Genomic DNA, 121,896 nt, shown 5'->3' on the forward strand with positions numbered 1-121,896 from the left:
CAGACTCCAAGGCAGCATTCATAGATAAGACATGACAGAGCATTCTCAAAACTATTGAGACCTTTAGATGGACACGGATAGTGTCCTAAACCCTCTGGAGGCGTCTGACCAGCACTAGCCAGTGCCAGCGCTCTTTTATATTAGGGCAACCGTTTCAGCAAAACTCATCTGCCAAACAAATTCATCAGAATCACTAAATCGCACATCCCCAAAGGAATAAACCTGATTGGTTATGTCATTTCAGATAGAGTAACTTGTCTCTCTGGGCAAGTTCACAGAGAGCAAAAGCAATAAATAAGCTCTTCATAGAGTAGCTTTCAGTCATTATCAAAATTCCAAAGGGCACAGCTAAGGGTGGGATCAGATACTTAACTGTGACCAAAACACCACTGACTCAGTGGTGTGACAGACGAGGTATTCAAAGCTGGACCTGGTGCTCTAACTGAAGACAATGTTTAAGATGGGGCTTCAATTAGGACCATGGTACTAACATTTGTTTATACTAGTGTACTAGTGTGAGTGGCATCTCACCAAAAGCTGCTTTAACATGGTGTCTCATTGCAGGTTTAAAACTGGTTTGCAGCAGAGTGCCAGTCTAAAGTTGGTTTAGCGTTAGAAAGCTAGTTTAGTCAATGTCAGCATTGTTAGGTGACTGGCATCTGCTTATTGGGCTGAGCTGAGGTCAGCCGTGGTTGACGCCCTGTGGTCCTTGGCAGGGGAAGCTCAGAGGAAACGCCCATTGGAGAAAAGACGGTCTTGCCACAATGACCTCTAATGGAAGAGGAGGAGGAGGAGGAGGAGGAGGAGGAGGAGAAGAAGGGTGGTCTGCTCTAGGTGCCTCGGCACAGCCACTGCTGAGCGGCGCGAGAGACCCCTCGGGGATGGTACACCGCCATGGCATCAGAGAGGAGTGAGACGGAGAGAGAGAGAGATGACAACAGACACACTGCAGACATGTCACCCACTTCTTCACTCACTCCCTTCCTTCAGCACCGTCGGCGTGTCCATGAACGGCCTGACAGAGAGAGAGAGAGAGAGAGAGAGAGAGAGAGAGAGGAATAACTGAGAAAGGAAAAGAGGCAGTTTAACATATTTTAAAGAATTGATGAAAGAATGATTACTGCTATGTCTATAAGTACATCAAAATAAAATAATACATTCTATGGGAACAGGAAGACTAGCTTCAGGCTGTTTGCAAATGTAGGAGTGCATGCACAGGTGTAGTGTGAGTGACTGTGTGTGTGTGTGTGTGTGTGTGTACCTCTGGTAGCTCTGTATTGGAGTGGCCTGTGCGCTGCTGGGACTCATTAGCATGGCGCTGTAGATGTTGGACGCCACCACCAGGATGCAGAGCAAGATTGGCCCGATGATGGCCCCCTCCAGGCCCAGATAGTACGCGCCGCCCGCAACCGCCAGACCCGTCAGGTACGGATGCCCTCCACTAAACACACACACACACACACACATTTTACCATAATATACTGAGTACTTGAATGCAGCTCGGCCTAACAGATTGATCCTCAGGCCTTTCATTCAATTAGCTTTCACCCTGTCAGTATGTTTAACTATCTCTCTGCTGCTAACACACATTCATGGCTGCACGCAACTAGCAAGGAAACTCAAATTCACAGCACACCATGTTTGGTTTGCCATTAGTATCCAGAGCACATGGGCAGGACTCCAGTGCTCGTGCAAACACACATGCGCCCCCAGTCTGGCACGCTGGGTTCTTTATTCTGTCTGATGATTTTGGCTGAGGGGCTCATTTTCACCTGCTCACTCAGCCGCCTGCCTCTCTCTTAATTAACTCCAGCTTGTTAGGAATTCTGATTGGAATGAGGGCTTGTTAAATATTCATGCAGAGGGGAGAACAGAGTCTGCATTCCAAACAGGGAGTGGAGGAGCTCACCCACACCGTCTAACTCACGGCACTGACACACACACAAACAATTATGGCATTGTTAACATCAAGTTTTAAAGTATGCACATATTACATATGTCACTCATAGAAGTACTATTTTCTCTCTCTCGCACACACACACACACACACATACACACACACACAAACACACATACCCTGAGATGTCAGAGTAGATGGCGGTGTCCACACAGTATGTGGGCAGCAGGTGGATGACCAGCAGGAGCAGCGCTTTCAATCCCTCCCCCTGAGCCAGCCACAGGTCCAGCACCGCTGGCAGAGCTGCCCAGTACGTCCCCAAAAATGGCACAGCACCCAGGATAGCAGCCATGGCTAACCCAGCGACACCGAGAAGAGAGAGAGAAGAGATGGAAAGAGAGGGGCAGACAGACAGATATTTAGCTCAACTTGTTAAAGTCAAGCGCTAGTCAGACGGTGACGCTGCCGCTGCTCCACCACACCTGCTAATGAGAGACCACTGCCATTCACACAAGCGCACACTGCACTACTCTCATGAAAAGGGTTGGGCAAGTCCATATTTGAGCAGCATCATAATGGAGGATGTGAAGTATAGAGAGAAGAGAGAGAGAGGGAGGGAGGGAGGGAGAGGGAGAGGGAGAGAGGGAAAGCCACTGAGCAGGAAGGGAGACACAGAGAGCAGAATGATGATAAACTGGGCAGATGGCTGCTCTATGCATGAGTAAACAGAGTCTGTCTGACAAACAAACAAACCAACCAACCAACCCAAGTAAGGCCACTAGGGGTGACATCCTCTGCCTATCCACACACCTGAGCAGAGGGACAGAGCAGGCGGGTGGGGACTGAGGAGAATAACCATGCAACCCAATCCCATTTACAGACAGTGCTGGGTCTGTGTGTGTGTGTGTGTGTGTGTGTGTGTGTGTGTGTGTGTGTGTGTGTGTGTGTGTGTGTGTGTGCGCGCACGTGCGTGCGTGTGTGAGAAGTATATCAGCTGTCTTCCATGTGGCCACCTCCAGCAGCCGGACCGGGCCGGAGAGGTTTAAATATAGGACGCGCATGTGTTGGAGTGCATACGGCCACAGTATGCTGACAGTAGGTGCGACCGGGCCCTTGGCACGGAGGAACCTCCGGGTGACATCAGCCTCGCACTGACTGAGCGCGCTCGGTTTCCGCTCTGCTAAGCCCTGGTCCCAGAGCCGTGCCAAGGAGTCTCCCACTCAGGATCTGGCCCACACCTAATCCCTGACTCACTGGGCCTCCAGACACAGCGCCATGCGCTAACCGCACTTGTATGGGACTGTATGGGTGATATAATAAGCACAATGGATATTTTGACACTTGTATCTTCAAATCACCACCAGCTAATTGTATGGTTTAATCAACAAAAACACAATAACAATTAAACTTTTCTGTCAACTAAAAATATTACACAAGTTTGCCATACAGTATATGTTTAAGCTTTGTAAATTAGGTGACTTTATCCATACAGACAGTCAGTCACACTTAATCAGAATGCATTCAAAGAACATTTTTTGACAACAATTCTCGTGTCATCAACTGTGTTCACAGGAAATACTTCCTGGTCTCTAATACTTCCGAGTCTCTCTGTCGGAGATCTGAGAGGGACAGACCAAGGCAGCAGGGCCACTTGGGCTGGGAGAAGGTGGGTGTGTTTGGCATGCATGTCATGAGCCTGACCCACCTGAGGGAATGAAGACGATGTTGATGCCGAAGACAGTGTGTGTAAGCCACGTGTAGAGACCGTAGAAGCCTGCCATCTTCAGTGATGCATCAAACACCCCCCTGCAGAGACCCCATCACACACACACACACACACACACACACACACACACATACACACACACACACACACACACACACACTCACACAAAATAGACTCCTTCTTAAGATTTTGTATCTGTCCACACAGTCAGGATAGCAGATACATTTTTATGCAAACATTATGCAAGCATAGAGGAACATATGAAGAAAACATTTCAGTGAAAAGAAGTGTATTGTACAACAAAGTGAGAAAACAACAGAGGGAAGAGAGGAGAGAGAAGAGAAGAGAAGAGAAGAGACTGAGGGAAGAGAGGAGAGAGAAGAGAAGAGAAGAGACTGAGGGAAGAGAGGAGAAGAGAAGAGAAGAGACTGAGGGAAGAGAGGAGAGAGAAGAGAAGAGAAGAGACTGAGGGAAGAGAGGGGAGAGAAGAGACGAGAAGAGACTGAGGGAAGAGAGGAGAGAGAAGAGAAGAGACTGAGGGAAGAGAGGAGAGAGAAGAGAAGAGACTGAGGGAAGAGAGGGGAGAAGAGAAGAGACTGAGGGAGGAATGCAATCAGCAGACACACAACAAACAACAATGTGCTTTGTGACTCAATGGCTCCCTCCTGTGCCTACCACTAGGAACTGCAACATCTGCTGAACATGTGCGAGTATGCTAACATGTTGGCAGCATATGGAAGTAATATTGTGTGTGTCCGTGGAGGTGTATTTCAGGACACACCTGATGGCCTCCTCCACTGACTGGCCGATGATGTTGGACGAGGGCCCGGGCTGAGACAGAGGGGTGAGGCTGATCACCCATTTGACTGGCTTATAGTACTCTCCACTGGAGCTCAGCAGGTAGAAGAGTGTGGTCAGGAAGATCACCTGCACATCAACAGGACACACACACACAAGAAAGGAAGAGAGAGAGAGAGAGAGAGAGAGAGAGAGAGAGAGAGAGAGAGAGAGAGAAATCTGTTCAGCCAATTAGAGCAACAAACCACTCAGCGTGTGTGTGATTGTACATAACCATTAGCTGTAAGAATATCACATTTCCCTTAGCTGCTTTCTAAGACCTCTGTGCTACGCTGTGCTATGTTCTATATATAAATTACATTATTTCTCAACTCAACTGCCTTAGTTTAACTAAAATGTGTTATCTACTAAAACAGTATAAACTAAACGAAAATGTTTTATCTACTAAAACGGTATAAGTAAGTAGTATAAGTATATATACTCTTTTGATCCCGTGAGGGAAATTTAGTCTCTGCATTTATCCCAATCCGTGAATTAGTAAAACACACACAGCACACCGTAAACACACAGTGAGGTGAAGGACACACTAATCCCGGCGCAGTGAGCTGCCTGCAACAACAGCGGCGCTCGGGGAGCAGTGAGTGGTTAGGTGCCTTGCTCAAGGGCACTTCAGCTGTGCCTACTGGTCGGGGTTCGAGCTGGCAACCCTCCGGTTACAAGTCCGAAGCGCTAACCAGCGCTCACCACAACTGCTGCCCACAACAAGCGGTCTCTCAACTGTCTTCTGAGTATGGCCAATCAGCATAAGAGTTTTCAGTGGTTATTGGTCATGAGGTATTTGCAACTGAGGTAACAGCTCCTCCTTCTACTTACAGTATGTTAGTGCTAACATAGCAAATACTACTGAAATGACCGAGTGCCGTTCCTCCCTCTTGATGTGTCCATATATGTGTGTGTGGTTACACGTGTTATTATTACAAAAATGTTGTCCTTTAACTTGACAAACTTCATCATGTGCCTTAAATCTACTAGTTTCAAATAATATCTTTGACAGTATTGTATAAAACTATACTTTACATCTTATTATACATTATACTGTACATATTAGTATAATACCAATTACATATGCAACGTCATCATGAAAGCAGACTGAGAGAGTTACCAGAGACAAAACAAAGTTGAGTAGCGCCGTGCCGCTGTGAAATAGGACCGTTAACAGAGTGGTCGTTGTAGAGATGAGAAGTCCCAAGTTTCGACTCATCACTATCCACAAAGACTCCAAAATCTGCCAAACATTCAACACATACATTAAAACACACACAGTGTCCACAAATCTGCTAGGATTAATAGTACTGTTTCTAAAACACTTTTTCACACTCTCTCACAAAAGCAAAAGACTACTGGGCCCATATAAAAGGAGATCTCACATCAAATCAAATCAAATAATGATCAAAGATGCTTTATTTACATGAATGAATGAATGAATGAATGAATGAATGAATGAATGAAGTCATTGTTGCCAAAGCTTACTTATTAGGTAGCTGAAGGTGTAGTGTGCTCACCCCCACCCTCACTCACTCACCGATAGAAGGGTCTCAATGTTCTCCTGCAGGAAGGAGGCCAGATCCTGCCAGTCCAAAATGTCCCCCAGCCAGCTGTTCTGTCTCTGCACATGCCACTTATGGTGGCGGTGCCGTCCTGTGTGTGTGGCATTCTGCAACACAACCCCACTGGGTGAGTGAGTGAGTGTGTGTGTGTGTGTGTGTGTGTGTGTGTTACATAGATCTGATATACGAGTTTCTGTATGTCAGAGAGAGAGAGCAAAGTAGTAGAAAACCTTACCTTCACAAACCAAGAGTGGTACAATCGGTCCCAGAGTTCCAGCACCTGCTTCTCTATGACTGCTGTGTGATTCACCTTGTCCCCCAACATTTTGTGTAGCTGCTCAGCACCATACGAGGACATCACACATATGAATGAGGACAATGAATGAGAACAATGCAGACACGCGCCATACATACCCCCTTCTAAGATCACAAACTTTATCACCTAAACACAAACTTCACACCGTCACCTTATGTGTTATCCATTCTCGACCATGTTGGTAGACATTGGTTGCAGCCGAGTTTAAGGCATTCTGAACAACTCGTGCCTCTGGAAGCCAGCTGCATGCACACACACGCACACACACACACACACACACACACACACACACAAAAAAAAAAAAAAACATAGACGCAAATACACAGACACACAAACATTAGAGATTAAAAATTATTTTCATTTTCATCATTTTGTAAAGTGCTTTGTACTGTGCACTACAAAATGTTCCTAATAATGGGAGTGCTTGCAGTGTGCATAGTCTCAGAAAGTGTGAGCGATATCTTTCTTCATGTCGTTATCGTTATAGTTTATGTGTGAACGTCGTCATTCATATTAATGAAAACAATATTTCTCTACAGTTATCGTTATAGTCATCGTTGTTGGTGTGAACGGCCCTTTACAGTGTCTTACTTTGCCCACTCTGGGTGGTTGGAGACCGTCTCATTGATCAGGTTACTTGTGACCTCAACGATGTGGACACTCTCATGGTGGACCTACACATCAGAGGTCAGACAGTCAGAATGGTGCTGCAGAACACACACTGTGGCCTTTGAGATGTTGTAAACGACTATGATGCAGTACGGTAAGCCAGTGGGGACACAATACCATGACTGTGAGCAGCAGGGCCATCAGCAGAGTCCCAGTAACAAGCAGACAGATGATGAAGATGCTAATAAGTTTATCCAGGCAACGTTCCAGCCACACGATGATCTGTACAGAGAGAGAGAGAGAGAGAGGACACGCAGAGTGACGGAGAAGGTGGAAAGGAGAGAGCAAAACACGGAGGACAAATTAGACAAAACTTTTTTGAAATGTCCATGTGTACATGTGTGTCTGTGTGCGTGTGCGCCCATGTGAACTTAAGAGACCTCTCGGGTTCTTGTTCCAGCCCGGTGAGACCCAGTGGCCCTGAAAACCATGAGTCGGCATTCGCCTCGTCACCTCACTGCATATGCACACACGCAAACACACATCACCTGGTAAAACAGACATGCTGATTATTAAGTCATCGTGGGGTCTTAGTAAGTTGGTATTTCATAGCTGTGTCCTTACAGGAGGGGGAACACAGCTAATGCAATGGAAGGCTGTTAGTACCAATTTCCATGCGTTACGCAGGAGAAAATCCCCTCGCACATCAACACTGACACTAATACCAGTGTCCTCCTCGCTGCACAAATGTCATTTAGCTCTGACGCAACACACATGGAGGTTATGAAGTTCTACTGATCCCCTGAAGCCTTCTAATGCAGTTAATCTATTAAGGGTTGGACCAGTACTGCGAAGAATTGCATTACTGTTTACTATAAGCTGGGATTCACACAAAGAGAAAACACTGATCCTGTTAATCATAGAAATAGAATACCTAAGACATGTTCTTATTGATGTCAACACTATATGCTCAGGCATGCTTTGTTAAATACGTTCAATAATTATATCATATTCAATAAGAGGCATAGCGGCATTGAATGGCATCAAGGACTTACATAAAAATCCATAGTTCTGAACACTGAAGTGGCGGTATTGCTAGTCTAGGTATTCTATTTCTGTGCTGGAAACCCTCACCAAGACAGTCCTCCTTGGATACGGTATCCAGAGAGGAGACCCAGTAGGCCCCTACAACTGACGCACAGTTTTTGGGCCTTCACCCAATTTTACCATTACCGTGGTTCCAGCAGGGCATCTGGCTGCGACTGCCACAAAGCAGAGCACACACACACACACACACACACACACACACACACACACACACACACACACACACACACACACACACACACACACACACACACACACACACACACACACACACACACACACACACACACACACACACACACTACACAAAACCATACAGAGGAGCTGTGGAAAGGTCTTCCTCCAAACTTTGCAGAGTCAAACAGCGCACCTCTGTGAGAGCACAAATAAACTCTCTTTGGCTGTGAGTGTATGAGGAAACTGGATGGCTTGTGCATGTATCTGAATATTTACATGGTAAGAGTGATTATGTGTACAGTAATGAGCGCGTGTGTGTGTGTGTGTGTGTATGCTGGTGCACAGCTGAGTGTGTTGACCAGAGGCCCTATGCATGCCCTTCCACAGCTCCAGTGCAGCACTCAGTCAGCGCGAGCAGCAAAAGCGTGTGATTCAGCAGAGCCAGAGATGGAGGGATGGCAGAGGATGAGTAAAAGCATCAGTCCAAGCCTCTAATGTGTGCGCGCACACACACACACACACACACACACACACACACACAGCCACAGCCACTCTTTCACACGTTCCCTTTCGTTCTTTGGCTGATCCTATCTGTTCCGGACTATTGTTGAGGGTCTTTACCTGCTGGTTAAGCCAATGCCAGAGCTTTGGGGAGACAAACGAGAGAGACAAACGAGGGATTAGAGAGAAAGCAGAGAAAACGAGTGCAGTCTGAGCAGCACATCACATGGTTTCCAGGCTGGGGGACGAGATCAGTTTAGATTAGGTGTGGGAGTGGGAGGGCCACAAGGAGGGTGAGGAGGGACAGGCTTGTGATTGGACAAAAACTTGGGGAAAAAATGAAAAGTAACCATCAGGGGTACGTTTCCCAAAACCATAGTTGCTAACCTGTTAGCAATTTAGTTGGTTGGCAATGGGAAATTGCATTGCAACCAACAAAGTTGCTGACTTACTTAGCAACTATAGTTTTGGGAAGCGTGCCCCTGTCCAGTGCCGTCTCATGTGGCAGACTTGGGGTAGAGGTGGTAGGGAGGCACACTACTGAGGGAGGAGCATCATCAAGGCATCACAACAATACGTGAGGCGTTCACACACACACACATGGTGAGGTGCTGAAACTTACTCTGAAGCTTATCGGTCCAGCTGTGCAAGTTCCCACAACATGTCTTAGTCAGACAACATTAAAACTACCCATGTAAACCCACGGAACTAGTACATGTATCTGGACAGTCCTCTGCCAGTCATGACACAGGCATTGGCATGTTCACTGTGGAGTGTGGTGCTGAGCTCAAGAAACACTTGGCTTGCAGAATCTTACTCAAGTGTGTCTTCCCAGAATGATATCAGTGAATGATATCAAAACTATTTTTTTTCCCCTGAGACCACAAGACTCAGGAAATCCCCTGATATCCAGGGATTCTGCCATGAAACATAAAACACTCCACTGAGGCATTCACACTTGCCCTTGCATAAACACACACACACACACACACACACACACACACTCACTATTCACCCTTAACACATGGGCTAGACCTGTTTACGAGAAGGGGGGACATGATAAGGCCTTAACAACAGTGACAGGAGCCTGGTGTAAGGGACACGATCTGACAGTGGGAAAGGCCACGAGGGGTGTTACCTTGGTGTCAACGCGGAGCAGGAACTGAGAGAGGCCCCTGATTGGTCCAGGCAGAAGTACTTCCTGTCTTTCTCCAACGAATTGCTGAAGTCTGACCCACCAGGAAGACAGACTGCGCTCTGCAAAACCCTTCAGACCAAAGCGCACTATGGCTTTTTTCAGAAGCCACACTAGAACACACACACACACACGCACACATATGCAGATTCAGGTTAGGGACCAAAAATGGGCCGTCATGACAAAACCTCAAACATCTGAACAAACCAAACAACACAAACTTTCAGACACTCTGTATTTGAGTGGGTTATGTAGCTTGGTGTCAAACACACACATACAGTTCATCAATGTATTTTGCTGAAACCATTCAATGTAACGCACCTATAAACTTAATAAAAGCAAACACAACACACACACACACACACACACACACACACAGGGATGGAAGAGAGAGAGAGAGAAAGAGAAAAAGACTGTACCAGCTACGGGTATGGGGAGCAGCTGTATGATCCACAGGTTGAGGAATATCTGTACCACAACGAAGGCCCATCCCAGCAGCACAAAGTAGATGTCACTGGCCCTCTTCTTCTGACGTATGGCACCCAGCTCTGGACGCGCACGACTGCGCCCCTGTCCTCCAAATGGCCCAGGTCCGTCCATTGAGTCTGGAGGTGGGAAAGACCATCTCACAGTCAGTTCAATGGACTTGCATGTGCATGTGTGACATGTTTGTGGTCTGAATGTGTGACATGTTTGTGGTCTGAATGTGTGACATGTTTGTGGTCTGAATGTGTGTGTGTGTGTGTGTGTGTGTGTGTGTGTGTGTGTGTGTGTGTGTGTGTGTGTGTACCTTGTGGTGGTGCTGTGTCACTCTTCTCTTCCTCTCCTTTAGGTTGTGCATGAGTGCTGCAGGATATGGCCATGAAAAGGGTGCTGGCAGCAAATGACAACACCTGCCCTGACAACTCAGCTGGAGGGAGAGAGAGAGGTAGGAAGACAGATTGAGGAAGTCAGGGAGAGATAAACCGTTCAGTTTCACAAGGAATGCATCTGAAGTGTTAGAACTTGAACTCTTGAGACTCGAGGCTGCTTACTTCTACCAGGTGTGGGTTGCTTCTCTTGTGACCCAATGAAGAGCAGTACCACTGCTACTACAAACACAGGAACTCTCCACGACCCTGCCAAAGACACTGAGATAGAGGTGTGTGTGGGGGGAGGGGGGATTGAGGGGAGAGAGAGATAAGAGGAAGAGAGATAGTACGTCAAATACAGGGAGAGGAATACAGCAGGACTGTAAAATGGGTCAGCTCAATGCCAGAATGACTAACAGAAATGTGAGCACCTAGGTGTATTGCGTAGGCAGTATTTGAACTCTCCAAATGTGTGGCAACTGACAATGTCAAAGGCCTAAATATATGTGCTCTGCAAGCATGTGGGTCTGTGACCATTTTATCAGAAAGATCAAAAGTTCCCCCTTTACTTCACTCACTAAATATAGAATCTATGACCCAGGGCTATAACAAGAACCATGACCTTCAGCACACACACACACACACACCAGTATGAGGGGTGAAGTGGAGAGAAGCTGAAGCTGAAAGTCACAGTGTACTTATGTTTGTGAGTGTGTATAATTGTGTATATGCTAATGGTTTGCCCCTCACCAAGGTAGAATATGAGAATAGTCCACACAGGAACAGACATGGTCCGCAGGTAACCCTCCATCCCTGGGGTCCACTTGAAGGCCACTGCCAGAACATAGCCAACCACTAAGGTGCCCACCTGATTGAGTCCCAGAGAACACCACTCTCATATTCAGCTTTTGTGCCACTCTTTCATATACCACACCACAAGATACCAATTCAATCAGGAATTAGGTTGTCAAGCTCCTAATTATAATACTACATCCTCATTCAACATGGGTTACAGAGGAAAATACAACCCTTCTATTAGGTTAGTTAACAGTCAGTCACTCCAACGTGCAGATGGTCACATGAAGATTCTTCAAGAGACAAATATAGAAACATTTGGGAACAGAAGGCTGAACTGAATGACATATTACCACGCCCTCTTCCTCCCGACAAGCCAAAACACCATTGAAAGTGACAGGACAGGGACAATAGCGTCACGCCCATTGTGTGACCCATGCTAGCAATCACTTTGTACTTACCCACACGGCGCTGAAGCAATCCAGTGCAAGAGAGATGGCAGTCCAGACGTGTCCGAGGATTACCTGCATTCCAATGAGGCTCCAGGACAGGTATAGCACATACAGTAACGGAGCTCCTGCAAATATGACCAGTAGTACTTTCAACCGTTCCAGCACCAATGTACCCAGCATGTCAACAACATAATTGACACACCACACCGGAACTAACAACGTCCCCAGTACCACCGGGGTTCCCGTCTCCTCAAGTCCATGAAGCCAAGAGCGGCAGACACGGGCAAGAGAGTGCTTGAACGGATGCAGGAAAGTTCCGCACAGCACGGCCCAAAGCAGCGGACGAAGGAACGCCTCCAAGATGAAGTAAACTAGCACCGCAGCTCCGCAACAGATCGCAACAAAAATCATCGCCCCGGTGTTGTAGAAGGCCTGTTTGATGTTTTTGTCGAACTTAAGAGAGGCCGTTGGCTGACCCAGCAGTTGACTGACCATTCCAACGGCAGGTTGCATTGATTCGCTAAAGGACACATAGCGCGGCCGAGCCGAGAGGGGTGTTTCGGCCTCCGGAGCTCCAGCAACGGCCGGCTCCTCCTCTAGTCCGGAGCCCTCCGTGTCAGCCATGTTCGTAGTCTAGTAGGCTACTCCGGTGTGTCTCCGAAGATACCAACACCACGGCCTCATTGGGGGAAATGGGGAGGGAGGAGGGATGGAAAGGAAGGAGGGACAACGTAAACACGGAAGAGGGCAAATTGGGAAATGGTGTTTTTCATACCCCGAGTCCTGGCTAAACTAACCATACTAAATAATAACTGTTGGCATAGAAACTTCCCGTGAAAGAATGATAAACAAATTCTTTCAGAGACACTTTCTAGATCACATTGACAAATAATAGCTGATAGCCTACCTATCATAGCCGATCATAGCCTATGTAATTTATGTAAAATATAAGCTGTGCCTGCTACTGAAACTTTGTAAAGAAGGCTAGCCTAGCCATAGACAGTAAAATATCCAGACTACCTTGATGGGGCAGGCCTACGTAAGCATATGCTGGTCTTTACAAAAAAGAACAACAACACTACAACACGCCTTGCATTTTTCCCATGAACCCAGTGTTCCCACAGGTCATGGAATTTCTGGAATATCATGGAATTTGTCAAATCTATTCCAGACATGGAATATCAGGGAATTTTGTTGTGACAGTTTAAAATGTAGGCTAGGCCTACTTGCCAGAATTAATTAACAAATATATTGTCATGCAGAATTAGTGGTTTATTAGCCTTACTAGTGGTTAATTAGCTCAACATTGTTTATTCAATGCTGATTTATTCATCTCCCACTCTAAAAAAGTAAAAGATTCTTGAACACTACGCGATTGCTCTGAAATTTTTGGTCTATATATTAGGCCTATACCAGTCATTGTATTGTAGGTCTTGGAAATTCAGGGGTTTTTTTCAGGTTCAAGATTCCACACAACTTCTTGTACAGGCCATGATGGGACTTTTGCAATTCACTGTTAGCTGGCCTGCCTGCTTGTGTAGTAAGATTCTTAGCCTAAAACTGATTCAGAATGATGCAGCAAGCCTGGTCTTCAATCAGCCAAAGAGGACATATCCTAGTTACTCTTCATTGGCTCAACAAAACCTACAAGGACAACAGAAAACACCATGCCAATATCGTTGGCATATATAGAGGAATTCTGGTGGGGGAGGCTATAGATGCTGTGGTGGAACAGTGTGCTCCCATCCTGGTGGACCAAAGGGTAGCTGCTTCTCCCTCCACACGAGCTCTTGGCCTCACGTCTTTGGTCACAGGAGTATTTGTCCAAATATTTTTTGTTATACATTGTCATGGTTAAGAGATCATACTTTATACAGTAGGCCTATGCTAAACCTATAATTTCCTTTGACACATATTTGAATTTGAATGTTGTGCAGCATAACAGATCTGGTGCTTATCAAAGCCTCTGAACTATAACTATAACTAAAACTATAGACAATTAAAATATAGCACACCTTTAAAAAATCTAAAACCGCATAAGACAGTCTATGATTGTAATGATGTATGTCAGTTCATAAGCACGACACACATTAATTAACATGTAAAATGTTCCAGTTTTAGCCAGCTGGCTCATTTTCAACTGTAGTCCTTAGGCAGGATGTTATGAGAACCATCAATTGACTTGGCCAATTGTTCAGCCAAGACAGAAATTAAATATATTCTTGATTGTTACACGAATACTTAGTCAGGAAAACCAAGATTTCTACCGTAATTTCCTGTTAAATTACATATTTCACAGCGCTATTGCGCTGTACGGCCAACCGATGACGCCATTTCACTGCTTGCTTTTACAGCCCAAAAATGTCCGAAGTGCAGTGCCATGCCGCCATCTGGTGGCCTGATATATTTAATGTATTAGAAAAAAACCGCGGTCAAATAATCGTGTACCTTATTCGTGTAATCTATCTGATATATTGTGTTTTTGTTTGTAAACTTCGTTCCTTCCTTTATAAATTTGAGCAATGGGCACAGTCTTAGGGGCTGAGCCTTTGCATGCGATTTCTCAAATTCTGTTATTCTTGCTGTAGGCCTATGTATGTGTACCAAAATGTAGTTTATCATCAAAGTGAAATGGTTGCAATGTTGTAACTTTGTAGCCTAACTTGTGCAACTTTGTAGGCCTAAACATGTCACTCAGGCCTACTTTGCATAGGCCTATTATATATATAATATATATTTCTGATTATGGCATAGCTTTGTCCCCACCTAATTAGGCTAATAAAGTAATGATTAAAAATAATAATAAAATGCTTGATCAAGGGCCCGGCCCGGCCGAGGATAGTGATCAGCCGTTGGGTCAAGTTCGGGCTCGGGCTCCGGGAGAGACTACATTTTAGCTTACACTAGGGTGTGTGTGTGTGTGTGTGTGCATGTGTGTGTTTAGCATAACCTACGACCAATGATGTCTGCCTGTTTGTCTGTCTGTTTGTCGGTTTGTCCATTTCCTGCAGCCTATCGTCACTTAGGCCTACTGTTTACGTAAATTGTGGGTTTTGTTTAACCTTCTTAGTTTCTTTTGATTTATTTGTGGGACATATCAGTACTGGCTTGGCCAATTCCATCTATGCAGGAGTACAGGGTTACATGTGGGCCTCTTGTTTCCTGTCGTTCCATTTTGCTGTGAACCCTTATCTGGTGTATTCGTTTTGAATTTATTTTTGTGTGTGTGTGTATACCGGGTCATTGCCTTTGTACGGTTTGCTGCACTGTCAAAGAATGCACGTGTGGGTAGGCTACCCATATTGCACTGCAGCACTTTCGCCTCTGGAGGCTTATTCACTGTTGTTATACTGATTCTGTGAGTGTTCCTTTTAAAGGAACCACATGTAAGATTGTGGCCAAAACTGGCAATCACTTTCAAATTACTGTAGTGCGGTGTATCCCCTCCCCCTCCCCCCTGACTCGAGGTTGCCAACCCAGATGCGGAAACACTGTGACTTTGTGATTAGTAAATAGGTGGAGGGCGCATTAGGCCAAAACACAACATGACATGACAAAACACAACATCAGTTGAGGGCGGCAACTTCACTTTTTAAATGACAATATCCTGGCCGGACTACTGTTGTCAGTGATATAAGTATTTGAAATTAACATGATTTCTTAATGTCTAGTGACATATCAGGGCCATTTTATGATTAATTTAAATACATTTCTTACATACGGTTCCTTTGACTAAATGTTTTGTTTTTACCTTTTGAGTACTTAATAAAATTAATTTGAAGAATCCTGCATCTCTTGCCCCATTCATTGATTTGAGTGACCTGTTGTGGGGAACCCAGTAGATTTGTGGTGCTTGGGGAAATGAAATAATAGACTCCAAAATTCCTGTAGTAGTGCCTTGGCCCTGCCACATATTAGATTATGATTAGATTCAACTTTATTGTCATTGTGTAGAGTACAAGTACAGAGACAACGAAATGCAGTTTGTGTCTAACCAGAAGTGCAAAAAAGCAGAAAAGTGCAATGTGATATACAAAGTAGGTGCTGCCACTACGTTGCACATATCTGTACATGTTGTTCATACATTGTTCATATTACATAGGCACACTTAATTTAATTTATACTACTGTTATACTACTACTATTTTATACTACTAATTTATACTACTGTTTACACTGCACTATATCTTTTGTCCTGTCTATGCATGGTCATGGACACCTCAACAGGCACAGGCAAGGAGGCATCAGGCGGGGGGTAATGTGGGCTTAGTCATTGGATGTCACCGGGATGCAGAGCTAGAGTTCAGTAGGGTGACAGCTGCAGGAAAGAAGCTTCCTCTGAACCTGCTGGTTCGGGTGCGGAGAGACCTGTAACGCCTTCCTGAGGGGAGTGGGGAGAACAGTCTGTGGTTGGGGTGAGTCTTTGATGATGCTTTGCGCCTTACGCAAGCATTGATTGCCCTGGATGGCCTGGATGGAGGAGAGTGAGGCACCGGTGATGCGTTGGGCAGTTTTCACCCTCTGCAGTGCTTTCCGGTCATGGGCAGAGCTGTTGCCACACCAAACTGTGACACAGTTGGTGAGGATGCTCTCAATGGTGCAGTGGTAGAAGTCCACCAGGATCTGAGGAGACAGGTGGACCTTCTCTAGTCTCCTCAAAAAGAAAAAAGAAAAGACGCTGGTGAGCCTTCTTGATCAAGGTAGAGTTGTTGAGGGTCCAAGAGAGCTCCTCAGAGATGTGGACACTCAACTTGAAGCTGGTGACACGCTCCACCTCAGTCCCGTTGATGAGAATGGGTGTGTGTGTGCCAGCTTTAGACTTCCTGAAGTCCACAATGAGCTCTTTGGTCTTCTTGGTGTTGAGAGCCAGGTTGTTATCAGTGCACCACGATGTTATAGGCTGGACCTCCTCCCTGTAGGCCGTCTCATCATTATTGCTGATGAGACCAATCACCATAGTGTCATCTGCAAACTTGACAATGATGTTAGAGCCATGTACAGGTGAGCAGTCGTAGGTGAAGAGGGAGTAGAGGAGAGGGCTCAGCACACATCCCTGTGGAACGCCGGTGTTCAGGGTGATGGTTGAGGACATGTGGTTATCTAACCTAACAGACTGAGGTCTGTTGGTTAGGAAGTCCAGAATCCAGTTACATAGGGAGGTATTGATGCCCAGTTCACTGAGTTTGGTGATCAGTTTGGAGGGGATGATGGTGTTGAATGCTGAACTAAAGTCAATGAACAGCATTCTCACTTAGGTGTTGCTATTGTCAAGGTGGGACAGAGCAGAGTGAAGTGCCGTAGAGATGGCATCCTCTGTGCTCCTGTTCTGACGGTAGGCAAATTGGAAGGGGTCCAGTGAGGGTGGTAAACAGGTCTTGAGGTGGGCCAGGACCAGCCTCTCAAAGCACTTCATGATGATGGGGTGTGTGCGACTGGACTGAAGTCATTAAGGCTTGTTGCAGTGGAGTGTTTTGGGACCGGCACAATGGAGGTGGTTTTAAAGCACGCGGGGACAGCTGCCTGGGCTAATGACAGATTAAATATGTCAGTCCAAACCTCAGTCAGCTGCACTGCACAGGCCCTGAGTACATGTCCGGGGATACCATCAGGACCAGCAGCCTTACGTGCATTAGTCCTGCTCAGTGCTGCACACACATTGGTGGTGGAGAGTGTGAGGGGCTGGTGATCTGCAGAGACCACAGCCTTGATGGCCACCTCCTTGTTGTCCCTATGAAAGCGGCCATAGAAGTGGTTCAGCTCATCAAGCAGGGAGGTGTCGGTGACAGGGGGGGTGGAGTTAGTAGTTTTGTAATCTGTAATGGCCTGGATGCCTTGCCATATGCATCGGTGGTCAGAGTTGTTCTTGAAATGATCCTCAATCTTTAGCTTGTGGTTCTTACTTCTATTTTTGTCATACAGCAAAACTGCTGTCCTTATGCTGCAGACAATATATAGACATTTAATACCCATCTATTATTGACCCAGTGAACCATCATTATGTGTGCATATCATATGGAGCCACGATGTCAAATAAAATACATTTATAGTAGAGCTGATGATGGAATAAATTGGCATTCTATGGCATAACCCTCCTCTATAACATGGAATTTACAAGACTTCATGTTTACATTTCAGAGGTATATCGTGGAAAAAAAACACTACCCTGTTACAGCCAAATTTAGCACTCTGGATAAAAAAATCCGTGGACACAAGTCTGAGACGGGAAGAAGCTGATGATAGCCTTTATTCACAAAACCTCTAGTGTACAGCTATGACTAAGCATGAGCCAAGTACACCCGAGTAGGTAATGTGAATGGATGGATGTCCTCTGTAGCGGATAATCTATGAAATTACACAAAGTCTGAAGTTTACTCCCTTGGGAGTGAGCTCTTATTCTCTTGACATTTGGAAACCATCTCTTTCCATACGTAACATGGCCAATCACAACTAAGTTTCTACCTCTTATGGAAATGGAAAACACCTAGCCAATCAGCATGCACTCAATTGATTATGGTGGAGTTTACCATATTGTCCATAAAAATAATGTGCATCATCAACCTGTCTGGGCGAGTCTATTAGATTAGCTTGGTGGTACATTAGTCTTCATAAAATTTACCACAAGTGTAAATTCCTGTGTGAACTCTAAGAGAACAACTCACACGTAACAACAAGCCATTACAGCAAAAGATACTCATGGATTCATAGAAGCTGCGCTTTCACTTCTTCTAAAGCAGAAAGTTTTATAAAGGTAGGCACCAATTTCTTGATTCAAAACAAAATAACGCTGAAACATCTCATTATACACTTAATTGACAAATGATGAGTATGCAATATTTTGTATATAAATATTTTTAACTTTTGTCTAGACAAATACTTAAAATGTACCATTGTACCTATGAATATGTTTCATCAAGTTAGTTGATTGATCTTGATAAATTAAAATAGCAATTCGATCTAAGCATTGGATCGGATTCAAAACACCATTTTTTTTTCCAGATTGCATCTGAAATGGCATGTTGTTTAGGGTTAACCTCTAATAAACTATAACCATTATGAATCTTCTGATTATTTGCCTAACTTAATGTAGTGTTTATTTATCTATCTAGTGTACAATCCCTGTTTGTCTTTCAAATGTGCATTTTAACTCTGATTGCTAGCAAAATGTGGACAGCTGCAGAAAAAGAACTGGTTCTTTGGGTGTACATCATCACATTCATCTTTGGGCTGCCAGCCAACATCCTTGCCCTCTATAGCTTCATCAAGAAGGTGCAGCGAAGGGCAACGGCTGTGGACGTGCTGCTGATCTGAGCTGGACCACTGTGTCAGATCTGCTCTTCCTGCTCTTCCTCCAGGACTGTTACAGTCACGCACTTGGCTTCATAAGAGATCGCCCGTGCCCGTCGGCACGCACGCACGCAAGCACTCGCGATTGCGGTGACCGTCAGACACCGACAGCGTAGTGTAAAATTAACGGGTGACAGATGCGGCCACTGCATCATGCCGGATTCAAACTGGCGATGCTACTGGCACATTTCATGCGTTTCGCACAGCGATGTCTTCTTCATAGTGCTACGAGCTGGCTCTCGTGACGCTGGTTATTGCGTGTAGGTCAAAGGTCCTCCTTTTCGTAAAATTGATTTTTATTTCTCTGGCTGTTGCCCTCAGTAAACAGCACACCAAACAGAAAGCAAACAGTTACAAACAGTCACTCACTTGGCTTCATAAGAGATCAGAGATCGCTACAGGCGTTCGCGACGCACGCACGTGACACGCGATTTCGCATTGCTTGACCGTCAGACACCAGACAGCGTAGAAAAATTAACAGGTGACAGCTGGGGTCACTGCATCATGCCGGATTCAAACCGGTGATGCTACTGGCACTACCCAGATAGCAAACATACACTGGGACGGAACTGGGCTACACCTACCACAACGTCCGGCACGGATCTGCATAATGGACCTGATCCGGCGTCCAAACGCACATCGGTCCAAAATTGGTCTGGATCCGTTTGACGGATCTGGTACCAATAAGGGCTAAGACTGGCCCAGTTCCGTATGGTGGTCTGTGTTACTGACGTGTTCCAGATCTGTTTATCATATTCAATACGGGTCCGCTTATTGTGTGTGGTACGGACCCGTTTATCAGACATCAGCCATGTGATTGGTAATTAGGGCTAATTATCCTGAAAAATCTGTTTGCTACACATTTGCTAACAGGTTCGTTATAGGTTCACCCAGGCTAAAGTTCGTAACGTTTTCCCAACAGCTCAACTGATAAACATAAGCTAGGCTACAAACACAAGGGGGGTAAAAAAAACTTCACATAAGTGTCTTATTATTTTTTTTATTCAACAACCTGGCTGTAGAAGTGCAATCCCAGACAAAGTTTAAGTCGTGTTAATTCCACATAGCTTAAACTGTAGGCAATGTTTAAACTATATTTCGAGTTTAATGTCAGCATGTTGACTTTAAAGTCGACACGTCGAGATTAAAGTTGACATGACATTTCAACTTTATTCTCGAAATGTCGAGTTTAATGTCGACATGTTGACTTTAAAGTCAACATGACGAGTTTAATCTCGCCATGGCAAAAATATTTGTTTTTCTTCATGTGTGGCCCTGATACTCCTTCGTACATTCCAGATAATCCAGGTTTGAATTTGTAGCAAATTTCGACATGCATGCCTCCAAATTCGGGCTTTAAGTTTCACAATGTGTTTACATTTTTCTACATGATTTCATAACAGGCCAAATACAAAATAAATGTTACAAATATCGCCTAGATATCGGTAAATATTAAAATCAGATGATATACAGCTGACTAAGAGTTTGTGCTGACTAAGTAGCCTTAATGATCACAAAATGCTAAGCATGCATCTAGCCTATTTGAGTTTCTTAAAGCTGAGCTGTGCTTAAATTGTTCAATACATGATTTCAAACAGGCCAAATATAAAATAAATGTTAAATATAGCCTAGATATCTGTAAATATTAGATGATCAGATGATTTACAGTTATATGTAATATGTCATGTTTCATGTTTTTGTAATGTTTCATATAGTGATGCAGGTCTACTGTTGTGAATAGGCCAAATACAACTTTGATCATTTTTATAGCCTACTACTGTATAGTTAACTTTGGCCTTGGTGCCCTGACATGTGGCCTTTGTGCCCCCCACCAAATATGCCCAACTGAAGGCCTAGTGGCCTTGCCCCTAAAATGGTGAAATTCCAAGCCTGGAAGGTAGAGTATTTCAAGAAAGAAAGAGCAGTATACAGCAGTACATGATAAACCTATTTACCTTGTCAATCAACAATCTGATACCCATGCAGATAAATGATAATGACCCAGAATGATCATGACAATGACTGCCCCTACGAGGTCTCATTCCAACAAATCCGACCCACAACCTAATATGCACCTGACACCCCTGGTACAAGGAAATAACAATGATATCTCTTGAAATTGAAATTGAAAATCCTGAAGCTTCCAAACATAACTCCAAACTAAATCTCCTGTGTCATGTCAGATGTATTTATGGATACCAGGATATATAATTAAGCTACACTTCTTGATATCACGCTGTGCCATATGTTCAACTCCTGTCCTCTTTCGAACACAGACAAAAACAAAAAGTAATGTAAAAAGGGAAAAGGAATGTTGAAGAGGAGTTCTGCATGCAAACGACTGTGTTGCACCAGTGGACAGCTTTTCATTACCTCTTGGCTTTCACAACACAGAAGACAGCTGAGTTGAGGCAAAGTCAGATCCAATACTGCTGTGCAAAGAGCCTGGCAACCCACTCAATGTGCCAACCAGTTTGGCATGTTGTAGAAAGCATACCGCAAAACATTACAATATAATGTAATGTATGGCATACATATTGATTATGATTTAATCAATGTTATGCTACCATAGAGAATAAAGTCATTTTTCTCCATCAGGGTAATTCTAAATATTAGAAACACAAGTGTGTACATCACATATAGTGTTAAGGCCCCCAGCCCAAGAGTTTTACAATGACTCCAATAGTCGACACATTGGCTACCACATTTCTTACATGCACTTGACAATTCTCTGATGCCTCTACCCTGTGAAGAATGCTATTAAAATTGTCTCCTTAATCCCAAATGTAGACACAGTTGACTGAGTAGATTTTCCAGTGTAGTTAAGAGCAGGTAAAACTGGTTCTGGTAACTCTGTTATACGCACAGCACAGCACAGTGTTGCAAGGTGAAGCCAAGGTAATGAACTGAAGCCAAGAACTAGGAAACTCCTGGCTGGGGGGGGGGGGGGGTGCTATAGCCTTATTCAATTAAGATGTCTCTTGTGGGGAACAATTAGTTAGGTACACCATTTGCTATTGTAAAGTGACAACATTCTGTCTGCTTACAATAAACGTCCTGTCCCCACAGTTTCTGCAGTATCTTAAACAAAGAACCAAAAGAATGACGTACAGAAAACCACTAAAATCTAACACCTGGCAGGGCATTTTCATGGCCGTTTACAGATAAAATTAAATTTTGGACTGAACCTTACATTGATGTAGTGTGTAAAGGAAATTCATAATTGCAAGTTGGTATTGTTTATTAACTTAACTGGGATACTATGTTTGAAGGCAAGTCAGACTCAGATGTGGAGAAGGATAAGTTTTAATCCAGTAGCAAAATCCAGGTCTACTAAGTCAAACACAGCAGCACAGGTAGGGGCATACAATTACAAATCACAAATCCAAAAACCAAAGTCAGGGTACAAAACAAGGTCAAGAATCGTTAACCCAGCAATGTAAATAGATATCTAGGGACATAGAGGGCTGCATTCACTGAACGGGTGTTATCCATCATCAAAAAGCAGAAAAGCAAGACGTACTGGATATATTAATGAGATATCTAGGATACAAAGTATAAGCTGAAATAGTAAATAGCAGGAATATCAAGTGACTGGGGGGAGGGGGGGTGCGATGGAGGTAACAGTTATCTACTTGTCATTTCCTCCTAGAGACATTCATGGCACAGAAGTCCGTCTGCCAGATTTTGATACATGCATCAGTATTTGCCTAAATACCAGCATCTGCTGGTCATCCGTGGGGCAGCCAAGGCCTACTGGTTAGCGCTTCGGACTTGTAACTGGAGGGTTGCCGGTTCGAACCCCGACCAGTAGGCACGGCTGAAGTGCCCTTGAGCAAGGCACCTAACCCCTCACTGCTCCCCGAGCGCCGCTGTTGTTGCAGGCAGTTCACTATGCCGGGATTAGTGTGTGCTTCACCTCACTGTGTGTTCACTGTGTGCTGAGTGTGTTTCACTAATTCACGGATTGGGATAAATGCAGAGACCAAATTTCCCTCACGGGAAATTACTTATCAGTAGTACTACAATTTGCTAAAATAGGAAAGGTTCAGAGGTGGACCTGCATACTTCTAAGCCGTGATTGAAGGGTTTCACTTTCACTTCATATTGTAATGTGTCACATGAATGTTGATCATGCCCCAGAGGTTCTTTTGGTGGTTGGTGGTACAAATTTCATTGTGTTCACATTTATTGTGTTGGCTAGGTACAGTATAGCAACAATAGTCCAGACAGGTTCCTTGCATAAGCCTCAGCACCTAAGCCAGTCTGTAACGCTCATAAAGAAGGGCAGCTTGTGAAAGCAGGAAACCTTGACTTTTAGATAGGCACAAAGAAAGAGTGGATGGATCTGTAAATAATAAGGTAGCTTGACTGACAAACCAATCTTCTGTTACATCTGGCCAACAAAAGAACTCAGGTGGCTCTGGCCTACTAGATACCCAGGTTATTCAGCATGTAGTAAACTTAGCCTTTTTTCATATCTGTGTACCGGTATATCATTTTAAAGAGGTGCCCTTTGTGTCTTTATAGACTTTTGTTTCCCTGTTTCGAGTGTCTCCAACTTTGTATGGATTCCCAGCGTGGTTTACTATTAGGCTGCTTGACCCCCCACCCCCACCCCCACCCCCTTTGACCACTACTGGGCCAATGCTTTTGAGGTGAACTGTGAATCTTTTGATTGGTGACTGAGTCCTGTTCAAAAACAAGTGCTTCACCAAAATACATAAGCTAGCAACCTCGTCAACTTTTATCAGTACCAGTTGTGCTAATAATAATGTTTGCGCGGCCAGACTGTTAAGGTAGTGTGTTTATAATGTCTTTAAAGAAAATAGCACTTCAACATAATACTATACTTTTATATTTATTGAAATCATTATTTGTCAAGCACATTAGCTGACAGTAAATAAACATAGTAGAAAAACAAATCAAAAACATGAAGCAGTAGGATCGGATCAAACGTGGTTAACATTTAAAGCAGGAAGGAGATCTGAGATCTGAAAAGAGCATATTTCTCACAACGTCCTGACATTCAACAGTACAACTTTATAACATTCCAACAAAACATTTCATAATATAATGTTTAATATTATTACAAATATTTAGTGTCAATCTCAGATCATGGGTCAGTGTACATACATATAATTAAATGTTTAAATAAATGTTTGATGTTTCTAAGCATTATTTCTTTCAGTTGTTTCAGAGGTCCTCCTTCAACGTCTTATAGTAAACAAGACATTGTGAAGATCAACACACTTAGTAGAGCAAGTGACATCTGATTCCTCTCTCCATGGCCAGCTGGAACGAAACACATGGGAACATGAATACACTGAATAGCAACACCCATCTCTATCTATCACATGGGAACATGAATACACTCACTGAATAGCAACACCCATCTCTATCTAACACATGGGGGTATCACCGATAAAGTACCTGGAGTAGTCGTGCCTGTCTCTGTTGGAGTTGGGCTTGTTGGATGAAGATTGTCGAAGTCATCTACCAACATATCCTCAGTGTAGGTCAGAGAGCCATTGTTTGGGGCCGGATTGACACCCATTAGCTTGCACATGAGGGCATAGATGTTCACACTGTCAAATGGAGAAGCCAAGTAGTTCTTCTTGAAATCTGGTCCAAATGCTCGGAAGATCATCTTCATGTCCATTTCCTGATTATGAAAGCCATGATCTCCTTTGTTCACATATATGATTGCTCTCTGTGGACACCAGAAACAACTGTCTCAATAATGGTTTCCCACAAAACATTACCAAAACTTACACTGTGTTCCAGATTGAACTGATATATACCTTATTAGTTAGTCAAAAGTTTACTGGTCTTGGTCCCTAAAATAAAGAGCTAATGCTATACAAAAGAAGACACTATACATTATAAGACAAAATACTAAAGCAATATAACAGTATCCAAGGCCAGTATTCATGTGAGAAAATGTAAGTATACAAAATCTCTAGTGTAGAATATCCTGATTCCTGATATTTTCAATTTTGCCCATTTTCACTGTACACCTTGTATCAGAGTGGAAACCAGTAAATACTCACTGAATTCAAGTTGTAACCTAAATCTCCCACAAGAATAATGTCCTGGATTCTGCTGTTTTTGGCAAAGTGAAAGTTTTCAGGAACATCTTCTTTCATGTACACTGTCAGATTGGGATGAGCATTCTTCAGCTTATTATAAATGTCTTGCTTTTTGCCATTCCTGGGTCTTAACATTCCAAAGCCACCATAATCAACCAGTTCAAAGTGTACTAGCTGCAGAAAGTTAATATATTTGTTGAGTATGATTTCTTTGACAGTTGGATCGTGTTTTTCCTTTTTTATTGTGGTCATGCCATGGTCAGATGTGATGATGACATTTAGATTGTCAGTTAGGCCATGCTTTGCAATAGCCCTTTTGAGGTAACCAAGTGTGCGGTCGATCATCTTTATAATGTCCTTTCTCTCTTGGGTATCTGGACCCTTGGAATGTCCCACACTATCAGGCTCCCCAAAGTACAGGGTGACAAAGTCAAAGTCCTCCTGAGTGTACCAGCGCATGACGGTGTCTATGTTCTCTTGCCACTCTGTCTCATTGTCATCTGGCATACCATAGGATTCAACAAGTGCTCGGTCCACTGCTTGTCCACTGTAGTTGACTCCACCTCCGGGATAGTAAAAAGATGCTGTTTTCAGTCCCTGATGGAAAATGAATAAAATATGCCATTACTCTGTTGGGCAGTAATAATAAGAAACAAGTAAGAGAATGTTTTATTGTTTATCTCTTACAGGCATTATTTAGGCATATTTATAAAATACAATATACACTACTACATTACATTTACATACATTTAAAGAGAAAAAACAAAGAACTTTCCAGATTATATAGGCTATTTTCACAAGTTTTGAAGTTCCCTGATATAATAATGCTGTCTGAAAGTTACATAACTAATTCTTGTGAAATTCACTACACTTTTATAACTACAGTATCATACTATATATTGTATTTCACTATTCCTGAAGAAGGTTTTTGGCCGAAAGCTTGATAAATTCCTATATTATTGCACAGATCTGAGTGTGCGGATTTTGATCCTGTGCTTGACTATGTACCATTTCACTAAAATAGTTATGATTGAATGTGTGTATTCTAACTTTTCAAACTTCAATCTTTCCCCTCTAGAGTGTCATTAGTATTTGTGACTGATCATAGTTCTGTTGGTTGGTTATTATTCTTTTGGCTAATAGATTGATTGCTGTGTACATGTATCTATTCATGTACATAGTCACTGGAGAATAGTTTTGTGAGTGTCCCCACCTGGTTCTGTGCTGTGATCCATAGGGGCAGGGCTCCGTTGTCCCACCACTCGGAGCGCTTCATTGTTGCCTTGTGGGTGATTTTTAGGAGTGTTGTGGAGTTAAACAGCATGTTATGTACCACTCCATGATCCTCAATCCATCTCCCTACAAGTACAAATGTTGACATCAATATTAATTAGACTGTGTGTTGGTTATTCTACACGGCTGCTCAAACCCACACTTCCCTCTCAGACAGCATTTTAGTTGTGTTGTTGTTAGTTGCAGTCCATTTTCAATGCATGGGTACATCACAGACAATGAGGCAATTTGGAGCAAACTAACCTCAAAGAACAGGGATAGAAATATGGGAACAATCTGACAAACAGTTGGTTTGTATTTCATTGACATAGATCATTTCAGTATATAATGGTGAGCATGTGTATATGGCAAAAAATAGGTACTTTTAAGCCAGTTATGAACATTCTCCAATTTTACATAGGACCATAAAGGTGGATATGACTGATATTAGGCTAATTAATCTTCTTCAATTGATCATATACTCTAATCAGTTCAGATAATGCAACGTTTGAGAACATCCTTATCTAGAAGGACTCAGATGGTCATAGGTAAAATGATCAAACATGACCCCCTGATAATGGTTGACCTTAAACTCTCACTCACTGGCATTAACTTGCTTTATCAACGTTGAAGGACATTTCTACGGCCTTGTACGTGAGCTCCAGCGGCTCCAGACCTGTCCCCAGCACAGAGACAGCCTTTCAGTGTTTTAGTGTCCCCAGCACAGAGACTGCCTTTCAGTGTTTTAGTGTCCCTGGGTCTAATGCTGCTGTCTCAACAGATGGCAGCAAAGAAAATTGCACTTGCAACAGCAGTCTGGTAAAACATCTGCAATTGCTGCACACATTTAAAGACCTGAGCTTTCTCAAGAAATAGAGTCCGAGAGAAAGCTGTTATAGTCTAATACAATCATTTGTAATAAATTAAGACTGTAGTAGCATATACAGCTCTGAAAAAAAATATGTGGTCTCCTTATTTATTTTCAATATGACCGTCAGCTCATTTGAATGTCACTCAGCAACCATGGGATGACATCAGAAAAATGTAGTGGTCTCTTCATTTTTTCAGAGCTGTATATTAGTCATAATAAAGTTTTACTTAAACTTTATAGTTATAAAAATAAGTAGAAGAATAGAATTAAACATTCAGTACATCTTAGAGCCTAATGTACAGCCTTCATACTCTTGCTCTTACCAGTGATGGTGGTGAAGTGTGAAGGGGATGTCATTGTGATCATTGGTGGAGTGATGTATTTTGCCTTCACTCCTTCCTTTACCAATTGATCAAAATTAGGCGTCTCCACATCCTGATCATAATCCCATCTGAAGCCATCAAAAGAAATGAGCAACAACTTGTTAAAGCCACCTTTCCTGCCACCCTCGCTAAAAGGTCTGCATTCTGCACCATAAAGAATGCAGGCAACCAATATCAACCCTAATTTCATCTTGCAATGAGTTCAGAAGGGGAGCATGAATGGTGTGCTGAAGGAAAGCTACACCATTTTATAGTCAGCACTAAAAATCAGATAAGATAATACTGTAGCCTGCCTGCTAAAACCTGTATCCTCTTTCTGTAAGAGTGACCTTTCAACATGGGTACAAAACACATGGTGATATGGTTATACACATGTCTACAGGCAAATTGCTGCATATGAGCAATCACACTTAAAAAAAAAAAAAAAAGACAAAACATACAACCAACAAGTACAATTATAAATAAATAATTATAATAAAATGTAAAAATAACGATGAAACAATGGCACTTAAAGAATAATAATAAGACAACAAACAAAGTTGTTTGAACAAAGTAAAATATCATTCAAAATCAAATTGAAATAAAACAAACATTTCCATAAAAATAGCCTCATTAAAAGTACCAAGGAGTATTATAAAGGCGATGGATTTAACTCCAGGCTATAGTGTTTTGAAAAAGGTAGGTTTTAAATCTGGATTTAGAAATATTGATTCCCTTACATGAACTTGAAAGCCATTCCTAAGATTGGGTGCCACAAATGCTCTTTGACCATCTGATAATTTCTTAACAGATGGAATAACCAACAGAGAGCAAAGAGTGTATACTAGTGTATAAATGAGCTAATAAACATAGTGAAATGAGGTGGTGCAAGGCCTTGTAAATTAAAAGGAGAATGTTAAAGTATAACTCCAGAGTAAAAACAACCTAGGGTCTATTTACGGTAGTTAACAACTTCATACTTTTGATTGAGTGCAAAATTATGTTATTTGGTGGCGTTTTGAGCAAGACCTTTATTTGCATTATCACTGAATGGGCTTACGATTAACCTAATTTTGCTCTCAATCAAAAGTATGAAGTTGTTAACTACCGTAAATAGACCCTAGGTTGTTTTTACTCTGAAGTTATACTTTAAAACCATGTACAACTTGTACAGCTTGTAGTTTTGGTCAGCATTCTGGCTGCACTATAGTTATACTAGGCCTACCTATCTGAATTTTACCATTGACTTCCATTGACTTTAAGTAACATTGGTTCTCTCCTCGTATGCCATGCCACTACTCTGCTATTACTTGTTAATTATGGGAGGTCAAGTTCTTAATTTTATGGAGTCAGATTAATCATAGTTTCTATTCTAATATTTACCGCTTCACCGTTCTGTCCAGTTCAAGACATGTTAAATGTAAGATTTTACAGGTCCAACCCAGTAATAGTAAAGTGTACCTAGGGGCCGATTATCGGGGCCGATATTATTCTATAGGTATATAATAAGGTAATACACATTATGATTATGTTGCATCTTTTCCACTTAGGAAACTAATCACCAAATATGTACTTGAGTGAGGTTGAACATGTACATCATAAATTCCTTATGACAGCTTGAGGTTGTCAGCAATTTGAAATCATATTTAAAGGCCAATAAAATAATAATGAATAATAAAAGGCAATGGCAGCTGATTAAAAAGGCCATGGTGAACCATTGGAACGGCAAGACTCAAAGTTACATACAAACATGGATATAGTTCTCCTATTAATGATAAGACAGGATAAGGACAGTGGTTTTCAAACTGGGGGTCGGCAAAATTATGGGATGTAGGCTTACAATTCACAGTGTTTCCATAATGTTCCTCCGAAAGTGGATGCTCTTTATGCAAATCTTTAGGACCTACCTGCGCCTCTGGCAATGATTAGCTCAAAGATGCTGTGTGAGCTTACCAGTGACAGAACGCAATGCAGCCTTCTTTGGCCACAGGAGTGCCAGTTATACATGAATGAGCGCTATCAATTGGAAAATAATAAATCAGATTTAAAGAATTAAAGGCTGGCATTTACAGTACCTTTGGTGTTGACATAGCCTAGCTATGAAAGAACACATTTTCTGCCTCTGCCATCAATGCCTATCTCACAAAATTTTCCAAAGTGAAACTATTTTTTGCTGGCTGGCGAGACTTGGCCAATGTTTTTTGGGGGGTCACCAGACAAAAGGTTTAAGAACCAACTGCTCGAGGATATTAAAAATAACACCTTACAATTTCACTCACATATGAACAACATTAAGAGAAACCTTTGTGGCTTGCTCATGTTTATTTCAATTCATTTTCACAGAAATGTGCAAGTCCCTGTAATAAAAAGGGAAAACAAACCGGCAAGGAATGACTGGAGATCCATACAGCATGAAATGAGAATTGAGCACAACAGTAATACTGGACACAGGCAGGTGAGGGCAGCATCGTCACTATGTTGAAACTTGGAAGTACAGACTGCATATGAACTACTCTACATGGAATGGGAGAGTGGTCTCACGCCAATTGACTTTCGCAGACTCCTGTTTTCTGATGACTTTTATGGTATGGATGCAGAGGCGACCTCCTGTCCAGTGTAATAAGCAAATTATATCCTCAGATGTGATTGCCAGTGCAGCTGCAACTTGCACCAACACTTTTAGAATGATGTAGCTAGTACTACTCTCTTTATTTGAGATTTAGATCTGCATAGGACAGCCTATATAAACATAAACCCTCTAATTAGGCAACCCTACCTATTAAATAACCCTTCAAACCCCAGAATAGGGTTTCTGAATATCCTGTTCAGACTTTTGTTAACTTCTGTCAGTATAGTATATTGGCTTAACAGGATTTATATGGTTGGTAAGTAAGCACTCTTGCAGCATCATTAAATAACATGTATTAACAGCTTTTGGGTGACCGACTTCAGATACTATAGTGTGCTATGGAATTTCCAACACGTGATGGGAACATGTAAGCAACCAATATTAATCCTATTTATTATACGGCTCTTCACAATGCAAGTAGAATAATATATTATAATATATTCTATACATTCTAAGTATAATATATTCTCTACATTATCCCTTACATATCTTACTGTCTGGCTTAGGCGTGTATTGTTTTTATGTTGATGTTATTTTTACCTTGACGTCAGTTGTTGATATTATAAACGCTAGGTTTTATAACAATTAATGTAAACGACTTCCAATTGGCCAATTACTGTGGTAGATTTACTTTGTTATAACTCATGTAGACGTATCTTTCACAATTATGCCATAATATTTGTAAATTCCTAATGAATATTCCCTGCCCTATTCTCTAATACAATGACCACGTAGACTACAAACAGGAGGTGGAGGACAAAATTCATGAGCCCTTTTTGCCATCGTTTTTTTTTCCACGTTTCTGGAAACCAGGCCGACAGTTCTCAAGTTTCACTGCATTCCTTTAAGAACCTATTCTAGCTGGAGTCCATAGCCTACCTAGAGCTTTTACTGCGAAGTAACCTTTCATACGAACAGTTGCCTGACTAGTTACTTGACGAGTTGGGATAACTTTTCGGTCAAACGTGTGCAAACTCACAAAAGGCTGCCTATCTAAATCTACGCGAACATCATAGACTCGTTTCAGGCGATACGATTGTTTGATTTTTTTCTAGGATTAAGCATGAACCATGCTACAGCATCTTCATTGAAATTGGCTGTTTTGATTAAAGCAAATCAAGAAAAGCTTAGATTGCAACTATACTTTTAGTGTAATGATGGACAATGCTGCACCAGGGCTTCTAGTGCACGTTTTAATGGAGAAAGAATCGAGATGATGTGGCAGCGAGCACATGTGAGATGAGATGAGACAAATTAAAAATGTTAGATCGGCATTTGCACCGAACAACTCCAGTGTTCCTCGGTGTTCAGTCGTCATATCATGGTAAGTGTCTGTATACATTGTTCTACGATGTACAGTAGGCTGAAACTTGGAAACAAACCTGCCATCCAATGCGCATGCATAAACACTGTAGCTTTGAACATTTGCACGCGCGTATGATCTAGCCTACTGTACAGAGACATTGAGGGATCTCTTTTTTTTATAAAGGAGCAAAGAAACTGTCTATGTTGTGTATTATCCAGGATCTATCTCAGCCACACCCTAGGCGTCTAAATGAGGCATGGAAAATAAAGAAGGGCAGTGAGCCAAATAAATATTCTTCTGGTTGTCCTTTTGATATAAAAATGTAATGACTTCAAATTTGCACAAAAAAAAATCATATGTCAAAATGTGTTATGTATATTAAACATGAATTATTGATTTCTTCTCATTTTTCTTCATATTTACATATTAATATGATCGAATGCTGAGTGGGAAGCGCCGGTTAAAAGGCATAAGACATCAACAAAATACTGACACAGATTTGGAGAGTGGTCATAGATTAAGGAAGATTAGTCATTTGCATACCTGTCATTCTCATTTTTACGTGTCATAAGATGCGAAGGTTTGTGGAGCAGCTTTGTCACACCTAGCGAAGTTATATCCATTTTTACGAACAGTTGCTACCTTGACTGTGCAGTGCAGGATATGTTAGATTTGGCATTGAGATTTTACTATGTGGAGTTCTGTGGTATTGTGGAATGGACTTCAATGGAGTTCAATCCATTTATGTCGGAAATTGTAATGAGCCCAGCCAAACGTCTAAAACAAAGTTGACTGCCACTCCTAGGACTGAACAAGCTACTGTATGTGCAGACTTAGCAGAGCAGTTGTGCCCAGAACATGTGCATGAGTGTGGCTGTTGAGTTCTGTAGGACTTGTGTGAGAGAGCAGAGAGAGTGAAGTAGTCCAAACAAGTGGGGGTTCCTGAGGAGACACAGGAATGCAAGGAGCAGATCACAGGAGGAGCCACCTCCACAGCACACCACAGTGCCTACCAGCCCTCCACTATCTGCCCTGTGGTGCATTGGCACTGGGTCTACATGATCATGCACACAGTAGAACTGGATGTTCAAAAGACAGTAAACATTAGCACATGTGTGAAATTAGTAATGAAATGAGTCCACCATTGATCCACCTACATCACAAGGACATCACAGCATGTGCTTTCCTCATGTATGTTGTCTGATAATGATCCCGATGCTTCCTGGTCTGCTGTGGTCTTTGTGAAAAAACATCAGTATTTTATAGCTTCATCTTGTAGCTTCAAGGCCCAACATATGTACCAAATCATGGCAGCAGCTGTACTGAATGATAAGTAATATACCATTTAAATGCTGTCTACATCTTTAGTAGTGTGAAGTATTTGATCAATACTATTTCTGTATCGGCTGCAACAATTAATCAAAAATGTCAAAAAAATCTGAGTGTTGAAAGTGAAGGGAAAGCTGTTTATAAGTATAGCTTTATAAAGCTCTCCTCTGAAACCACGGTTATGTGAGTAATCAGTGCTGTGTCACCTGGCAACTGCAAACCAGTCAGGCGGACCTCCCGTCCAAAAACTGATCACAGCCTCTGCTGCATGAGATAAGACAACTGCATTAGAAGCGATAACAGCATTTTCCTTCTGGTGAGGTCAGTTCTCCTCTCCTGAATGCTACTTTCTATGTGTGTGTGTGTGTGTGTGTGTGTGTGTTGCTTCTAACCACTTGCTTCTCATTGGTTATTGGCTATAGATTTGGTAAGGGCAGCACTCACTATTGACTCAGCTAGCATCCGTATTCTGAGAAATGATTCCTCAGTGCAACTCCCCAAGCCCCAGAGCATCTGTCAGGACCAGGACACTCACTACAGCAGATGGCACCCTGTCACACCGAGAGGGTTAAACCCAGAGAGGGTTAAAGCGGAGAATACGGATGCTAGCTGAGTCAATAGTGAGTGCTGCCCTTACAAAATCTATAGCCAATAACCAATGAGAAGCAAGTGGTTAGAAGCAACACACACACACACACACACACACACACACACACACACACACAAACATAGCATTCAGGAGAGGAGAACTAGCTAGTAATCAAGCATCTTTGGTTATATAGTGCGCTCTCTGTCATGGCAGGAGACACAAAGAGACAGGGCTGACAGCACATGGAGGACAGGCAGACACACTGGAAGATGGGTCCCATCCAACCCTTTTTAACCTCTCTGCCTCCCCAACTCTATGTTCCGTTGATCTTGCACTTCTCACACGCAAACACACACTTCTCCACACTTACCTGTAGCTGTACTACTCCTGCCTGAAAAAGAAAAGAAAATGTTCATGCACACCTCAAAGCTGTTAGCAACCGTCCACACCTGCCAAAACCTGTCAGAAACGCTGTACTGATGTTTAACTAGCATTTTAGTGCTTGGGTGAAAAGGCTATAACATCGAGCAATACCAGTGGCAAGACATCACAGCTTTGTAGAGTTTTGTAGGGCGCAGACAGGAAGTTCCTATTTAAACACTCTGAAGTTTCCTTATCCTCATGTACATGTCTTTCAGCTTAGCCAGCACACAAACACTAGTCAGCAAGAGGAGAAAACTGAACTGGAATAACTCTAAGCAATGGCATAACTGAGTATCTATCGTATTTACAATCCATTTAAGGACACCATTTTCACACGCCTGAAATGAGATAAAGAGGTCATAGCACATTTCTTGTGACCGATGCTCCAGATGTGGGTTCTGTACTATTTCTGAGTTAAGTTGATGGTCACCTCATTGTCTTGCCCCTCTCCTTTTCTGTGAATGCACATGATCAGATTCATGGCTGATTATGTGGACCTGATCTACCACTAGTGGCCGGTCGTTGTTCTGTTGCTGTCGTTGCTGGGTATCATGACCAGCTGGAACTCATTTGGCTGTCCCAGGCAGGCAGGGCACTGCAAAAATGTGCTCTGCTCTGTTTCCTGGGCTGGGCGTGATTTGCTGTTGGCATTCCCCCTCTTCACTCATCACCATGCTATTCAGGAAAGTACTGTCTCAATCTGAGAATATGAATGAGAATATATGCAAGTAAACACACCTTGTATATGTACCAATGCTGTTATATATGCCCACATAACATTACCTGCATAACATTACCAGACACATCCATGTTAGGCTACTGAAGGAGAGATGAGGTCTTACAATTAAGAAATATAAATGTATTATTAGTAAAAGCATTATGATATTTTTCTGCGACAGTATTGCAGAAGTTTCTGTATTTTCTCCCTCTCTGTTATTCAAAAAACAACTGTTTGCTGTTGGGAAGCCCTGAAACTGTTTAGCACCCATACCATGTCCTTATGTTGACAAACCCACAGGTACAGGGACTGCTAAACGCTTGACCAGTAATTGGCATGTCATAGTAAGCCTATCTGAATGTATTTCAACTGACCACTACACATCAGTAAGTGAACAATCTACTGTGTGGTCATTTAAGTTAGCCCCAAGAAATACGATTAGAATATAACACAGATCATTCTGGAATACCTCCTAAGCTCTGCGTTTGCTTAGCCAGTAGCCCCTGTGGTGTGGGCCATAACCTGAGACAGGGCAGGTCATAGTGCAGGAGTGGTGAATCCCGAGTCAGTCTCGACTGCAGGCATGACATTCTTTGCGTGGAGGATAATGAACGCCTTTCACAGGCAGTATCTGGAAAAGTCATAAAGCAGCCCGCCACAAGCAAAAGATCCCATGGATCTGAGACATTCCACTCAATGTAAGCTGACTCCCACACTCCGATTCAGTCATGATGATTATCAAATTCAGCACATTTTAGGTTTTTTTCCCACCAACATACACAAAACAGATCTTTGAAATCTTTGTAATTGCTCAAAATAGGACAGTATCTTTCAGTGTTAAAGTGACATTTAGAGATTTTGGCCAGGAACTTGCACAAATGTCATGTAAAGGGTGTCATATCTACACTTAAAATGTTCCATTCCCTTATTATGGACTGGGTGCTGTAAAGGTGGTATACTAGTAAGAGAAATACTAGCAATTGTAGCACCAGTGTAGTAGTTGCACTAGAGGTTTTGTCGTTATCTAATTTAAAGCAACACAATGTTGCTTCTGCAAGTCAGGTAGGATCGTGACCCTTTTAGTCGTTTTTGACTAACTGGATACCGTCTGCACTAAATAGTATTGAATAGTGACTCTGAGGGACACAAATATAAATTCTTCCATGATGGTGCTTCATTAAGTCAGTGTCATGAATTCAGATTTATTATCAACTTTTAATGATTTAAACTCATTGGTTTGTGCTCCCACAGGCTCTGAGATCACTCATGAAGATCTGTGTCAAGAGGCGGTCTGTGGTGACTTTCTTGGCTCTCTTCACCTTGTCTGTGGTCTTAATCAACACCATTCCCCTGTTTCCCACGGAGACAATGACACTTCCCCCACGAGACCTGAAAGTGAGCACCAGCAAGAGGCTTCCTGAGGGAGCACAAACCACTCTGCTGGATCTCCCTCCACCTCACAGTGGGGCCTGGAAACTCAAAAGTTTAGAGAACAATGCTAAGCACAAATTTATGACTCATCACCAAAGACACAGAGACGTTGGTGTAAGCAAAAATATTGCAAATGAAATACATTTGGATTATTTCATTAAACTCAGGCATAGAAAAGAGTTAGCTCCAGCAAAGACCAAAGGGAAGCTCTCAAACAGAGAAAAAACTCCTTCCCTTCACTCAAACTTTTTAGAGAATAAGCTATTCAGTGGGAGCAGTGCTATCCCCTTCAAACAGCCACTATCACATTCTGTAAAAGCACCTGTCATCTCCCAGACTGCTAAAACACCAGACAACTCTAACGGCACAAAGCCATGTAAGCAGAAATGCATCCAGGGTGGAGGTGGCCATGAGAGTGTGGCAGTGGGAGAGGTTGAGAAGACCCAGCAGACGGTCAGAGAGGTCTCAGGAGAAGAGACTGCACATGAACAAAATCCTGAAGGCTTCTGGAAGAGGAGTTCACATTCTTTGGCTGAAAAAGAGAGCATACTGAGAGACCAGATGCGAGGAGAGAAGTCGGATCTGTGCCAGATATCTCATGACAAATGGAACGAGAGCACACCTGAGTCCCTTCCCTGGTTAAGTGCAGATGATGTGAAGAAGATGGCCCTCCTCTCAGGTGGCGTAGTCCTCAGCAAGGCCAGGATTCCAGGACATGGTCAGGTACTTCAGGTTGGCCTGGGGGCCGGAGAGACAGCGGCCGTGCCGGACCACAGGCAGCACTGTCAGTCAGGATCATGTGCTCTAATCAAGCGGCCCAGTGATTGGTTTGAGGTGCTGGCTTTTCACCTGGACAGGGTACTGGAACTGAACAGAAGCCTTCCCTCCATGCTCAGGAACTTCAAAAGCAAACTGCTACCATACAGGTATATCAGTGGTACCTCTAGACCAGTTGTGTGGTGGGATCCTGACATTCAACACCTGGCGGAGGTGGACAATGACCAAAACTCCTTCTCCCTCTCCTGGCCACTGTACCAGAAGGTTCTGCAGAGCAGGTGTGGGGCCCGCGTGTCCCTGAATGCCACACCATGTGTGGGGGTACACCACTCTGAATGGGGCCGCCTGGCACTGTTTGACTTCTTGCTGCAGGTAAGATGGCAAGTATTATCTCTTCCATTCATTTATTTTTTATTTTAAAAACATTTTAAGAAGATTCATCGCCAGTTTATAATCTCAGATGTTAATCTTTAAACACAACAAGGGTACAGGGTGTAATTTACTTTCAATATTTGTGCAAAGTCAAACAGAGTGCATGGTTTGTTTATGTTTACAATTTGAATTTGGTGTAAGTAAGAGTACAGTGAGTGTACAGTGGCCCTGGCCTAGTAGCACTATTGATTTGGAGACCGTGCCAAGTGGGCCTTTGAACATGTGAACAACGCGTCCTTGACAATGCGTCCTTGACATAGGCATTTAACACCTGAGATAACAGGTCGGCTGAAGCCTGAAGCCATCTTTACAACAGTGCAATGCATACATTTTCTGTACAAAAAAAGAATGTATAGTGTGAATTTGAATGTTTTAATCTTTACATTATCATAAAATATTCTGGAAAAATAATGTCATGAATGTGGTAAAGTTCAAATTTGTATGTAAGTTTATTTGAATGATAAGTTATTGCACATAGATGCTACATTGCATCAACTTAGTCATCAACGTTGACATTCCAGTGGTGAGACCATAAACTCATAAACTCAATTGTCAAAATGAACATGTTTATACAGGCTGTGACAGAGCCTAATCTGGCATGTGCTGATGATAATTCGTCCCCTTAGAATTATAGGGTTCTATCTGCGTTCTGAGTAGTTCTGAGATATTGAGCTTCAAAGTCTTAGAATTCCATAGAGTTATACTGCTAAGTGGAACAAACCTCTTCAGATATAATATCCAAAAATGAATACAACTACAAGAAACACCTCACCTCATCTTCTTAAGGTGTCATAGAATAAGAATATGTAAATAACTCAATTTTGACAAAAATGTCAGATAGAACCTTATAATTCTAAGGGGACGAATTGCTGATTAAGGGAGTATTCATATGTGTGTGTTTTTTCCAGGTGAATGACCGTTTGGACCGCTACTGCTGTGGATTCAGACCAGACCCCTCGGATGTCTGCCTGGAGAATATGTTGCATGTTAAATGCAAAAGCCCTAATGACCTTCTTCTTGTACATATCCTGGCAAGTGTAAAATCATTCCTGTATTTATGCTTTTCTTTAAACTTATGCCTTCAGCTTCACACAGCAAGAATGATCTCTTGTTTCAGTAAAACAAAACTGAAATTAGTTTCCTCCAGAGGGCTGTTCTTGTGATGGGACTGGTGGTTTCTCCACTGTATCAGGTTATTGTATTATTATGACCGAAGCTTAAGCGGGCGGTCATATAGGTTTAGTCAGATTTTTTTTTTTTTTCTTTTTGCATGCCCAAATTTCCGTCAATGATTCCCGGGACACTGAAAGACGGGGTACACGAAACTTGGTGGACATGTAACCCCACATGGATAGCATGGAACCATCGTTTTTCGTTTTGATCTGTAGCTCCCCGCTGAATTGGACCCCCGAAGGGGGTAGGGCAGACACAGTTTTCTGTGAATATCTCGAAAACCGTAGGGTTTAGGAGGACCATTTTTTTTTTTGTATGTTGATCTCAATTTTTGTATGTTGATCTCAAGGGGCCATGTCAACCCATTCCATAACCACTCATTTCATGTATAGCGCCACCTAGTTAAACACAAAAAGTAAAAATGAGGTGGTGTAATTGAAGGTATCTGTGACCTAACATAGTCAAAACTGCACGAAATTGGAAGTGTAGGATCATTATGACACCCTCTGTATGCACGTTAAGTTTTGTGGAATTCCGTTCATGGGGGCCACACAATAAATTAATTTATGTTACTATACACCAACTGGCCTGTAGGTGGCTGGAGACAATTTTCTGTGAATATCTCGAGAACCGTAGGGCCTAGGAGGTCCACCTTTTTTTGTATGTTGGTCTTAAGGGGGCATGTCAACCCATCCCATTACCACTTATTTCATGTATAGCGCCACCTAGTTAAAAAAATTAAAAGCAAAAAAATTAGGTGTTTTTCATCTCAATATCTCTGGCTGACAAGGTCAAAACTGCACGAAATTAAAAGTGTAGGATCATTATGACACCCTCTGAATGCATGCCAAGTTTTGTGTACTTTCGTTCATGGGGGGCCTTACAATAAAATAATTTATGTGTACATTTAGTGACGCATTACACCAACAAGGATTCCGGGACACTGAAAGACCGGGTACACAAAACTTGGTGGGCCTGTACCCCCACATGGATAGCATGGAACCGTCATTTTCGTTTTCATCTGCAGCCCCCGCTGGACTGGACCCCGAAAGGAGGGGTAGGGCAGACACAGTTCTCTGTGAATCTTTTATGGTATGTTGGTCTCAAGGGCCCACATCAACCTGGCTCATAATCACTCATTTGTGATTTGCCCCCGTAAAAATGAAAATCAGTAGGATTAAAAGAAAGCCAAAATAAATATTCATCATCATCATCATGGCTGCATTTTCAGTATTGGCTTAGAAGTAGTTGTTTGTCCACTAGATGCATGATCGTTGCAGTGAGGCGTAATTTTGTTTGAATTTAAAAGTGGGTTGGAAAAACAATGGACGCTTCATACAAGGACTGTAATTTACCACATTTAACATCTAATAAGGATAGGGCGATGTTCACATGAAGTGTAATTCCCATTTCTTCTTGAAGCCCGAAATAAATCTGAGGATGTTTATCGGACATGCTTGGTTTTTACTGCAGGAATGCGTTAATCTTGTAATATCAATAAGGACCTAGGTAATGTTACCGTTAAGCGTTGGTTGAGTGATGGAGGCATTTGATTTATTGCATTTGTAGAAAACTATAAATGCGGTTATACCAAGCAAATGTATAGCAGCACTGTTTTGTATTTTCGACTGTCATTTATTGCACGTGCTACAAAATCATTCTGTGCAATGGAAGATTTACCAACGTTACACTACACGGTCTGATACAGTTTTGCCTATACATGCGTGAGACTGAGACGCCTGTTTATTTTGTTTTAAGTGCGTGCAGGGTGTGAGAGGGGAATCGATGTGCTTTGATTGCAGCTTGGTAGTTGTAGTCTGTGAAATTAAAAAGCACGTGTGTGTGAAGTATCCAAACAATGACACCTTCATTTCATTATGGCTGCTTTAGCAAAACACCTTAAGTTACTGTGTAGTGGGTCCCATTTAGAAGTGGCTACTTCATTCGCGCTTTCCTTGACTTATGGAGCTGCGTGAATGTTATTACAACTTTTCGCCACGATATGACAGTTTAAGTCCGCTTGATACTGTAAGGCGAAGCCATTGGTTTCAAAGGAGATTTTATTTGTGTAAGCCAGCATAGCCTATTGACAATTTATGTTGTAAATAGGCCTACCTTATAATCCTACCTGTAGTTTAGGGAAGCTAACAGCTTTCTATTAGGATCTAGTTTGTTAGTTACCGTTTTGTCATAACTCCCTGATGCATTTTTGCATTTAGAATAGCCAGAGCGTGTATATCTCAATCGGAAAATTAAACAATATCGGGTGCCTATGGACTAGGCTGGGTGAACCCAGCCTGATCTGCCCGCTATTTATTTTTTGATTTCTTAAAAGATTGAGCTTGGTCTGATGAAAGCCAGACTAGCCATGGACCTCAGTTAAACAATGCAAGGGAACATGAATCAGCCTATATTTGCACTAACAATAACCGGACAAAAGCTCTTCAACTTTGGCCCGTTAAAATGTGTATGAACAGTCTAGCGACGCATTTCATCAAGGCCCATTTGGACATGTCAGTTATTTGCACCACTGGTTAGATGTAAAACAGCATTTCGTTTCAGACTAGGCTACTGTTACTTAATTTGTGCATTAACAATAACGTTTCAGACTACTGTTACTTAATTTGTGCATTGACAATAAAGTATTACATGAACTAAAGATTACTAAAATCTTATGTAGAAGAAGAAACATTCACAAAAAATCCATCCATCCAAAAATGACCTTTGTTTTTGATAGCTGTTGAAAATGGCATGGAACTGACAGAGATGTTTTTGTTTAAAAATACATAAAAAATAAATAAATAAATAAATAAATAACATTATGCTGATACCTTTTGCTTTTCCCAAATACAATGTAGCCTACAGGTGTAAGTGACCTTTCATCAATCCAGTTGCAATGGATGAACTGTGATGAACTGCCCTACATGTGATTGTTTAGAGATTTTAAAGATTTTATAACAATTCTACATCTTCTTTGGCTATTCTACAATCTATTCACCTTTTCAGCACCAGTAGGGTAATTTCTGTGCAGCCGCACACACACACTCAGGCATGCCAAACAAGCATACACAAAAGTTTCAAGAGTGGGGGATGGAGTAAAATATGGAGACAAATTGAAGTGTGATTTATTTTCGCGGAACGGATGTACAAGACTGAGCGGCGGTCATATTTTGTACCACTATGCGGTACATCTAGTTGTAGTAGAGTTGGATGTCTCGAGAACGGTCTTGGTCTCGAGACCGGTCACGAGACCACTTTTATGTGGTCTCGGTCTTGTCACAGTCTCGACCGTCTTTGGTCTTGGTCTTGTCTTGGTCTCGGATCCCTCGGTCTTGGTCTCATTGTCTTAGTCTTGCGGTCTCAGGTCGACATAGTGGTCGGGAGATTTGCAACAAATAATGTCCATGATACAAAAGATAACATTTGATAACATTACATTATTTCGCCTTTCACGCCCTTCAAATGCAACCTTTCAAATGCAACCAATCAATGACATACATGTATTTTGTTGTGATTAAGAAACTGGCGCTCATCCAATCAAAAGACAAAGGAATCTCAATCCTCTAATAGTGCAGTAACAGCTGTCATGCAATTGCTATACATAGTTTATCTCACCCAGTCTACGAAAACATTTACAGTGAGTGAGCTCACAGTCACACACATTCATGACATGCTCTGTCTCTGCATTGTTCTGTCTGTTGAAATAATACCTTCTTAAATTAAATTTAAACTGGGACTGGACCTCTTACCCCAGTATGCTGCTCTTATTCAATTGATGCAAGTTATGGTGTAACACTAGCTCACTAGCTGTTTTTTTTTTTTGGTCTCGGTCTTGGTCTCGTCTCGGTCTCGTCTCGACTTGGTCTCGGTTTAGGCGGTCTTGACTACAAGTCTAGATTGTAGACACAGTACTGTGAACATGTTTACTGGGGTTCTAAAATGAGCATTAGTCTGTATTCTGTTTAATGTTCAGGTCTAAAGGGTTAAGTAGAAAAGTCTCAGTTCAATACATGTTATCAGTGTCACTGAAGCTAACCACTAGTGTCCCGAATGGGGATATGGGTTGGGCCTCCATGCCACTGAAGCAGCTCCAGACTGTTCTCATCCACTACTTATGTAATTGAAAGGTTGTGGAGAATTACTTCATGTCTACTGCAAGACTAAAAGCTTTCACTAAAATCATAACATTTCAACATGATCCACTTCAGCCTTGGACTTTCTGGACATTTGATTGTATACAGTATAATAACAGTCTGTTCATTTTCAGACTGTTGTTCATTTGCATTGGAGACCTTTCCAACAGAAACTTTGTCCTTGGGATGTCAGACTCCAAGTGCTCAGAGCTCAGTCTGTCAGCTTTGTGAGGATTTATGTACATTTCCTCCCTGCAGTCCTATACTTAATTCACCCATACATCAGAACCCTCAGCTGAATCTGACAGCCGTAGAGATTTTGTGATAGAGTGGTTCTTGTACATCAGGAATAGCCTTTGCAAACTATGCTATAAAAGGAGAAAAGAAAGGCAAATTCTGTCATTCCTTCCTTCCCTTGTTGTTGTAGGTGAGGAAGGCTGATCCCTCCAGGCTGGTATTTATAGACAATGCAGGTCGGCCACATCACCCTCATGACAACCTCAACTTTCGATTAGTGGAGGGCATTGATGAGTAAGTGCGATGACCAAATGAATCTTATGATTGCAGATTACAGATTGTCACTAATAGCCACCTTTGAATATTATTCTACTATTGATCTTAGAGTTTGGTATAGGTTTTAAAAACAAAGTTCCTTCAAAGCAATGCTATTTACATATGGTACATGACATGATGATGGAGCCCCAGAGTGACGTTTGTTGCACCTCCACCGGTAGGTTCCCTGAGCGAGCTGTGAGCATCCTGCAGTCAGGCTGTCTGGAGAGCATGCTCCTGAGGTCTCTGTCTGCGGACCGGGTGCTGTGGGAGAGCAGAGGAGGAGCAGAGGGCCTGAGGCCCATCATCCACACCATTCAGCAGCGAGGGACAATCCTGCTGCAGCACATCCACAACAGGAGACTGAGACTCAACAAGGATCTGTGACAGTGGTCATGAGCAACATGCATGGTCTTTCCAAGGGCAGCCTTACACCAGAATGTATCCAGGCATAAGAGAGCTAAGGAATAGGTGCACACAGAGGTGAATAGAAGACGCCAGGGGAGCAGGGATTGTGTAAGCTGCTACAAAGTCATCAGGGATCTGCTATAGCACACAGTGCTACCAACACATAGGAAGCCTGTTACAGTTTTTCTCAGTCGCTTTGGTGCTTTTTGCAGATCAGAATGAAAATTCTCATAACTATTAGTTCAACCTCCACAACATTTAGTCATTTGTGCACATCATAGTAGCAAATTCTCCTTCCTCTGAACAAATTGAAAATGCTTTTGGACATATCAGTTGCTTTCATACAATTCTCTGCTGTTTTTTAACATTATCATTTGCTTATGTCATGTCAGTCAAAATGAACTATACTTATGAATGCTGAATAGTCGTTCCCTATAAAACTAATAGTCTTCATTTCATTGCTTGAGTCATTACATACAAAATTGTTGAACTAGTTATCAAATTCTGTCACAATGCTGTAGAATTGCAAAGAGCATACAGTAAAATGTAATGTATTCAGTGTCTTGTACTCACTTACTCCCCCTAACTACAGCAATGTGTAACTTTACTGTAGTTTTCAAATGGCTGTGCAAGTAGTGTATAGTGCTGTCTTGAGCATGTTCAGGTAGTGTCACCTTTTTTTCTGCCCTTTTTTTGCATTGGAAAACACTGAGAGAACTGTCATAATGAAAACATGACAAAGCCATTTGACTATCTTGTTCATAAACGATGGTGTCAAGACTTCTCATTTTGATGACACTGACAGTTTCATTGACATGAATACGTGCTTTTGAGGAATGGACTATCCATTTTGAGCAAGTGACGTGCTTTTGCAGGTCATCCACTAGGTTTTGCAGTTTGCACTAATTGTTTTGAGAAATGCACTAACTGCTGTGCAAATGTTAATAGTGATGTGAGAATAGCACCAAAGCGACTGAGAAAAACTAAATGGGCATGACTCCTCTGGCAGGTTAACACAAAGGACCAAATGGTCCCATTCTAACTCTAGAACTTCTCAAGCCTGAAAGAACAGTGAAAGGGAGGTAACATGATGTCACCATATTAGAATATCTAATATTCACAATATTAAATTGGAATTCTCGGTGGTCAGTCTTGCATTGACATGAATTCATCCTCAGGTTTTAATTAAGTAAGACAAGTGAATGAATGCAGTCAGCTATGGTGATGGTGGGAAGTCCTAGCACACTGATTTCAACTATTACTTAAACATCTAAGGATGCAAACATGGTCTGAATGAGTTAACATCCTTGATGGATCCTCCCTCTTTGAAGAAGGACATTTGCATGAAGGAGAAGCTCTGTGTAAAGTGAGAATATCCTCACATATCTGTGGTAAAGGCAGTGTAAATGTTTTAGTTCAATCCTTTTATAACGCTGTAACACTATCAAATTAAAGCACAGCTCACAGCAAATGTTTATTCTTTTTATTGTGTGCCTTAGCTACTTTTGTATTGGTGTAAAATTGGAGTGATATTAGCTATTAAAATGCTATTAAAACACCTTTTCTTTTTATCTACAATATATCTATCGACATAGAAGCATTCTTGGTGCTTGTGTTTCATATCCTACAATTGAACAGCCAAGCTTCCTATTTTTAGTGTATTTGGTTGTGTAATGAGGACAATAACAAAAAGGCTATCAAATTGATTCTGTTATATTTGTATAAAATGTTACTGCAACACTCTAGCTTACATCTCCATTTTTTAAAAACATTAAAAAATCATGTAATTTAATTGTGTATTTCAGGTAATATCAATACAATTGCAATTGTGTTGTTTTGATTGAGTAAAGATAAAGATTTCAGTTCTACTGAAATTACTTGGAAAAAAATGTAAAAACAATTATTCATGAAAATTCATTAAAATGGAGGATATAGCGTTTTGGAACCAAACTCTTCATATACATATATGCATCCATGGTAAAGTGTTCTGGAAAACATCCTGCAAAGTTAGGTTAGCCAACAACAATAGCTTTATTGTTTAAAAGGTTTGCTGCTGAAGACATTCAGAACAGCACTGTCACAAATCAGTTGCTGATGAAGAGACTCAAGACAGCATTGTCACAAAATTTACTCAAAGCTATCCTGATGTGCTTAAAACATTGATATAGCCTAGGCTACTATAAATAACAGTTGGAGAAAACATGTTGCAACAAAACAGTGGTAAAACTGTCGCCACAGGACACTGCAAAATGGAAACAGCTTTTTTCTGAGGCACTGAGACTGCCTTGTGGTTTCTCCTCTGATTAAGCGTGCCTTGCAGAAATCTGTAGCATGCCTCCCTTGCCTTTCAACTGCAGGATAAAAACATTTGAACAATTAATCAAAACCAGGGAGGGAAACATGTTTAATGTTAGAAAAGAGAGGGTGTGATAAGGCAATAGCAAGTCTTGGCACAAGTTATCCTCTGACATACATTAGTTAGTTTGTGTGAATAATTTGTCTAAATGCATTATAGTGCAAAGTAAAATATGTTCACCCAGAACAAAAAACTTTTTTTAGACAGATTCGTTAGGGCCTGGAAATAATTAACTATTTCCATTGAACTTGCCAGTTGCAGTGTTGGGTGTCTGAAGTAAACCACTGATTGCATAACTTTTTTCCTTTCAGTATATTCACAAATAGCCATTCAGTGATGCCTTTTTTTGACAACAACACAGCAACCTAAATTCTAAAACTAGAATTCTAAAACTAAAAAAGATATTGGGCCATCAAGAGAGTAGCTCTTTCTTTATGAAACATGGTAACTACTTACAACGCTGGAAACCTGAGTAGTCAAAAGGAGTTCCTGGAGAGTGCTCAAGTCCATGTCCTCAAACTACACCACTCCATATAATATGGGTTTATTATTTCAGGAGATGCTCTGTATAAAGGCTGACCCCTACAGTTATGGAACACAGGACCTTGTTTATGTCCAGTAACAAGGTCATTCTAAACATGAAGGGTTTTTTACAGAGTAAAATTCTTATCCTTTTTTTCATACTTGATCCTTTCTTACATTGTAGACCTACTTACTTGCATGTCAGAAAGTAAATGTAACTAAAACAGTTCACTGTGCTGGGCTCTATGATTTCAATCCTGCATTCTCACATTGTATCACTGAACTGCCACTGAGCTGCATGCGTATGGGCCTTATGACACAGCATTCTGCTGTCAAAAAACTGCTGATAGGTGGTTCCATTAATGCAATTCAAAGACATCACAGAAAGTCAATAAACCTGAATAATTACAAAAGTGAAGTTTGAAATAATGGCATATGAAATAATCACATTGAAATGCGAAAGGAAAAATTTCAATTTCAATTAAAATGTTTAGAGCAATACCAGAAGTTAACCCTCCTCTTGTGACATGAAATAAAATTGCCTGTTACCCTTGGGTTATAAAGCAATCATCAACAAAACATCTGAGTACAACTTTGATCAAACTGTTGCAACAACTTGTAAATAAACTGCAACCAAATTGGTAATTGCATCATCAACTGATTATATGTGATTTTGCCCCCTGAAGACAACATGGCACTGAGGGCTCAGACATTGTAGTGTAGTAGTGTAATGTGTGTAAAACATGAACACATGATAGACTCATCAAAGACACAGTCAATGGTATTTCTAAACCTCGTATCATAGTCTATCATGTGTTCATATTTTACACACGTTTGCAGTGTACAGTATGTGCCATGTGTCTTTGATGAGTGTCTTTGATGATGTAATATCTTTGATGATTGTAACATCTGTTATTATTTATTAAATGCAGCCACCTTCACATAATTTTATTTCGAATTAAACTATTTTACCCTTTCAATGTTCAAAATAATTTGGAGCAGCAGGGCTGATAAAATCACTATTTGTGACTAATGAGGGTAGGCCAGTTACGTCAGGGAGCATGTCATTCTCTGATCATGTAGACAGATAGGGTAGAGTCATAGTTTGGTGAAGTGTTTGAATCACTGAGAAAGAAAAGTTGTACTAATGTAGGAGAGAACAGGTGTGTTTTTACGAACCCCGGACATTTTGATAAACACCCTTCAATTACACCTTATACAGGAAATATTATTAAAGACATCAACAAAGGGGTGTGTGCGGTGTCAGGTGGTGGTACAATAGTGTTCATGTGACATGATATTTCTCATTATTAATAGAATGTCATCTATTAGCGCAGGTTATATTGGTCAAATTCATTCTGATTGGATCATAAAAGGCCACAGCAATGAAGAGGATGGACTGAAGTATTTGATGGCATTTGTGGATGTCTGCATTAAGGGCTTTTGATTTGTCTGGTTATGTTAATGGTCGTCTGGACAACAACAAAGAGGAATGACCCACAAAATGTGTTGGTATTTGTTGGTAGAGAATCCATCATGAGTGTGAGGGTGGTTGGGTTTGGGACGCCAGACACAACTGTTGAGCCTTCTGGAGATGTCGTGGGCCTAACAGGAAAGTGCCTGCTTGATAACCTCAGTGAAATCCTTTCGATGGCTGCTGTTAGTGATGGGGTTTTTTGCCCACAAAGGTTGCTTTGTTGATTTTGATGGTAAATATGATATGCTGCTGTAGGAAACCTCCTGCCTAGTACTATTGACACCACTCCTCATTAGGTGTCCACTCAGTGTAAGAGGTCAAAAAGAACTGCTCACTCACCGCCTTGGCTCCGCAAAGTGGCTCAGACCGAGCGGAACACTATTCCAGCCACTCATGAGGTCAAGCTCACACTCTTATCTCTTCACCTCACCACTGCTGACCAGAAGGACAGTTAACCAGTACCATAGATATTGATACGTCTAACCATACTATGACAGCTCATAAGCATAATTGTTCCCATGACAAATGTTCATATGTTTATGTCTCACTATTTAAATCACAATAGATTGAGGCCTTTCTTTATCAGGTGCTCTTGTTAAGATATCTTCTATGCCAAGACAAGGTAGTTTAACTTTATCTATGAATGAACCATATCAAACTGTCATGATCAAGTTTAGATTCACCGACTCCATTTATCATCATGTGTATCTTGGAATTTAATCAAGAAAGATGTAGACACTCTCACAGCATTAAACGAACCAAACCAAAACTGACATTTTATTCAAGTACATTTTTTAAGAAAACTTGATTTAAAAAAGTTTTGACCAGCAACATTTACAAGTACATTAATAACTTTGATTTCCCCATTCAGCTAAACTCAATTTACAACATCCAAAGTAGCGTATCAGCTCCAAGATTTAAGATCCCGAGGACATGAAATGAATAAAGCAAAATATTAAAAGATATTGAATGTGAAAGCATTTGAACTCATTACTGCCTTCCAATATGAATGTCTTCTCCAACTTTGATGTTGAGGGTCAGACCCATTTCAGAAAAGCATGTCCAGTTGTGCTGATATCTGCCACCTTGAAACAGTAGTTTCTTCAGAGCTATTAGAAAACTAGTATAAATGTGCAAAATGGCCACTAGTAATCTCATAAACAATATTCCAGCAATGCAGCCACATTTCAACCCCATTCCTTAATTTCACTGTCAACAAATCACATTAAAGGGACTCAGTAATACAAAGCAAACAGTATTTTATAATCACATATAATAAAATAAATATTTGTATTCATAAATAACAATTCAAGGTTTCATCACTAGTATTCAGTACAGCCTCTCACCCACCTGCAATTCTGCCTCAATATGACATTTCCACATGTTGTGGCAGTTTTTGAAACAAAGTCCACGCAAAGATGCAACAATCTCAATACAATGTGGCTAACATAGTTAAGGTCATTAACATATTCAGTCTAATCCAATGCAAATATCCTAAAATGCACTATTACTATACTCCAACACAGAATGATTTTGACAGACCGAACAACAACTCAGTCCGGTTCTCCCCATTTCAATAGCAATTGCATGTAACATTATCCAAAATAACTGTTCCTATAAAGTACTTCATCTAAAACAAGGGAATTAGAATTCAATTAGAAATGAAAGGTTCACCAACACAATTACAAAAGCAGAAGGCCATTCACAACACTGATATTTAAATGCTCATATCATAGACTTCACATATTTCTCATTACAAATTCACTTTGTTTCCTCTTTTGGCTAATTACTGCAAAGCATGTTCTACAGATAACCAATGAAGTCAAACCAATTGCTACAAGCAAAAGGTGAGAACTGACACCATATTCTGTACACCTCAAGAGAAAGTGCAAAGGCCTCAAATGAGTTCAAAATAAATTAAATAGTTCAATAAGCCTTGTTCATACTTTAACACATCTTGTGTCACTAAATTCAGACAAAGATTTTGACCTCCTCAGGCAATATTCCTCTTCGATCAGCAAGCTATGGTGCCATGCGGTTGACCTCTCTCTTTACCCTGCTAATCTCCTACATGTAAAAGCACGGACCTCAAACACATATTTTCGCCCCAATGTATGATTGTCTGTTTCTTATTGAACTTAATCTAACAGTGACAACATTAAGAGACAGGTTTTAGATCAGGTTTTACATAGAAGAACATCTGCAAAGGGCCCCAGCAGGCTCTTGTTGAAGATGCAACGTACCCACACCAAGTATGTAGTAAAGGGCTTGATGTTTTCAGAGAAAGTGTAGTTCTGGTGTGGAAGGATGTAAGGCATGTACGTGTTCTCCCCCTGCTCCTGTATCCACACTTCATACTTGACTTCGCGAACCTTCAGGTATTTCAGGTTCCAGGGGATTTGCCAGGACACAGTCAGCTTGGCCTCATTGGCAGCCTGGACTGAGGTCTGACATTTGGGCTCACGGACTCGGCCAGGGTGGACGGTGCTGGCAGCTTTGGCCTTTTTCCCATTGGGCTTGATCTGTACAGTCCTTCTGAGGGTGGCCAGGAAAGATGGTATGTCCACCATTGTGTCCTGGTAAATTCGGAAGAGCCACTCTGGGTTACGACAGCACAGATGCCGGGGCACTTCCTGGCTGGCAAGAATGCGGCCTTGTTCCTCCTTCTCCAGGTGAGAAATGCCGCCTTGATCCCAGGGCCGCTCGGGATATGTCACAGAGTTCTCCATTATGGTGTTCCTCCAAGCTGCATACTGAAGATCCATACCAGGCAAGGACGCAAGAGTCTTGTAAGGAGTGTAATGCTCAGGGTTGACTGCATAAGGGAAAAGCTCCACCACAGCTGCTCCCCGTGGCAGAAACAATGAGGCGACGAGCTGGGCGCCATGCATGCTAATTAGCATGGATGCCCCACTGATCACTTGGACAACACTTGCAAACGACTGGTCCTCCAGGGATACCGTGACTGTCCTCATCTGGAACTCCTGGGCCAGAGCCAGAATCAGCTCAGCTTCATTAAGTATTAGCCTATTAATAGACCTGCTGAACACCACAATGTAGTCATCTTCAGGGCGATCCTCTCTTGTGACATTCATTCTCTCCATCATCGTTTTAGCAAACTGACGGACTTCGTTCCCAGACACCAGGATATTGGCTTTAGGTCCTTGTGGCTGCACAAATCCATACTGGTACCATGTTGTCATCTTTGACAAACCCACATATGATTTTGTGAAGCACATCAGCTTGCCAAAGTTTCTTAGCTGCTCTTTGAGGAGAGGCTGCTTGCTGCTTAGCAAACGGTACAAGTCAAAGTGGGCGCCCTCCCCCCAACCCTCCATGAAAACAAGGCGAGCTTCATCATCCAAGTCCGAGTACTGCTGCATAGTGTAGAAGATGGGCAGAAGGTCATCGTGAAAAATGTGCATGAGGTTGTCAGGATTGAAACGGTTCATGATCAGCGTGACATCAGGCACAAAAACTGGCTTAGGCATGAATTTCAGGGCAGCCGCGGGTAACTCGAGGAAGTTGAAGTACTGCGTGTTGTGGTCCTCCACAGAGGACAAGTCGAGCAGGGCTGGCTGGAAGCGGCGTGGGCCCAGGTTAGGCAACATGACTGACGAGTTGCCGTGGAAAAACACAAACTCCTCAGCCTCGGTGCAGTAGCAGAGATAATCAAAGCGGCAGATGCGGTCAGTGTGCATCTTGCCTGAGCACACCATGCGGGTGCCGTGCTCTTGCAGGGCCTGCAGGGCAGCGTGGTAGTCGATGCGCACTTGCGAGACTTCCTGGGACTGGCGTGTGAGTTGAAGCTCCTCCTCCAGCTGGGCCGCAGTCTCGCTCAGGCGCACGTACTTCCACAGCAGCGCCGCCACCACGGATACCAGCAGCCCGTTGAGGACCGCCGCCACGTTCATCCTGCAGCCGGGCGCACGCATCACAGCGCCATCACCACTGGACACACGCACACTCCACCTGAACACACAGCAAGGACAGAGTCAGACAGGCAGTGACACAACTCTATTAGCTGAAGAGATAAACAGTAAGCAATAAATTATTTGAAATTAAGGCATTACATCAAAATGCTTTTTGAAATAAATCACCAAATACCCTCATTGGAAATGTTTAAAAATAAACTACATATACAGTAGCTACGCCATGTATCAAAATAAAATACTGTATTTTGAAAATACTCAACATATTTTTTTTCAAGAGAGGATGAAATCACTGCCTATTAAATCTGCAATGAGGCTACATAGAGAATAGAGAAGTTAGGTTGTGGGTGAGCAAGTAACTGGGATTGAGAACTTGTAAAGTAAAGAAGGTACACCCTTGCAGATACTGTAACAGTTCTTGATGCAAAATTATCTACTGTAGGACTTAACTATTTTATACTATTGGAGCTGCGATTTGATGTCCATTAAGTCAACCTATTAGTCCAGTTGTTGTCTCTGTGATGTTCCAGTCTCTAAGTTTGGTTCAACTGGCAACGGATAAATTGCTTTAACTAGACAAGCAGCTTGTTTACGTCCTTACATGCAGAGGCAATGTTGCCCTGGGAGCTGGAAAAAAGTTCCTAAAATGTCATTACTAAATGTCAGCCAGTAGTGAAAACAGTGTGCTGATTCACTCTCTCAGGATAAGACAGGCCAAAAATGATTCACACATCTCACAATGTCAATCTGTACGGAGCCCGCGAAGGGTCAGGGTAGGGATTTGTTTAGAGCAATAGTTTTGTGTTCCCTCGCAATAAGTTTTTGCGTTCCCTCGCAATAAGTTTGTGTTCCCTCACAATACAGCCTATTTCATTAACCTATATTAAACAAGCACATTGACTTGGCTAGCCTCGTATTATATGGAAATACTTTAAAGTTCCCTTTCAGTTGGATCTGCTCCAAATATTAATGGGTTTTCCTTAGCCTGTGCTACACCTTTCCACCAAGTTTTGCGAAATTTGTACCCGTAGTTTTATATATTGTAGATATTTACTGTAGATATTGTTGACATGCCGCACCGCAGTAGCCTATGGTGCAGTAAATGGAAGCATTGTAAAGGAACGCAAAAGCATTGCGAGGTAAAACAAAAACATTGCAAGGGAACACAAAAACATTGCAAGGGAACGCAAAAGTATGGCTTTAAATAAATCCCCATCCTGATCCTTCTTGGGCTCCGTAAATCTGCATAGTTAAAATAAAGCATTTAATTCCACTACATGGATTAAAACAAAATTAAAGTTATACTAAATATATTCTACCATGTTGCTTTTGTTGTGTATGATGATGCATACAGAACATCTGTTATTGGCTAGATGAAACTCCTGACTAATAGTGTGTGACACACCTCAGTGAAAGCTTGTATACCATGAAAATAACACTGAATATGTTAGTGTGTATGCAAGGATCCTTCTTAAATTCATTCTGACAATGTTCAAAAGCTGACCATGATGGTAAAGACCTACAGTGTAGCTTGCTGTTGAAAGATCTAACTTGCAAGTAGATTGGCTCACTCCCTCATTTCCCTCTCTCTCCCTCTCGACATCTTCACTGAGTCTTGAAGAAGCTCCAATACCAAAAAACCCCATAAAAACTGCTCTTTTACATGTAAGCAGCTAGGTGCAAGGTGCAAAACATAAAATCTTATTAGACGGCTCTTAATAATGCTGCAGAATGCTCCAATCACTTGAATGGGCATTCCCGTTCGGTGGTCTGATTTCTCGATAACAGACCGTTGCTAAGTATAACAGACTGCTGTCAAGGAAAATGGGTTTTATGCTTCTTATTCACATCTTAGTCCGGTCACTTCTTGCAATGGAACTTCATTCAAAAGTGAATGCCGACGGTTGATCAGCTGTGTTCTAAAAAATGTTTGATTCAAGTCCCCTCAGGGCGAAGCAAGACCTCTTGTGAAGTAAAACCTCAAGTTCTGTTCGCCCTGTCGGGACTTAATTTCTGATAATGACTGGTGTTCTTTACATTATCCCTTAGTGTATGGGTTTCAACCTGTTATTTCCACACCATCGGTGTGGAATATCTTGTTCACAGGCGCTATAAGAAAAAAGAAACCTATAAAAGCCAGGCACAGTCGATTTCTGCAGGTCTCTTTTTTAAATTATATTATCCAACCTAGCTTCCCACCTTTTGCAGAATGTGATATATTTTCAGCAAAATGCTCTCACAAAGGTTGATTACACTTCTGAACTCTGAATGCCACCCAGGTCTTCAAATACCTCTGGACTGGAAGGCAAACATGATCCAGTTGCACTGTATTTTGATTCAGAACAGACTCAAAGGAGAGGCAGAGGCAGCATTACCCTTCAGTCATCAAGACAAGGACAGGAGTGACCACACTGCTGGATATTAGTGTTCATCTTTCTTTCTGCGAGGATGTGAGCTCACACTTTGTGATGCACAAGTGATGCAAAATGTCAACTTGGATATTAGCAGGCAACAGCCCTGCATGCAATAAGTGTGTGATATTTCTCTTAGACATGCAAGGTTTAAAATGTTGAGTCACTCCCAACATCCCATCATGAATCCTGCCTAGAGAAAAGACAGACTGTGATTTGGTTTCAGGGGAAAACAGCGGCCCTCGCGGAAACCCCAGTGTTATTTAAATATGAAAAGAATAAGTAAAAAGATGTCAACAATACATACTACTATGCAGCAGAAAGTGGAGAAAGTATACAAAAGTTAGTTAATCCAAAATCATTATATGAAAAGATCAAAACAATCCTGAAAAGGCATATGTTTTCTCTAAAAAAGTAGCCTACAGGTACTACTGTTTCCTCAATGTATGGCTGAAGTAAACAAGCCGAAAACTAAAGCTGTAAACAACTCATGCATATCCTCGTCTCTTTTGAGCTTGATCATTTGACAGTGATCTACATAATAAATTGGCATTGCACAATGGTATTACAGCCATCCAATTACCAATAAGCCATTGAGCATCTTAAATGGCAACGATAGGGTAGAGCCTACACCTAACAACCACAAAGGATATGGGAAATGATCGCAAAAAGAATACTGAAATAAAGGAAGCACTAGATGCAAAGTCCGAGTCTAGGTGAGCTGTAGATGATTAGGGGGAATCAGGGAGCATGTCCTTGAGATGTCTCTTCCAAGTCCCATGGCATACTGAGCAGACAGGGAAGTAAGAGGAAAGCATAGATTGGCCTGGCCATGCAAACAAGAAGGGCTCAATTCCCTGTGGATATGCTTTAGTGTTAGCTCTGTGAACAATGAAGATCACAGTGGGGGAGGAACATAGCCTGATGAGTCCACTGCATTCTAATAACAGCTGTGGAGAGACACTACATCTCTTCCTGCTTGCCTATTTTGAGTCTGACCACAACAACAGCATTCTTTTCAAATAAAATAAAGACAGCCAGTAGATGATTTTTAAGGGCCGTGGCATTAAAAACAGTGGACAAGGACAAAGCCCATTGCCATTTCCAATAGTGATAATATCTGAAACAGAACTGAAGATGTAAAAATATAAACAACTCAAAAGCCCCCATAATATCTATGCAAACATCATTGTGAAGTGACATCAGTGGCTAAATGTTCATTCTCGCTTCAGTCTCTTTAACGGCAATGGACAACAAAAAGTCCAAGCCCTACAGAATGGGGTGTCTCTTGGGGGCAGATGAGAAATGGGCACTAGTGCTGTTCTCCTGCAGGGGGGAGCATGCACAATGTCACTCTTTGTTCCCCACTCAGAATGAGGGCATTTCCAAATGACACTGCGACACCAGTAAAGACATCAAATAACATAAAGTAACCCAAAGGCTCATACTTGCCAGCAGTTTGCTAGGCCTACTTAATTTTTTGGTTGCATATAGTAAATTCCTTGAACCATGACAGTTTTTCAGAAAAGGATTCATCATAAAAGTATTTCCAACTAGGCCTACACTTTTACTCCCATAGTGGCAAACTGCTGTCTGTGTGTGTTCTGACATGGTAGGCTTACATCATTACAATTTTATCAAGCCATGAATAAATCTGAGACGATTAATAGGCTCAGCCTTGAAAACCAAAATATTCAACTGGGAATAAGGGGCCTTTCATCCAATTATTGTAGGCTATGTGTCTGAGTAAAGTGTTTTAATGGCACCCAGAATGCCCAATGGATATACATTTAAAAAAAAAAAAAAGCCTAACTTTGAGGATTTCCTAGTAAACATTTCATTAAGCCTATTATTAACCAAAGTAAACAGGATTTGTTGAAATCTGAGGTCAACGACAAGGTTGATCGCATCTCCTTTCATTCAATGTTGAAAGATATTATGCTTGCGTAAACTGGACAATCGGGATAGGAGCCTAGCCTAACATATAATCAAAAGGCACCTCTGCCTGCTGCAGACATGGAGAGGCTGTCTATTTTAGGTTAATATGTGTGCTCTGATTCTGATAGCATAAACGGTAGCTGTGACGGGAGTCAATAACAGGCTAATAAAAACTTCCATTCGAAAGTTTTCGTACTGGAACGCTTTGAATAGGCTACATCACCTGTTATGGCACACTTACCACGATATGAGTGGAATGACGATCACAATTCACTGCGGCTACAATGTGTCAAGACAGGCTACAGCTACAGCACCACCACCGATGGCTTCCAATTATCTCACAGCGGCAGGATTTCAAGAAAGGCTTTCGGTCTGTTGCAATGTAGTCGTGAGGCGACGTTTCGTTGTCGTAGGCTACGTTTAGAGAATATAACGTAGGCCTATTTCATTTATTGCGTTTTCATTAGTTATGGCACTATGTTTATCTAATTAGGGGGAAGCGAGCAAATATGCTGGCTTCTTTGGCGAATCTGAAACATTCAAGCTAGCCTGCTGTAGTAAGTCTCCACCCACAACAGTGACAGATCTCGTTTAAGCAAACACCGCGAGATCACAATCAGCAATCTTGACCTTTATGCAATTATGGTGTAGCCTAGAAGGCTAATTATGGTGCATTTGAATGTTGCAAACACATTATGAGTATGTTTTACTGTATGTAGTCTGTAATAATGGTAATAGATAACAGTGCATTTCACACTAGGCGACATGCAACGTTTGTAGGCCTACTGTTACAAATAGGAGCAGAGAAAGAAGTCCTCTAGAATATGTCGATTTAAGTTTCTGGCATTGTAAATAAGACTTTAGATTTCGATCTGCTGTAGCACTCCTTTGAACACTATTATTTAGTATTCTCCCATTTAGAATTAAGAGCAACCACAGGCTGGTCACTAATAACAGCTAAACAGAGCAGATGATTATATGGAGTGGCCTGAGAGATACCTAGATAGACTACACTTACTCCACTGACTAGGGGTGGGCATATCGATAGTATCGATACCAACATTGGTATTGGTATCGGATCGATACCAGCGTGATGGGATCGATACTTTAATTTCAGTTCACTTCCAATATCTCTCAATTTGTTCAAAATGCATTGTTCCTGTTTCACCAAGGGCTAGCCTACAGTCAAGCAAACGCCATTCCTTTCACATCTTGCATGCCCGCTTTGCAATGTTTCGTTGCTGAAATGTTTGTAAATTATTAACAGTGGAAATTATAAAATCATTAGCATATTGATGCTTTATTCACATCATAAATCATAACACACTGTTCGGCCCCTACATAAAAGTATATAAACTGCTTTTAGTTACAAATATCAGTATTGGTATCGGTATCGGCTATACTGGCCCTATATTTAATTGGTATCGGATCGAAACCAAATTTTACAGTATCGCACACCACTACCACTGACAAGCTTGGCACATTCAAGTTTTTCTTTAGTACTGGACCAATTTATCTTGGCATTCTTCATACCTTGGCCACAAGGTGGCAGGATAATACCATTTTCAAGTCATGTTGCAGGCTTCGGCTTCATCTGAAGACCCATACTAGCCTACTATTTGATGTTGTTAAACATGTTTTATCAAAATTATTTTCAGAAACATGACACTATTGAATTATTTTTATACAATGCTATATATCCTGTGAGAATGGTGAAAAGCAGTGCTGATCCTCCTTCAAAAGGACTGCTCAATAGGATGTAGCTGGTCATGGACCAAAACAGTTGTTTTTAAAACAGTTGTTTAATTGTTATGTCCTGTGTGATACCATAGAGTCCTTGTATAAGCACAGGTTTGCATGTCACTGCATGAAGATGTGCTTGACACTATTGCCAACCACCCCATTAGGTAATGTGCCTTTGTTGTGCATTGTTTCTCACAAATGGTCAATGTGTAATGTTGCATTTTGGATGAACTTCAACAACTGCATTCTTAAACAAATGATAGACATAGGATATGAGCAAAGGGAATACATTGCATTTGCACTCCTGTTGATCTGCCATCATCTTTAACCTATCTCAATTTGTGCCCTCTATATCATATCATATAATTTCTGACAGTTCAAGAGCCATATTAAATATTAATGTGCACAGATTCACCTGAATGCAAGTGCAATGGCAATTTAATTTTCATAGGTGGAACAGGCTACAGAGTAGCCTACAGACTATATGACAGATGGTCAAAAAGTCAACTGTCAGACTTTAAGCTTCATTTATATCCTTTTCAGACTACCTAGCCTAGATGCCACTGCATGTCTTAATGCAACATTCAGCCATGCATAAATCATACTTTGGGTATTTCTACACACTGCCAGTGTGAATACCAGGCTGCAGAACTACTGAAACGAATCTCTGTTCAAAATTAAAAAATTAAGAAATGAATACAGTATGATTGGATATACAAAATCAGGCCTATGCCTAACATATTGGTGTGGCCTACAACAACCAGCTTCGTTGCATTGACTTATAATACAGCAGCAGAGATAGAATGCTTTCCCCCTTTGCAGCATAGGCTTACTGTTGACTTTTTTGAGAAACATTAGAAATGCTTCATGACTTGCAAAGTCTAATGCACTAAATGATAGGCTACAGAGAAGTTGGACTATCCTTGCTTATTTATGTCAGTTAGCATATTGACAACAAGACTGACGTCAAAGCAAAATGCGGCTGGGTTTTACTGCGCCGCCGCAGCTGTTACATGGGAGGAGAGCTAATTCGCTGAGAGTTGCAGTTCTATCAACATTGTACACTAGCTCTCAGCAGCGCCTAAGTAACCCATGTTGGAGTGGTGAAGTTCACGCTTTTCTTTGGTGTACAGGGTTGCGACTAAGGGCGCACATCGGCTTGCTTTCATCCAGGTGCATAGTAGCTGTTTGGGGAGGCTTTAATGTATGCCGGAGTAAGTGGTAAGTAACGTTAACTAGCAAGCCAAGGCTACATCAAATGGGTTAAAGGGTTACATTCACGTAACGCATGCTAGCCAGATAGCAATCGAGCGACGTTATGGTCGGTTAGCTTGCAACGTTATATCTAAGAGCTACGTTACCGAGCAAATTATTTTAATGTTAGATATGGATGGGTGATAAATCTATCTTTGCAGTTGGCACTAATCTAAATAATTACCAGCTTGGCCCCAGTGATCAACTATCGTTGTTCAGATAGATAGTTATTTGAATGCCCATCCCTTCGATAGGAATGGTCAGGCAATGTTAGCCAGATGGCTAAGCGCACAGATGTCAGCTAACAGTTAACGTTAAGTTACCGTCTTGCAATCCAGCTCACGTTTACTTTTCGTTTTATCGTTGTATGGACCATGCTTGAGTCGTAAAGTTCTGTCTGGTTTCTATGCTGAGTAAGTCAAAGTAAGCTTGGCTTTGCATTATAGGAGACCGTAACGGTAACTTACTTCATATCGAATGCATTTAGCAAGTTCGCTAGCAAGCTACCAGAGTTAGCCCAACACAAGCCACATTGGTAGCTCGCTAACTATTTAGCGAGGATTGGCAGGATGTAGGAACGTTAACTGAAGTGAACGATTCCACTGAAGTTAACGTTAGCGTGCTAACACTGTCTGCTTAGTAAGCGGCATCCAGTGTTATACGCATAGATTGCACTGTAACGTTATGTTGTTTAAACAATGTAAAGTTGTAAACTGAGCGATAGTTGTTGTTGAAATTAATTTCTATATCGCTCCTCTGTGGTTAGATGTTTGTCAGCCAAGGATACCGTTAACGTTGGTGTGACTGCTGTCATTGTGATAGCTGTGTTAGCAAGCTGCTATCCTACGTTCAAGATAACCGGAAAATGCATCGTATAACAGTAAGGCTAATGGTCATATAAAGAACTGCTGCTCATGAAGCCGTTTTGATCTGGTAGGACACATTCTAAATATTCGTGTAATATGCTAAGTACTGACAAACCAATATGTTCATACACGCCAGCCTAACAATAGCTGGCATCCATTACGTTAACGGTGCTGTTTAACAATCTAACATTGCAGGTGGGATGCATGTATTCAAGTTAACGGAACAGCATGTCGAGCCCATGATCGGGCCTGGCAGACTGGCAGGTGTTAGTAGCAACATTTAGGCGCTGTATTTAGTAGCAACATTTAGGAGCTGTATTGTCTATCTATTAAGCCTAATTTATGATGGCCTCAACGGTCTTCCACAGTTGGTGGGAGTGCGGTGTATAGCAAGCCTGAGATTATTCTACCCAGACAACTAGCTACTGGCATTAACGTTATTGTGTATTTTTGTCCTATTTGTTATCATGTAATGTTTACCGTTATGACATGTTTTTGATACAACGAGCCGGATAGATGCACTCAAAGTGGACAATCTTCTGTTAGAAATCCAGTGGCGTGTAAATTTGCACTTTTTAATTATTATAGGCTTATGGATGCCACAACCAGATCTTTTGTCGACTGTACTGCGTATTGTTTGAGTATCCACGTTATGATATAAGCCTTTTCGACGTGTTTTCGATATCATTTTCTAACAGAACCGTACACCCGTTGTTTGTGTGGCTAAATGTCACTCATTACAGAACTCGCGCTATGTTGTGTGATTGCAGTTCCCAAACTACAGGTTAATTTTGAGAGGTAATTGTTATTTATGTCCGCACCAATGACAATCAGTGGTCAGCATCCCACATTTGGTCTGCAAATATTCATATGAATCACATTGGGAAGTGGATATTGGAATGTATGAATCGTCATAGTTGCATTTGTCTTGGGCAAGCTACATTGTGACAGTTTTTAATTATGAAATATCATAACATCGCTTTTTAATTGAGGAATTCCAAACTAGTGAGTAGGTTCAGTTGATGAGATGACGGGGAACAGGTGTGGGGATATTTTACTGCCAGAGAGCAATATTTAAACACATAATTGGGGACATCACATTTCTTATTTCCCCATTAGTAGTAATCTCTGTGCATAGGGACCTACAGAACATACTTTGCATGCATTGCCTTTGAGTGTTCAGTGAACTGCATACCAATTTAACTAATACTGTTTAACAAATAACTGCATACAATTAACTAATCCAATTAAATGTTAGCATCCCAACAGGTTGTCTTTGTGCCACTCCTTGCCCCTTTAATATGTAGAATTAGGGAAATACAAATATGCCTAAGGCTACATATCAGCCTTACTCTTGAGTCATGTCTGTGCTGCTGTGGGTTGTGTCACAGAAATTGAATTAGTGTTCTTGGTAAATGGACAGCCTGGCCCATGGCTTTTGTTTTTCCTAACAAGAGGAAATCGATAGAAATCTATGATGTTCCATGCTGAAGGCTGCTGGTAGCTTGACCACATGATGCTCAGTCACACTGTACTATGCTCCAACTGTTAAACAATCAGTAGGAGTACAATACTTAATTAAAGGGAAAAAAGTTTATTTAACTTGGCATAATTTTCTTTGTTCAGATTTTATAATTACATGTAAAAGTGCTTTTAAAATTAATAGTTTATAGAATCTAAAAACATAATTGTGATGTGTAACGATGGATACATTTTTTTCTCATTCAATTTCTGGTCTCTCTAACAGAAACCCGTCACCATGGGCTTGAGGTCAGTATCTTATGGACTGAAGTGAGCTGGACCCCCTCTGCATAATCCCCAAGGGCCTTCACCTGCCCGCCTCCCAGCCAGGGCCAGGTGGCAATGGCAGGCTTCAAGCGTGGCTATGATGGCAAGATCGCCGGACTCTATGACCTGGACAAAACCCTTGGACGTGGGCACTTTGCTGTGGTCAAGCTGGCACGCCATGTCTTTACTGGCGAAAAGGTGGCAGTCAAGGTCATCGACAAGACTAAGCTGGACACGGTGGCAACTGGGCATCTCTTTCAGGAAGTCCGCTGCATGAAGTTGGTGCAGCATCCTAACATTGTGCGTCTCTATGAGGTCATTGACACCCAGACCAAGCTCTATCTGATCCTGGAGCTTGGAGATGGTGGAGACATGTTTGACTATATCATGAAGCATGAGGAAGGCCTGAATGAGGAGTTGGCCAAGAAGTACTTTGCCCAAATTGTGCACGCCATCTCCTACTGCCACCGACTCCATGTGGTGCACCGGGACCTGAAGCCTGAGAACGTGGTGTTCTTTGAGAAACAGGGCCTGGTCAAGCTCACAGACTTTGGCTTTAGCAACAAGTTCCAACCAGGCAAGAAGCTCACTACCAGCTGTGGTTCGCTGGCCTACTCTGCCCCTGAGATTCTGTTGGGGGATGAGTATGACGCACCTGCTGTAGGTAAGTGGAAAGGGTGTGATGGAGCTTAAAGGACTGTTTCGGGAAGGAATTCCTCAGGCATAATTATGTAGAGCAATAATGGAATGATTGCGGTAATTTGTGAGTAGGGACAGTGAGTAGTTTCCAATTTTGTTTAAGGCAGGGAAAAGTAATTGTTTACCTTCGTCACTTTTTCCAATATTTCGTCAGTTGGTGTTAAACATAGTTGCTTAGGCTTACTCTGGGAAATGACGTAAATATGTGCATGCTCATGCAAGCTCCATAGTTGACATTTAGAAAAAGGACAGGGCTGGTTGCCCAGAACATGTTTGCGCATGTTAGTGCGCCTCAATTGAAACCATCTTTAGGTCCTCAGGTGCACAGGTAGAGGAAGAGAAGAGAAGAGAGAGCCTGAAACGGTTGATTTCAGCATTTGTGGCCATTTGCTTTGCCATTGTTTGTGACATATCACATGCTTTTGTATTTAAACCACATTGAGAGACGTTTAGGTGGGGACCTCATGCTTTCTCTGTGTTGAAACGTTACTGATGTTTTGGAGGCACTTGTGCATTACCAACTGTGCGTAAGCCTGACATTGTTTGTCTGTCTGTCTCTAAGGCACATACCCAAAGAGTGAGTGTGAAGCTCCTCAGCTGTGGCTGGCGGTGTAATTGTGTGCCCGTGCGTCACACAGAAAGGGCCATCAGAGAGATGTCTGCTGTTAATTGTATTTCCAGTGCAGTCCCAGACTGACGGCAGTACAGTTAATCCGTCTTTGTTTGTGGCCAAGTGCCACAGTGGGAGCTCCCATTCAAACACTCTTTATTGACACAGCCCCCATGATTGAATCCATCACACTGTGATTATATAAGTTCCTCCCCAAAATGATTTCCGCCTCCTGATCAATACTCTATCTGCTCTTATATTTCTCTGCACTGGACCTGAGCATTAGGGAACTTTCACTGTTTTCATTGGGTGAAGTTTTCTGGGTCTTTTTGGGCCCATATCAGACTACAGTATCAGATTTCACACAAAAATTATAAATGCTAAATTCATTTATATAACTTGTTTGCACATGTCTATAAAACATGGGTTACATATTGCCAGGAAAATCTTCAGGTTCTCTGAAGTCTTCTGAAGTCTTACTCCCAGCCACCTGCATTTGGGTAGCACAGAAATAGTGTGGTATTCTGTGGTAGACAGCTTAACACTAGGCTGTACTGTGATTGGATATTATGATGCATTGATTCTACAGTGGGTATTGATGAATTGTGATACTGGCCTATTTTTTCCATCCTTTATATGTAATTAATTGTTAGGCTTTCTTTTTCATTTCACTTAAAGGTATACTATGCAGTGTCAGGTGTTTTTGCCGACTGTAGAGCTCCCCCTAGAGTCACAATATGTTTAGATTTTACTCTGCCATTGTAAATAGCCTACTTCTCCTGGCTTGTTCCCCCTGTACACTAGAGGTGTTGAAATTAATCAAATAATCGATGCATCGCGATGCGGGCATGGACGATGCTGCATCAATGCAGTGGTCGACCATAATCGATTATCTGTCTGTCAGATCTTCTGCTGTGTTCAGACTTTGTTAAATAACAACGTTTGTTTATATCTTACTACTTGTATTTTTGGATGAAAACATAAGTAACATTGAAAACTGTATTATATTAAAATATACAGTATCTTAATGCATTCTGTCAAGTATCCTATATGGCTTTAATAGAAAAGTGTCAGAAACCTCTAAGTTTACATGCTTTACATGAAGTGTAGAGGATGCCTCTTAAGTTGTTTGTATGTCTTCATTTTTGTTTTTTCTTCAGTTAAATAAAAATTGTTTTAAGCTATTGAAACAGAGCGGAACTAATTGATGCCAGTGTTTCAGGGAGGAAAGCATGGGCAAGGGACTGTCATCTGTAATCACCAATGAACTAAAAAAATCTCACTGCTCATTATGGCCTAACCAGCTTGCTGCTGCTCACAACTTTTCACTAATGGTTGGTTTTGAGTCCTCACTGTAAGCATCAGTTCATTGCATGTGTCAGCCTTCAGCCTCCCTGTGCTTTCTGAGCTTGGTTCCTCAGAGTGTACAGCAGTGCTAAACAAAGTGTCATATTGAGGCTTTCATAGCGCTATTCAAACCAAATGTGAAATGTCTAATCTGGGTGCAATGTAGGTGAGTGAGAACACAAAAGAGTGTGAGAACTTTGTGCCTCTTGGAAATGGTGGAAGGAGGAGTCTCGAGTCATTTATAGGCCTAGTTATGAAGCATATTGTTTTCTTTTTGCATTTGCCCAAGAATATTACATTTTCTTTTGAACAATTTTTGTAGCTGATTACACACGTGGGTGGTGGAAAAAAACGTGCATCTAATTTGAATTATGACCTTCAGAACAGATTGTACAGATTGAGCCTTAAAAGTTTGATATTTGAATGTTGATGTTTGTCATTATGGTGTCGGATGTGTGTGGGAGTAAGTTAGATTTTAACAGAAAGTCAATCCAGTAAGCCACAGCCTAGAGGGAGTGTGGCTAATAGTCCTAGCAATGATTGGAATTTGTTGGTCCACCCCAGCCCTCTTACTCATGCTAAGCCTAATGCAGGTTGCAACTGTACAATGGTGGGAGTTGGGCATGAATGCACAGAACTCGCTAGTCTGGTCTTGGCGTGCCAGAGGAGTGGCTGGGTGCCGCAGGTGAAAGGGGGTGGAGAGCGAGCAGTGGCAAGCATCAGGTTACTCCATCTTGTACCAGGAATTTCTACTTATTTAAAATAAAGTAGAAATACTACTTATTTTCTAACTAAAAAGGCAGTTCATGATGGTAGCTTACTAGCTTAGTCAACACATTGTCATTTTTGCCAAATGAAAAAATAGTAATCCAGATTTCACTTGAAAATCAGAGGAGCTCCCGTTGACAGGCCTACATTAGCTGCAGACAACACGGAACAGTTTGCTTGAAGGATCCGTAGCCTAGGTGCTGCCAGCTTTGGATGCAACTTCGTCTTCGCTAACAGCCCCTCACGTCGACTCATTCAGGCACTTAGGCACATATTTTGTTTATTCCTGTAGGCTACTGCCTGTCATGTTCAGTATTTTAAATAACCTGGTGCAAGGTGATGGACATCCTAGACCTCAAGTAAGATACTGTGAAACTAAGGTTCAGGCCTACTGTTCCTCAGGCTACATAACCACAATGAAGCAAACATGGATTCAATCGCAGGTGTATCGCTATTAGACTCCGCTATTTTTTGACTCTCAAATTGGCAGCGTTAATATCTCTATTCTGGTTGTTATGGGAACAATAAGGAATAGTGGTCGGGTCGGAATCCTCAATACATTTAGTTCTTTCTAACCTTTACTGATAGCCAGTGCTCACACAATTTTAAGGATGGATATTTTTTTTATTATATTTGTTCTAGTTTTAATGCAGGGTATGATCAACCAGTATCTGTTTAAATGTAGGCCTGTATGTTTGGAAGAGGTAGGCCTATATGTTTAAAAGTACTGGAGTACTAATGGTGTGCCATCATTATAGCTTTTGAAGTCTAGACCTTCTTGTTTCACTAGTTGATGACTACATATTCTAATAACGTTGATGACGGCTTGGTTAAGGTCAAGGTCCCTGTCATTTAGACAGAAGCCATTATACTGTTTATTTCTTTGTCATTCAGGTCACACTCTCATAGTAACTTATTCCCTATCCTTTGTGTCTTTTATGGTTTAATATAGCACCCAGCGACCTGTGTCTCTTATGGCCTTGTGTAATATGGCAGACCAGGAATGTTTGTGGCATTCCTATTGTGCCAGAGCCTACTTGAAACACAAAGAACATAAAAGAACAAAGAACAGTCTAGCACAGGTCTGTTCCTGGTTTTGACACATAGGCTTCTTAGTGCAAGTTCAGACTTCATAGCCACATGGTGTAGGTTTGACTGGGCTGTGTAAATGTTCTGACTGTCTTATTTATTTAGAGCTGGGAGGCTGATGTCATAGCAGTAGGTATCTTGGATCGGTGTAAATGGCAACAGTTGCTGTTTTGTTTTTATGTCAGTGGTTCAGTAGAAGGTCAAGGTTGGTTTTGGTTTTCCCGGTATCAGTGCGAATTTGAGAAAAAAAATATTATTTCACTAGATTTTTCTGCAATTCAATTGATTGCATTTCATCTTCATTTTTTTGTGATGCTCTGTGGTGAACAAGTCATGTGTGTGTGTTACTAAGTAGTCTGGTTTTATAATGGTTTTGATGGGGATGTTACTGTTCTGCTTCATCTGAGCAAGAGAGATTGAGGTTGTGGAGGCTTTCTGCATACTTTCTTGGCTTCAACAATCCCATGAACCAATTGAAACCCCATAGCTTAGTTCCTTTGGAATAATTACAATGAAACATTTGCTTAACATCTCTCAGTGGTTGTAGTAAATGGAGATCTTGCAGTAGGCTACATGCTCTCCCACCATGTTATTCGGCTGAGCTGATCACATGTGTGCATGTTGTTTGAGTTTTCATCTCGGATTAACATGGAACATTGTCAATGTAGAGTGTGAAAGGGCTCAGAGGGGAGTGAGAGAGTGAAGGACACAGGTGGCCAGAGCAGAGCCGGGGTCCCTTAATGGATGTTTGGATTGCTGGCTCGCTCGCCTTGTCTTGGCTTTGCTAAGTGACATATCCCTAAAAGCTGAGAACAAGAGATCTCTGTGGTACACTGCAAGTGTGTATCCTGGTAGTGGAGCCGAGTAAGGGAGCTTGGGGAGCCGCGTCCTCTCTAGCCTATCCATGTCCACCTCTCTGCCTCCACCAGATGAGAGGGGGAGATGAGGAGCAGGGAGCTGTGTTTAGAGTGGCTCTCTCTGCTGCTCTGCTGAAAACACAGCCAGGCTCGCCAGAGGGCTCTGACAGCACATCATTAATCCAGGCCAGCTGTCGTCATGGCAGTGCCCACAATCACAGTGCCCACAATCACCGTGGCAGGTGTTGGAGACAAGCCTGCCGCCTCTCCAACCCCAACATGGCTCCCCATCTCTAGGCATTTAGAGGGGTAGGAAGTAGGATGGAGGACAGGTTTTGTGTTGAGTCAGATTGATGCAGGACTGTTCCTGTGTCAGAGGTCAGCTGTTGCATGGTGCTGGGATGTGTCTTAAGGACTGATCTGATGGATTCTCTCTTTGTGTGATTAAATGGACCAAGCTCGCCTAGGATTGTAACTGATAAGTTGTATTCCGTCAGAAGCTTGTGTAGAACACACTCACACTGGTTCATGTTCCCCCTTAATGGTCAGTGAGATTAGGTTAGTGATGCATTGCATAGTGCAGTACTTCTTGGTGACTTATGCGTGCAGTATCAGGAGGAGCTTCCTGGTAGGAGATTTCACAAAGCTATATTTCATCAGAATTTGAGTGAAGTTGTCGCCCCTGGAAGTAGATTGCAGCACATCTGTTGCTAGTCATGCTGTGCAGAGCGGAGAGGAGAGGAATATGTGCTTGAATGCACCAATTAGCAGAGCACAGCATCCATCTTGTTTTTACTGTCACTTTTGAATTCTTAATGCTTCTCACTCAGGAGGGCTTTAAGATACTTGGAGTCCATTAAGCCCCTACCCGCATGCTCACAACCCCATACTGGATACCATATTTCCAGGAACTTTCTACTGGTGTGTTTCTCTTTCTTAATTGTTTTCTCCATGGGGCATGTAGGCTAGTTAAACTATTCAAGTTGATCAGCACTGAGATTTTGTACTGAAATCAACCTGTCCCTAGCAACAAGTCTCTAGCTACGCAAAGCAAAGATGGTCCTTCATTAGTCCTCGTGAAGGCTACCTCATGTGGTAGCAAAATCTGGGAAACAGTCGGTGCAACTTCTTTAGATAGCTGCTTACAGTGCTGGCTTAAAGCAATGCATGCTGGGCTTCACACGATGCCAGAATTCATTGTATGAAGTCCAGCATGCACTGCTTTAAACCAGCGCTGTAAGCCCATGAATTGTTGTGGACTTGTCATCACTGTCAATTGCAGTTCAATTGTAGTCTGTGTGGACTTTGATGTCAAGTGATTTTATGGTGAACTTCCTACATATCCTTCTTTCGCAAGCGCCCCACACCTTACTTTTGAGCAAATGCAGTCGCTTATTTAGGATTAAAGGTTGTATCAGCGATTTCAGGCCCAAAAAGGCCCAAACATAAATGATCATTCATCTAATCTTTCCTAACAATCCGCTAGCTGCCTGCCACATAAGCAGGCCGTCAAAAAACTGCGTCTCTGGCCCCGGCCATAATGCAACTGGCTGGGGCACCTGCACCGTATGCCGGCGACCCGGGTTCGATTCCCGCCCCGTGGTCCTTAACGGATCCCACCCCGACTCTCTCTTCCACTCGCTCCCTGTCACTCTCCACTAACCTGTCGCATTAAAGGCAAAAAAAGCGTCTCTGTAGGCAGCCTAGGCTCTGAGATCTGTACACAAACAATTGCTACCACCAAGTGTTGGCAACCACTCAAAGGCAAAATAAAGTGTTTCAACCAATAACCGACGAGATGCGCGTTTAGGAGAGTTTCAGTTGCATGGGAGGGAAGGGGAGGGAGTAGCGAGCTGGCTCTCTGTTTTGCTTGAACATCAACAGAAGTGACGTTACCCCACTATTGCTGATACAACCTTTAATGTGTGTATCAGTGTTTCCCACAGAATTGGATTAAATTTGTGGCGGTAGCTGATTTGGACAAGGGGGGTGGGGGGGTGTATTAAGATCGTCTTGTTGGTAGTGTATAGGTTTAATTGAGTGCCTGTCACTTTAAGATGTTTGTGAGGGAACTCTTGCAATTGTAACACAGTTAAAAGGCTGCTGATGTGTGGATGCAATTCATAACGTTTTCTACATAGTTAAAATAAAGGTTCGTACTTCTTCTTGGGACAAGCACTTTTGAATTTTGGAAAACACTTCCATTTACATCGGGAATTTGTAAACATTCAGTGTCAAAGTCAATAAAATGAGCCCTTCAACGAAATTGACAAGCAGCTGTAAGTAGGCTAAGCATGCTAAATTCGACATCCAAACAGTATTCTAACGTTAGCTTTGAGATGCTGCTTGATTGCATAACTTAACTTCGTTTAGTCTCTTCAATGTAGCCTACTATGTTGTGATAAGACCTTAGCAGAGTTAACTTCAATGCAACAGTTTTGAACAAATTTAGCAGCATGGTCCGCGATGCTAAAAGCGGTTTAATAGCAATTTAGCCAGAGGTCTTCTATGCAATGCTTCTATGTGGCAACAACAATCATTCAACAATCGTGAATATTTTGTTAAATGCACATGCAGAGAGTGGCAGCGGGCTACGAGAGAGAGCGGGGCGGGGCAAGGAAAGGCTGCGTGCGTAAAAAGCGCAGCTCAATAGCAATGCAAGGATTTGATCTTATATTTAAATTAAATTAAACATAGAATATTAATGTGTGGCGGCCGATTTTGACTTAGTGGCGCCCCGCCACAGATTAGTCAATGTATGGGAAACACTGGTGTATGTTTTAACCTTCGTCGTGCCGTCCATGTTTTTCCCACATTCTGACTGCAAAGCACATGAATGCTCACAGTTGGAAGAATGTGATCACTGGGAACGTTCACATTATTCCCAGACCCTGTGGACGCACTGTAACTATCCTATCAAAGAGTATAGAAGTTACTTCTATTTTAAGCATGGAACTTGGCTAAACACCTCGCAGACATATCCCAACATTTTTGTCTAAAGAACGACAGGTTAACGAATATGCTATAGAAAACACGACTACATGGTTAGTGCCAAGTTCTTCTCTTCTGTTTTAGTCTAGCCTAAGTGAAACGAGTATGGTTCTCTGGGATAAAGCGAACCTTCCTTCATCAATGAATTTGACGAGACATAACGAGCTGTAATCATTTTGATAAGACATAACGAGCTGTAATCATAGGGTGCTAGCATTGATGAAAGCGCCAATGTTCCACGCCAGAATAACATTACCATAACTTGTAAACAATCTATTTCATGTTCGGTCAGTACTACTGGTAATATTTGTCATGGCATGTAGACTGCAATTTGTTCAATAAGTATTGCCCAGATGTAGGATAGGCTACCCGAAATGCGCTAATTAAAGCCCATATCATAATACCACCAAAGCGTGTTGAGTCCTAATAATAATAGCGGGTTATTGTTACGTGGTAGCAAATCATGTTATCAAAGAAATAGACGTAGGTTATTGTAGGAATGCACACAGACATATTGCAACAGGTAGCGGTGTAGGCCTATCTGGCCGAAGACCTGAGTGGTTGGGCGTCGTGCTTGTACACTGGGCGCAAAGAAGACTATCCTCACATTTTTCCCTTTGCAACTGCCAAAGAAATCCCATGAACACGGGAAGGTCTAGGGAAGCCTATACTGTACATCAGATGACCTAAAGATTAGCCCCCTCTGCATAGCATTCAGTGATTTGCATGCAGTAATTTCAACACTGACCTTGATCTAGCCTAGTTTGGCTATTTAAAGCTACTTTATTGGCAAAACACAACACAATGTAAATGAACTATAACAAAAAATAAAGGACTTAATCACACAAAGTAGGCCTAATATTTTACTGAATTTAAAAATAATAATTATGTAGGAAGTTTAGAACCCAGAATTGACCTGCACACTACAAAAGTGCACCGAATTCAACACAAATGACTCAATACACTTGGAGGAGGTATGAGTCCTTTCTTTTCCAGATATCTTAGGATTTCGCCGTAGTATCGTTTCAGTATCGAGCACCGTGATATTTATGGCAGGTATTGTATCAAAGTCATAATTTTGGTATCGTGACAACACTATTGCGCTGTACACCCCTAGTAAGTAGAAGGTTAAACTTCAGGGTGAATCTCCTCGCTTTGACTTTGCCAGGATGTGGTATGCTGCTGCTTCCTGTAGATAGGCCTCCTTACCAGTAGGGAGCCCAGATAGAGTTGTTATCAAGGGGAAGGAATGGCGATGGAGGCCTCCATGGATTCCTTCCCCCAGCTCAGCGATGCAGAGGGCTCCTGCTTTTTTGCCATTTGAAACCAGGCATGAGATTATGACTCTGTTCAGTGTTCTCACAAACCTGGGAGAGGCCGAGTCGCCCCGTGTTCTCCCCCATCCATGAAATGACTGGACGATAGGGCTCCACAGGCCTGTGCTGACGGATGTGCGCCGCATGCCTCCAGGAGCAGCTTTTGATTTGGGTTTTGTCCACACATATTTTGTAATTCACATGCTGTGTGCTCATTGATGTCATGTGGAGCTGACCTTTCGCTCTGTCTGTGTGTTAATATCTCAGTGCTGATGGCCTATGGCGAGGGTTGGGATTAATCTTCCGTCTTTAATTCGGAAGGCAGCTTTATCTAAAACCAATATGACCAAGAAGTAATTGAGATTTGATCTAGACATATGGCAGGTTGATTCTAAATGAATGTGAAGCCTGGAGCACTATGCGATTGTTGTTGCCTGTCTACTATAGATGCCACGGAGTTTGTCTGGAAGGGTTCAGGCGTCCTTTGAAGGCCAATATCTTTCTGCATGATTGTTGTTTACATCTGACACTTAAAGGATTACAAGACATTTTCCATATGATGCTGGTTTATCATATTTCATCATAGGCTCAGCCTTTTTATTTGAGTTCAGGGGATGTAATAAATACACTGCTAGGCTACCTCCACACACATACACACACACACATTTTATCATGTCCTCTGTCATGAAGTAGTAAAGCCCTCTACATTGTATACTGAATATGTTTTTAAATAGTGTGTGTTTGTGCGTGTGTAAGAGGGAGAGAGTAATGTGTCTGCAGGTAACAAAGAGAGCAGAGGGAAGCCGTGGTTACATGTGCAGAGTGGGGCTCCATATGTCAGCACAGCCCTGCACACAACCCCTCAGCAGGGACGAGGCTCCTGCCAACATGCTAGCGCCCCCATCTGAGGCAACTGCTTACAGGTTCAATTTCTAAACAATAATGTTTACGGCCACATGAGACATGCTCTTGGCCCGCTTTCACTTTCTTTTTTCCCTTTAGCCATGAATGTAGAGTCTCATTCATTTTTCTCTTAGATGTTCAGGGGAATAGGAAGGTGAATGCTGTTATCTAATGGAGGAGCCACAGGTGTGGTGTGATGTCCCGTGATGCTTAGGGTCCTAATGGAAATGTTCCTTTGAGGCTGCTGGATTTAATTACCCCACCTTACAGTTCACTCTAATTAGCCCACTTCAGTTTCCCTGTGTCTGGCTTTGTTGAGCTGAGATTAATGATACCTTGATAGGGTAAAGTGTCTTCCTGTTCCTGTCCTTCCTGTAGACTTTGTTGAAGAAGAGTGACTTACATCAACGCTTGCATCCTTGGCCTAAATCTCAGCAAACCTGACAAAGAAATTATGAAAAAAGTGCTGTATTTTTTTTAAATTAATCTGTTTGTTGACAGCGGACAGCCAGCATGTATTGATGGCTTTGAAATTTCAGTGGAAGTTGGTTTGGCTGTGAATGGGCTAAGTAGCCAGTGCTTGATGATGTTCCAGGTCTTTGTTTGCCCTAAACCTATGAGCCTCCCAGTGAGCTACAATGATGGGTCTGGGGGCATCAACTAAACGTGACTTTTTGCCTCTTAACTGACTCAAAATGTCATTTAAAGTTCTGTGCAACATGAACAAGGTCCTTACTTGACAAAACGATGGGTTTTCAACACAGTAATTGTGAAGACACTGTTTAAATTCATTGTAGCTCACTGGGAGCACTGGCCATTAGCTGCAGCTACTCCATTTCGGTAGCAGCGTTTTTTTTTTTTTTTTTTAACTCTGTGACCAGATTTCTCCTTAAGATTAATTTGTAGGTGGTTTTCTCCTAGGTAATGTGTTGGATCTGGTTTTGTACCATTTGTTTGCAATCTCGATGATCTAGGTTGATCTTATTTTAGCCATCACAAGCAAAGCACCAGGAATGAACTTGGCCACTTGTAGTAATCTGTAATTGATTAATTTGGATAACCCCCACACATTATAATGTTGAGCTGAAGTTCCAGATGCAACATAGCGCCATAGAGTTGGATTGAAAACGTGCTGAGAACACCTCCTCTAGGTAGTCTCGGTCTGTTGGTTTTGTTCTGAAACAGAGTGTGATTGCTGTATTCACAAAAAGGAACCAATCTTTGTGGGGAAACACTTCGATATTCAACTGCTCCAACGAGCCAGGTGTGAAAGCACCCTCACAGCCTGAAAATGTAAAACTATAAGGGAGTCAAGGGACCACCCTCTGAAATGTTGTTAGTTCTATAAGTCGCTTTGAACAAATACTATACTTTAACTGTTATTAGTCTATCGAAGATTATTTTATTTTATTTTTTGTGTGGTGTGCTAGCCTGAGAATTAGCTGGACTCTGAGGGTCTGTGTGTGGTCAACAGATATCTGGAGCCTGGGGGTGATCCTGTTCATGCTGGTGTGTGGGCAGCCGCCGTTCCAGGAGGCCAACGACAGCGAGACGCTCACCATGATCATGGACTGCAAATACACTGTGCCCGCCCACGTCTCCAACGACTGCAAGGAGTAAGTTTCCATCCATTCACAGATTTTTCTCTCACGCAATCTCTCTCTCTCTCTCTCTCTCTCTCTCTCTCCCTCTCTCCCTCTCTCCCCCTCCCTCTCTCTCCCTCCCTCCTCTTCCTATCTGCCGCCTCCTCTACAAAGAATAATAATAACCATCCACAGAGAGTGGTAAACGTGTCAACACAAAAATAATTTACTGAGTAATGGGATGGAAAGTTGTATCCTTTGAGATTTCTCTGACAAAATGACTGGATGCAAGTAAACAATGGAGATGGGAGTGGAGAATGGGCCAGAGAGCTGGCACTCTTGTCACTTGCTGTTGCTTGCGTCAAGGAAGGGGAGGGGGGGTGTCTGGTGGGAGATTTGTAAAATATACTTCAGATGGAAGGGGAAGTTCAGATGGAAGTCTGCTACAGATGCCATAGTCATCCTTTCCAGTAAAACAGACCTTTTGCCATGAAGGGCATTCTTCACATGGTTACTAATGTCAAATACCTTGGGTGTAACTGAAAATGATGGCCTGCAACCTAGCCCTAACCAACCTAGCTTTTGGCATTTGAGAACAAAAAAAACCTCATGACCGCATATCTTCCCCAATTTTAAATATGAGTTTGTTTGTTTTCTCTGTTCATAAAAACAACATTTGAATCAAGTCTATTGTATACCTGATATTTCATGCATTCAATGCACATCCTGTTTGTGTTCCTTTTGTCCTTTTAAAGAACCTCTCGTAGGGAGATGATGCCAAACACTTCAGCAGATTACAGTGGTGTCTGCCATTTTCCGAGCAGGCTTCATAAGGGAAGGCTGTCTCGTATTGTTAGCAACATAAAATGGCATATGAACCACATGGTCATGTTGACTTTGTGATGTATACTGATGTTATGCTGCACAACCCCTTTATTCTTGCACAGCACTAAACCTATGTTTGTATTGATAGCATGAAGAGCGAACATCTTATCAACTTAATGGGTAGGTTGTCTTGTGTTTCAAAGGTCAGTATCCTGGCCAGACTGGTCCTGATTGGTTGGCTGTTTGGTTAGCATGGTTCACATTGGCCTCCCATCTGTGATTATGTAAGAAATAAGCTGTGGATATCTGAACAGGAGCCAGACTAGACCCTTCTGCTCCACTGCCACACTCTGTCTTCTGTGCACCCTGCTCTTTGGCAGCTGGCCATAGCCAATCACTGATACTTATGGACCAACTGCTTATTCATTACAAAACCTACAGGGCCAACGGCAGGTCTAATGTAATTACAGTCCACCACTATTACAATATGCCTGCTTCACAGCCCAGTTTAAGGTTATTTCTTCCATTGTTGTGCACTGCTGTGTTTTGTGTTGTCTACTTATTGACTTTATGTTCTTTGGACAGCAGTCACAACAATACGCCATTTCTAGATAGATATCTAGACTGTTTTTTCTTTCATTTTTCATTGTTAAACCTGGCCCTTCCTGTTTGTCCAAATGATTACTGTAGTGCCCTTCACTGGTTGATTCAGTATCTGCCCTTGCAGCAATGAAAGGACCCAGCTGCACTCTGGGTCCAAAATGTGTTGGAATTGTATGTCCCTGTCGTGTTGTGTGAGTACCAGACAATGAATGTCACAGAAGGAAATGGTTCCTGTATCGCTATTGATCATCTGGTGGAAAGTAATGTGGCTGCTGAAAGTGCTGTGCTGATCTAGACGAGCTGATGTAAGAGAAGCTTACGTGTTCACTGTGGTCTGGTGGTGGCACTGCCATCACAACAACACTCCCAGAGTCCGAGGAGGGCAGCCCTGTGGCAGGCTGTTCCCTCTTTAACCCCACACCTCCAGATCTACCTTTTGCTATGTCTTTATTCATTTATTTATTTATTTATTTATTTGTTATTTTGTTTGTTTGTTTAATATTCACTGATCATGTCAGTTCTTTCTCTCCAGTCACAAGAACCTGACTGGCCTGTGTGCCCATATTGTAGGCTAAATGTAACCGGAGCCTCTGAAACCTTTGACATAACTCATCGTTTCCCAACCTTGGGGTCGGCTGAGATATTGGGTATCTTACAATTGACCTGTACAGTACATAATTATATACACTACTCACAAAAAGTTAAGGATATCTGGCTTTCGGGTGAAATGTAATGTTTTAGTACAAAAAGTACTGAAACGTTGAACTGAACTGAAACTAAACTGAGTACTGAAACATTGAACTGAACTTGGACATGCGCATTCAAAAGTTTAGAGAAGGTTACATTAAGTTCACCTGTAAAGGTTATATCGGAACTCCCCCTATTACCGTCGGTCCCGTATGTCCGTTGTCTATCGTGTATGTGTCACTTAATATCCATTTCTATACAAACCAAGACGGCGGATTCCTAAAGAAACGCAAGCACCCACACCATAGGTGTATCTAAATTAGCTATGTAAAATGACATTTTACCATGACTCGAAGAGCTGTAAACAGTTTTGTAAGGCTGCGTTTACACATCCGCTTGGATCTCCAGTGGAATTTTAATTTCATAACGAGAATTCTCGGTCTTACCGTTCATGTGCCGTTGAAACGGCGTAAACAGGCGACCCATCAGGCCAGCACTATAACTCCGAGCGTGGTAAACAAAATCGGATATTTCAGGCAGTAAATGCTCCCGTTAAGAACCAAACCAGATTTTGTTCAAATCTACACACCTATGGCTACTGAAAAATATAAGGTTCATTTAGCAAATGTTATTTTGAAGTGTTAAAAAACATTGTTGTTTTAGAATTTCCGAACAAAAGTGGTGATAATTGGGGGTGTTACGATAGTGGATTTTAGGTTCATCCTGAAAATTCACCCGAAAGCCGAATATCCCTGACTTTTTGTGAGTAGTGTATACATTAAATAAAACGAATATGAAAACCCCCATGATATCCAAGTTAAGTAACTAATCGGATCCTTCCTTACAATCTAGCTATGTAAAAATAAACAGACATCCCACATGAGCTCGTCATGGGTAATAATGCTTGATCAACATTCCAAACAAAGTAGCAAAACAACCAGTTAATCAAACAAACAAATTAGCTTGCTAGGACATTTGGGCAAAATACTGCTCTCAGCTGGATGTTATAGCAGAGATGAGATGAGATGCAACATGTTGTGAATGATTGGGGTCGCCAACATTTGGTGACGTCAAAATAGTTACCTCACCTGCCAAAAAAGGTTGGGAACCCCTGACATAACTGCTACAAGTAAGCCTACAGAAGTTCTTCTTTAGTATCTGCATCTCAGTCGTTTTTCAAATTCATTTGGGAATTACATGCCATGTGCTCAGTGAGATGCTGAGTCCTTTGGATAGAATCAGCACCTATTGCTGTTCCCTACCCGTTTCTCCCTACTCAGGTTCTCTGCCAAGTAGGCTACTAAGCAGCTTTTTGTTTATCGTGTGCTATTCACATTCTGTTTTGAAATCCTACAGCCTACCTCCTTTTGAAAGGCAAGGGACTAATTCCCCGTCATAAATAATTCACAGTGATGTTTAGCATTTCATCAGTCTTCAATCCTCTGTTGTTGATTTAAATAAATATGCTAATATTTGGTGTGTTTCTCTCTCAGCATGGGCATCAGGGAATACTCCTGGTACATGAAAAAGAACATTTCAATGTATTGCTGCCTAGCTAGCCTTCCCAGCTTTCTCTCTAGTTGTGTGTTGAAACACCCCTCAGTGCTTTGCTGCAACTGCATTGTGTTCAGTCATCCACAGCTAATAGACGTGTTGGGTGAGCCGAGGTGTAGACACAGTGAACCATCTCAACCTTGTGGAGCTCTGGATGCATGCTAATTATTAGCGGAACGATGAAGCTAATCTTGTGTGTAGATTGACATTTACGGGTGATGAGCAGAGCTTGTACAGAACCGTACTGGGCAGAACGAAAGGGACTGACCGCGCGCACGCACTGAGGCATCGGGGACAGGACGTCCTTAGCATGTTCTGGTCTGGCCAGCTGATGCCCGTTATCCCCTCAGCTCGGCGTTATCCTGCAGCCTCTCAGTCCAGGCCGTTCTCTCCCCGAGACACGAGCGTTAGCCGAGCTCATTACTGTGGTAATCACAGGCCATGGGTCCAGCAGCATGGCACGGATGGGGCTTTTCTGCTGAATCACAGAGATAACTGCAGCTCACTCATGCACACACAGACCAGGGCTAGTGCACTCAGCACACCCTCGGTAGCCATCACAACGATTATCGCAACGATTACGTGGAAGCCGTAATGTCCCTTCTGTCATCGGCTGGAGTCCAGATCTCGCTCCATAGCACTGCACTTTCCACTCATGAGGTTGTGTACATCACTGGGCTCCTTTGCTTGCGTTGGCCAGCATTCTATAAACATCCTGCAGAATGCTGAGGTTTGAGTGTTTGCTCACTTACTCACTCACTGACAGCAATGCCCAACACACACGCATCCACACACAACACTTGCATTTTCCCGTTGCACAAAATAATCTTTGGTCAGTGGTGCTCCTTTTATGTTGCTCATCCCCTAACCATAACACTCGTTTAGTGTCTGTGCTGTAGACCAAGTTGCACATTTAAAACATATCAGTACACATCTTGTACCTTGCTTCAGCAGATTTTCCAAAACATGTACTTTGACCAGCCACACGACATTCCAGTATTTCTTTCTGTTGCTGAATGCATTAGCCAGGTAACCCCAACCAACCATTTAAAAATATTTTTTTTGTCGCCTTCGTTGCAGTCTTTAACTGGGTATGTGAGCGTGTTTGTGTGGAGAGGTGTGTGGACATGTTTGGTGGGCTGCCTGAGCATATGTGGTGCTGCACGGCAGAGGAGTTGGCACTGGCTGCAGCAGGGACGTGCAGCATTCCTGGGAGGATTCTATAAATATATCTGAAGCTGTTTTTTGTCTTTTCTCTAGTGAGCAGTGAAGGGGAAGCGGCCAGAGAGGAAGCAGGCACATCCCCTCGTCTTAACAGCAGGGAGGGGGTCGGGGAACTGGGAAGACTGGGTTTCAGTTTTTCCCTGGAATTTAGGAAAACGGCCATTTCTCCAGGATGTTCAGACAAAACCTCCAGATGTGTTCAGATGAAAATCACTGCTGAAAGGCCTGATGTCATGAGCGATGTCTTCTGAGGCCTTTTTGGAGCTCCTCTATGGTGGTGTGTTTAGAGAGGGCAAAATAACCTTCTGTTCCTCTATGGTGGTGTGTTTAGAGAGGGCAAAATAACCTTCTGTTCCTCTATGGTGGTGTGTTTAGAGAGGGCAAAATAACCTTCTGTTCCTGTTGGTGGATTCATGTAAACTATTTTAACCTCTGCTGCTATTGCTTTAGACCATCAAGTCCCTGGCAGGAGCTGACAAAGCTCACAGCACACATCAGAGGGGTGCTCATAAACCAGAAGCTTAAACCCACCTCAGGCCATTATTTTGTCCCTGGTCACTAATTGTTTTGACTGTTTGGTCATTGTGAACCTGGGAGTTTGGCTTTGGGAATGAACCCAAAGTGGAGCAGAGCTGCAGAGGTTCTCTGGTGTTACGTTACTGCCACACACATTGCACTTGCTGGGCTCTTCACACTTGGATGGGAGTGTGTACAGGACTGTTTGCACCTGCTCCTTAGAAGAACCTTTGCCACCACTGCCTCCACTACTCCTGCTCTCAGAGGCCCACATTAACGAGTAGTGCAGAGAGTGTGTGTGTGTGTGTGTGTGTGGGGGGGGGTCTTTTTATTAGTTTCTGTTTTTCCTGGTTTTGGTTCATCTCTGCAATGTTGTGTCATAGAAAAAGTCTTAGTAATTGATGTCTTTATATGAGGTTAAAATGATGCCTATTAAGTGTTGGAAACGGCCAAATCCTTTTAAAAGCCAAGGATTAAAAATGACCCTTTGATGAATTCATTTTGGACCGCGTCTTTTATGGACTACATCTAAAGATAGGAGCCTTAGCCAAGAGTAGGCTATAAATAATTGATGGATAAATGTGTAAAAATGGATGCGACTTCAGAGTGAAATACTGGCTTAAGTGATGTCCTCCCTCCCTCTGGTAGGTGCATCATGGACTGGGAGTCATGTTTGAATTGTGCGTGGTCATGGCAGTGTGTCCGGTCAGCACGTGGTGTTATCAGTGACCATGCATATGGAGCATGTAGCCTCACTTGTGCCCATGTGCCCATCATATGCTGCCCTCGGACCATGGGAGCAGAGTGGAGCGGGCAGCAGTGCTAAGAGGTCACTGCATGTGGACATTGCCGTGGATGAAGGCGCTCCTGAGGGACACTGCTTCCCTAATAAATGCACGGAGCGCTGCTGATGCTCTTCACTGTTCGCCTGTAGAGACAGTGCACACTGGTGGCTGCTGACTGTGTGTGATGCTGATGTGGCAGGCACGGGCAGCCCTGGTCCAGTTCTAGTAGAGGAAGGCTATGCGTGCTGACGGCACTCGGCTGGGCTCCAGCGGCAGGCTTCAGGTCTGCGTCTGCTCACATCAGTGAGAGCCCTGCGCTCACATGGCCCTGCCACAGCATCTCCCTGCTCAGCACTGGCCTGGAATCAGCCTCCGGCGCGCCGCCTCTCCATTCCACTCACTTCTCCTCCATAGTCCCTGGTGCAACATTTACTTGGCTTTGTCTGTGGAGCTTTATACAGTATGTGGTAGTGCAAAGAGTGTGTGTGTGTATGTCTTTGCAGGTGCTCTTGTGTGTAGGCGCACATTCTCTCACACAGATACTATTCCAGAGTTGTGAATATGGAGCAAGCTGGAGTAGCAGATCCCAAGGGGAGGCTGGCACCATCCAAGGGGGGTTCTAACAATTATGGATTCCACTAAGTGTTCTTAACGATGTGTGGAGGATGTTTCACTTGAGGGCAAGGCACTACTTCATCATTCAGTTCATTTAGTGTGCTGAAAGTTTCTGACTGTTGTACAGTATGGGAGTTTGCAGTGTAAAACATGACCTAGGGGAACTACTACGCTACTGAGACACGTGTGTGTCTGTCTGTCTGTCTGTCTGTCTGTCTGTCTGTCTGTCTGTCTGTGTGTGTGTAATTGTGAGGCTCATGTTCTCTCTCTTCTCCCTGCCTCTCCTCTCTAGCCTAATAAACCGCATGCTTCAGAGGGACCCAAAGCGCCGGGCGTCGCTGGAGGAGATTGAGAGCCACGCGTGGCTGCAGGGGGTGGACCCCTCCCCAGCCACCAAGTACAGCACGCCGCTGGTCTCCCACAAGAACCTGTCGGAGGAGGAGCACAATGGCATCATCCAGCGCATGGTGCTCGGGGACATCGCCGACCGCGAGGCCATTGTGGAGTAAGCTGGGGCGCCACTGCAAACACTAGCACCAAACACCCATGACTAGCGGTCTCCAATGTGTGTCTCCTCACGCCATGTCTGTGTGTGCTGGCGTCTGATCCGCTCCTCTCTGTGCTGCACCCTCCTGCTCTCTCTCTCTCTCTCTCTCTCTCTCTCCCTCTCTGCTTGGCCTGCTTGTCAGGTGTCTAGGCTGCAGAGTTGTGGGACTGAGCAGGGCTATGTGGGGCTGGGCAGGGCTATGTGGGACTGGGCAGGGCTATGTGGGACTGGGCAGGGCTATGTGGGACTGGGCAGGGCTATGTGGGACTGGGCAGGGCTATGTGGGGCTGAGCAGGACGAGAGACGGAGAGAGCACATTTATCAGCTCTAGTTCTGCTCCCCCTCCTCCAAGCATCATTCATCAGCGCTTACTGACACCTCCATTTGAATGCTCATCCAGTGTGCGCTCGTTAAGGAAGATGAATATGGCAGGGTGGTGTGCAGAGAGAAGCCACAGAGGCCAACCCAGTGACGCTCTCTGGAGTAGTCTCTCACTCATGTGTGGATGTTATTTGGAGTGGTACTCCCACACCCTCCTACAACAGCTGCTTCTGTCCTCAATGAAGTGTGAAATGGATCTAAGCTGTGTGTGTGTGTGTGTGTGTGACTGATGGAGCAGAGAGGCCTCCTGCAATGAACATGATCAGAGCCCATATCCACCTAACCTTCCCCAGCACTGGGGACGCCCTTATAATGAAACTCCAAGATGATGCAGCATGTTGATGACTCATATGAGATCGCAGCCTAAAAGCTTCATGGAATCATCTTTCTGCTCTAGTGATGAGCTTGACTATTACTTTCTTGTTATCGTTTCTGTTCTGTTTTAAAGGGGAAATACAAGTAGAAATCCCACTGCATCCCAGAATGACCATATTGAATAGTAGAGATGTTAGTGAGGAATAGTGAGGTTCCCAACACCAGTTCTGGCGCAGAGCCAGAGGCAGGATGCCAAAGAGCCCGCTGACCATCTGTCCTCTCGCCCGTTTCCTGGGCAGGGACAGCGCACAGCCATCACACATAATCACCACTAGTTTGTACCTGTTGAATCATTTAGAGATACACACTACATTGCAGGACTGTGGCTGTCAATATTTAGAATGGCCGTCTGACTAGTGTGGCCAATAAAACGACTCCCTCCTGCCTTCTCTCCTCCCAGGGCCCTGGAGACCAATAAGTACAACCACATCACAGCCACCTACTTCCTGCTGGCTGAGCGCATCCTGAGGGAGAAGCAGGAGAAGGAGGTGCAGCCACGCTCATCCAGCCCCAGCAACATCAAGGCCCACTTCAGGTAGACGCTCTCTCTCACATGCTCTCTCTCTCACATGCATAGGGCCTGAACACATCAAGTGCTTTGTACACATAAAGTGCACATTAATGTTGCATCTTGTATGGCCTGAAACTGGAGTAACTGTGTCAGGCTTACTGGGAAGACTTTGGCTACTAACCCAGTTTTCACTACAAGTGGCAAGTAACATTTGTGCTGTGTTTGTAAAGCTGATGTCATCCACATCAGCTGTGTTTTGGTATTTTGGGCAACAACACTTAACCCACATAACAATATAATACATCTCATGATTCATATGTCAAGTTACAGTATATGACAACATGTCAAAATATCAAGTAATGATGGCATATTGCAAATGATGCCACCTTTTATATCAAATTGAAGGTACCTACTACAGAAGCATCTAGTATCCTAGCCCTTAAAATGAGGGGGGGAAATGTATTGCTACTGCTGCTTTCTTAGTAAATGCTTAATTGTCTTAGTTGCCTACAGAAACCTACAACCAATACACATATACATTAGTAATTTAAGTATGATACCAAGAGCTCCGAGTACCCACGCAGTAAAATAAAAAACCATTATGTGACCAGATGCGGTGGTATTGGGCCAGTCCTAATTGCCTTCTAGTGACTGTAGTGGAGAAGAGATGCCATTCCATTATGTGAGTTGGTGGTGTGCAGCCATGCTTCTGTAGAAGTGCACTCTGGAACAGAACACATTTAAACCAGCAGGGCTCTGGATGCATGGAGTAAAACCTTGGAGGGAGACTTGAAGATGCTGTAAACCAAAATGGGAGATTTGTTTGGACATAGCTTGTATGAACTACTCCTGAAGACCATTAAACAGGGCATAATTGTTTCTTTGGCCAGTTCTAGGGGCTATTGAAGATGCAAGGAGTTCTCCAATGAGCATAACCCCTCTGTAAAGGTCTCCGTGCCTAGGCGTGACATGAGGATGGCACACTCCGCTTTTGATGCTGGATTACATTAGATTCCATTGTTGCTAATACAGCCTTGCTCACGACTGCTCAATCCTTTTGCTGCCAACCTGTGCGCTTAATATTTGAGTGAGCAGGTCCCAGGAAGTAAAAGTCCGGTCATGTTTTCCTTCTGCCAGTGACTGGTGATGGCATTAATTTACTGATTTGTAAATTAGTTGTGCTTAGTTGCATGATGCCTGATATCAGAAAAAAGTAAAACATTTGGCCAGTGTATCATCAGCTTTAGCAGGAGAGTGGCTATTGAAAAGAAATGCACAAAAAATGTAAAGAGAAAAAAGGTCTTTTCTGTGAAGATTCTGTCAACACATATCAAGTCATATAAATGCCTAATGTCAGAGGAGGAGAGTCCAGTTCTGATGTACACCGTATGGCAGGACACCCAACTGTTTGTCAGCCTACTGTAGCCTCCAGCGATCCCCAGCGGCCTCAGCAGCGGCCTCCGCAGCGCCTCATGATGGATGTGTTTTAGGGATGCTGCTGAAAGCACTGCAGAGTGACCTAGAAGCCACGTTGGGCCGTTCCCCTTTTAGCCATCGGAAGGCAGAGGGGTCTCCCAGATAGCCCTGACTAAAGGGGCGCTCTCCGCCTCACGCTGTCTGACCGCCACTCCCCTTCAAGGTCTGGGAACGTCCATAAGTGGGTGTCCAACACGGGGCAGGCCATACTGAGCTACTTTGATGAAGATCACAGTCCACTGCTCTATTTCCTGTGTTTTTGGGTTGCCTCTGTTGTATCAATCTGGTACATTTTGCAACAGGCCAGAACCAAAAGGTACAAGACCGATTTGACAGACAGAAGTAAACTGTTGAGACAAATGCAGATCGGTACTTATTATGTTATGTATTCATTATGTATAATATTGCAGAACTCGTTCCTTTGTTCTCTTTCACAAGTCTCCAATCAGCAAATGCTTGATTGATGCTCATGAGGCAGTGATTGATGCTCACTGATCAGACATGACCATGCTGCCATTAGATTAAAATAACAGCTTGGCTCTGTTAAGATTCACACAGTGCCCTCTGTCTCAGAGAGCTGCTCCCTGCACCCTCACGGCCATTGTCTACAATAACAAGTCTGCTTTTTCACCTCATTCCAATGATGATAGAAGTAATGTGTTGTTTCCAGGCACCGTTTGGACCTCAGTTGCAAAGGATGGCAAAAGACTTGATGACTGTAGGCTACACTGGTGTATTGTGTATTACAGTTTGTAGCCTAAATGTTTCTATTCTAATTTCACCTTCTGGTTGATTTTTGTTTTTCTACAGGCAGTCGTGGCCAACCAAGATCGACATGCACCAGGACATTGAGGACAGCTTGGCCTCGTCCTCCATCTCCCACTCAGGCGGGCCGCAGTCCCCAGCGCGCAGTGCTGAGAACCTGCTAAATGGCCACCGCAGTAAGGGCCTGTTGGACCTTGGGCGGCGCGAGGAGGCCAGCAGCAGCAGTGCCAGTGAGGCCTCGGGCAGCAGCTGCTCCTCCTCTGGCCAGGGCTCCTCAGCAGGGCTACTTTCCAACCCCCTGGTACCAGGCGGCCTGCTGGCCTATCCAGCCTCGACCACAGCCAAGCAACGGACCTTCCTCTTGAGGGTGGAAGAGGATGAGGAGGAGGAAGATGAACAAGAGCCCTCGCCGCTGTCTGCCCAGGTGGTGCTTCGCCGCAAGCCCTCGTCCATCACCAACCGCCTCACTTCACGCAAGAGCGCTCCCGTCCTCAACCAGATCTTTGAGGAGGAGGGGGAGTCGGACGACGATTTCGACATGGACGAGAGCTTACCGCCCAAGCTGAGCCGCCTCAAGATGAACATGACGGCGTCGTCGCCGGGCACGGCCCAGAAGCGCTACCACCGCCGCAAGAGCCAGGGCCGCGGCTCCAGCTGCTCCAGCTCGGAGACGAGCGACGACGACTCGGAGAGCCACCGGCGGCGCCTGGACAAGGACACGGGCTTCACCTACAGCTGGAACCGGCGGGACAGCAGCGAGGGACCGCCGGGCAACTCTGGGGGAAACGGTGGCGGCAGTGGAGGGCAGAGCAAGCCCCCAGGGGAGGGCAACTCAGGACCGGACCGAGGCAGCCCCCCAGGAGGGAGCGGAGGTGGGGGAGGCGGAGGGGGCAGTGGGAGTAGTAGTGGTGGTGGGGGGGGGGGGCACCAAGGGACAAGGCAGCCCCTCCAGCTGCTCCAGTGGCAGCGTCAACCGCTCGTCGGGGTCGTCGCGCAAAGCGTCGACGCGCAGCGGCGGGGAGCTGGTGGAGAGCCTCAAGCTCATGAGTCTGTGTCTGAGCTCCCAGTTCCAGCAGCGCAGCCCCGGCGGCCGCTTCATCATAGACCCTCAGAGCCTGTCCAGCATCAAGGTCCAGGAGAAGTCCTCCTGGAAGATGTGCATCAGCTCCTCCACCGGCAGCTTGGACCAGGTGGGCCTGTCCAGCACGGGCCTCGGGGTCCCCGGGCCAGAGACGCACGCAGACCAAATGTCATCGGTGCTCACCGAACTGGGCTTGGCCAAGGAGAACAAGCTGAACCTGAAGAACAATGTGCTCCAGCTACCTCTGTGCGAAAAGACCATCTCTGTGAACATCCAGCGGAGCCCCAGGGACGGGCTGCTCTGCACCTCTGCCCCGGCCAGCTGCTGCCAGGTCATCTGAGGGCGGCTCCCTACGCTAGCCCCGCCTTTCCTCTCGCCCCCGCCACATCTGTAGCATAGCAACCCCTCCTCCCCCCTCAACACTCCCCTAGTGTCTGAGTGAAACTCCTCCACATCTCTAGACAACCCCCCTCCACCTGCCCTACCTGCCTTCTCTGTCGTCTTAATCATTCTGACGTTATTTATTGGGTTTCTCTTTGTTTCCTGACTGGCACCTGTTTTTGAGGTGCATGCTGCTAGCTTTATGTTGGTTTTCATTTTTTTTGTTTTTAGTTTTTTTTTGTTTGTTTGTTTCTGTTTGTTTTGCCTTTTGGTTCCACTAAAATGAAAAGCGCTTATAAAAAATTCCAAGGGATTGAATAGAGTGTCGAGTCAAACTTGTGTAAAATATTCATTTTAGAATAAAGGTAAGTTGGAGAATGTGTTAAGACCAAACATCTGACCGAATAGCACAGGATAGCTAATTGGGCAAGCACTTATATTACAGACTCTTCTAACATCTAATTTATTCAAATCCTAAATATGCGTTACATAGATTGTAAACTACAGAATGTAAATTTCCGATTTCAAACATAAAGCTACAATAGTTGAGGAGCAATATTGACCATAGAGAGGCCTTGACTGAATCCCTTTTCCTCTGTTTCCCTTCTAACAGTGTACAGCTCTGCAAAGTCTTAAACAGACGACCAATATATGGAACACGTGGTTGCATGGAGATGATATTATTTCTATATTTCAATGAATTTCATCAAATTCATTGGGGGTTAATCTGATATTTAAAAAGTGCTTTTAGTCATAGACAATCTGTTTTGTTCACGCTCTTATTTTTAATTTTTTAAATTAAAGATGTTTTTAATTGGAAGCTCACCTGTATTGATTAATCGATTATTTTACAAGATAGTGCTAAAAAAAAAAAAAAAGTTTTAGAATGGAAGAGTTCTGGTCTTTAAATCAATTCTGATTTTAAGAGAATGTCTGTTCCCATTTCCAATATACATCAGAACATCAGACCTTCCTGTGGTCTATTTGGTCAATCTGTATGTGCTATACTACTGAACAAGAGATTGAATGATGGTGTCTGAAGAATGAAGGATCAAAACATATTTCATCACTGCCCACATGGATAATGGCCATTTTGTTTCGTAACTTTTTACACGTCCACATCGGGTGATGCCACAGCTTCTCTGGGCAGACTCCTCTGCTAGTGCGTCACCAGGACATGATGAGGGCCACACCACCAGAGATGGATGCCTTGATGAGTCCCATCTGTCTGTCTTTCTGCCCCTGAGTTCAGGTCTAGTTCAGATGCCCATGTACAGTGGCCCAGACACAGAAAACAGAAACAGGGTGGAGTGTGCAGCAGCCTTGTGAGCACTGCGGCCACTCTAGTTTGGTGTGTGTGTGTGTCTCAACTCGTGTCAATACTCTCCCAAGTGTTTGCTTTTTTTCATGACTCTTCTTTTTAGTTACTGTCAACGAGTGCTCACACAGAGTAGTTTGAGGGGGTGTAAATGGGAGGCGTGTGGATGTATGTGTGAGAGAGTGTGTGTGTAGATATGTTTTTCAGAAGTTTTATTTTTGGAAAGGACTGCTGTTTTAAAATGCTTTGTGAAAGTGGGATCTGGATTGCAAGAGAAGGCTGGATTGGGGGTACCAGGAGGCCTGAGGCCTCGCTCGCTCAGTCAGTCAGTCAGGGGGTGGAGTGTCCTCCTCTCGGGGAGATTACACTTGGCCTGCACACTTTAAACAAGCCAGGCTAAAGAACCAGAGCAATCTAGTGGGTGGGGGAAAATCTTGAAATCTATTTTAAGGGCATTGGCAATAAGCTATGAGTTGCAGCTATATGTAAATACACTTCTTTTGTTTTTATATTTCCAACATGTACAGCCTTGGGATGGCTGTTTTGACTGTAACAGAAAATGATCATCTTGAGTATTTTTTGTTTTCTTCTGAACTGAAAGGTCTGTAAATATAGGTGTATATATGGTGCTCTGTATTTAGATCTTAAGTGTTGGCCATTTTGGTTCCTAGCTGTAATATAGCCTTATTAGTTATGAGTGTCTGATGAAACCGAGGTGACAAAGGAGAGGAAAAAAAGAAGAAGAAAAAAGGAGAACCTCATTGCTGTACCCATGTCAGTCTCTGAGCCTGTCCTGCCCTGATATAACCAGGGGAATGATGTGCATGTGTTGTTAGTTTAACATTATTGATCCACGTACATCGAGGAAGATTTTTTTTTTTTTTTTTTTTTAAGAATAATAAAAAAAAAAAAACCACCACTAAAATGTTACTGGACCAAAACATGTACTAGAATAAATGAATACAAATTGAAAAAGCAAAAATAACTAAATGTTCAAATGTTGAAACTTTGTCCTCAGAGGTTACATATAGCTATGGTAATGTCCAAAATTAAATGTTGTGGAAAATGTCCTCAACCTGTGTTTTGGTCTTGTCTTCTGTACTGTTTGACAACAAAAATGTGACTACATCATCACTAAGTATCGTAAGGCGAGATTTTATCAGCTTAGTAATACAAGGTTACACAGGTCTACAAATCTGTTCATGGAAGTGGAGAGGACTGAACTTTTGAGGAGGAATGGTGTTAAAGGTTGAAGGTGACGTTTTCAAGGAGCCGTTAACCCATCCCGTGATGACAGCTACTCTGTAGTGATTTACATCCAGCTTGTTCTGGCTGAGAGCTCAAGTAACCCAGCACCTCTACCCAGCCAGACCCTCCCCACCACCAGTCCTCTCATCAACCTTGCAGCCTCTCAGCCACACACACACAGAGAGAGAGAGAGAGAGAGAGAGACACTCTGGAGGAGTGGTGCAGCTTCATGCAGCTCAGCCATTTACTTTTTTTTAGTGTCATTGCTGAGATCTGTCCGAGTGTCTGGGTGAGGGGGTGGAGAGAAGCTATGTGTGCGTCCAGCTTCAGGTCACTCAATATACATTCTACTCCATAGATGGTCTCAGAGCACCAACACATTTATTGCCTCTTATACATTTATTCCCAGGAAGGAAGAACACGTATAACTCAGCATCAAGTTCTGTGACGAATGTGATATCCAACGCGATGCGCGAGGGTCATAATACTGTAGCACTTGATATGGTGACATTTAAAGGCATTGCATGACATTTGAGTATAAGTTCTAAAAATAAATAAATGATTAAGTAATTTCTTGTCAGATTGCAACAATAGTATATTCCGTTGCTCAATTAACCACAAACCATTTAAATATTGATATATTTTGAGTTGCCGGTAGGAGAATAAGAAGCTGCTGAGATGTAATGCTTTTTGGGATAATGGTGAAGCCATTCCAGTGCAGGCCTACAGAAGTGCTGATGTGTCAGTGTTCCTGAGGTATTGGCTTATGCATTGGGTTTTTTGTTTTGTCTACAAAGGCCTATATTTAGAGGACCGCTTCTGATATGGAGATTTCCAACCCACAGTAAAGATGACCATGATGTCTGGAGAGGGAGATAAAGGGTTATTCATTCTATTTTTGAAGGAATTTCATTTGATGGTATCCATATTTAGAAAAGAACAAGATGGTACATTAATGCAGCTAGTCGTGTGGACCATTCAAACCGTGTGCCTTAAGGACATTACATAGCCATAATAGGAGCTGACCCTGGCATTTGCAACAAAAAATACCCTTACAGATTTTAGATCAAAGACGCTCCACCTCATCCATGGTGCTTGAGCTGTGCAATTCAACAGACTGAATAACTTATCTACAAAACAAATTTCTGCAGAAGATGAAGGCCTCTGGATTATAGCAAGGTTCAGTAACAGTCAGAAGCTGTGACGACAAGCCAGTGCAGCACAGCGTGTTCGGCCAAGGAGCGCATTCTGTCCAATATGTATTGTAAACACCTTCCACTGTCGGCTTCAGTGTCTGTGTTGGCGATCTCTTTTCTCCTCAGTGTTTGTTGGGGATCCCAGAGGTCTCCAAGATTTTCTGGAAAGACAAAAGAACAACATCAAAACAACAGACATTTTCTCTTCACAGATAAGCTCTTTCTGTGCCATAACAGCAGAAACCGACTGAGTGAACAAAAATAGCCACAGGTTTGAATTTTAACCTTTAAAGTCCACCCTACTAAGGAGAAGAAGAACTCACTGTGTGAGTGTGTGGCTGCAAGGGTTTTGTATTAGTGACTCAGAACAAGCTCTGTCTACATTAGTCACAACGCAGCCACTCAGCGTGGTGGACATGAACACCATTACAGGATGGCCAACATCAGCTCCTCCAGCTGAGACATCCAGCACTGGTATTAGCCAAATTACATGTGACTACAAATAAAGAACACAGCAATGCATGTGTACAATTACAATCATCCTAAACTACTGTAGGTCCGATTACATAATGTAACCCACAGATTTTCAGGAATGTAGCATTAACATAGAAAATATTACAAGCAATTTGTTTTTTCTTCATTTCACTACATTCATCTGATAGTCCAGAAGCCGGAGTTAATCTATTCATTCCCATGCCTGCAGCATAAAAAGGCAAATTACATTCTCTGTGGAATATGCAATTAACTTTAATGCAGTAGTGGGATCGATAGGGGAAACTCTGCTGACACAGGCATCTTTTCCTGAGCCTTTCACACGGCAGAAACCTTGAACAGAGGGAACATGAGCTTGTCATCAAAGCTCACCCGTTTATCCGTAACACACACACACACACAGTATGGATAGCTTTTATAGGCCCAGCTGTTGGTATACAAAATTTTGAATTTTAATCACAGAGGTCTGTGAACATGCAATGCAATAAAACACTGCAGAAAACCAGTCAGATGATTAGATCAGTAATACAGTAATACGGTCATGAACGACTGCTGTACAAAAAATTCAGGTAAATCCGAGATGGCCAAGCAGGAAGCATTTGATGAATTGGAGACAAATTCACTCATTTTAGGTAGAAAGGTAACCAATTAGGATAAACCGGCAATTCCTTTTTTAGATCACAGTGCTGCAGTTCTAGGTCATGGTCCTCTGCACTATAGCAAAATAGTCCTTCTTCAGTGCTAGACATGATTAGGGTTCTGCAGTTATCAGATATTTTTAACACTAGTTTGCCATGTGGCCTATCAGTGTTGAGCATAACCATGAACGCCAAGACCATCTGAAAGGGTGAAATGGTGTCAACTATTTCTGAATGTTAGGTTTAAAACTGTTAGCTACTGTACTGCTGACTGGATTTTCCTGACATAAGAATGAGCTGTCCTTAAGGTCTAGGGACAAGCCATATACACAGTCAAACCCTTTGACATGGTGAGGACTGCAACTAGGCCACCAGCATGACTCATGATGAGACCTCACAACCCCAGATGAAAGTACTCAGGCAAGGGTCTGTCTGCACAACCCAAAGGAAGAAGCCCTCACTGAGTCACCCAAATGATCCGTCTACCACAACAAGCATCTTATTGTACAGAATCATATGAGACATGAGCCTTCCTGGAGCATCGGGAACCCAACTCCTAAGGGCTGTGTTTGAAAACACGGACACAGACACCAGCTCAAGGCTGATCTTGATCACAGGATGACCCCATGTACAGTTACCTTTACACAGTCAAGAGGAGCACATTCCAAACGGCGATGAGAGCAACTAACATGTTTAATTGATGGTGGTAGTGACATGTGCTTTGGCAGCATTCCAAACGCTGTGGTGGAGGTCAGTGAAGGCCATCTAAACCTCACACTGGCCACTAACGTTAGACTCTGACAGCAATCCTCCATGACTCACTTGTCCTGCTGTCCTGATGCCCATTATATGGCCAGAAAAAGGAACCATGTTCTGACCAACAGAATTTTCCCACATTTGGCTACATTTAGTACTTCTCACAGACGTTCGGAAAAGGCTGTGTGCATCATCTCTGTTAGGTATTTGATGTTGCATCTCTTCTTAGCAGTTTCTCCACAAATGGACACACTGGAGTGATGATTGTTCCCTGTCCTTTGTGTGTGGATGCATGGACATTTTTGTATAATAAACAACACAATGAGTTCTGTGTATGTGTTGTTTTTAAAACGCATCTATGTGGGTTCCTGTACCCAGAGAATGTCATGACTTCATGGAACAGCAAGTAACAGGCTACTACCAGCATGGTCACGCCTTGAGGACCGATACTGGCAACAGGGAGAAAACCACCCGTATGGCCTTAGCGGAGTGAGTGGTGTGAGCTGCGGGAGTTCATCCCTGCTGCAGAGGCTGGTAGAGGCCCTGTACCCGGCCTCCTGGTGATGCTGGGCAGTAGTGGACATCAACTTTTCCACGGACTCCTCTGATGCGTCTCAGTGCCACCATCTTGTTTCAGATTTGTGAACATGGGAACAGCGGTATCTCCAGCACACAAGTCTGTTTGCACGTAAGCATGTGTATGTTGGAGTCAGCAGGCTGAATGGACTCTCAGTTGGCAAACACATAATGGAGCCATTAAGGCAGAACAAACTGTGTCCCAACACAGAAGAGGGAAATGTGATATTACAGAACTTCGGCAACAAACAGACACAACACGTGGCACATATCCTTGTAGTTATTAACATCCTGTACAACAGTGTTCAGAGTGATCCGCATACCAATAAAGGTGACTTTTTCGGAATAAAGAAAAAAAAAAGAAAAGTATTCTTCAGGCTTCAGCTCCTCTTGGGGCCACTGCTGCGGAGGGATCTCCCAGAGGTGTCTCTGCCATCCTCTCCTGGGCTGGCAGGGTGACCTTTCCCCGTCACTGTGTCACCTCTGGGTGCCGCTGGGTGCCTGCCAGCGTTGGCTGCTAACAGGGGGTTTCCATCAGGCCAGCCGCTATTTTAGGCCGAGCCCAAACGGGAGGCTCATCCCCCCCAGTGTACCTTGCTGCAGTTACTGCTGAACCTGTGGAAAAAAATCCGCCACGGTCAGCTGGCGGCGCGATTGATGGGGTCAGATGCGGAAGCGGGTTAGTGACAGGAAGAAGATCTGTTCTTCACTCCATCTTACAGCGTCTCCCGCTGAACCCTGTCTCCTATTTCTCTAGGTATCCCGAGGCGTGTCACATGCTCTTTGTGCAGCAGTGCTGAGAGACACACGCCTGCTGCGGCCATCACCTGCCAGTCAGACAGAGGCTCTGGCCAGAGAGGGGGGTGCAGCCGCAGCACAGCGCAGCGCTGGCAGAGGCCACAGCCGGTGTCCGGTCTGGTTTGTGATGCTCCAGAGGAGGCAGAGGATGTTGGCCTCATAGCACAGCCTGCTTCATCATGCTGATACTTAATCAATGTCCTGAAACAGCCCACAGTCCATCTAATTGAAAAATGTTAATGGAGGGGTGAAAAAGCTTGCCTAAGAAAAATCTCAGACTATACCCAAACATCCTTCCAATCATGGTGCAGCTGCACAACTGGATCTCTCCAGTGCTGGGTGCATTTCTCTGTTTGGATGCTGTGCTGGCAGACTACAGATGGAGTAATCCAATAGAATGCAATAATATCCACATAAAACACAACCTGAGGGTATCCAGACAGCATTAATGATCCAACTGCTTCTCTGATGGTAACATGGGTGTGAATAGCTGTGCCACCCAGCCCATTAGTGCTACTGTGGATTTGCTTTCGGAGTTGTTGTTACCACATGCATTGCTACAATGGCTTTCAAACCGTTTCAAATGTTACTTAGGCAAGCGGAAACTCCAAGGGTATGCTTTCTTTATCACACAAATTAAAACCATCAATGCAGTAGAAAATCCCAATCCAAGAACCTGCAAACACATTCATGTTAAAGGGACACCAGGCAATGTGTTTGTGTTAATTACTCATCTTTGTAAGTTGGTATATGGTTAAATGACTCATTACAGGGCGAATGAAGACTCTCTCGCCTGCCCCTACTGCCTGTAGGAAGAATATCCCGCTTGCAAGTTCAGTGTATCGTACCCGAACTAGGGCATCAGACTTACCGGTGGGAACGGGATCGCATCTGCTCAACAACAGAAAACGACAAGAAAACAAGAATCAATCGAGTTAAAGTTACCTGTGGAAACGAGTGGGCTACCCTCTATTGATTAGAGATGTCTCACTCAGGACTCTGTGTGCATGAAATAATAGCCGTGCTAATTACTTGAGCACTCTGGCTCCATTTTTAATCCGATAAAAGGCTGTCAGACTGGCTGCGATTCAGATGATTCATATTAATATCTATTAATGTCCCCAGCCTCACCGCGCCCTGCTCCAAACACTGACAAATGCAAGGCTGTTGCTGGCCCAAGATTAAGGATCCCGCTAAGCCCACTGAGCAAATACATCTCCCTTTCCCATTGAGTGGCATGCACAACGCGTGCTTTCCGCTCATAAATTTGAGTGGCTTTCATAACCTTTCAGTCTGAATGAGGTCCTGTGCTGCTCTTGGGTGTATATAAGAGAGAGGAAGAAGAAAAGAAAAGAAAAGAAAAGAAAAGAAAAGAAAAAGAAAAGAAAAGAAAAAGAAAGAAAGAAAGAAAGAAAGAAAGAAAGAAAGAAAGAAAGAAAGAAAGAAAGAAAGAAAGAAAGAGACCTACTTCTTAGCATTTTGCCAGGTCATAAACATCTGCCCAACTAGCCAAACCTCATTAGCATACTCATATGCATGGAGACACACTGGCTTTCTCTTTACAACACAAACATACATACAGCGGGGGGGAAAAAAAGTATTTTTACACTTTACATTTTACATTTTTTTAAGTATGTATAGTAAGTAAGTATACTTCCAATGAGGCTACTTGCATGAAATTTTCACCAGACATTAGTATTAACTCGGATAATCCACCCATATAAAAAATCCAAACATTAAAGTCCATTGTTATGGTTAAAAAGGACACAGGAAAAAAGTATTTTAACGCCTGCTGAAATTTCTTAAATACTTTGTGGAAAAGCCTTTATTCGTAATGACAGCTTCAAGGCATTTTCTGTATGACGACACTAATCAGTCACAGTATTCTGGGGTGATTTTGGCCCATTCTTTTAAACAGATAGTCCTTTAATATTGAAGATTCCAGGGGTCCCTCTTGTGAATCCTGATCTTTAGTTAACTTCCAAAACTGTTCAATTGGATTGAAGTCAGGGCCTTGATTTCCTTTCTCTGAAACCAATTGAGAGTTTCCTTTGCTGAATGATTTGGATCATTGTCCTGCTGGAAGGTCTAGCCATGTCTCATCCTCATCATCCTGGTGGATGTTAAGATTCTCCTGGAACAAAATGACTCCATTCATCATTCCTTCAACTGTATGAAGTCTGCCAGTACCATGAGATGAAAAACAGCCCATACCATGATCATACCATCAAACCTCACTGTTGGTAGGGTATTTTTAGGGTGATGCACAGTGCCATTTCTCCTCCAAATATGGTGTGTAGTATGACATCTGAAAAGTAAAATTTTGCTCTCGCCTGACCAGAATACATTCTCTCAGTATTTCATAGGATTGTCAAAATGTTGCGTAGCAAACCTTCAACGAGCTTTGACATGTTTTTCTTCAGTAATAGAGTCATGTGGGATGAGCGTGCATAGAGGCCATGGCGGTGGAGTGCATTACCTATGATTTTCTCTTTAACAATTGTACCTGCTGCCTCCAAGTCTTTCTGGAGCTTTCTCCGAATGGTCCTTGGCTCTTGGGCTACTCTTTTGACTATCCTTCTGACTTCCTGGTCAGAAATCTTGCAAGGAGATCCTGTGCATGGTCAGTTGATGATGCAGTGATGTTCCTTCCACTTGCAGATAATGGCTCCAATACTGCTTGCTGGATGATTCTGAAGTTTTGAAGTGCATCTGTAACCAGTTCCATTGATATATTTTGCAACAATAAGGTTGCAAAGGTCTTGGGAGAGCTCTTTGCTTTTACCAATCATGAAATGTTTCTTGTGTGACACCTTGATAACAACCTTTTTATAGCCCACCAGTTTGTACTAACCCAGCTTATATCAATTTGCACAGAGAGGAGGGATAGTTTTTCTAACTACTTATATATTCCAGTTTGTTTCTTTCCATTGTGTACTGCTTTTTCTTAGCGTGTTCAATACTTTTTCCCTGTGCCATTCCACTTGTTTACTCATAACTCTACTTTTAGACATTAATGTTTGGATTTTTATATATGCGTGGATTACATAAATTACCGGTAATACTAATGTCCGGTGAAAATTTCATGCAAATAGCCTCACTGGAAGTATACTTACTGAAAAAAAATGTTGACGTGTTCAATTCTTATTTTCCCCGCTGTAGTACATACAGTTATGTGCAGAATAATAGCAGTGTGTTTTAAAAAACTGAATAAAGCTCAAAATCCTTAGAATAGCTGTTAATTCCATAATATCAATGTATTGGGAACACTGCACATTCAATTTCAAATCAAAACATGACCAAAATGTATCAAGTTTGTGTTATACCTTTACAGAAAGTGAAGAAAAAGGAATGTTAGGCTGTTCAAAAAAATAGCAGTGTTTGCATTTTTTCACACTTTACAAACTCAAACATTTACTGTATAAACTCAAATGTCTCATATCAAGATTTTGCTTTACTTTGAATCACTGCACTAATATCTAGTTGCATTACCATTATTTCTGAGAATTGCTTTACATCTGTGTTGCATGGAGTTGACCAACTACTGGCACCGGTGAACAGGTATTCCAGCCCAGAACGATTGAACTAATGACTTTGAAATGGGTGTTTCAACAAGACAATGACCCAAAACACACCAGTAAGCAAGCAAAGTCTTGGTTCCACACTAACAAGTTTGATGTTATGGAGTGGCCAACCCGATCCCCAGACCTCAATCCTATAGAAAATTGTGGGGTGACATCAAAAATGCTGTTTCTGAGGCAAAACCCAGACATGCAGAGGAATTTTGGAATGCAGTTCAATCGTCCTGGGCTGGAATACCTTTTCACAGGTGCCAGTAGTTGGTCGTTTGAGTATGTAAAGAAAAATGCAAACACTGCTATTTTTTTGAACAGCCTAACATTCCTTTTTCTTCACTTTCTGTAAAGGTATAACACAAACATGATTAATTTTCACAGCTATTCTAAGGATTTTGAGCTTTATTCAATTTTTTAAAATACACTGCTATTATTCTCCACATAACTGTACACACACACACACACACACACATACATTTATACACAATGAGTTGGAGGCATGCACCCACACAGATCTCCATCTCCATCAGTGATTAGGTGGAGTGGTTCACTGTCTGGAGCTGATTAGTGCAGAACAGAGTGGAGTGGAGCCCCATCAGTCAGGTACTGTTTGCCCAAGTAAGTCCACAGTTCCTTTAGGTACAGCACCCACACTGTTGATTCAGCTCTATATCTTTGTGTGAACACACAAATGCACTTATATAATTAATGCTGTGTCTACAACCCCTCTCTCTCACACACACACACACACACACACACACACACACACACAGACACACTCTTCTTGAACTCACTTTTTTCTTGAACGCCTCCAAGGACTCAAACTCCAGGCGGGCCAGCTTGTTTTGGATGTGCTTGGGGACGTCTGGGATCACGAAGGCCAGGATGAATTTAAAAGCCAGGAGGATATGCTGCAGTGACAAGAAACAGAGCCATTCATGACATGTCCATGTCCTTGGACTGATCTCCCTTACACACACTGGGACTCACAGTGAACTCAAGAGAAGCCAGTCATTCTGAGGTAGTGCACGGCCATTGTGGCTTTGATGTATGTGACACAACTCTAGGGTAAGCATCCCTCACATGCTCACACACACTCACTCAGTCTCTCTCTCTCCCTCACACACACACACACACACACTCTCTCCCCCTCCACCCTCATTTACATAACATCCTGGACTTTGGACCCACAATGGCTGCCTTGCACTACTCCACTTGTACACTTTGCAGCTTGTTGTTGTTGTCCTGTTGTCCTGAAAACACTTCTGAACACACTTCTGCTGCTCTTACATAACTTGCACCACTATGCCACTTGCATACTTAGGTCAAACAGAACTACCTCAGCCATTTATTGGCCTGACTTTTGCACTATTATATTGACTGTCTACCGTATGCACAATTGCACATTTTCAACTCAAATTTTGCTGCTCTTATTTTCTTCATTGTATGTGCCTTCTTATTTTTACTTTTTATATTGTTTACTTGAATGTTATGTTTGTCTGTGGACCTAGTGGGAAGGGATAGTGGGAAACGTAATTTCGATCTCTTTGTATGTCTTGACATGTGAAGAAATTGACAATAAAGCAGACTTTGACTTTGACACACACACACACACTTGGCACCATCCAATCTTCTGTTCCCACCAACGGAAACATTGTCGCATCCTTTTTTAAACAGTTGTGACGGCCCTCACCTCCAGCAAACCTGAGCAGCACAAATAGTGTCAGGCAGAGGTGTTCCAGACAGAAGCCCAGAGAGGGAGAGCACAGAGCGTGAAGCTGTGAGCCAGAAAGGGAGTGTGAGATGAGATGCAGTGCTGAGATACTGTAGCTCCTATTTTAGCTTCATTTTTGCTTCTCTCATACCTCAGCGTCCCTTCTTGTTAGTTTCAAACATTTTTATAATAGTTAGACCATCTGTATTCCACCAAAGGCACCAGAATGATGTGTTTGAATTCCAACCTGGGCTCTTTCTCCATATTTGGCATGAGAATGTGGCAGCGGCCAGGTGGCTTTGAGGGGGGGACGAGCGGTCCTGCTTCTCCCTCTCCCAGAGCCGTCGCTCTCATTCCGCTGCCAGACACGGTGGGACACACAGCCACACCGTCTTGGACTTAACAGCTGTCCGCGGGCACAGACGCTTGGTTTGGACCCGTTCCAAGCGCTTGTCTACAGGCTGAGTCATCACATGCGATGTGATCGTATCTGTCCTTAATCCTTTGATCAATACACTCACAGAGGCGGCGACACCAGGCAGAGATAGCCACACTGAGCGAACAGCAGCCTCTCGGTACAGACGTACTGTACACAATGCTTTTCAACACCTCATCAGGTGTGATGAAATACCGAGCCGTTTAGCCGCATCACCTGAGCGAGGTGAGTGCTGCCCTGGCACCAGGCTAGGTGCCCACTCTACTCTACTCTACGCTACTCCGCTCTGGCTGGCAGGCTGGCAGCTCTGCCCGCACTCCTGACAGCAGGCCTGGCCACGAGAGGCTGCCAGCAGAGCCGCCGGGGCCCCGTGGGCCTAATGGAGGAGAAAAAGAGCCAGGCACAACACCGACCATGGACTGGACTGCGGCGCTACACGCTGGCGCCTGACATGGGGTCAAGCCCAGGCCTGCCGTCCTGCTGGCAGAGGCGAGAGGACGAGGAGGAGGAGGAGGAGGAGGAGGAGGAGGAGGAGGAGGGACAAGGGGAACGTCCTCAAAGGTGGGGCAGAGAGGAGCGGCAGAGGAAGAGTGCTTTTGACAGAGTAAGAATCAGACATTAAGAACACAAGGTTAGATCTTCTCCTATTTGCAGTAAAAATAAGGTAGGCCTAGTCTTCAGTCAAATACATGTATTGAGTTGCGGGCCAAGCTCTCACAACCTGAAGGTAGATAGATAGATACTACTTTATTGATCCCGAGGGAAATGTAGGAATTTAGGAAATTTAGGTTCAAGGTGTCAGCTGAAGCAACAGACTGTGACATTTACGTCACTATGATAAATAGGATGGGCATATATGGTCATGTCTGTACATGAATGTCAACTATGAGAAGTGGAAAAGAGCTGACACAGACACAGACACTGTATGTGCTGCAGCAGAGCTGAGCTGGGGCCTGAGCAGTGAAGGCCACACCATTCCTATTATGCTTACATTCAATTCAGCACATTTCCTCGCTGTGGGATTAAATAAAGTCTTATCTGATCATATTCTCCACACAACACCTAAAAGCGCATTTGAAATGAATGTTATCCACCTGAACACAACTAAGGGAATAATGTTTGAGGTAGAATGGGTAGAATGAGGAAAAGTTGGAAAGCTTCCACTGTTGCTCCTCCGAAATCCATATCGAAGCCTCTGTTAATAAAAGTGTTGTGCTCATTCTGTGCAGAAAACAGCTGTTGTAACACAACAACACTGGGTTAAGTGGCTTATAAAGCATAAGCTTCCATATTGATTGGGAGGAGACAGGAGAGAGCTGTTGCTACCCAAGGCCCAACGCCCTCCAGCATTCATCCCACTTAGCAGTTGCCATGCCCCTCATCATTAAGAGTAAATCACCAGGCTGCTCCACCTTCACTCCGCTCTCCCAGGGATGATGGGTCGGCGTCTCCGCACGGAACAGGGCCGGATGCAAACGGAATGCCTAATCTCAGCCACTCCTCTCTTACATATCAATGTGTCCATCTGCAGAGGACACAATGTCTCAGCAGCTCTATGGGACAGGAAGCACGTTGGTGAAAGTCTGCTCGTAGGAACACACTTGCTATTTCCCTGCTAGCTGAGGGGCAGCAATTATTTGAGCCAAAATCTATAAGAATGCTATTGTGTCTGGTGTCCATGCCGACTGATGCATTCCTGATATGACTCAGCTCAGATACCCTGAATGAGGTCTGCATTTATAGGTCATGTGGAAAAAAACAGTGGTGGTGTGTTTCTGTGTCTGCCAGTATGTGTGTGTGCTTGTGAGTCTGTTTGTCTACATATAACAAGTTTATCTGCAAAGCAATCAAGTTATTTCATTATCATGAGGCTGCACATCAGCGGAGCAGAGAGCCACAGACAACAGCAGCGGCATTACAGACAGACAGTCATTTACTACATATTACACATATTAGAATAAGGAAATGGGATTTTTAGTACTGCGCTACTGACTGATTTTAGAGGGAAACAGTGGCATCAACCTCTACTGAAAATACATGGGCTTCTTCATCCACATAAACATAGGCTACTATTACTGTATATAATGTACAATATTACGTATCATACTTTAATAAAATGTTACATAACATAAATGTTTGTAAATAACATAACATAATAGACCATTTAGCGATATTTGGTGACATATAATTACTGATTATATTCTTGAGAGCCTGCTTTGTGAATGTGTGCTTCTGACAACAAAACCTATTTTTTCTCCCTTGCATTTGTTTATGTGTGTGGGCTGGCATCTATATACTGTTTTGAATATTTAGTTTTTTTATGACCATGTTGTAATATTAGTACTTATTACTGTTTGAAGTACACTGTGACATGCTTCTGACAATGGCTGTGGGCAGTCCTGTCACATCACGCTCGGTCTCTGCTGTGAAGCCCCTCCTGCAGATGTGGAGCCTGTGGTCCTCAGGACCCCTGTCCCTCTCTGCTTCTCACTGCTCCTGACTGCTGCTCACTACTCCTCACTACTCCTCACTGCTCCTTGCTACTCCTCACTGCTCCTCACAACTCCTCTCTGCTCCTGACTGCTCCTCCCTGCTCCTCACTACTCCTCTCTGCTCCTCACTGCTCCTCACTGCTCCTCCCTACTCCTCTCTGCTCCTCACTAGTCCTCTCTGCTCCTCACTAGTCCTCTCTGCTCCTCCCTACTCCTCACTACTCCTTCCTACTCCTCACTACTCCTTCCTACTCCTCTCTGCTCCTCACTAGTCCTCTCTGCTCCTCACTACTCCTTCTTACTCCTCTCTGCTCCTCACTAGTCCTCTCTGCTCCTCACTAGTCCTCTCTGCTCCTCACTAGTCCTCTCTGCTCCTTCCTACTCCTCACTACTCCTTCCTACTCCTCTCTGCTCCTCACTAGTCCTCTCTGCTCCTCCCTACTCCTCTCTGGCCCTCACTGCCATACGAGTGCTGCCTCACTAAGAAGCTGCTGAGCTCTCCTGTCATCTCTCTCACTTATCATCCAATTGCAGGCCCTTCGCCGCGCCTGACTGGCTAATGAAATCCCCTCACCAGGTTGTTTCACTGAACAACAAGACACAAGAGCAGCAGCACACCAGGGCCTGGATTTGTCTCCGCCTCTCTGGCCTCTCTACACAAACTCCATGAGCATAAACATCTTCTCAAGTGTGTCTCAGGCAGACAGGCAGACATTGAGTTCAGCATGGATTTGTTTGGGATCATCTGGACAACGCATAGAGGGTGCCATCAACTCAGCTAGGAAAAGAATAGAGCAACACAGGTTGGAAATGTCTGCAAATGATCTGCAATGATCATCTAGTGTCCTCGATAAGATCACCATGATTTCAAATGACAACCTTTTGTATTGTAAAGCTAAAATTAGTTCACATCAATCATAAAGGAGGAAGTCATGCAGGATGTCAGGCAGCATCATTATGTAACAACCAGCTCTGTTAAGTCAACATGAGACTCTGCGATGGGAAGCCTGGTAAATGTTCTCCTTAAGGGCCTATAGCTGGAGGGACTTCCATCGAGCACTTCTGTTACGCCTGGTCCCGAGACTTCTCCCGTCTCCGTGGCTACCCTGTTGCCTGGTTACTGCTCTCTGAGGCATGCCATCGTGTAATTACCTGCGTATCATATGCCCTAAAATAGGCAGCGGTCTGGGCTGCCAGACATCACAGCACTGACAAGGAAAGCGTAAAACAGTCCCTGGCCAAGCCTGAGGCGCTGCACAAACATACTCTTTCAGTCGTGTAGACAGAGGTGCAGGCCTGAACTGGTCTCTACTGGCCACTGATCCATGAACTCCTAACAACCCAATTAATGTGATTTGTTTACAGATTTAAAGATCAATGCACACAATTATGATGGCAGTCACTTAAGATTACAGTGCCAAGTCCTTTAACACAATCCTGAAGATTAAAAGAGATATTTCCGTTTGTGTTTAAGTGAAGCTGAGGTGAATGCTAGTAATGATCATTTCAAAATAAACAAGCTTGATAACTGACTAAGCGTTAACATACTGTGCCTGTGTGCATGGGCTTCTGTCAGACACCCTAAGTATGTACACTGAGCTTATGAAGGGAGTAGGCTACTGCTCTTCTGATGAGTTTTCTCCTCTTGAGACAGAACTCAGACATACGGAAAGCACAAGAGCAAATTCCATTGGATGGCATGTGACACACTCTCCAGTGAGCAAAATACCAATATTAAGAGACCATCTTTTACTGTGAAACCCTTTTCATACACAATATACAGCAACCAATTACAAACTACCTCTTCTTTCCTCCCCAACTCACAGTATCCAAATCTCCAGTTTAGCTACACCTGAAAATGTACTCCAAAACAAACAAATAATACCCTTGACATTCAGTGTCCCTGCAGTGGACACAGACATGTCTTAGCTGACGTGCTGGGGACTGTCTCCACACATTAGTCAGTCATGGGACAGGAGGGTCAGTATCCATTAAGGAGCTGACAGAGGAGCGGCGTCTGGCAGCATACGCTGGAGGTGTTTACGTGTGAGGCCAGCGAAGCACGGAGTAGCCCTGCCGCCCAGTCAGCCTGCACAGCCAGCAGTAATCACTCTGGAGCAGAGAGTCTCCCCAAAGTCTCCACGTTTTTAGAACTCATTTCTCATGTACAGCGCTCACGCAGAAATCAATGTGACCCAATTACCCATCCAGCAATCACTGTATCGTCTTAATTAGTGGAAAAACACGCAGCGACATGCAGTGCAAAATCATTTCCTCATTTCCTCATTTTTTTTTTTCCTAAGGCAGCGTGAAAACAAACAACAAAAATGTCCTGCTTTATCTCGTCCTAGCATGCACTCCCCAGTCCTCCACTTTGCCCCTGCACATCTCCCCTCCCATGTCTTCTGAGGTTCCTCAGACGGTTTCTCTAGGGGGCTACGAGGCACAGATCAAGTGTGTGATTCACTCCTAATTCTGACGCTAACACATGTGGACTGGGACCTCATTCCGAGGCAGAACACTGGATTATCCAGGCTAAGGCCCAGTCAATGCTCTCTGGTCTATTTATGTCTGCAGCATCACAACACTCTTCATAGCAACGTGACACACGCATGCACACACACACAGACACACACACACACACACACGAGAGAGGAACAGGGCAAGGGAGGGTGCTGCTCAGTCCACACACTCAAAAACAGCTCACTGGCGCCACATGGTGGACCTGTCACCTTACTGCAGATATCAATCCACCACTGCAAACAATGAAGACCTACATGTGCATACAGATTATACACACAAAAACACATCATACTGTAAATCCTTTACACCTGAGGCATTTTGATACATCACATGGACTACCACTCTGAAAATCATCATGAATCATTAATTATGAGTGGACAGATTCATTCCAGCAAGAATGCCTCACATAGCAGCACAGCATGCAACAAACACCCAGGATATCTTGGTGTCTTAGATAAGGATAGACCGCAACGGTTGTTGCTATTAACAGATTAACATCCATAGGCTGTACTAGTTTAACACACTGGTGATTAATAACATGATTAAACATTCATAGTTTGAAAAGAACAAATTAACCAAAACAAAAACAAAATACTTTTTTTTACTTTACCATTGTTTTCATTCTGCCCCTCCTCTGGTCTGAGTCAAGTCACTAACTCCTATATTTTCATTATCAGTTTACATGCGGTTTACATATTTGATGGTGGATAATTTAATCTTCACAAATCTTGTCTGATCAGAACTGAAATCTCAGTCAAACTGATAGCATACAATAGCTTACAAAAATATCAAGCAGTCAAAGCTTGTCAAGTATTTTGCATCCTGAGTGACCAACACCATTTGTAGATCTTACCTCGACACACACAACCAGAAGAATAAGTTGGGTGTCAGACTCCAGGAAGTAGGCCTTCACTTGTGGAGACAGACCAATCAAGGCACAGTTGGTCACCACGGCAATCACACTCATCGTCTCAAATGCCAGCTGTAAGCCAGACGATGTAAAAATGATTATGTCTTTGCCGTGTCATTGTTCATATTTTCAACAACAGCAACCAGCAACATCTTCCATTTGTGTTACTTTTAAGAGAATCTAGGCGTACCTGCCACACTCCGATGTTTGAGGCGGGCTCTGCAAAAGGCCTCTTGAAGACATGACACATCTTGAAGGCATCCGAGTAGACCTCTGTGATATTATTCAGCACCACCAGCACCGCAGCCAACGGGTAGACACATGAGAACAGGCTCACGTACCCAAACAGAAGGAACTGCTCCAGGTAGTCATCAAAGGTGCCCTTTAGACACAGAACACAACACACAACTGCTCATGACTACACTTTCATTCCCAGTCCTCTAGGTGTAGTAGTACACATCCCTTAGGCTCTCCTTCTGTAGCCTTCCCATATGGCTATAGAAATGGCACTACAGAATGCAATGCTATTGATCCAACATGTTTGAACTTCTATTAAGCTCCCACTTGTACATAGCTCAATTCTCTATGTATCCTTATGTTTGTTGATAAAGATTTGCAGATGAATGGGAGTGGCTCCAGTAGAAGTCAACTTTTACCTACTGTAAGACATGTGCTCTCTACTCCTACTGTAGGCTATAGGACATGTGCTCTCTACTCCTACTGTAGGCTATAGGACATGTGCTCTCTACTCTCTACTCCTACTGTAGGCTATAGGACATGTGCTCTCTACTGCTACTGTAGGCTGTAGGACATGTGCTCTCTACTGCTACTGTAGGCTGTAGGACATGTGCTCTCTACTCCTACTGTAGGCTGTAGGACATGTGCTCTCTACTCCTACTGTAGGCTGTAGGACATGTGCTCTCTACTGCTACTGTAGGCTATAGGACATGTGCTCTCTACTCTCTACTGCTACTGTAGGCTGTAGGACATGTGCTCTCTACTCTCTACTGCTACTGTAGGCTATAGGACATGTGCTCTCTACTCTCTACTGCTACTGTAGGCTATAGGACATGTGCTCTCTACTCTCTACTGCTACTGTAGGCTATAGGACATGTGCTCTCTACTGCTACTGTAGGCTATAGGACATGTGCTCTCTACTCCTACTATGCTCTATGTACTGTATATAGCATACAGTCATGGCAACTCATATATTTGTCGTCACATCTATTCTTATAGGATGTTAAATTAAAATACAATCAGTGTCTGGGCCCTGTTACCAGATATGCTACATCTGTATAGTCACGGCAACTCATTTGCAGAGACATAGAGAGTTAACAAAATACTGCAGTGTTGACACATGTATATAGGATGTTACATTGAAATTCAATCAGTGACTCGGAGTCGGCCCCGTTATAAGATATGCTACATCTGTGCAGTCACAGCAACTCATTTACAGAGAGACGGAGAGAGTTAACAAAATATTGCAGTGTTTGCAATACACATATTAGTCACATCTACAGTATATAAAATGTTTAACGGCAACTCATTTTCGGAGAGACAGAGACAGAGAGAGAGTTAACAAAATATCACAGTGTTGTCACATCTATTCCTGTTAGGTGTTAAATTGAAATCCAATCAGTGGCTAGCCCCTCACCAGATATGTGCTCATGTCCAACTCCAGCTGGGCCTGCTGTGCCAGGGGCAGCTCCTGGTCTGCCATGACCCTGTGCAGCCGCTTGTGAGCCTTCTTGTTGCGTCGCCTCTGCAGCCAGTAAGGCAGGAAGGCCTCCATGATCTGGTTCAGGATCTGGGAGGTGATGAGCAGTGTGGCCAGGCTCTGAAAGGCAGAAATGTCATATCACATTATAAGTACAAGTTTCATGAGCCTTGAATAATCAGATGTAAGGTCTACAAGAAATCCATGTAATTAACAGATGACTTGCCTGGCGAAGGAGCACCACGTCTTGCATCACAAAAGCGATGTAAAAGAGAGATGCAAAGCAGTTGAAGAAGTTAAACTGTGTGTGGGGGGGAGAAGAACTCTTAAAAAACACTTCCAATGTTGTCACAAGTTAATTCAACATGCAAATGATCAAGTTGCCACAACAAAGGCATTTTAAAGAGCAAAAAGTAGTGAATAGTTTTAAACATTGGGAATATATTTTAAATGAATTCACTCACCACCAGTACTTTCAACACAAGATGATTCTGATATGATGTTTCCAGTCTGTGGTTTTCTAAACAAAAACACATAAGAAATAGCAATATTATTTCCAAAATGTGAAAATACACAGCTGAGATGACTAGACTGAACATTTAACTAAATGTATCTTCCTTACAGTCAGATGCAATTAGAAACAGGTCATACTGTACAATAGCATTTTAATTTTATCAATTTCAATGCTATCATCCAAATCTAAATATACCGATGAGCCGATGAGCCGATTCTAAGGTCCAGTTTCAATGCTTGCATAGACAATTGAGGCGATTTCGACTGTGTACCCCAAAGTTATCTGGCCATCATTCATGCTGTTACATGTATAGCGTTGGCTTTGAGTCAAATGTATCACAGACCTTACCAAGTGCTATTTTTTAGAAGCTAGATATTTGTATCATCTGTGAGTGGCCAATAATGTTTTGGCTCATCAATGTAGAAACACATAATATGAGCAAGTGAAATAGGTATGCATGTGGATGTGGAACATGTACACATACTCAAAAACATAACGGATGTGCAATATTAGCCCACTTGTTCTAGGACACTCACCCCAGTCAGTGAGGAACTCTGCAGCATAGCGGTAGAGCAAGTTCAACACCTCTATGACCACTGCATAGATGATACTGGGCACAAACAGGAACAGACCCGTCCAGAAGTTGGGCTCCACCTCGTACAGAGCCAGCGCCCAGCTCTCCATGTCAAAGTAGATCATCATGATATAGAAGGACAAGTAGAGGCACAGCAGCACAAAGGGCACGGACACCAGGTAGATCCTCAGCAGACGCTTGCTGTTGGGGTAGACGGGTTCCTCGCGGCCGGTGACCGGGTTGAAGCCCAGCACGCCGTGGAAGCCAGCCCGGGGCTCCTCGAAGGCCTTCTTGCGACTCAGCGTTCCCCAGCTGAATGCCAGCGTGGCACTGAAGCGTTTCCACACCTCGAGGAAGACGGTGGACCACACCAGGTTGAAAACGGCAAACAGCACATACTTGTCATAATCCTCCCAGTCCCACAGGTAGTACGGGATGCCAATGAGGGCCATGGGCAGCATGGCCAAGGTGAAGTACTCCAAGAAGCCAAAGTAGAGCGCCAGGCCCTCGCCAAAGTAGTGCCTGATATCATCTGGATTGGGTGGGGGAGAAGGGATCAAAGAGACACAGAGCTTAGGAGATCCGGATATGTAGGCAACTCTCACACATGTTTAATGAATGTGTTGTGGTTAATGGCATCAGAGTTTGCTTTCTTTATTGGTGCTCGCAGTGTTGCATGCTGTGCATGAAGCAACTGGTTAAGGTAAATGCACATCTTTACAATGACGTAGCTTCAACAACGATCCCTGACATCATATGCAGTGTTGGGGGTCAAAGTCTATGCAAGAACTCGTCTTATCTGAGTGGAGCCACCTCTCTTAACAACTCAGCACTCCAACAAACAGATGTCGGCCCTCTACAGGTTTACAACTCATGCTGTGAGGTACCTTCTCAAAATTGGAGCATTATTGTTAATGTTTACACATTAACAATTCATTGATTCTTGAAAATACATTTTAAAAATCAAATTGAATGGAAAAAATTACTTACTAAGAGGTTGAAATGAAAGTTTGACCTTTCGATACCATGAAAATGAAAGTCTTTTGAGTTCCTCTTTGTCATGGAGAGGGAAGACCTGGTAGAGAATTCCTTTCGATTGTAACCTGCGAACTACAAGGGGTAAAACTATTTATTTCATTTGTAGGATTAATTTTCCTGTCATCAAATGTGGCATGTGGCAACACTTCACAAATAAAAACACAGATGAAACATTAGATTACATGGATAGTTCAGGGTTACCCACACATTTAATAGGCTAACTAAATGGCCAAATGTTAACAAACCACTGATGTAAACAAAGAAATTATTATCTGTGTCTAGCTGTCCATAGAGCTCCCAAGCTGTTGCTGCAAATGTCTGACCAAGGTTTCTTAGAGCTTCACATAATTCTAACCAAATTTAGTGATTGATTTACTTATTAAATAACACATGTGCCAGCTTCGCATGCATCTATGTGACTTACTAATGGATTTGCCAGGGTAAAGCTTGGCTTTGGGATATCCAGGCACATTGGCTTCATCTTTGGCTCTCAGAGTGTCCAGCTCGTGTTTGATGATGTACTGGCATTCTGCCACACTCAAGAAGCCGTCTCCATCACCTGGGTATACAGTAGGCAAATCACACATGCTCATTGAAACAATAGCAATACAGCAACTCATCTAGCAGTTAGCTCAAGTAAGAGGAACGTCTTCCAATGTAGCAGTGCAGTGATAGTGATATTCCCAAGCACATTGACCATAATATGTGTTTGCATTTTAATGTCAAACTATGAACGTTTTTCACAGAAACATGAATGTTTTTCTATTTGGAATTTAGAAACTAATTTGATGGACAATGACTACAAAATGAGCTGAGCAATGATAATGCACAGAGAAAAACAATAACACATAAATCTGCCAACACGGTGAACAAAGTAAACATTCACGAACCTTGGAAGTCTTTGAAGTTGTCTTTGTTGGTGTATGTGAAGCCACGCATGGAGTCATCATTGAACTCCTTGAAGAGGCCTACATCCTCAGCTCCGTGCAGCAGCCTCTTCAGGGTGGAGCCAACTAGGAAAACGTTGGGGTTGCCCTTCTGACCACCATGGTCTCTGGTGAGCAGTTGCTCCACCAACAACTCAGCCCCTGCAAGATCCAAATGTCTGAGCAGATCACACTCTGCACTTTTCTGAGGGTACCCATATAAGAAAAAGTAGCTACTCTGCTGGTTCAGAAATGTAGTGCTCAGCAATATTTTTGTGTTGTTGTGCTGTAGCATTTGTTGCTATTACACACACACACACACACACACACACACACACACACGTCAGAGCCCACAGTAAATATTCTGTCCAAAACATTTGTCTAACCATCAATAGTCTCAAGCATAATGATAGAGAAAAACATGAGAGAATAAAAAAAGCTTTTTCAAAACTAACACTGCATCCCATCTTTTCTTAGTTAACAAAGACAAAGGATCATATAGAAAACACACTGAAGTAAAAAGAAAATGCCCATACTGTGACAACTTGAAGGCCTCCACAGATTTTTGTTTTCCTAGTGATTTTTTTTACTTTTGATGCATTGACTGCAAGAGGTTAAACCTGAAAATGAACCAGATGGCATAGGCACCACCCAAATCATTTGCAAATAGGCAGCACATGTTCTGGGGCATGTGGAATGCAACTGAAATAGCATAATGGAAGTGGTAATGTCTATAAGCTGACCACTGGTAACTAGCTCGATGACCAACAAGACCAACTTTCTAAATATGTTGGTTTCAACATCCTGTACTGGCATCATTATGTCATTTCACTTGTTATTGTCCAGTGTGTATACAAAATGTTTTTATTCTTGGATGATATAAACTACATCAAAAAAGGTTGCACACCAAAGGTTGCACTTCCTTTAGTAACGACAGGGGTAACAAACAAACTTTTCAGCCATTAGGTCTTCATCTGTGTCAGTGGATGATATAAACTTAAATAGTCAGTGAAATTAATATGTTGATTCTGGTGTCTGGTGTAGAAAGAGAAGTTTGAACCAAATCAGAATGTTTTGACAACTTAGCAAAGTTTTAAGATGACAGCAATCTGAGTATACAACATTGAACACAACAATGTATATTGATGGAACTTGACAGCATATCAGGTTCTAAAAAAACCTGCTTCATATTATGTAAGGACGTTACTTTGGATGGTGAAATTTGTGTGTGTGAAATGATGACGTCAAAACACTTCCAGTCTTACCTACTGTACCCACAATGCAACCATGTTATGTGGACCTGTGCTACTCATAGCACCAACAATACTGTAAGGGCTTACCTCCATTCTGCTCCTTATCTCGTATCCTGCTTAGCAACCATTTGATGGCCTCTTCACTGGTGTCCTCAGCCAACTCCAGGACCACCATAGGGGTGAAGGCTGTCCCATCACTGTCAGAAACTGACCAGCCACTTTGCATTTTCCCACTCCCTGTGCTGTAAGAGGAGCAGGGATAAGACTCATAAATAAAATATATTACCAGGACAATCTGACAAAAGAGACAGGCCAGGCATTCTATTTGGAGTAATATAACATGTTGAGTTTTATGGCTGAGCCAGTGTCACAATGTGCTGTTCAATGGCATATGCAAATATTTAGTGAACTCAGCTTACTGCAACTATTGTAGGGTACTTGAGTTATATCTTACACAAAGTTTATATCTGCTGCCTCCAAAATGTTTAACTGAACTACTAGGCCAGGCCAGGCCTAGGCTACTGAACAGAGTAGATCACCTTGAATAATGACAGCCCTACCTCCACTTGCACCAAATTCAATACAACAATCAGTACACTGCCAGTCATTAATTAAAACACTAATCAATTGTACTTTGCAGCAAAGTATTGTCAGGGGCGCCTTAATACCACCTGAGGCCCCTGGGCTATATGTTTTTAAGCCCCCCACCCCCCCCAAACACTAATTATGATACCCGGCCTCTGACCCGCCTATTTACATAACGTGCGCTTTTGGTTGATATAGCCTAACATGCAGTGTAGCCTATCATTATTGAGCCTATGTAAAACTATTACATAAACAGGAACAGAAAGCCCTTAATCACGTCAGCCTACCCATGACATCGCTTATCAAAAAGGTTAGCCTACTGCACGAAAACAACAGCGTTGAACTTTTACAACACTATAGGCTAAGTTAAAAGATGGGTTACACATATGGAAGTTTCAAGCTTTTCAAACGTGCATGTGTTTGTCGTGTCGGGGGGTTCCCCAGGAGGTTTTTTGAAATTCTGTCTACTTAACACACCATTCTAACACAGATTGGGAGGGACAGACATAATTTTAGCCTACAGAACAAGCAGCTGTCATGTGACATGAACATTGGCTACCTTATGCATTATCACTACACTTCCCAACATGGAGACATATCTCACGTTAACAATCAGAAAACATAACATAGGATATTATTTGTGCGAATATGGGTTAGCACAAACTTAGCTTTTGGTGAACGGAGATGCAGATCACTAATTCATTTCTTTGCGCAACAGCCCATGTTCTGCATTCACTCCAGTGAGACAAGTGAAATAGGCCTACATGTTTTTAAAGTCGTTTCATTGCCAGTCTATCTGCTACGATATTTACCTGCTATGCCTTCTGTTTTCATGGACAGTTACAGGAATCCACGTCATTTGTTTATCGTTGCTTCAATCTAACCCACGTTATCTCCAGAGTTTGTAAATTTGTCAGTCAGTTTCAGCCTCTCCTCTACTTTGGGATTTATTAAGTTTTGTTACATTTTGTTACACTTCAGAAGAGAAGACAAAGGGGGCCTCTGCATCGATGTCATTGTAGAGCAGTGCAATGTGCTCAATTATGTAGGCTAGCTCCAGAGTAGGCTAATGACTGACGCCGCGAATACGGACACGGCCGTTTATTATTATTGATTCATTATTATTGTTAGGAGGCCCCTCATTGGTCGAGGCCTCTTACCTTCAGCCCAGGTAAGCCCCTGCATTAAGGCGCCAGTGAGTATTGTTATAACCTAAGTTATCATTCAAATTCCTCTGTGGTGTTAAGTTATACAGTAGTTGAGTCATCTTGACAACCAGTGTTAGTGGATGGAGGTGACGTCCAAAGTTCAGATCTTAGGCAACCTGACCGGTTTTAAAAGGTGTGTTTTGCAGCACTGCTGGCCGGCCATCTGTCCTGCCACGCTGGTGGAAACGCCCACCGACAACTAATGCTCTATAAGGCTCATTTATATTCCCAAAGTCACGGCAGAATTGTAGGCTATGAGACTTTTAGGAAAATCTGTGCTGCAAAACCGAACGAGTCTTATGACAGATGACAGTTGGTAAGCTACCAAAACATCATGCATGGGCGGAGGCGGAGCAAGTTAGCTTAAGCTTAGAAGGGCCTTTATATACTTACAGCTGGTGGTAACCACTTTAAAGTATACAGATTCACAGTATAGGCTAGTGCTAAATAAAAACGTGCCGTGACAGAATATCTGTCGTCTTGTTAACGGTACAGTGGTAGTAGCCTAAGCAGAAAGCTACACTGTCTGCTAGGCCCTAGCATTCGTACATCATAGCTACTCACCGTGTGCCTTAACGCCACAAGTGTGGAGTCTGAGAAGTAGCTTTTCACAGAAAATAACAGCTGTCCATTTGTTATGTGATCGAGAAAGCAAGGATAGGCTGCGTTTAGTTAGATGTCTTAATGTGGAACTGAGTCAGACCGCATACAAAGTTCCTCACTTCCTCCACGTCATCGGAGACAGGCGCAGAGAAAAAAAAGCGCTGAGGAAGACTTAACCATACAAAGTAAAACACACCCACCACTTAACGCTACTGTTATGGATAAGTCACTCACGGGTACACAGTGATTTCGTAGCAGGTATGTACTGTAGGTATAGCCGTAGCCACATCCACATTTACGATTTTTAGAAACTATCTGGTATTGTCATGCTCAAATGTCTGATTGGGCAACAGGAACTAGTGTTACAGTTGCACTTGGAATCTTCATTGTTACATTTCCATTGCTTGTCGCGAGTCGCGACACTGTAACAAATTAATGTAACAAATTAATGTATCAAATTGGGTCCGGCTGACACGATTGTGGTTGGGAACAGAGCAGCACCAGCACGCACACTAGCTCCAACCGTGACGTCATGCGACGTCGAAAAATGGGCGATGAGTCTGTGTCAACAGACAGGGGGTAAGTAAAAACAGAAACTAAACACAGTTTAGACCAACAATAACACTACTAACAACTATTATTATACAACTTAAACATGTGAAGCTTCATTGTGTATTCTACATTAGGCTATAAAGTTAAGTGTCGTTGCCTAGTTCACCTCTCTTACGATCTCAAATCACTACAGCTGATGTTGCAGTGGAAGTTTGCTTTAGCTCTTTGTTAGATTGATCATGTTTGTTGGCATTAAAATGTCTTTCAGGCTAAAACAATGTCAGACCGTCTAGATGTCAACACAACATGTCTAGCCAATGATAGGCTAGCCTACTCAACCCACAGTTAGGCTATATTTAGCAAACTCTATAACAATCCGAAATACCCTATTATTGTAATGGGGTTTAAAATAATATCCAGTTATAGTTAATCTGTTAGATATCATTAGTGTTTTATAGTTTATCATTTTTAGTCATATGATGGGGGATAGAACAAGATATATATTAATAGAGGATCTTTAGTGTAGGCTTACTTGTAGCTGTCTAACCTTCTACTACTGTAGGTTATATGGCTACCAATGTGTGAAATGAGGTCTGTTTTCTCGTTTAAGGATATTTGATCTTACAGTGAAGTCACAAGTCTTCTTCTGAAGATATGAAGTGTGATTTGTGAACCTCTCTGGTGGAAATTGTTGCCTTTGTTGTAGTGGGCAAGGAACGAGTGGCTCTTGTGAAATATTGGTGATGGACTCAAGTCTGTTGGGAATAGTCAAGAAGATTACTGCATATATTCAGAGAGCACAACTCTGGCTGTTACACAGGGAGCTTGAACCTCTATTTGTTGTGTTACTACTGCACTCTTCTGCTTTTTTCAGCAAAATGTAATTTTGACTTATTTGTTTTATTTATTTTTGTACTGTTACAGCTATAACAGCTGAGAATAGATCACTGCTATCATGAACAAGTACCTTACATTTGATGTACATTTCTTCTGACGGACATTTCTGACAGGTCCTGGTGGATTAGCAGCTGGCTACCTTCCTGGTGTCCAACTTCCACTAGCCATTTGAAAGATGCTGAAGAGAAGATACTACTCCGTGAGTGCCAGTGTCTGCTTTCCTATTTTCTCTGCCATTCCACTTGAATTGTGCCTAATTCATACAAGATTTGACAGGTTTTATGTTTATTTTCTCTGTAATATATTGAAAACCATAATATTCCACAACCTTAAATTAATCTTTTCCTAGACTGCATGAAGCATGTGAGTTTTTATGACACAGTGTACAAATCGGTCTGAGCTCATCCTTTGTTTTACCCTCTCTCTCTTGTCTTTCTCTAGCCGTAAAAAGTAAATTCTCCAGGCAGTATGTGCCTATCTCAAATCAGAATGTGCTGTCAACGCTGGCCTTTTGTGAGAAAGCAGGCAACGAGTCCACCCCCTTGGTTCTGCTGCATGGCTTTGGGGGAGGTGTTGGGCTGTGGGTGCTCAACCTGGACGCCCTGTCGCAGCAGATGCCAGTTTATGCCTTCGACCTGCTGGGTTTTGGCCAGAGCAGCCGGCCAGATTTCAGTAGCGACGCACAGGAGGCCGAGCTGCAGTTTGTGGAGTCCATTGAGCAGTGGAGGACCGCTGTGGGGCTGGAGAGCATGGTCCTGCTCGGCCACAACCTGGGCGGATACCTGGCAGCAGCATATGCCCTCAATTACCCAGCCAGGTTAGTGAGCTAAAAGCTCATACTCTGTATGTGGCAGAAGATCTTTTAGTGTTTTTCGTGTTGCACTAATAAACAACTGAATGCCCTTAAGGGTTGTAATGGAGCCCACAGAAAGAGATCCATTCAGAGAATTCGTTTAAAAGACGTTTTTGTGCTAAGACAATCCTTCCTTCTCCGAAATAGCCAAGCTCTGAGTGGACATATTTGTCTGGAGGGCTGAGATGGGTCAGAACTAATGTGCACGGTGCATTAGGATTGTGTCCATTACTGCTTCCGTTTTTATCTGCTCTGCATAATAACCCCAACAAATCCATGTCGAATTTTGGGTCTTATCCATAGCTGAGATTTGAAAGGTTTGATTTAGGGGCCGGAACAGCCAAGTCTATAGTACTCTGGTTTACATTGGAATCATCTGAACATGAGGCACTGCATATAAACTCACTTAATGACTTGCTCATCAGAGTTAATATTCTCTGCTACAGTAAAACTTTTATTTATATGGATGGTGTTATTGAAGCCACAGTAGCATAGGAAAGAGCTCATTGCTCCCAATTGATCTTCATTATCATTATAAGATGTGTTGTAGCTTAAGGCTAATAAGTGCAGGTGCAGATGCAGGTGCAGAGCTGAGCAGGGTTTCAGTGCGTGCTAGTGTGTGTTTGGTTCTTCTGCTGAGCTGTGCTACACGGCTGCTTACGCAACAGAGTCAAGCATCTGATCTTCGTGGAACCGTGGGGTTTCCCTCAGAGGCCTGACCCCGGAGACGAGGACAGACCCATCCCCATCTGGATCAAGGCCTTGGGAGCCATGCTGAGCCCCTTTAACCCTCTGGCAGGGCTCAGGGTTGCTGGGCCACTAGGTAGGGATGCATATTTTATCATTCCATTCAGATTTAGACTATATAGACACTGCTTCTGTTTTTAACATGCAGAGCTTTACGACCTGAGAAGACGGATGTAAAGGATCCCAGTAACAAGTTAGACAGTACAGAACTAATGAAAGGTTATCTGTAGTAGGAGTTGCTCGCCACTAATCCCATTTCAGATTTTAGGAATGCATTTGGAATGACATACCATTTGCACTGGTGAAAGACAAATGGATTAATGAGGTCACTGACTCACTGAAGATAGTGTATATATATAAGTCATGGACATATGTTTTAGTAGTTTTATAAATCTGGTAAGAAACACTGTGTTTCAACATTGCTCTACTTGCTGCAGCTCACCCCAGTAGATTTCATGTTTTTGTCATTTCATACCTTATGCCTGTGATTTTCTTCCTTTGGGAGATGGCCTGTTTTCAGTGCCTATACAATTGTTTACTGTCTGAGGGCTTAAATTATTGTTTCACTTTCTGTGCTTTAACTTGTGGACTGTGATTAGACCACAGACTGGAATCACTTCAGAGAAATAAGGTAGATACATAAATAAAGGCAGTATTGCATACTGTGTGAGTATCAGTCATCATAAAGGTTTGTGTGTGTGTGTGTGTGTGTGTGTGTGTGTGTGTGTGTGTGTGTGTGTGTGTGTGTGTGTGTGTGTGTGTGTTGTGTCCAATTCATGTGACATTCCTGTGGTCCTCAGGTCCAGCTCTTGTACAGACACTGAGGCCAGACTTTCAGAAGAAATACGTATCTGTGTTTAATGATAACACTGTGACGGACTACATATACCATCTCAATGTGCAAACTCCAAGGTCAGTCACCTGCAGTTCGTCCATCTTTCTTTGCTCAAGCCATACTTCCTCATGCTCTTCCTCTCAAACAGTACTAATAGGAACAATAATGGAAACATATTCATCTATCCATTATGCAATAATTGCCTGGTTTTCATAAAACTTGGATCAGCCCTGACTCATGATCAGGTCTAAAAATGATTTCTCACTTTTGATAACGCTGTGAGATAGGGCCCTTCGCCTTAACTGCCTTAGAGCAGTCTAGTTACAGTAGTTGGTTTGTTTTTCTGTGATTTTTATGATTGTTTTTTACAGTGATTTTTAATGAACCCTATCTTGGTGTGGTTGATGCTGTACAGTGTTAATGCTTTGTTTGTCTCCATTAGTGGTGAAACAGCCTTCAAAAACATGACAATACCCTATGGCTGGGCCAAGCGGCCAATGCTGCAGCGAATTGGCCTGATCCATGCGGACATACCCATGACTATCATCTATGGCTCTCGCTCCAGCATAGATGGCTACTCTGGCAACTCTATCAAGGAGCTGCGACCAGATTCCCATGTGGAGATTATTGTAAGTCAACCATCTTATGAGTCTGTGGTAGATAGTAGATAAGATGTTCTTCCTATGTTGTCATCTATTGTGCAACTTAATGAGGCTCAGACAGGTCAGTGCTTCTAGTTTAGTGAAGTACATGACCGTAAAACCTTTAGTCTTAGATATGTACAGATGATTGTCATTCAGTTGCGTTTTTCAGGAATACTGAGGCTGTGCCGTTTGCATGTGTCGGGTTAGGTGGAGCAGAAATCAACTGTACTATAACTTTTTGAAGAACAGAATGTTCCAAAGACACCACAGAGTGTTCAAGAACATGTAACCTGTCCAAGTTGTGACACGCTTTATTATTTATTAGTAGTTCTCCCAGCTTCCTCTCACTCTGTCCCTCTGCTGGTTTCCAAAAGGCTATCCGTGGGGCTGGCCACTACGTGTTTGCAGATCAGCCGGATGACTTCAACCAGAGTGTGCTGCAGGTCTGTGAGACGCTGGGCTGAAAAGGAGCAGGTTAGGGGATCATCTCCCAGAGCAGCCCCAGCTAGAGGTGCTCACTCTTTGGCTTTGTAAAAGGACTGTGTGCCCCTAATAAGGACACAAGCCTTCCTCCAAGTGCCTTCAGAATTGGTAGTTCCCCTGTGAGGCCTTTGCATAAGAGGTCTGTTTTAGGGAGCAGAATGAACATGAACAGTGTTTTGATTGTTGCGACTGGGATTTCAATTTTGTGTTTAAAAAGGCTTGTCGCTGACTTTGTTGGAAAGCATGCCTACAGAGGTTAATTTGTTTTTGAATATACATTATGTAAATTAAGTATTTTATTTGCACGAAACAATTGACATAATATGTGAACAGTGCCTGTCTGACACAGACATAATGCCTGATAGATTCAGAGCACAGAGTTGAGTAAGATATAAGACTCACTAAAACAGTAAATATGTAATATTTAGCTCTATATGGACCACTATGTGTAATTCAGAGTATCGCCACAGAAATCATTTGACATTTACTGTAGATACAGTAAGTGGAATGTATAATTTGCACATTTCACTTGTCAAATTATGAAAGTATGATTATCCTTCTGTATATCTTTCAGGTTGTCATTGTGGTAATGCATGGTCTAGATGAGGTATCAGAATATGGCTCAACCATGAAACATGTCACCTGTACATTATTAATTACTCAATGGAAGAGGTGAAATTGCACAGAAAAGCTGTAATTCTTACTAATAGCTATAAAGTCCTGGTATTTTAATCTGTCAGATGATTGCTGTCAAACAACTGCTAGGTCTGTCTGCTGCCCTTTGGACTAACCCTTGGACCGCTCCCTTGTTTCACTATGAGTCTAAGAAAGAATAATAAGCCTTTAGCAGATATGTAACAAGGTAATAATTATCAATCTATATAGGCTCAAATGAATTCTTAAACCGATTCAGTTTGCATCTCATCTGCTTGACGATTACAGCTCATATTGAGAGCACAGATTATGGGATGGATCCCAGAGGATTCTCCCTGGGATCACCATATCACCTGTTTCATCATACCATATATATATATATATATATATACTTTCCAAGACTACTAGATATGAGACCTCCCAAAGAACATTGTAACCAAAATCAGCCAAAAGCTACATAACAATATAATGTTCATCATGGAAAACTCATCTGTCTACCTCATGCAGGACTCGGTAGTGACTACTGTGAAATGTGGCCATTTATTTAAATAACGCCACTTATTAACATACACACTCACACACACATTTCTGTAAATAACAAAAGCGTGGCTAATTTCTACACTCTGTTGCCTTGGATACCATGGGGCTGGGCTCAAACCTGTTGTAAAACTCCGCTATGCTCAGAGCCTCAGACTCAACATTGTAACAGGACTGTGGTGAACTTGTGTGTGTCATGACTAATGATGACTGCTGTGGTGCAGAAATAGGCTTGAACTATATTTTGTGTCTAACAAGGGATCCCTTTTTGAGAGAGTGTGTTCTGTGTCAAATGTTATGAATGTGAAAGTGTTAAACAAATAAACCTTTCTTGCATTTGAATAATCAAACAAATGTGGATTGTAATGCCCAAATGTTTTGAAGAGTGAATTGAAATGATGGCCCTGTACACAACTCTGTTAACCCTGTACACTTGATGTTTTTTATCCTTTGTGGCCCTAGTGTCTTAGAAATGTGAGTGAAAGTTCATGGCCCTTTTACCCAGAGCCGTTGGAGTAATGTAATGCCAATGAGGAGGCTTGTGGGACATGAAATAGAGGAGAGTTGACCAGTTATCAATCAGTTCCATCCCAGTCCACCAGAGGGCGCAAACACACATGGAACAGCCAGTCTTTGAGCGTAATGTCACTGTTGAGTCATTGTTGCCCTTAGTATTTAACCTTTCTACTGTATATTAATAGAGTACACTTCAGCATTTCTTATCTATGTGAAAAAAACAAAGTGTATAGAAATAAGTGGCCAACAAATGGTATTTTTCCTTCTCCCAACCTCGGTATAGATCAGCGTTTCTTTTTTCGCAAAAGCCTGAGACATAAGCAAACATACAGATCTTTAGTACTAGATACCCTGTGTATAGCTATGTTTAAATGAGTGCTTAAAGAAGCACTTAAGCTAACCTCTCTTTCCTCTTGCCTCATTGCTTTTCTCTGCTGTGTGCCAATGAGGACATTATATCATCCTGCTTTACACAGCAATAAGGAGAGGGCTCATTTCTTGGCTCCATGAGGATGGCATTTGGCACCTTTTCAAGGGGTCATATAAAATAAAATAAAAGCCTTTCTTGCTTAACACAAGAATGATTTGGAAAGTCTGTATTTCATGCGAGGGTTCAACCCATTGGATAATGTTGGATAATGCATTTAGTGCAGTGCACCATGGGTTGTCTCAACATAAGACCAGAGGAGGTCTTTACAGAGCCATGGGCAGACGAGTTGAACCAAGTTGCTAGGTTACCAGCCTGGTGCCTATATTACATTTTTTTCATTCATCCCCTCGCCCACCTCTCTCCATCTCTCTCCATCTCTCTCTCTCTCTCTCTCCCTCTCTCTCTCTCTCTCCCTCGCTCATACACATATGCTCTGTCCTTTTCTTTTATGCTGTACTGGATGGCGACCCTGTACACATACTCTTTCCTTCCTAACATATCACATGCTGGGAATTCTCCTGGGTACTGTGGCAATTAACACATATTAATACTTTATATGACCATTTTCAGTAGCTGATATTGCAGCTTTGGATGACAATTTTATTTTACTGAAACATACCATTATAACGATATGCCTGTGAAGTATGTGCATATATATCTTGTATATAATCCAGTGGATAGACAACAGACACATTCTATTTACATTAAAAGGCACTGTAAGAGAAAGCCAAATACATAAAATCCAAATAAAATGCATTAAGCAAAAGGATCATATCTCAAGTGATTCATCATAGTCTTGTAAAGACAAATAGGAATGTCACTACGGTAGTCTAAAAGTATCTTTTACCAGTCCAGGATTAGAGTCTCTAATAGAGCAGAATAGGAGATGCCAAAGGGGCCGATACCAGACGAGAGCAGCTATTCAGTAACTTCATGTTCTAGTTGGTGGCTATCCATTCCCCTCCGCCACTCATTACAATAAGCAAACACCAGACACATCTGCCTGCACAT

At 42.8% G+C, this 121,896-nt stretch overlaps 7 protein-coding genes across 11 annotated transcripts in view; 3 read left to right on the forward strand and 4 right to left on the reverse strand.

Moving 5' to 3' along the window:
- The window catches only part of tmem245 (transmembrane protein 245), a 14,128-nt gene extending 1,184 nt beyond the window's left edge, over nucleotides 1–12,944 (reverse strand). The window contains exons 1-18 of one of the 2 annotated variants that reach the window (XM_048261680.1): nucleotides 12,041–12,944; nucleotides 11,535–11,652; nucleotides 10,968–11,063; nucleotides 10,724–10,843; nucleotides 10,353–10,538; nucleotides 9,877–10,046; nucleotides 8,859–8,882; nucleotides 7,131–7,235; nucleotides 6,936–7,018; nucleotides 6,496–6,586; nucleotides 6,264–6,362; nucleotides 6,004–6,135; nucleotides 5,584–5,706; nucleotides 4,405–4,550; nucleotides 3,603–3,703; nucleotides 2,077–2,251; nucleotides 1,262–1,441; nucleotides 1–1,015 (exon numbers count right to left, since the gene is read on the reverse strand). The exon at nucleotides 1–1,015 is cut by the window's left edge and continues 1,184 nt beyond it. In XM_048261680.1, the coding sequence (XP_048117637.1) occupies nucleotides 970–1,015; nucleotides 1,262–1,441; nucleotides 2,077–2,251; nucleotides 3,603–3,703; nucleotides 4,405–4,550; nucleotides 5,584–5,706; nucleotides 6,004–6,135; nucleotides 6,264–6,362; nucleotides 6,496–6,586; nucleotides 6,936–7,018; nucleotides 7,131–7,235; nucleotides 8,859–8,882; nucleotides 9,877–10,046; nucleotides 10,353–10,538; nucleotides 10,724–10,843; nucleotides 10,968–11,063; nucleotides 11,535–11,652; nucleotides 12,041–12,655 (2,610 nt within the window). In that variant the 5' untranslated portion in view covers nucleotides 12,656–12,944 and the 3' untranslated portion in view covers nucleotides 1–969. The remainder of the gene's footprint in view (nucleotides 1,016–1,261; nucleotides 1,442–2,076; nucleotides 2,252–3,602; nucleotides 3,704–4,404; nucleotides 4,551–5,583; nucleotides 5,707–6,003; nucleotides 6,136–6,263; nucleotides 6,363–6,495; nucleotides 6,587–6,935; nucleotides 7,019–7,130; nucleotides 7,236–8,858; nucleotides 8,883–9,876; nucleotides 10,047–10,352; nucleotides 10,539–10,723; nucleotides 10,844–10,967; nucleotides 11,064–11,534; nucleotides 11,653–12,040) is intronic. The other variant, XM_048261681.1, reaches the window with a different exon arrangement.
- An 11,275-nt stretch (nucleotides 12,945–24,219) lies between these two features.
- Nucleotides 24,220–28,195, reverse strand: zgc:153896 (uncharacterized protein LOC569930 homolog). Its single transcript, XM_048261313.1, has 5 exons — nucleotides 27,933–28,195; nucleotides 26,680–26,825; nucleotides 25,428–26,063; nucleotides 24,808–25,087; nucleotides 24,220–24,669 (listed from the first exon to the last, which is right to left on the reverse strand). Exons 1-5 carry the CDS (start codon nucleotides 28,180–28,182, stop codon nucleotides 24,593–24,595), a joined length of 1,389 nt encoding a protein of 462 aa, XP_048117270.1. The 5' UTR covers nucleotides 28,183–28,195; the 3' UTR covers nucleotides 24,220–24,592.
- A 7,812-nt stretch (nucleotides 28,196–36,007) lies between these two features.
- Nucleotides 36,008–44,082, forward strand: gask1a (golgi associated kinase 1A). Its single transcript, XM_048261950.1, has 6 exons — nucleotides 36,008–36,022; nucleotides 36,217–36,360; nucleotides 36,733–37,545; nucleotides 38,514–38,636; nucleotides 43,339–43,442; nucleotides 43,646–44,082. Exons 1-6 carry the CDS (start codon nucleotides 36,008–36,010, stop codon nucleotides 43,848–43,850), a joined length of 1,404 nt encoding a protein of 467 aa, XP_048117907.1. The 3' UTR covers nucleotides 43,851–44,082.
- Nucleotides 44,083–48,975: 4,893 nt separating this feature from the next.
- pomgnt2 (protein O-linked mannose N-acetylglucosaminyltransferase 2 (beta 1,4-)) lies at nucleotides 48,976–57,049 on the reverse strand. The gene is made up of 2 exons (XM_048259994.1): nucleotides 56,749–57,049; nucleotides 48,976–52,198 (listed from the first exon to the last, which is right to left on the reverse strand). The coding sequence occupies exon 2, from the start codon at nucleotides 52,159–52,161 to the stop codon at nucleotides 50,404–50,406; it is 1,758 nt and encodes a 585-aa protein (XP_048115951.1). The 5' UTR covers nucleotides 52,162–52,198; nucleotides 56,749–57,049; the 3' UTR covers nucleotides 48,976–50,403.
- Nucleotides 57,050–59,275: 2,226 nt separating this feature from the next.
- Nucleotides 59,276–89,040, forward strand: snrka (SNF related kinase a). The gene is given in 7 exon segments (XM_048261531.1): nucleotides 59,276–59,471; nucleotides 62,118–62,822; nucleotides 74,213–74,354; nucleotides 81,423–81,635; nucleotides 82,834–82,968; nucleotides 85,231–86,095; nucleotides 86,097–89,040. Coding segments are annotated over 6 exon segments (2,454 nt in total). The 5' UTR covers nucleotides 59,276–59,471; nucleotides 62,118–62,233; the 3' UTR covers nucleotides 86,607–89,040.
- A 537-nt stretch (nucleotides 89,041–89,577) lies between these two features.
- ano10a (anoctamin 10a) lies at nucleotides 89,578–113,875 on the reverse strand. 2 transcript variants are annotated; one of them, XM_048261532.1, is made up of 14 exons: nucleotides 113,699–113,875; nucleotides 111,429–111,583; nucleotides 110,053–110,250; nucleotides 109,587–109,721; nucleotides 109,115–109,234; nucleotides 108,087–108,656; nucleotides 107,501–107,556; nucleotides 107,263–107,337; nucleotides 106,974–107,156; nucleotides 105,510–105,701; nucleotides 105,263–105,391; nucleotides 98,039–98,155; nucleotides 94,541–94,560; nucleotides 89,578–90,570 (listed from the first exon to the last, which is right to left on the reverse strand). In XM_048261532.1, exons 2-14 carry the CDS (start codon nucleotides 111,565–111,567, stop codon nucleotides 90,501–90,503), a joined length of 2,004 nt encoding a protein of 667 aa, XP_048117489.1. In that variant the 5' UTR covers nucleotides 111,568–111,583; nucleotides 113,699–113,875; the 3' UTR covers nucleotides 89,578–90,500. The 2 variants fall into 2 exon arrangements, with proteins under 2 accessions (XP_048117489.1, XP_048117490.1); XM_048261533.1 differs by lacking the exon at nucleotides 94,541–94,560 and having other exon boundaries at nucleotides 113,699–113,873.
- Nucleotides 113,283–121,016, forward strand: abhd5a (abhydrolase domain containing 5a). Of its 3 annotated transcripts, none has more exons than XM_048261536.1 (8): nucleotides 113,283–113,450; nucleotides 114,231–114,316; nucleotides 115,300–115,385; nucleotides 115,628–116,003; nucleotides 116,708–116,862; nucleotides 117,587–117,698; nucleotides 118,064–118,250; nucleotides 118,640–121,015. In XM_048261536.1, exons 2-8 carry the CDS (start codon nucleotides 114,270–114,272, stop codon nucleotides 118,727–118,729), a joined length of 1,053 nt encoding a protein of 350 aa, XP_048117493.1. In that variant the 5' UTR covers nucleotides 113,283–113,450; nucleotides 114,231–114,269; the 3' UTR covers nucleotides 118,730–121,015. The 3 variants fall into 3 exon arrangements, with proteins under 3 accessions (XP_048117493.1, XP_048117492.1, XP_048117491.1); XM_048261535.1 differs by lacking the exon at nucleotides 113,283–113,450 and adding an exon at nucleotides 113,893–113,995; XM_048261534.1 differs by lacking the exons at nucleotides 113,283–113,450; nucleotides 114,231–114,316 and adding an exon at nucleotides 114,756–115,169 and having other exon boundaries at nucleotides 118,640–121,016.
- Nucleotides 121,017–121,896: the final 880 nt, after the last annotated feature.

This window comes from Alosa alosa, chromosome 13, assembly GCF_017589495.1.
Source record: "Alosa alosa isolate M-15738 ecotype Scorff River chromosome 13, AALO_Geno_1.1, whole genome shotgun sequence".
Classification (NCBI taxonomy): Eukaryota; Metazoa; Chordata; class Actinopteri; order Clupeiformes; family Clupeidae; genus Alosa; species Alosa alosa.

Bases quoted from the DNA above. Each gene is read 5' to 3' on its own strand.
- zgc:153896 (XM_048261313.1), bottom strand. From the start codon at position 28,182: ATGAAATTAGGGTTGATATTGGTTGCCTGCATTCTTTATGGTGCAGAA. The intron at 26,826-27,932 runs GTAAGAGCAAGA...TTGTACTTGTAG, and splicing joins ACACTTCACCACCATCACTG to GGAGATGGATTGAGGATCAT. The intron at 25,088-25,427 runs GTGAGTATTTAC...TGGTGTCCACAG, and splicing joins TAGGTTACAACTTGAATTCA to AGAGCAATCATATATGTGAA.
- gask1a (XM_048261950.1), top strand. The intron at 36,361-36,732 runs GTGAGCACCAGC...GTCATCTCCCAG, and splicing joins TTCCCCCACGAGACCTGAAA to ACTGCTAAAACACCAGACAA. The intron at 38,637-43,338 runs GCAAGTGTAAAA...TTGTTGTTGTAG, and splicing joins TTCTTCTTGTACATATCCTG to GTGAGGAAGGCTGATCCCTC.
- pomgnt2 (XM_048259994.1), bottom strand. From the start codon at position 52,161: ATGCGTGCGCCCGGCTGCAGGATGAACGTGGCGGCGGTCCTCAACGGG.
- ano10a (XM_048261532.1), bottom strand. From the start codon at position 111,567: ATGCAAAGTGGCTGGTCAGTTTCTGACAGTGATGGGACAGCCTTCACC. The intron at 107,338-107,500 runs GTGAGTGAATTC...CCCCACACACAG, and splicing joins TTGTGTTGAAAGTACTGGTG to TTTAACTTCTTCAACTGCTT. The intron at 90,571-94,540 runs GTAAGTCTGATG...TTGTCTTTCCAG, and splicing joins ATGCGATCCCGTTCCCACCG to AAAATCTTGGAGACCTCTGG.
- abhd5a (XM_048261534.1), top strand. From the start codon at position 115,033: ATGGACTCAAGTCTGTTGGGAATAGTCAAGAAGATTACTGCATATATT. The intron at 115,386-115,627 runs GTGAGTGCCAGT...GTCTTTCTCTAG, and splicing joins TGAAGAGAAGATACTACTCC to CCGTAAAAAGTAAATTCTCC. The intron at 117,699-118,063 runs GTCAGTCACCTG...TGTCTCCATTAG, and splicing joins CTCAATGTGCAAACTCCAAG to TGGTGAAACAGCCTTCAAAA.